General features: G+C 35.2%; 2 protein-coding genes and 1 pseudogene across 3 annotated transcripts; all 3 read right to left on the reverse strand.

Moving 5' to 3' along the window:
• Positions 1-1,156: 1,156 nt before the first annotated feature.
• Positions 1,157-28,247, reverse strand: LOC148610753 (choline/ethanolamine kinase-like; annotated as a pseudogene). Its single transcript, XR_015914839.1, has 10 exons — positions 28,238-28,247; positions 25,022-25,294; positions 17,860-18,088; positions 14,004-14,136; positions 12,764-12,865; positions 11,430-11,488; positions 8,873-8,957; positions 4,329-4,440; positions 3,055-3,227; positions 1,157-1,699 (listed from the first exon to the last, which is right to left on the reverse strand). The product of XR_015914839.1 is annotated as a choline/ethanolamine kinase-like (transcript).
• Positions 28,248-35,770: 7,523 nt separating this feature from the next.
• Positions 35,771-57,955, reverse strand: LOC148610754 (endothelin-converting enzyme 1-like). The gene is made up of 14 exons (XM_088596095.1): positions 57,046-57,955; positions 56,219-56,278; positions 54,802-54,942; positions 54,398-54,487; positions 52,655-52,791; positions 50,979-51,201; positions 48,725-48,823; positions 46,156-46,233; positions 44,384-44,666; positions 42,257-42,414; positions 40,235-40,306; positions 39,250-39,345; positions 37,049-37,122; positions 35,771-36,258 (listed from the first exon to the last, which is right to left on the reverse strand). The coding sequence occupies exons 1-14, from the start codon at positions 57,724-57,726 to the stop codon at positions 36,159-36,161; spliced, it is 2,292 nt and encodes a 763-aa protein (XP_088452221.1). The 5' UTR covers positions 57,727-57,955; the 3' UTR covers positions 35,771-36,158.
• Positions 57,956-58,342: 387 nt separating this feature from the next.
• LOC148610755 (uncharacterized) lies at positions 58,343-71,596 on the reverse strand. Its single transcript, XM_088596096.1, has 9 exons — positions 71,508-71,596; positions 69,401-69,522; positions 66,721-67,088; positions 65,263-65,316; positions 64,614-64,740; positions 62,550-62,665; positions 60,439-60,511; positions 59,710-60,131; positions 58,343-58,808 (listed from the first exon to the last, which is right to left on the reverse strand). The coding sequence occupies exons 1-9, from the start codon at positions 71,519-71,521 to the stop codon at positions 58,767-58,769; spliced, it is 1,338 nt and encodes a 445-aa protein (XP_088452222.1). The 5' UTR covers positions 71,522-71,596; the 3' UTR covers positions 58,343-58,766.
• Positions 71,597-144,179: the final 72,583 nt, after the last annotated feature.

A 144,179-nucleotide genomic window follows, 5' to 3' on the forward strand; every position in this document is an offset into this window, starting at 1 on the left:
TCTTTTTTTCAAAAAGTATTGGTGAAAAATACCCTATTTTGAAATAATTTAGCTGTTTTAACTAATGCGATACCATCTTGTTTGTCTAAAAAAGATAATACTTTTCCCCGACCATTTCGGAAGGCCCTTCAAATTTTGGCAGTATTTCATTATATGTACAAATAATGTACGAATGTTTGAAACCAATTATTTCATACATGTATTGATTCCTGAATTGTTTTTTTTTTCAATTTAAAAGGAACCACTGACTTTGGCATAGAACACGAAATAACAACGGTATTCCGTATAATCGATCTACCAAAGGAACTATTTTTATCATCCAATCAGAATACAGAACCGTTGCACGATACACGACGAATGAAGCCCAAGGTGAGCACACGAAAAGCACACTCACACGAATCCAACGTTGCACGTTATACGATCCCACGAAACAAGCACACAAAGCACACAAAACACGCACACGAAGCAAACGAAGCACGTTAAAATTGGAATGTTCTTTTGATTACCGCTATAACCTTGGTTCCCTTGATTACTCCTTGATTACGGCTATAACCTTGGTTCCCTTGATTACTCTTTGATTACCGCTATAACCTTGGTTCCCTTGATTACTCTTTGATTACCGCTATAACCTTGGTTCCCTTGATTACTCTCACACGTTTCAGGAGGTGTAGAGTACCCAATATTCAATCGATGTACTCATTTCGCAAATAGTACCCAATTACCCATTTCAAAACATAATAAATGTTACCCAATTCCGCCCAATACTCATATTAGATATTTTCGAATATACTTACAAGTCAATACCCCAAATATACTATTGATTATATGCCACAGCTATATTGCTTCAATTTTTTAGCACCATTGATAATGCACCCAAATTTCAAATAGCTCAAAACATGTGACATTATGTTAAAAATATATTTGATTAAAGATGTAAATAATTGAAACAAATAATAACTTTGACTGACATATAATAAAGGCTGTGACTTGTAATAGTATGAGGCACTTTGATAATGGTGAAACTGAAATACAACACATAAAATACACAAAAAGAATAAAAATATTTTTTTATGTTCTGTTAAAAACTAAAATATCATTGAACTGAACACAAATAATGAAAGAAATATTCACATAAAATATATCAAATGGATCACTTGATCCAAATCAAGTCTTTGATCTCCTTAGAAATCCAATTTTAAATCAGTTTTCAACACTAAAATTGAAGGCGTTTTCTTTAAGTTATAAGTCATGTGTACATTTGACAGAAAAACACATTGCTAATCAAACAAAATAGCCTTAATTTACTCTTAAGAAAATGTGCAACTCAAAAAGTTTTAAAAAATCAGAATAGTATCACAAAAATAAAGATTTATACATTTCTGTCCTGAAGTCTGCTACATCCTTTTTCAAATTGAATAAAACCTTCTTAAATTCTTATCTCCGCTACAATAATCATATGCATATGATATCTTATTTCAGTTTATGACATACTACATGGTCATCTGATTTTGGATATTTAAATTCTTTGACATAACCTTTCACTTCTACCAGCTGTCACGTCATCATCAAATTAGACGATCAGTCAGAATCTTCTTTTTTTTAAATGCGATAATGCTTCCTCCAGACACCCACAAAACTCGTTCGGAAACAACATTTTCTTGAGCTTGAAGTAAGCACCAAAACGACACATTGCATAGTCCTAAAACAAACGGAAACAAATATATGAGTTATTGGTTTTCGATCGGAACTACTCATCCTTTGGTATTGTTCTGATCCAATAATAAAAATATGGTTACTTATAGGCTTTGTCTAAGAAGAACGGAGCCATTTGTACTTGAATAACTTTGACCTTTGTTGATAACGTATCGCTATATTGTTTTATCAGCAAAAATTCCTATAATTCACGCTGTGTTCAATAGAATCACTTCCTAACAGCATATCAGAATTACATCACTGCCAATAGAACAAAATTAAAATGTCAAAAGTCAAGAAATCAAAAGTTTAGGAAGGGTCTGTCACAACTTTGAAGGTACGCACTCAGTCCGCCTTTTCAACCACAGTAGGTTCATATTTCAATACAATAATTCATCGGTGATCTTGAAGTAGCAAAGGCAACAGAGGCAGTGTCTGGACCAACCGGTTTGTGGATACGCCTTAGCACTCATCATTCTTTCCCACGCTATGGACCAAAATGGTATGGCAGTAATACCATATACAAATATTTGGATAGATAGAACTAGAAAGCATTTTCAATTGTCAATGGGATGGACCCAACCCTCCACGAAAGATGTTAAACTAGGCACTAACAACCCTAATATATGAAAAGGGAATGTTCCAGACAAAGCAAGAAGGCAATCCTTGTTGCTGCCTCCCAATGTCATTTTCTGTATAGAACAGTAAGTAAGTAGTTTAATTCATTATCAATTTCCCCTACATCATAAACTACATAAGTATTCTTGAAGATTCCCTTTGATGTAACTTCTTTTAACTAAAATGACCATATCTGAAATGGCATTCCTGGTCCAGATAATTTTGATAGAAAGGATACTACGACGACCACTGACCATACATATCATAAAGGATTACAATAAGAACGTTCATGTAGATTAAATCATGTGAAAATAAAGAAGATTGTAGAATGGTAAAACTAGATATGAGAAATAAAAGAAAATCAAGGGAACCAGGATTCGAAATGTAATAAAAAAGAACATAATCCAGATTTTAGCTAAACCCAACTGTTTTTAAGTTATTTGCGTAATTTTACAATTTGAACAATATAGTCTATTTTAGTAACGGCGGCCATGTTTTTGCCAGAACAAAATTTCCCACACAAGGATTGTTAAATTACCACAAGGAACACTCTTGCAAAGTTTGGTTACAATCTATTGAGTAGTTTCAGAGGAGATGTTTAAAAAACTTTACGGACGACGACGACGATGGACTACGGACATATAGTGAATAATTCACACGGCTTTTTGGCCAGATGAGGTAAAAACGAGTACAGCATACCAAAATTTGTAATATTCATATACCATGTCAATCTTGCTAACTTACCATGTAATCGAATGCAATGTCCGATTTATAGGATGAGACCACACTCCCCACATCAGATGAGAAGCCAAAGCACACGTGTTTGTCTCCCTGTACATACTTTCTAACATAAGTTTTAACTCTTCGTTATTGCCGGTTTTGTTTTGAGCTGTGAGATATTCTCGGAAGAAATGAAACTGCAATAAATACTACAGTAAAAAATAAGGCTAAACATTTACCGTACATAACGATAAGTTTCGCAGTACGACCAAACGTTTGCTTTAGTTCTGGCAGAAAGTATCAAAGCAAAAAAAAAACAAAACAAAAACAAAAGCACTTTTATTTAAAACAGAAAATACACTAATGCAGGGTTTAAAAGTAAAATTGTCGACATTAAGATTATTTCCTAGCAAAACAATAAAATTTCGGCTGTTAGATATGTCTCAGGTCTACAATATAATAAAAGTTAAAGCAAAGTAAATGATAAAGTATTTTTTTCTGCATGAAGATCAATATATTAAGAATTATTTTTCTTAAATTTGATATCTTCTTGCATATACAATTTAGCAAAAAAGTCTTCTGTCTATTTAATCTTTGGGTTTCTTAAATGTGTTTGAGGTTACTTTCAAAGGAGATAAATAAGTGTGACATTGCCATATATACACTAGTGAGTATAAATTTGCGCATTTACTATCGGAACTCCTCGGTCATTTCTATTACAATAAAATGATATAGCTATAAATAAGAAATGTCGAATACTTTCAATCGGACCCGTTAACTAATTTTAGTCACGTAACATATGATACTTCACAGGCAGATAAATCTACCTATCACTGGCTACTTAGGACAAGAAACAAATCAATTGGTCGCTCCCTACTGTTCTTAAAATCTATTTTCATAATAACGTCACATTTATTGGTCTCACCTTCAAGAAACACAAGACAAATATTGAAGCCACAGAGAAAGAGACGGGAGTACTGGAATACCCATTTATGATATCAAAAATAAAATTTATCCGTCAGTTTGTACAAGGTCTGGCAAGAGATATAATTTTGCCCAACAAATAAACTTTATTTAGTTAATAGTTACACAAAATACCTTATTTATCGCAAAAATCATTTGTTTACAAATTTCCAGTAAAACGAATAATACATAAGAATTTACTGTATATGTTTTGCTTTTTCGCATATTTAACGCCCCAAAATCAGTTTATATTTGTCAGACCGGAGGAATGTTAGAATGCCAACCATTTTCAGGACGTCTACTAGTAAGAACCAAACACATTGTCCAATACTTACTTGCTGAGATTTCTTAGGGTAACTTTCCTCATGATATGAATAATAAGGCTTTTTCTGAATACTTTGATAATCAAAACACCATTCGCAAAAATGATTAGCAAAATCAAATCCCCTGAAAACATAATAAATAATTGAAAGATCAGTATTTTGTAATTTTTGGACATTCTGTTTCCATTTCCGCAATAAATTTACAGGAGTATTGCACTGCCTTCCGTGCTGCAATGCTTGAAAAAATGTGCAAAAAAACCTGCATGAATACTTTTCCCAGTTGCGAAGCAAAGCCTTTAGGAATATTGTATCCAATGCTATAAAAGAATCTGTAGTATTTTATTTTTGTGGTGCACGAAAAGTACATATAAATCTATAACTATAAGGGAATGAATACACAGCCTATAAATAAACTTTCTATAATCTATTGTAGACTATGGTTTCTTCCGCTTGACCAACTAACCAAGTGGTCTAATTTAATATTTAAAAGAACTAGATCTATCTAGTTCCAAGAAGCTATACTAAAATTAGAACTTCCTTGTTTCGTTCCAAATGCACATATTTATTTATCTGGTTCATAAATCATAAACATTAGTATAGTAATAACATTAACACAGAGTCCATTTAAGCATTCAGCAATCTCGGTGGTTCAACTGGTTTTCCAGAGTACACTTGTAATATGTCCAAGACTTTTTCAAATTTCAAATCTGAGGTCCAACGCAAGGAAAAAATATGTTATCAAAAGTGTCAGTGTTGAAGATTGTGGGGTCAGGATTTTGGTAACAAAAAAAGACTTCAAAAGACTTGGTTCGGAAATTGACAAAATGCAAATTTGAAAGCCACCCTGAAATCTGCAATTAAGGTTACTAATAAAGAGTAATCAAGGGAACCAAGGTTACAGCGGTGATAAAAAGAATGTAATCCAGGGACAAAGACCAGACATGGAAAACAGACATACACAACAAAGAACATAAAGTAACTAAAATCATACATGCAAAGTAACAAAAGTAAATGAGCAACTAGTAGACAATGGTTGTGCTAAATCGGGGTCTTTGAAAACTGATGTAGCCTTGGCACTCATTGACGTACTTAAAACTTTCATTCGTTTCAAAATTAAAGACCTCACGGTCTTTAACCACTCTGACAGAAAATCATGTCTTCTTGTTCTCGTTCTATCCATTTTCTTGCATAGTCCTCGACGGCATCCATAAGAACTTTAAAGTTATAATTCCAATTTATGGAGCGTGGTTCACGGTACTTGGGACCTTTAGAAAGGATATTACGTAGAGATTCGTTTTCGATAATGGTTAAATCTCCCGTAACGACGTGACCAGAAGGACCATACTTGAATGGAGAGGTTTTGCAAGAATAGTCAGGTGGTTTAGCCTTGAAGTCCTCAATCTCGAGGTTCTGCAATAGCCGTTTATAATTGAAAATTTTGGATGCAATGGGTGAAGTATAGGAATATGAAATAATTGGTATGGATTTGTTTTTGAAATACGGGGGAATTTTGTTGGTAACGTTTTTGTGATGGAGGATGTTAGCTAAATTAATTGCATCTATAGCTTTGTTGACAAACGGTAGTGGAAGAAATGATCGTTTTTCGTCATCTTGACTTTTCACACAAACTGGTTTAAAGAGTCTGTGGAAACCAATATCCAAAATGATGGCAACAAGTCTGTATAATGATGAGGTGGGGTCAGAAACAAGAGTATCAAGACTTGTTTTGTAAAGGGAGTGTAGTAGAGTGAGAGGTATAGAATAAAGTTTGGTTCTAATGTGATGAAGTCCAAGAGGTTTTTGTATGAAAGGAAGGAGACCATCTGTGGAGACATCATGTAACTTAGGTGACGTATAGTGGCGATGGCCATGACTCCTTTCCCGTCTTGGATTTTTGTTAAATAAATTCATCACATTCATGCTATTGTTATATTGGCTTGAAAGGTTTCCGATACTTTGATGTTGTCATTGCATTAAAATGATGATAAAAAAAAATAACATTAAAATTTTTTGAACTACATAGTTTGTAAAAATATTATAAACTTTAGCTTTAAATGATTTCATGAGCTTTTTGTTGTATGCGCAACACCAGTCAACAACGCTCTGTACCCACAAAGTTGTGAGGCTTCATGACTGAAAGTGTAGTGTTTTGCAATCATACCCCTTTGTCCCTGGATTACATTCTTTTGATTACTCTTTCATTTTGTAAAATAAAAACTTTTTAGGGTAACAAAAAAAAAAAGATATCCAAATCCAACACTTATACTAGCTACAAGTACATGTGTCCTTTTACATAAATATTATTACTATCAAATATTCATTCTCCATAAAACTGCAGTATAAATACCTCTGTACATCAGATGGATAGTGAAAATAAATACATCTTGTAAAATAGTAATACAGAGAGACTAGTGACAAGTCTACACTATAAACAATTGCATATCTACATTCAGAAAGTATATACTCATTATTCATAAAAAAAAAAACCAAACAAATGAATTTAGAACGATGCGTCAAGGACAGTGGTAATTATATGTAAGCTAATGCATCCCCTGAAAATTTTAGAATAGCTAGAACTAACAGAACTATTTAATAGTATCTGATTATTAACAAATTATAAAGGATATCTCTTAAAGATGATTACAAAATACTTTATTGCGCTTAAAGGAACAATTGTTTTACATTATATAATTGTGAAGACGCACAAACATTAAAGCTAAATGGGTCAAAACGGATTGAAATGAAGTATATTTGTTATAAACATTTTTATGAATAAATGGCCTCGAATTCTTTACATTTTTTATAGGATTAAATAACATAACACATAAATAGAATCCAAAGATTTACAATACCGCAAAAAATAAAAGGCAAACATCTCAGTTGCTATGAATACATACAAAAGTCGGTCAAAATTTGTTTACTTCTTAATTCTAAAATCTAATACTGTTTTCGGGGTTTAAAGTTAATAATTAAGTCTCGTTTTAAGTAAACACACGTCGCTTAAATGAATATGCAGAAAAGCAGCAATACCCAACAATTAAGTGAGCGAAATAGAAATAACATACAAAACACAGTGATCAACTTAAACACTATCGAAATTTAGAAGTACAACTAGAGCATATACCCGACACTGTAGAAAAGGAAATACAACTAGAGCATATACCCGACACTGTAGATAAGGAAGTACAACTAGAACATATACCCGACACTGTAGATAAGGAAGTACAACTAGAGCATATACCCGACACTGTAGATAAGGAAATACAACTAGAGCATATACCCGACACTGTAGATAAGGAAGTACAACTAGAGCATATACCCGACACTGCAGATAAGGAAATACAACTAGAGCATATACCCGACACTGCAGATAAGGAAGTACAACTAGAGCATATACCCGACACTGCAGATAAGGAAATACAACTAGAGCATATACCCGACACTGTAGATAAGGAAATACAACTAGAGCATATACCCGACACTGCAGATAAGGAAGTACAACTAGAGCATAAACCCGACACTGCAGATAAGGAAGTACAACTAGAGCATATACCCGACACTGTAGATAAGGAAGTACAACTAGAGCATATACCCCACACTGTAGATAAAGAAAGTGCCCATTTCTTGTTAATTTATAGACAATGTTTATATACAAGGATAGCCAAATTTCTTGTCAGTCTAATACGACTTAAGTACTTCCCTGTCTAGGAATCAGGCAAAATGTGTATAAGGGTTGCACAAGAAGAAAATTGTTGAGATTTCATTACATTATCCAAGTATTTATACCTCATATAAACCTCCAGAAATAACAATCAAAGTGTTTGTAAAGTTTGTCTTCTTTAAGATATTGAAAGGTAAAATGTAGTTGACATAAACTATGGACAAATTAAAATTTTTCCCGCACTTTTCCCCTAGAGAAACAGTCAAAAAGATTTACGTTTTTCTGCTGTTTTCAAGATGTAATGAATATATATGAGGCAAAAAAAAAATTGAGAAAATTATGTGCCCCTATTGCATGATTCGTACAAATAATGGAACTTAAGTCTTTGATTACTCTCGTAAATAGTTATTTTTGGTCCAGTCTTCGAAGATCTACAAATTTCCAAAAGGTCAATAATTTTTTGTATACATTTTATTAAATTCGCTTTATTATGATTAATTAAACACACCTTAATGTTTAAACTCTGTCACAACCGCAAATTTGATACTGACAGAGAAAAGACGACATAAACTGTTTGATTGAAAATTTCACATTTTATCTATAAGGCAACGTATTCAGATAACTACAGTCAAACCTGTATTAAATGACCTTCAAAGGGAAAGTAAAATCATGATCGCGTAATAAATGTCATCCTCACAGGAGTCCTGACATGGTGGGGATGAATACTGGCATGCGGTCTTTATATACAGAAAATCTACATAAAGTACCCTGGATACTGGTATGTTTTATTTTTGGTATAACAAGAGATATTAAAGATGGCGGCAAAGACAAGTTTGACTTATAAATGTAAAAAAATTGGTAAAATACTGCACTTCATAAACAGGCTATTTCCTACCTATAATTATAGCTACAGTACTCCAGGTCTATCACAGTCAATTGTCGTTCTTGGTCGGGACAGCCTCTAAAATACAGAAGGTTACCTGAAAAAAACAAGTAAATAAACTTCGTGTATTTCAATCAGCTTATAGATTGTAGTGCACAAAAGAACATTAATTATTATCATAGTTTAAGATGATGGATTTGTTTATAAAACGTAAATAATGATTTAAATTGATAGCGAAATGTTCGTGAAAGTCATATAAAATTCATGAATTTGGATACAGTTGAAATTTCACCATGCTATATGAAAAGAAGACAAAACAAAACAAACACACAGAGTATATGATTTCTTCTAAAGGGGTCAGGTAAGTTGCACTCATGAATTGTGGATTGATTAAATTTGGTCACTTTTCTTAATGAAAAAAAACAACTTTTTCTTCTTTATGCGTATTTGTTTTTCGAGTCAGACACTATCACCTTTGTTTTAAAAACCACCTATTTAATTAGTTAAGTACCACTCCAGTTAAGTATCATGCAAAGTGTGATTCATATTTCTATTTTCTATTTCTATTGAAATACACTGAAAATAAATATTTCAAGGGCAGAGAACTATGTCAAAACACGAATTTCTCTATATTCTTCTGAAATTTTTTTAGCAAATCCGAAGAAGCAGAAACCAAGTAGTGGTCAAATAAAGAAAACACCATTGAGTAAAATTATCTTGTCAGATCGGTGTGGTTTTAACATACATGTTTCTGATTTTCCCCCATTTTGCTTGATCTTACAAACGCTGAAACTGAACACATTGGGTTGGCCTTAACACTGTATGAACGACATGGCAATCACAACTAAGCCCTTATCACCTGATAGAATTACATTAATCATGGAACAGAAGTCATGACTGTACATGAAACACATGTTAAGCACTAATCGATAGAGAATGTCACACACACACACACACACACACACAATAATAATAACAAACGATCGTTAGCATTGTTCATCACGAACTGTATTTCTATATTTTCAATTATTTAATATGAAAATGTGACAAGGTCTACAAATTAATAAAATAAATAATTAATAAGTTATGAGGCTCATCCAATAGTGGACCAAGGGGATTCGAGGGGTTGGGGAATGGGTTTTCGTATGGAGGAATGAAAAAAAAATGGTGTAAACGGTTAAAATATTGACAACATACATCAAGTTATATTTAATTCAATTAAAAAAGTAGTTTGAAATGTAGAATAATTAAACAATATATAATTTACTTAGGTAATGTTATTACATGATGAAGATACAAATGTTTCTTTTTGTCGTTATATTGCGTTTTAAATTTAATTGGAAGAATTGTCATTGTTCTGGTCCTGTGTAAATTTAATTACATTGTTTTCGGGCCCCCAAGAGCTTACTTAGAGGTATGTTTACACTTGTTGAAGAACGTTTGGTGATCTCAGAAATCGTTTACTATTTTTATTAATTATACACTGGTTCATTTTTTTGCGGTTCACCATATTTGTTCCTTTTCCCATTTCTATAAAGTAATTTAAGACCAGTCAAACAACAAATAAACACTTAAAAGATGCATAAATATTCTGGCTACAGTTGAAGATTGAAGAGTCTTCTTAAAACAAATAAACTATTGTATGTTTGATGAAGGCATGAAAATTACCTAATTAATAACCTTTTTTTCAGTTGTATTCTCAAAAAATTCCTCAAGACATTTTCTAAGAAATTACAACCGATTAACAAGAATTTTTTATCATGAACAATGTACATTACATACAAAAGTATCTATACAAATAAATATTTTATATTCCAATTTAAAAGTCGCAATGCCAAAAGTAAGCCAGATATATTGGTTCATTGGTACCATTTATAAAATATGTAGAATACTAAGGTGCATATAGCCTCATTAATGTTTTATATCGATGGTAAAGGAAAACTACCGGTGCACCTGGTCCATGCTCCCAGTTTTAAGCCCGAGTTGCTCATTTGCTTTTGTTACTTTGTATGTATGATTTTAGTTACTTTGTCTTCTTTGTTGTGTATGTCTGCTTTCCCTGTCTGGTCTATGTCCCTCGATTACAATATTTTGATCACCGCTATAACCTTGGTTCACCTTATTACACTTACATGCTTATTAGATGGACACTTGTAAATTAGGTACAAAAATGAAATTGAATTTCCGCAAAGTAAATAAGATTTATGGCTTGTGAAATACCCTATGATTATGTAATCCATTGATTTATTACAATATTTTAGTTGTATGATTATGTTGACGTAGGGAAAGTTCAGTATCTATTAAAATGCAACTTTATAGTCCAAAATTTCATAGGCGCTTCCTCCAACTATCAAATATTGACACATTAATCAGCATTGATATCTAATTAGTAGTAAATAATGAAATCAATTGATTGATAATTATTGCTTCCCTATTCATTGTTAAGTTTCGATTTGTTTTAAGTCACTACATACTTTCAGAACTGTAACTCTTAAAGACCTTTTTCGGCACAAAATTCAAACCAAATACATTGAATACCGGTAGTATAATTTCTTACAAAATACAATACCTTCTTTCAAGTCATTATGGGAAAAGACCACAGGTGAATTTAATGAAGCAAGCTTTCTCCTGTAACCAAATTAAGTAAACATATAATGAAATTATGCTATATTTATATTCAATGTATATATATAATTGATACAATGTATGGTAGTACGACACAGTTCATTTATGTGTTACATGTATTATGTAGGATAGAGGATCAAATTAATGGTACATGTCACAACAAATCAATATTATAAATCCCCGACATTTATGGCAGCACCGCCTGCACATGTGTACATCGTGTAGTGAGTTACAACCCTAGATTGATCCTACGAGGGGGAATGATGACCCGGCAAACGAAAGCCATATTTCACATAGCCTAGCTGGCCGAGTGGTCTAGGGCGCTACATTTTGTGCAGGTGGTGTTGCCATAGGTGGGACAGCGGTACGCAGTCGAGTTTGATAGTTACTATGTGTTCTTTGTTGTGTATGTCTGTTTTCCATGTCTAGTCTTTGTCCCTGGATTACATTCGTTTGATTACCGCTATAACCTTGGTTCCCTTGATACTCTTTCTAACATAGTAGGGAATTTTTCCGAACCTTACACATATATATATATAGAAGGGTCTGAAAAATTCCGGACGATGTTAGAACTGTCAAATTTGCGAAGCAAATGTTTGGTCGTTCGCTCCGCGGGACTCGAACTCGTACCGCTGTGACATCTATGGCAACACCGCCTGTACGAAGTCCAGAGCCTTAGCCCACTCGGCCATTTAGGCTATATAAAAATATAGCTTTCGCTGGCCGTTTCATTCCTCCTAGTAGGCTTAATTTAGGGCTATAAATTAGTACACGATTTATGGTAGTATATCAATAAAATCAATTATTATTATACAAACGTCTCAGAATGTGACGACTCTATTCTGAATTTTTTAGACCTTTCGATACGTTTACATATCTTCCTTGTATCAATTTGATCCGATGTAGCAGTGTAGCAAATAGAGTCGTCACATTCTGAGACGTTTTTGTAATAATGATTTGTTGTGACATGCATCATTTATTTAATTCTCTATCCTACATAATAACATCTAAATGAACTGTCCCGTACTACCATACATCGTGTACTAAGTTACAGCCATAGATTAATCCTATATATATATATCTATAGCTTCTAATCAATAAAAGTGTTATTGACTTGATTTTAAAAATTTTTACTGAATATTTCAAAAAGTAAGTTTTCCATTTCATACTGAAGCATCTTTATCAACTTTTTCATCCATCATGACTTAAATTTATAAATAAAAATTAATCACATGCTTGTAAAAGGCACATTGAAAAATGTTCAGACGTGTAACTTACAACAGCCAATGTAATTCATCTTTTAGAAGGTAGGTAGCCACTCTGACCTTATCTTGATCAGTACACCCTGGAGTTGTATTTTTGATGATTTCTGCCAACCAACTGAAATTGACAACTACTTAAGTAATTTACTACTTTGATATTAAAGAGGAAGACCTAGAGTAAGGGAAATAACTTTTGAAATCAGTGATACGTTTGTATTATATTCAATTTCACAAAGTCTATCAAGATTTTATTTGAAACAGAATGGAATCAATCCAAGTTACTCTGTTGCTTACATGAGATTGATGTAAATTGCCGAATACAAACGTTCAAACGATTTTTAAGACCCTTAACCTATGTGTACCTCCTTAAGTAGCAGTTGTTTTTACAAAAAATCAGACAGAAGATGATTCATTCATGACAAGAACCCACTGAATTCAGTATTGTTTCTTGTTCAGAAACATTAACTGGTCACATAGCCAGTCTCAGTTTTTTTTTCATTTGGGTGTTGCGCTTTTTAGATAAAAATAACAAACATTGTACATGACATTGGCATTTTGTTACCTTCTTTATTTTGTTTGACTTGGTTTATTTTAGTGGGAGATATAGGTATGATTTTCTCAAAAGAATATATCTACATACCTTCCGGAAGTATTGCTGTTTTTATATATAAAAATACAGCATATGTAGACCCAAAAATAATTGTTTGTTTGGTGGATTTGTCTACACCAAAAATCACTTTACCATTAGTGATGTTTGAATTTTATATGGACTGGTACCTAAATTGTCACCTATTCAAACGAGATATGAAACAATTTGAAAAAATTCTTTTGATTCCATAATGAACTTAATTTATCTTGATTCCACTATTTCATATTTCCTCCTCAGGCACAAGAAAATCTTTGAAATACACAATTTTGTCAGTATTTGTCAAAATAGCATTACTCAACTGGTACATTTTAATATATTGTTGTTTTATAAAACATGTAAACATTTAGTATGATCATTGCGTTGTTGCGTGTTCGCAACTAGAAACGGATATCATCCTCAGGATGAACGAATCTGTATATAGTTACATGTAAGTGCCGTTATTCGACATGATTCTTTAATCGCTAAATGTTATATTCGACCTTGTGGATGTTTTCATTATATTATGAGGTACCATTTCCGTTCCCAGACTACCCAGCATGCATTGCTTCACTCAACAACGCAACAGGTTTGTCATACTGGTATTTTCATAGAATGCAAGTGCACTTACTGTTCAATTAATTCCCTGAGAAATCTTGGTTCTTTACATAATGGCATGTCCAAGTTATGGATGACAGCTAACTTTCTCGCTATCTGGGCTGATATTTCGCATTATGAAGATCTTCCCTTCTAAGACAGTTCGCCTTTAATAAAGAAAGCACTTATGAAAACCCAATTGAAAGAAATCAACATAACTTTGGTTTCTTATTATTTGTTTTGTTTTCTGTATAAAAGATATTTCCTGTACTAAAGGGTTCCATGGAATATGATGTAGGAAAATATTTTATGATTTTTACGCTATTTCCTTAATAAAATCGCGGTTTCATTGTAAAGGCGAAGATGCCCTACTCCGTCACCCAAAAAAATATAAGATACATATATCTAGCCGTAAGACAAGGTCTTCAATTCGTTACTAACCCGGGATTTGCAACTATCTTAAACTTTCGAGTAAAAATATGAGAATTTCCTTTCAGTTGATTTAATCACAGTAGAAACAGGTGCTCATCGTAGAAAAGAGCATTGTCCCTTACATGTTTGTTGCTTATAAGTGTAATATTCTATGCAGTACTTGATAGTCGAGGATCGACAGAAGTTTAGAAAATGAGAAATGTAGTGTCATTCATAAAATGGATAGAACATCAAGTTTCTAGTAGAAGTTTTCTTGTACGACCATTCAATAATTTATGTTTTCATTTCCGGAAGACCTTGTTTTGACACTTTTCCTGGAAAACAACATAACTAAATATACACAAAATCATCTCATGCTTATATCTAAAATGTCATCGGTCGTATATTCTAAAGTCGATAGGGAATTATTTCGTACATTGTTCAGGAAGAGATCAGTTGATCAACAAAAACATCATGTTTTGTATACATGTAATTGAATGGTAGTGTACCGAAGTGAAAACATATATCCTGATATGGACAGTGATAAGGCCGAGAAAAAAATGTCTGTTTAAGGTTACCTTACCAACCCTATTTTGTTACTACCCTACCACATTGTATGTTTTTTTTTTAGTGAAATTCCGCTAAACTATTATTATTTAGTTAATAACTATTAAAGTCAAGAAATTCTTCCATTAATATCTATATAAATTAATTTGTAACATAAAATAATTACCCTTTTTCATCCAATTTAACAAATATATTTTTCCTTTGCATACGCGGTGTCTTGTTTCGTTCATAGTTTCTACCGCTGACTTTCTAGGTGACGGAATATTTCAACTTAAAATTGTATCTACAAGCTATGCTATTAAAAAAGTTTTATATAGTTTGAAAACCTAATATTTCAAGAGTGCTAATTAGAGGGGTCATTCGAACAAGAATCCAACATGCAACGCTTGATCTGCCAAATAAAAAAACGTCATGTTTACAAAACAAATTACAGTAAAACTCACAACCCGAATCAGCAGAAAACATGTCTAAATACGATTATTTTTAATTCCTTCGTGTCAGTTTAATAAAGTGTGAACCCCGAAAAATACCAAACACGTTCATGCCAAAGCCAAACATTTTTTACAGTCCTAAAGCAGTTCAGTTTTAAAGGTTTTACTGCATCATTCGACCTACCTATTCAAATGTACCTCATTACTTGAAGTGTACAAAAAAGTACACAGAAAAAGAAGATAAAAAAGAAGGAAGAATATATGATTGTAATTTATAATTAAACCGAATTATTCAAATACACCACATGATTAGAAAGTGTATCAAAAAGTGATGAAATTTAAAATAAACAACTTTTTTTCCAAACTTAATTTAGACCGATTTCTTTAAGTAGAGCACAAAAATTTTAGAGTACAAAGAAAGGGCAAGAAAAAATACAAAAAAAAAACCAAAACAAACAAACAAACAAAAAACATACACACGAGGAACCAGGACAGGGGAGACACGGTACAAGTCATCAAGCAACAGAAGCAATTAACTATAAATCTAATCATTCCCTCTCATAGCAACTGACATAGTACAACGAACAGACGAACAAAAAGAGTGCAAGTTACGAATGTAACCCCTACTCATTATAGCCAAAAATATTGAATATTTTGGTATTGAGTTTGCAGTACACTGAATGAATTAGTGAATCAGCAACATTCATTACCAGTGCTGCACTTGCAATTATCTGAATTTTCAATGTAGTTTAAGTGTCAAGTACGATGTTTTAGAGGTTGGCCTGAACAACTGTGCCCTGCCGCAGCACCACAGCCTTATGTATTTTGACAATCGATTTGAAAAGACCTTCCTAAAAGATTCAAGAAAGCACTTTTATTTGTTAGCATACACAGCACAATTATATTGTGTAGTTAGAATGCTGACTTTTTGCTTTACCAGAAAAAAAACTGCATTTTAGTTAAAATTTCCCTAGGCCAATATCAAAAAGTGAAAAAATAAGCAAATTTTACGGTTTTTTTCATGTATTGGGGCCATGTTTCTATAAGAAACACACCACTTTATCAAACCAATGATGAAAAAATGTTGTCTTTTGTTCAGCTTTCATTATGTATGGAATGAAGAGCATAGATATTTTTCAGGAGGGAAATACATGTCTTGCATGATGTGCACCGGGATTTTTGTATGCACTGGCAAGGATCAAACCAAAGTACAAGAGCTCTATAAATTTTTATTTGTGTCTTAAATGGGTGTACTTAGTGAAAAAAAAAAAACACTTTTCCTATTTGTTCATTCAGATGAGATAGGTAAAATCGTAATATTTGTTTCCCTGCATTAGGTTGACCAATCGTGTACCCTAATAGATAAAAGGAGGTAGAAATTTGAAACGACAGATTGGTTTACTGACAAAGTTGTAATGATGATGTTTTCTCTCTTTAAGGGATTTAAGTTTTTGAAAAAAGTAAGTTTATTTTCTTATCCTTAAAAATGCATATTAAAATTATTAAATTTTAAAAAGACTGAATATTGCAAGTGAGTGCTGAACAAAAAAAAATGCAAAACTTCCTGTACCTTCAAACTTTTAATTGCGGTTGAAAAAAAAGATGGTCAACCCCTTTTGCCATGGTGATTTTTCGATCTCTGAATGAAAGTACTACAACATAAAATGGTTTTTGAGTCCTAGTTTTAATTAGAAACTACTGAAAACTTGAAAAGGTTAGTATTGTCGGTTTATGGGAAAATAAATACTACTGTTTTTTCGGAAGTTATGAATGAGATAATTAAGTTATGCAATCTCCGGTGCAGACCTACGATCTAGTTAAATCTTACTGACATACTCCGTATCACACCCTTCGGTTAATAGTTCATTTTTCCAAAAGGCGTGATCATTTCTCATTGAGAAAATTCTATATGTTCAATGTACATTTTCAATTAAAAAGTCCTAATGGAGATGGGGTACACAAGACAATTGTATTTTATGTTTCAAACCATACGGAATATTTGTTTATGGCCAATATAGAAATAAATGTTATATTACAAATAACATATAAACGAAAACCATGCTCTTTTCATATGTAGGGGCTTATGTATGAGGAACACATATTAAACTTATATATATCCTTTCAAACGCCTTTCATGAATTAGTTCATTAGTCCAAAACACGAAAAACTTATGTTGCATTTTTTTCTGTGAATGATAACACATAAAGTATAACATTAGATGGATGGATGCGCAGTGAATTTCAATAATGAATGGTATGCCCATTTTGTTCTAGCAAATTTTAAGGGTCAGTATCTTTCATTTCAACTTCCATTTTTTTGTCTAAATAACCTGTCTACATTTTTAAGTTGAAAAAGGGTATATTTTGATTCATAACTAAATTTGGATGTTTACCTTTGTCAGCACCAATTGAAGATTGGTAGTAGTACAACGATCATGATGTGAATTGACATAAGTCACGTGACATGACAATAAAAACTTACAGGAATGTACTCCTCTATTCTCATGTCAGGATGCAACCCGTAACATTTTGGTCCAAGACGTTTCTCTGAGAGTAGACAGAAAACAACAGACTCTGAGTTATTCACTAACACCTTTAGATCTTTGCCAATATCACCATAAACTCGCAGTAATACTTTTCTAGGTTCGTCAGTTTGTATTGGCACATTTTGTGGTAGTTCACAAGTATACAACAAATTCGTCAGTCCTCCTCTGTGAAAATGTAAAATGTATAAATGAAGTATCCATGGACAATGAATTTTGTTCTTCAATTAACAGGGGCAAAAAATCGAACACAAGTTTTTATCATATATTATTGTGAACGCATTAATAAATGATGTCATCCATCCGGTCGTCAGTCCGCTATCACACATCGTATAATTCAAAACTTCAACGCTTCGTGGATTTAAAAAAATACGCCTCGTAAGGTTCTGCTTCGTACGACCACATAAGTCCCAGACTTTCTAGTATAGAATGGTTCCTGGCGGTATCTGTTCACAAAGATCCATAAAGTATACTCAATTTATTATCTGGTAACCAAAACATCTACAAAAGCCGACGACGACAGCATGATACCATTATACGACGGGATTTTTTTACGGGTCGTATAAATCTGAATTATTTGGTACATTGAACTGATCATAATACTATACAAAAAGGGACGACTCTGTCTAGTACGGAAAGGTTATGTTTACTAGATCAAACTATCACCGACATAATACCTTTAAGGTACTATAACATAGAGTAGACGTAAACAATGTCGGTAGGTCATCGGTCGAGGTTTGACCTCGGAAAAAGACAGTGACCTCATCTATCTGGATTGGTCATGGTTAAACCGCAGACGAGGACAGTGACCTTATCTACTTGAATTATACTAAGTCCAAGAGGAAACTGACGTAGTCACTTGCCACGGTTACTGATATATATAGAACCAGAATGGTTGGATGGTGTATCCGCTGAACATTTCTAATACATAATGTCATCATGTTGTATATTGAAATGACATTTAATGTTATATATATGATGCATCATGTTAAATATTCGAAGCAGAATTGCATGTGATTCAGAAGCTTGAATTCAATTGCAGACACCTTTCAATTCAGTTGGTCCAATTTGACGTTTTCATTTATATTGTAGTGATATTAGGTTTAGGTTGACCAGAATCCAGGTCAGTCTGGGAAATATCCCAGATGGTGACAGTGGTTTCCCCCAAATTAGGTACCAATCCTCTAGCTCCAGACACTTACTAAGACAGACATGACAATTTACAAGTCCCTGAAATAAATACAGAAACTGGAGCCCATAAGCACCCCGAAGTAACTACAAGTAAATAGTACCAGTTACTTCACTGGTGCTGCAACTTTCCACGAACTGTGAGGATTTAATACTTGAAAAGCAGAGATTTTCTAAAAATTTTCTGGAAAGTGCAGCCTGACCACATGGGTCAGCGGCAGCCTTGTTCTGACACCTTGTCCATGTTTTTTTAAGGGAAAGGGACTTGGGTTCGGTCAAATGTGATAGAGTTGGTGGATAAACATAGGCACAGCTGACATTTTATATTATATTTTTCACTGTTAGTAATTTTTCTTCTTTTTCCAATTTAACCAGGGAAATTGTTGGAAGGGGAATAATATTATCAATCCTAATTGTTTTATGTAAATATTTCTTCTTTTTTCGATTTAACCAGGGAAATTGTTGGAAGGGACCAGGATTTGTGGGACAGTAGGACCTAGACAATTGATTAAATCGCTAGATAGGAAGGGAATAATATTACCAACATATAATTTCATATGTAATTACTCTGGAAGTCATCACATCAAGCCTTTCAATCTGTGTTTGTAACAACACACACCAGCAAAAGAGAAACATTGCAGCAATTAATTGGCAGCCTAGAGGGGCAGTGTAAAAATCTGGTTTTCCCTTAAAAAACCAACATACATAAAAAAAAAAAAATAAAAAAAACAAAAAAACAAAAAATTAGGCCTTTGACCATTTACTTCCCAATTTTCGGATCATTGCGGATTTTTTTTTTCAAGAAGAGCATCCAGTCATCGGGTTAAAGAATTGATGAGTTGGTAAGGACAAGGCCCAAACCGGGCCAACAGGGTTATGCACCCCTGAGCACCACAGGGTTTAGAGGGAAGTTAGATGCTGATTGAAAGTCTTGGGCAGAAAAAAGCCCCAATACCCAGAGTTAAGTGAGCTATCCCTCGATGATATTGGGAACATAACTCGGCGTTCTATGTTACCCCTGGTCCTGCATCACATGAAACCCTGTGGTCACATACCATCCCTGGCCCTACGTAACCCCACCATAGACAGAGACTAGTGTTGACTTATGATACTCCATTAGCTTCAACATCGCAAGGCCGGCCCAAATCAATGGAAAGTTATTGTAGGGGGAGAGTAGGTCAAGGGAGGATACATTTGCATGAAGTATGAGTTATGACCGGGAAAGGTCCAACTATGAACATAATGAGATGGAAACCCCATCAGGCGGGAGGGGCCCTTTCCAAGGAAGGTGGAACCATAGAGCAGATCCACACACTGAGAAAATGGGGAGACAGGAAGAGGTTCAGATTGACCCTACGATGGAAAAATCTATAGAGAAGAACCCTTCAGGGGAGGTAGGAGAAATGTGGTTAGAGGTAGGCCCCAGGGTGCAAGAGCCTATAGAGAGAAAACCCCGTCAAGTAAAACTAGTGTACGACAGTATTCAGATCGTACAAGCTCAGCACCAATGGGTACAGATGATTGGGGCAAGATGAAAGAGGGAGGGGGAATAGCAAAGGTGTTACAATCCAAAAAGGTCTGAAAATAATGGGAAGTCTAACTGGCAACCTTAGCTTTTGATGCAAAATTCTCCCGGTACCCAGAGGTAAATGAGTGGTCCCCACTGGAGTGCATGGATCAGCTGCGCTGGGCCCTGGAAGGGAAGGCCAGCGAGTATTACGCACTTCTGGTGGAGCGTGAATCCACAATATGGCCTGTATTGATTTAGTTAGGACGTTGAAGAAACGGTTTGAGATCAAGGAATTCAGAAAGCCAACCCAAGTGCAGTTCAACAATGCCCGACAAGCCCCAAAGGAGTCCATTGAAGATTAATCAGACAGTATGTTTTATTATAACCACCAACCACTCAGAGAAGAGAGAACCCCTAAAGTATGTGCAACTGCAGAAGAGGGAGGGAAAGCAATCATGCTCCCTGGAAATAAGAGATTGAACGTCTGGACGGGAAAATCGAGAAGTTAGAGGCTGATCATTAATATAGCTGGCCAATTCAGGGCCCCAGTTTCTAGGAGCCCTCTCCCAAGCTCTACGGGGGAAAGAGTTTTCATGGCCAACAGGAAGGCCATTTTAAGAGGGAATGTCCAAGTAGAAGACCTGATTCTCCAAAGCCAATGTGAATTTCTCAGAGAGGCCGATAAACAAGATTGGGTCGGTTCACATGGCCCGGACCTGGCCCTTGAACAAAAAGGTCTCCCCTGTAGGAAGACGTTAGGTCAGACAGTGCACTAAGGGCGCAAGGGTCTATTCTAAAGAAGCAATCCAAGTCCGGGGTTGATTTAGGCAACCAGAGGAGACAAATCACTCCAGAGAATCCTAGGATCCAACCTATGGTAGAGTCTCAACCCCCAAGCAGAATAGCTTACTCTGGGGAACTCCCCACCTAAGGCAAGTTTCTCCAGGGAGGACCAGAGCCCATATAGGCAGTCCCCAACATAAGATAGGGAAGACCCAGCCAGAGGTCCCACGGAGAGCAGATGCAGGCTCGCCAGGCCAAACCCTTCTATCTGACAGTACATTGTCAAAAGAAAGTGTGCGAGTGACCCATTCTCTCATTCCTCAAGTAGTTGGCACACTGAACTCAAGTTCAAACGTAGGTGACCAAATACCCAACCATTCAACCAGCCTCATGCCAGGGTATTTAAGATCAGCGAGCCCAGGTATTTATACACTATCACATGAACCCAATGGGGACAAAAAATATTTCATGGGGACCCAACCAGTGCTACGTCAAATCCAGAGAAGGGGTTTTAGTCTGATTTGTTAGAAACAGTGAGTCAGATAAGGAACTAGGGCAGTATTTATTGGGGATGTTGACCAATACCTACAATTCGTCTAGCAGTGATGATACCATACGCCTCAACGGAGAGACAGCAGCAAAGAATGTTGTTAAAGAGTTGAGAATGGTTGAAAAGGGGTGAAGATAAGGGGCATACAGGGGACCCCCTAACTCCCCAGACCTCGAAAGAGGTCTTGGTAAGCCCACAAAGGGAATGCATAGATGACGAAGGGGATCATGAGCGGGGCATGGAACTGTATGGGACAAGGCAGATTCACCTAGTAAAGCCGGTGAAATAAAATTGGGTGGAATTTGGAGCCGGAGGATTCTATGAATCTTGAGAGAGGAGGTTCAAAATCAGGGATTGAGGAAACAGAGAGGGAAATTGAGACTGTATCAGTCCGACATGTAGTGTAAGGGAATACGTTAAGAATCCCTGTTTAAATCCAGGGACAGGGGTGGCAGGCATAGTGGACACTGCTGTGGAAGTCATTAATAAGGAAGTAGGAAACTATTTCGTTTAAGCAGCAGCATGTGAAGACATTTCCTAATTACTTCTAGACAAAACCTTATCATGAAAATTGGACAAAAGGCCTTGAAGCCACTAAAATAGACGAACACAAAAGTGATCCCCCAATGCAACTAGATATCCATTTTCAGAATAATTTGAATAGGGAAGGGTCCAATGAAAAATGACTCACTGACATCAAGGGTGATGATCACACAGGAGATCCACCAATGCCAACAAGTATTTCCATAAACAACAGTAGGCATTCCCATGGAAATGGTCTTATGTCAATCAAAGGTGACGAACACACAGTAGATTCCCAATGCCACCATGTATTCCCACTCACAACAGTGAGTCGCCCTACGGAAAGGTTCTTATGCCGATCAAGTGTAATGAAAACAGTGGGGATCCCCAAATGCAACCACATGTTGCAATCACCATTCATATCCAACAAGGGTCCCATGTTAAGGACCTTATGCCCATCACAAATGATGAAATATAGGAGACCCTCCAACAATGCCGCCAGGTTTACCTTATCAGGGGTGGGTGGTATCCATGGAAAAGGTCTAAAGTCCTTCAAAGTAGATGAGCACACTGGGGCCCTCAATATCACCTGAGGTGCACAAACAGGAAGGGGAGGCTTTAAACACTCTTCAAAAGTCAAGAACTGTAACCATTAGAAAGGTGTTGTTTGGGAACAGCTCCTGATTCTAAGGGCAAGAATTTGGCAATTTTGCAAACAATAAAACAAGTGTCACTTGTTCCAATCAGCATGTTCAAACTCCTTTATTCACCTTACTTTCAACACACTGATAAAGTTACTGACTATCACTGTTCCCAAGCTTTGAAATTGGGTTTTACCATACCGGTTAAACGTCCCTTGGAGTTAACACTGTGGTCGGAAAATAATCACTGGCGTACCATTGTACCATTAGATAGGCAAATGGGGTGCAGATGTAAGGATCCCTATTCAATGTGGATGCAATCTCAGCATTCACTTAAAACCCCAAGAAATTGTAAATACCCCTATCATGTAAATAGACTGCATTGTTTTGTTGGTTTGTTGCATTCTGATTGACCCCAACATTTCCTCAATAGTCGAAACAAAAGGGAGGGGAGTGCTTGGCATAGGTTACCTGGAAGGCTAGCAAACTAGTATTAAGCATTTTCATGTATGTGCAGAATAACTGCGTATCCCAGAGAGGGAATTGTCATAGAAGTGTACAAATGTAGTGTAAAATACATGTGTGTCAACCCCACAGTGGGAAGTTCTATGAGTGTTAATTTTTAGTTTATGTTGTATTATATTAGGATTTTCAAGAGATATTATTTTCGCAGTAATGGGTGAGGTGGATTTTCAATAAAAATGCAATACAGTTTAGTCCATATTGATGACTGGTACCTAGTTGCTTCAGAATTGGTCCTAACTCATTGCACTTTTCCTACGTTTTACTATCCTTGTCTGCAATACTTTTCATTGAAAGAGTGTCGTGACATGCTTTGATACTTTTCTCATGGGCAGTAGGGGGAGGGCCTTTAAATAAAACAGAGGGAAGTGTAGTGATCTTAGATTTAGGTTGACCCAAATCCTTGTCAATCTGGGAAATCTACCAAATGATGACCCTGGTTTCCCCTAATTAGGCACCAGTCTTCTAGCTACAGACACTGACTATGATAGACGTGACAATTTACAAGTCCCTGAAATACATACAGAAAATGGAGTCCAGACGCACCCCAAAGTAACTACAAGTAAGTAGTACCAGTTACTTCAATATTGTACTTATAAAATACTTTGAATTATTATCAACTATAGAAACTTCAATAACTGTTTTCTTTGAAGCCGTTTTTATCTAAGTTATCTAGGTATTGTAAAACTCCGAAAATGAAAAAAGGCGAAAATTTAAACACTCGGTGTTTAGGGATCACTTACATATTTAGACACTTGCTTAGAATGACAAAAATGTATTGCCTCATAATTGTACATACATAAAAAACAGCATGTATTTGCGCATAACTTGCAAAGAGCACAATATCCCCTGTTTTTAATGTATTAAAAAAACTAATTACATTGAGCAAAAGAACACTTTCAATCACTGTTTTTTTTTATCTGGTAATAAAATAGAATTAAGCAAATAGTTGCTATTTATACCATGCAAAAAGTTTGTGATGCTGGGTGTCGTAGTGTATAGTAATTAACATATGCACCGGTTGGTCGCCCCCCCCCCCCCAAAAAAAAAAAAAAAAAAAAAAAAAAAAACAAAAAAAAAAAAAAAAAAAAAAAAAAAAAAAAAACTATGGATATAGAGTAGCCGATCGAGGTCCCTTGGATTTTATGGGCCGACCAACCAGTCCATATATTGCAATATTACAAAAAATTATACAATAGCCCACGGTATCATCCCATACATAGTTTAAACATACTCCTGTCATTTACATATCTTATTTTTTTTTGTTTTAATGCTTAATAACAACACAATAATCAAGATGGTCTTCCTATATTGACGTCACATCATATGATAATCATACATATTTATAAATAAATTTCAGTCATACGGAAGGATGAATCACTTACCTCAATTCGTTGAAGATGAATTCGTTTTCAGTAATGTCCAACCACGAACCGTACAAAAATTGTTTACACCTTTTTAAGCCTTCCACTTTGCGTTCTTCAAAAGAAGTCGATTGCTTCAATTCATTTTGGTCTGCCAGTTTATTACCTCCGTCCACATTTCTACAATTTTTCTCTCTCTCAGATCTACAACACGCTGTATTCTATCAATAATCTTGGTCAATATTTGTGGACCATATCTTAAAGAGTAATCAAGGGAACCAAGGTCTAGCGGTACTCAAAAGAATGTTATCCAGGGAAAAAGACTGGACATGATAAACAGACACACACAACAAAGAACATAAAAAAGTAACTAAAATAATAAATACAAAGTAACAAAAGCAATTTACCGAGAACATGGACCAAGTGCACCGGTAGGGTAAGTGTAGCCGTGTAAAACTTTTAATGATGAGCGATGTGGAAACTTTAGAAAGAAAAATATAATATTTCGAAAAATATTTGACGAAAATTTCGGTCAAGACCTTAGCTACTCGACATCGTTTGAACCAGATTTTTCTGTTTTGGGTTAGTTATTGTAGATTGTGTTAAAGGTTTCAGGCGGGGGATTTGCTGTTCACTTACTTGCATTTGAGGGAAATTCTTGAAATAAAAATCCATTTATTTCAAATCAGCTTGTACAGATATATACGTCAGAAATATACTACACCATTATGTGTAATGAATTTAATCACCACAAAATTCCCTCAAAGAAAATAAAATTACATGTACATGTATATGTTAAAGATTTTTGCCAACTGGCCGTTTGCACCCCTTAAAATGTAATATTAAGAAAGTCGTTGTTTTCTTACATACATTTTATGTTTTTTTTTTGTTAGTTCTGTATTTGTATAAGCGTGTCCTTTTCCGTAGTTATATTAATATAATGTGGATCCTGATAAATTTGAAAGATCTTTTGGAGTCAATCAGGTCAAGACTATTATCTGAATATAATATCATTTTTCAACACTGTATACTTTTATTCCCCATACTCAGTTAAAACCCTGACTTAAAAAACATTATACATCGTTGTTTTTCCCAAAAAGATGGTACACCTAGATACAAATATATAGTTCTTCGTTGAGATATCTCATCATTTGTAAGAAATTATTCCACATCCTCTTCCAAATATACAGAGGAAGATGTTTATAAAATGGTGGAATTTTTAATCGACAACATATTTGACCAGTGTGATGGACGTGTTTTTCAAGAAACGGTCCGCATTCCAATGAGAACAAATTGTGCTCCTTTACTTGCTGATCTATTCCTTTACTCTTATGCAGCTGACTTTACAGCTGATCTGATCCGAAAGAAATAATACCGTTTGGCTAGATCCTTTAATCTCATTTTCCTCTATATAGAAGACGTATTATCTTTAAACAATCCAAATTTCGGGGATTTGATACATTGTATCTACCACAAAGAACTTGAGATAAATGATACTACAGACACATATCTTCAACTTAACTTAGAAATCGATGGTGAAGGAAAAATTGACAAAACTTTACGACAAACGTAATGACTTTTCATTCAGAATTGTCGACTTTCCTTTCATCTGTGGCAACACCCCTTCAGCACCTGCGTAAGGAGTGTTCATATCACAACTCATTCGTTATGCCAGAGCTTACCGAAACGACACAGACTTTTTGTATCGCGCTAGAACTCTAATAGGCTTCTGGAACAGGGTTATATTGCTACAAGACTGAAGTCATCACTACAGAAGTTTTATGGGCGTCATCATGAATTCGTGGATCGCTATGATGTATCCATCTGCACCATGAAAACTAATTTATTCAATGTGTCATAGTTTTCCTTTCCTCGAGTGTCCACCCCGGACTTGACTTTTTATGAGCAACTCGGCGGGTGTTTCTAAAAAGGTAGACGACGCTTACCCTAACGGAACACCTGGTCCATGCTCCCAGTTTTTAGTGGAGTCCGAGTTGCTCATTTGCTTTTGCTACTATGTATGTATGATTTTAGTTACTTTATGTTCTTTGTTGTGTAGGTCTGTTTTCCATGTCTGGTCTTTATCCTTGGATTACATTCTTTTGATTAAAGCTATAACTTTGGTTCCCTTGATTAATCTTTCTATTTGGATTTACAAAATTACAGCGCGTCAAAGTATTAAATGTGTCTGCATAGTTAATAATGCTTCGCAGATCTTGGGACACTTCCTATACATATCAAATCTTCATTGCAAAATTACTCCCTTTAGGGTCTAGAAATATAGAAAACAAAAAGGACAATAAAACTTCATAATGATAGGAACGAAATTATACACGTAAGACTGAACTGGGCCGATTTGTTCATGTATTTCAATTGTTCCGCAGTCATACAATTACTCGTACTCAATATAATACATGTACTTACCAACTGATTCGTTGATTAAAGACAAATTGACAGTTCGCCTTAGAAGTGTCAGAGAATAATGAAGAAAAGCGAGTGCAAAGGTACACCAGAATGATAGTGGAGAAATGAGTTTTCTACCGTTGATGATGAAATTGACACTTAAAAAAAGAATGCCATAATTCTGCATTTCAGATAATATTTTGAATAAGGTATCAAGGTCATACGTGAGTGTGTGCATTTTTCCTCATCATGATTCATTGCCTGATTTTCACTGAAAATAGTATTTAAGTAAGGCAAACAATATGTTTTACTTGGTCTAAATATCTCGTTTGATTTCAAACTTGAGCGTACATGTATATGACCACACTACAGTTAGGGCAACCGATCGCAAAGGCAGGACTACAAGTTATAGGTCGGACTCAGAATGTGACTTGATAGTTACGTTTTGACCCAGACCTTTTTTAAAACAATAATTTGACATTAAAATGATTTGGGGAGAAATTTCGATTCTTTTAAATCACTCTGATCCGAACATTATTCTTTTACATATATGAAAATAAATAATTTGATTCGATTTATGTGAAAAAAAACCTTTTAAACATTAACATGGTGAAAATAAATATTTCGATCCGAAAATTTTTTCAAGCCCTCCCCTATTTATGATGGCCGTTTCCTACGATTTAATGCAGAATAATGAAAAAAAAGAATTTAATTGTAAAGGGCGTTCCGAATCCATGCTACCCCCCTCGGCTTCGCCTCTCCACCTAAAAACATTTTTCAAGCAATGCTGTAAAATGTAACCGTAATTTCTGTTTTATGAACAAACGCACGTACCATCTGCCATTGTTATGCAACCTCAGCTTTTTTTGTGTTCTTGACGTAAAAGTATTTCAAAGGCGAACAATCATAGGCAAAAACATTTTAATTAGTGGAGAGGGCGGGTTGGGGTCTTTGTTTTTTTAAATCCATAGTTTGAAGGAAATGTTTTACTCATCTATTGAAAAAAAACTGTTTTTAATCATTACTTAACAAGGCAAATCAAACCCTACCATCCCAAATAAAATGGTTGGTGCCTTATTAGACTATAGGCCAAAGCCACCTGTTGTGTTTTTATTTCTTTAGAGCTGTTGAATTATTTGAATCCAGTTACATTTTTTTCACCTATTTAGGCAATGGAAAGTACAGTTTACTGCCTGATTTGATATTTTAAAAGATATATTAAAAATAAGTAAATTGGAATCAAGCATTACAATTTCTCATTTTAAGAATGCAATAAAGGTGTATGTAAAATGGCATGCCCTTGATACCTACATTTATGCAACCATGTACAAGGCGTAAGCGACCAGAGAGCATCGTCAAGCATTCAGCCTTCAAAGCGAGGTGTGATTCTCATGGTTAATATATATTCAAATACATCACTTACGTAGATTTCAGTCATGATAGTAAGTCGACAGGATGACATATATAAACATACGTTTTTGTCTTGTAAGTGTTTCGCATCTACCATGGTGATATTGTTTTATTTTAACTTGGTATTCATAAATTTGTATGATATAAAATTTCAGACGTGGACAGCTACAAAATTTAAGTGTAAATGTTTGAAAGAATCAGACAAAATGGGAAAAAAATCAGAAACATGCATGTCAATACCCCAATGATCTGACAATGAAATATCACTCAAGGATACTTTCTCTATTTGCAAAGGCCATTATTTGATCTATGCATCACTGGATTTGCTCACAAGTTTTTCAATAGAATGTTTAAAAAAATAGGTTTTTATCAGAGTTATCTACACTTGAAATGTTGATTTTCAGTGAATTTCAATGAAATTGCAACTCAATGGACTAACATGATATGGAAAATCTTGTCTGTTTACCTTGATTCTGGTTGTGCAAGTAGTCAAATTACACTAACAAAATGATGTTTTTTTCATACCATGTTTCACCCACTGCCAAAGGCTTTCGAACTTTGACAAATTTAACTACTTGAAGACAAAATTGTATGGAACTGCAAGAGCTGCAATATCTGTATTAGCCCTGTCAAATGAGCACTATGATGTGGCTATCAACATACTAAAGGAGCGTTTTGGATTATCACAGTCAGTAGTAAACAAACATTATGTTAACTTGATTAACCTCTCACCAGCTTCAAATCAGACATCAAGCCTTCGGAAACTGTATGATGACATGGAGAAACATATTCGAAGTCGAAATCATTCCTTTCAATGATAAATCGGAACTACTAAAGGAAGTACTAATTCAGCTCAAAATTCAGAAAGGAAACAAAGAGAAGTGGAGAGTAAAGAAATAAAGAGAATTCATTAATACCTATGTTTTTGCAAGGGAAGCTATCGAGAGTCAATCAAAAGAAACAAAAGGCCACGATGAGCGAAATCATCACAGTAGACGATTCAACAACTTGAACACTAGACAGCAATCATCAGCAGAAGCACTGTTGACAATGAAAACCTCTCGTAAAACTGATGGTGGAAGGGGTTTATGCATATGCAGGTATTGTGGTGGTAGTCACTGGAGCGACGAATGTCAAAAATGTAAAACAGTCGAGGACAGTAAGAAGATATTAAACGGTAGTTGCTACATTTATTTAAAATCTGGTAATCTGAGTAGAGAATGTAGGATTGAGAAAGCATGTTTCTACTGTAAGAAGATTATCGAAGTCTGTGTTTGCAGAAATTTTATACCACAGAAGTTTCTCATTCACTGGATGAATCAAATGAAAGAAGTCAAACTGATAATGATGATGGTGTTACAGAAAATACTTGTTGTCTTCTGGAGTTATTGTACTGATGCAAAGAGCATGGTATTGAATACAGAGAGTAATGAATGCTGATGGATTCTGGATCTCAGTGAATTTATATAACTGAGAATTTAGGTAAGTAATTGAAATTAATGAAAAAGGCAACAGAATTTGGTGCCTTTTGTGGCACAAAGGCCAACAACTGTAAAGACTGCAAAAGTTTTATTGAAGGTTAAACTCAGGAATGATAGTTATATTCAGTTGGATGCAAACGTTGTTCCGAAGATTACAGGCCCGATACAAAGAAGACCTATAAAGATTTATATTGGGAAGAATATGAGATATTTATGGAAAAATGTTCAACTGGCAGATACTCTGCCAACAAGTCTAGAAAGTTCATCTATTGAAATTCTTGTGGGAAATAACTATTATTTTGGTATTTTCTTGCTAGAAAAAGTTAAAATTCAAAGTGGACTGTATTAACTTCGCGCAAAACTTGGCTATATTTTTACAAGAATATCTCAGTATTATATTGAACTTAATTGTAAACAAATGCTAGTAAGAGAAGCCTACTCCACAATGGATTTTTGTTCTCATTCAGCTGTTGACAAGTGTCTACCAAATAATCCTTCCATTGAAGATTTCTGGAACTTAGAGACTATTGGCATCATTGATTCTCCTTATACGTCAGATGATGAATGTGTTCTCAGAGACTTTAACCATTCTCTGAAATTTAGTGAGGGACGGTATCAAGTTACATGGCCATGGAAAGAAAAGGTTCCAGAACTTTCAGAAAATATAGAACTTGCATTTGGCAGACCCAAATTACTTGTACGAAAACTGAAAAACAAACCTGATGTTTTAGACAGGTATGTTGAAGTTATCCAAGATCAATGTAAGAAAGTCATCATTGACAAGGTAACAGAGAAGCTGGAATCAAACACTAAATCATGATATAATTGATTCAAGAAAGTGAACAATAAAAGTGAGTGTAAATGACAGTTTGCATCGAGGGACAGTTTTGCTTCAAGACCTATGTGGACTTTTTCTGAGGTGTAGATTGAACAAAATTACAGTTGTTGCTGACATAGAGAAGGCGTTTTCACAAGTAGGACTTCAAAAGAAAGGCAGAGAGATGCAACAAGGTTTTTGCTAGTTGGGGAATCCTAAAACCCCAAATGTAGATGACAATGTTCGAATTTGTAGGTTTTGTAGGATATATTTTGGAGTAATTTAAAGTCCCTTTCTATTAGCAGGAACAATTGACCATCATTTTAGCACTTATAAGAACTCTATTTCAGAAAGAATTACAAAGAATGTCTACGTGGACAATGTAATAACTGGGGGTGACAGAGTTGAAGAGGCAGTAACACACAATGTATAAGACTGCTAAACAAATATTCAGTGGTATGTCAGAGAAGTCATGGATCAAAATTAACACATGGCTCACTATCAAGTTGGACAAATTTTTATCGTGGCACGTGTTCTTTCGCGCAGAAAATATCTTTGATGCCATCACTATCAAAGAAGCCAGTATATGAATCAGCACCATTTACCTACACAGGAGTTGACTACTTTGGAACACTAAAAACAGATACAGAAAAAAGAAAGGTATATATTTGCTTGAATATGCTTAATGGTCAGAGCTGTTTACTTCCAGATAATGCAAGACATGTCTGCGGAACAATTTTTTCTTGGATTCAGAAGATTATTTTTTGATAATGGATCACAGTTCAATTTATCTGGTAATATCAGTGAGCAAATTTGGAAAGAAACAAGCGCAGATCCCAATGTACAAACTTATATTTCAAATGAAGGAATTCAGTGGCAGTATATTGTAGAATTAGCACCATGGATTTTAAGAACGTTTAGTTGGCATATTGGAGAGGAGTTTGAGAAAAACCATTTGAAAACTTCGTCTCACCATCGAACAATTAAGGACTCTTATACAAATATATAATCAGTTGTTATGTTGGAACAGATATAAATTCAACTATTACCTTGACATAAGCACATTTTCTAACATAAAAAATTAGAATTCCTGAATCAGAGGAGAATGAAAATAATTATCCAAACTATTTACCCCAGATAAGCAGTTCAAAGAAACCACTTTTGACATAGAATAAAATTGACAAAAACACTTAAACTCATTTTGGAAAGTTGGTAGGGATGGCCCCCTAGCTGCTGAGTCTCTCAGAAACAACTGCTGGCTCGAAACTCAAATGATGAAAGTTGTACTTTACCATAATGACAAACGTTGAATAGAAAACAATTTCACTGAAATATCTAAAGACTGACACACTTGATAAATTGATTCCAAATGGCTTCTACTACAAGCTGTGTTATGTACAAAACACAGAAAAAAATTAAGCACGTTGAATCAAAGGGTTCGGCGATCCCATCTTTGAAGAATTTCGTGATCTTTTCGTGGAGTAAAAATCGTAAAAGTAACAGCCGAACAGTAAAGTAAAAATGACCCTCCGTATAAAGTAATGCAAAAACATCGTGATGATGTACATGTATGCCTGCCGCGTGCGGTAGGCAATATTGTGTTGGCTTGCATACGACAGGGAATGTATATGTGGTATACAATTTCTATTTTCATAATATAATTTTATGTGAGATATGAACTGTTATGAATATGATCATATAACAGAAATGAGAGACAGCTATGATAAGAAAAAGACTTAAGAGGTACACATTCGTAGGCTATTAAGTAGTAGAGTTTTGTGTGATTCAACAGACTAATGTGGTAAATTTACTTGCTTCAAATCTTTTGGTTTTAAGTTAGTGTAATTGTATGTAAAAGTGTGGGAATGCATGGTACAAAATAAAATATCAAAATTGAAATTGCTGACTTTGTACCAATTTTTCCTGATTGACATTATATATTGCAAACTTTAGTTAACTTTGTTGGCATCTTATGGCAAAGAAAAAAAATTGTCTGTTAAATGTTACATTACCGAGCCAATATTTGTTTGCCTACCGTAGCACATTTATTATGGTATTTTTTGATAAAATGCCACTAAACTAGTTGAGCACTATTAAAGTTTTTTTGGTCAATATTTTCGTATTACGTATCAAATAAACCCGTTCGTTAGTCTCCTGTTCTGTTACGGTCATCCCGCCGATATTTTTACCTTGTAATTTCTCATAAATCATACATTTTACCCGTATGCTTCCCGCTTCAAATACCAAGCATTGATGAATGACTATTTTTCACATTAATTTCGTTGACTAACTTGAAAAGATAACTTTATTAAAGAAAAACATGCTGACCCGAATTTCCATCTTCAAACTTGGGATGACCGTAACGGCCGTTACGGTCATCCACTTTACCCCAGTGATATTGTAAATACGTTTACAGTGCAAATAAATTTGGAAACAGATCCCATGTTTGTCTGAATTCGCCACACAGGGAATGGACAAACGTTTGTTGGAAATATTTATTAAATTTGCGCAAAAACCTAGAACTACCTTTCCAAAATCGTTTGATCCGCGCTTGTCTTTACATGAAAATATAAGAAAAAAAGAGATGTATACATATAGGGTAACCACTATCTGAGTCTTTAGTACTCGTTCCTAATTATAATCTGTGTTTATCTGGAATTTATTTAGAACAAAATATGCAACTCTCCAACCATGCCGTATTTTTAAGCCGCTCATTTTATTCCAATTGTTGAAATAAATGTATTACATATGTAAATACATGTACATGAGTCCTACATTCGTACCACAATGCACTTTCTCGAAATTCCATACACAAACATTGCTCGACACTATCACTCACCCAAAAAAAGTCCTGTAAAATGATTACTTTTTAACTTTCTTTTAAATGATGTTCAAACTTGTCGGTTATCTTATATGGCAACATTATCTGGGTATATCCTTTTCTATTTAACAGATCTAGAACACCATAACATTTAAAATAACCCTAATATGAAGAGACTTTAAAAAAACTGTTCCACCTACTTCCTCCCACAATCAGTAGTAATGCTTTTAAACGGATTTGAAAAAAGGCGGACAACTTAGCGGTATGAATCGAATTGCATGTTTTCTGATTAAGGCAAATATGTAATAATAAAATATAAAATATTTAACAATTCTATTTTGTTATAATAAATGCCCATTCATAGCCTTCATCTGTGTTTTGCATGCTACATGTAATCTCTTACATGTACACTTACAGGCATATGTTAATAATCTGTTTAAAGCCATTCACTATATATGTACATACTTTGTGATGTGTGAATGCGCGAGGTCGAGATTAATGAACTTGTTGTGAAGTAAATGCAATATTTTTTTAACAAATGATATTGTTGTCTTTTGTTCGGGATGAGTTATAATTTATATTAGATTATTATTGTGACTTGTTTTAAAACTCATCATTTTGGACAACATATGTGCGTCGAGATTGCACAATGTTTGTTCGGGAAAGAGAATAATAATGGCGCACTATGTGTCAGCAGTGCATCGCTGCATCATTCTCTACAAGGACGTCCGTTCGAATGGGTAAATGAAACACGTATTTTTAAAAGTGACGTCAAGCATGGCTGAAGGAGGTCCATACAAAGCATAAGGTCCGTATAGTATTGTGTCTTACCACTGAATGTATCGACTACTGGATGATGCGAAAGAGTAATCAAAGGAACCAAGGTTATAGCGGTAATCAAAAGAATGTAATCCAGGGAAAAAGACCAGACATGGAAAACAGACACACACAACAAAGAACATAACGTAACTAAAATCATACATACAAAGTAACAAAAGTAAATGAGCAACTCGGACTCCACTAAAAACTGGGAGCATGGACCAGGTGCACTGGTAGGGTAAGCGTCTTCTGCTTTTCTAGAAACACCCGCCGAGTTGCTCATAAAAGGTCAAGTCCGGGGTAGACAAACGAGGAAAGGCAAACTATGACCCGTTGAATAAATCAGTTTTCATGGGGCTGATGGTTTCAATTTGGAATAAACCATCATATTTTAGCAAAATGAAAAGATTTTTTTAATGTAAAATCAAGATTGTTGGTAGCTCTTTTTGTGTTTTTGTACATAAGATGAAATAATAGAACATATATTATGGAGTTGTGAACATACTCAAAATTTGTTACAAGATATTGAAAACTGGTTTTTGTCTGGTGGTATAAGTTTGGCTTGAACTAAAATGATTTTATTTTTTGGAGATGTCTCTAAACTTTAAAAGGGAGATCCAGATAGTTTGATTTTTCTTTACATAAAACAATATATTTACAACAGCAGATGCTTTTTTTCTAAATATCTCTCTACACAAGATTTAATTGAGAAGTTGCGGTATATGTATGAACTTGAAAGGGTCACTGCTTTTAGACCAAAACAACAAACAAATTGATATTCTATGGAATCCATATAAAACATTACCGACATGGTCATAGTTTATGTAAATATAATAATGAATTGTGTATACAGCTAGATTTTTATTCACCTGGATATATGTTTTTAAGAGGATTTAAAAGTATAAATCATAAAACACCCTGATTTGATATTTTTTTTTTCAATTTTGTTCTCTCTCTTTTTCCAAATTCTATTATATATAATTGTAATAAAAACCCAACTACAATAGATTTATATTTATTTACAATAATACAATAGTATTGGTGATTTGTATGTATCATTTATACTTTGATTGTAATTGTAATATGTATGTCGGACTTTCAAAAAAAAAAAAATTAAAAATAAAAATAAAAATAAAAATATTGTGTGTAATGAGAAAGGTTGAATAGTACCAATTGGTCATAAAACTATAAAAAAAAAACATGAATCTTAGAATTAACTGTTAAAGACGTCGTCAAATCTGAGGACTTTGATTGGTGTTCATTGGCGTATCCGGAGAATAATCTAACGGGGCCACCCTGGGGGGTGGGCACCGAAAAAAACTTGATAAACACATTAAAAGGCATGCATTTACACACAAAACATAGACTATTTTCATAAATTTTGCAAATTGAAAAGCTAACAATGTTTCAATACAAATTGCATTTCTTTGGCGGGTTCATAGGTGAGTTGACAGGACAACCGAACGCCTGGGAGAATTCCCTCAATTGGCTCATAGCACCATTTGTGCTGAAACAGAACATAAGCGAATGATAATGTTGGTTTCTTAATTTAATTAAATTTTAATCTTCAATTATGCTACTCTTCATGACAGTTCGAGTACTTTACTCAGATTGCTGGTTTCTGGTAAAAATAGCTATTGGTTTGAATTGTTTTTTTTATGTTTTAATGCAAACACATAATTATTGTGTCTTACTACCATATAAGGGTTGTTTCCCAAGGTAGTCGATTTGTCGTGTATATTGATGTGTTGAGAATGGTTTCAATCACCAATAAGATTTATACGTATGCATGTAGTTACAGGTGTACACATGTACCAAACCAGAAAAAAAAAACAAGCGTCATTGGTTCAAATTGTGGTTGCATTCGGTCATAAGTGTTGAACTTTTTAGAAAAAGAATCGTATAAATTGAATAAAAAAATTGGCTTTTTGTAAGCTTTATCATTCTTTCATTGGATGATTGAAGACGGGGATCTCCAAAATACTGATCTATCTGCATTTTTAGTTAGCTTATGTAGGCAAAAAAAATCCAACATCATATTTATATCTTTCATTGGCAGTGTCTGAATTTTATATAATACAGATTGCTACTAAACTAAATATTGCACATCAAGTTGATTATCATAATAATTTGTGATATTTGCTTTGCATTAGTTGTCGCATTCTGACGACATTCCATTGGAAACGACATTCACAGGTTATCAGAGGTATTTTTGGGGTGATCTTTTTAAAACTGAACGGAAATACATTGGAGCAGCAAAACTTATCCCTGGCGTATGCCAGGTCCACACGTGATACCTGATATCCTGCAGAGTATATCCCCGCACAGCACGATTGTAGGCATAGTTATCATTCATGTTGTAACAGGTACTCTGTAAAGATGTAACTAAATACATATAATACATGTTTAAGGGGGTACCTGCTTCTTCTTCAAAATTTATCTGACTCGTTCAAATTTCATGAAATTTCATTCACTACTTTAATACTTTGATAAAAGCAGCAAAATATATAAATTCCAAGAAATTTTACCGTATGTTTCTTGGGAATAATTTCAATGAACATATAGCAGCTTCGTCAAAAGAAAGTTTGACCATTAAGGTGCTTGAGTTTGATACCAGAATATCACAAAATAAAACGTTTTGCTGATGTTTACAGTTATTTCCCTTGGGTATTTTGTACCTCCTTAAATAGAAAATGTGGTATTACAGTGTTGCATAATCTGTGCATACCACGTTCATTTTTGTTCGAGTGCACTGTATCTTATTAGAGTTTAAATAAATTATATGTGTGGCAGGAATATAAAAGCCTTGAAATAACTATGTCTATGAGAATGACAGATAACTCTGTTGGTACCGAGATTATTAATAGGATAATTAATTTGAAAGAGCAAATAACAAATTGGTTATCATATTTAATATATAGATTTCAGTGAAGTAGCCGATTTTCTTTGACAAAGTGAAGTATCGATTTTTTTACACTGGGAGCATTCGGTAAATCACTACATGTATCACATAATAATACACAATTACGTACGGCCCGCTGAGGAGGTGAATATCCCAAATTGTCAACCGAACTAGGGTTATTTCCCTGAGGGTTTTAGCAGGCTTACAAACCCTATTCGATTCTAAAGTCATGGAGAGTAACAGGAGTTCTGAAGACGTCATTTTGAAGGAAAGAAAAAACAAGGGAACCAAGGTTATAGCGGTAATCAAAGGAATGATATCCACGGACAAAGACCAGACATGGAAAACAGACATGATACATTGTACACAACAAAGAACATAAAGTAACTAAAATCATACATACAAAGTAGCAAATGCAAATGAGAAACTCGGACTCCACTAAAAACTGGGAGCATGAACCTGGTGCACACCTAAGGTAAGCGTCCTGTGCTTTTCTAGAAACACCCACCAAGTCGCTAAGAAAAAGTCGGGGTATACGAAAGATGAAAGGAAAACTATGACACATTGAACAATTCAGTTTTTATGGCGCAGATGGATACATAGTTACGATTGTGCTCGTTCTTGGTCTTTGGACGAAGCTTTTGTCCAAAAAGGTGTTAAAAAGTTAATAAAAAAACCTAAAAAACGCCAGGCTTAAAAAAATAAGAAATACAAATTTCAGAGGTACAAAATGTGTGTCAGAAACACTACCTGAAAACTCTAGTATAGTGAAATATTATAATTTTATGTTAATAAATATGTAATTTCATATTGGCTTTGTTGTAGATTTGAAGTCTGTCATATTGTTCGAGTCGGTCGTACTGGTCCCGAGGCATCGCCGAAGGCCAATACGGCTGTTGAGGCCAATATCATTGACCGAAACCTGACAGGGCCAATATGAAATGACATGCTTATTGACAATTTTATTAACCAATTCAACTAGATGATTTGTAGAACAGTTGTTTTCGTGTTTTACCAAAAACATGTATGTTTATTTACATTAGTCAGTCCTAGACATCCTTTTTGTATAAAATGGAAGATTTTTTTGTGTTTCTGCTGCTTTTAGACCTGATGATCAAAGTTAATGAAATCCAATTCTAACTCAAAATGGCGGTGTCAAAGGACCGGAAGTTATGATGTCGTATTGGTTTGATCCATATTGGTCCTCGTTTTTCATATTGGCCCCGTATAGATGCCCGGTTTGAATTCATATCAGTTGGTCAGTTTTTGACATATTTTAACGTATTTTGGGTAGTTTGTTTACTATTTACATTATTACTGATGTCCCCCAACGAAGATGAGGGATAATACGTTTTACGCCCGTTATGTTCGCAGAACTCGTATGAAACGGTTGAGTGGACTTTAATAAAATTTGGTACAAAAATAAGGCGCCGTATGTAGGTGTGCTCAAATATTTTGAAATTTCAAACATAGTCGCAATTTCGAAATAGCTGCTGTCCAAACTTTCTTTTACACATTCGTCAAAAATTACAAAAAGTCGTTGACAGTCCTATGACAATTAACATTCCTGTTCCTGTATGCTGTGCCTATAATTACCTGTGCAAATGAAACGAAGAACATTTGGTCGTTAGTCAAACCAACGCCTGGAACAGCCTTTTCCACTATATTCATTGAAACCCATCTTTGGTATGCCTGTCAATATATATATATATAAAAACACGTAATTTTAGATTTTATTATTTTATCTATTTCGGTTTTTAGTTTGGTTTTGTTCGGTTGTCTTTGTTTTAATTGTTTGTTATAACATTGTTCATATGGAAATTGATTTCAAGAATATTTTGAAGATTTCCGAGAATACGTGATTGTTCTGTTGCATTTTAAATTAAGCACGACTTTGTAACTAAAACCCGACAACTTTCAATCCTGTAAATCCAGTACAATGTCTAGTTAGAACATGTTTAGTTAGAACATGTCTAGTTAGAACATGTTTAGTAAGAACATGTCTAGTTAGAACATGTTTAGTTAGAACATGTTTAGTTAGAACATGTTGAAGAAAATTAGAAGATATATTTGACTTTTGGACAGAATTCTTTGCAGGAATTTCGGTTAAAAAACCGGTTATTTAATTGATGATGTACGGCGGAAGGCTGTTTAAATTTTCCGTGCTATACATTTAATTTTTTTTTCAGATTCAGATATGTTCTTTCCTGGAATGTAAGGACGGACTTTTTTTATTTTCATAATTTTCGCTATGATCATTCTGGATCATCATTGACTTTTTTATAGGAAAAAATGGGACTTTACGGGAATATCCGATTAGCTGCTATTTGACAATGTCTTCTTTGCTAGGTAAATCCATGTTTATGCATCCAGTTTTTAGGAGGTTGATCGAACGAGGAGTTTAAAAAGTTATCATACAGAAAAAGAAAAAAAATGAAGTAAAAATTTTCGAAACACCGCGCAAAACTTAGGACTGCGGACTGCTTGCACCTTCAGGAAAATGTCCCTGTCTGTTTAGCTGTCGTTCCAGAGTTTGCAAAATTATGGATAAAAACTGCCAAACAGTAAGGTATACACAAACCTGGAAAGATAACCTCAATCCACTTGCAATTGCTATACCTTCGTTAGCGAAATATCGACCTTTTACTGGAATCTAAAAAAAAAAAACAGCTTGGCTAAACAAAATGATGCACGTTTCAAGATTTTCAAGTTGTAACCAAACACAGGACTGTATTCTTTAGTATAAAATACTAAGATTTACTGTATTTTGTGTGATTACTGTTTTTCTGACATTACTGACTTTTTGTATCGCGCTAGAACTCTTACAAATAGGCTTCTGGAACAGGATTATGTTGCTACAAGATTGAAGGCATCACTACAGAAGTTTTATGGTCGTCATCGTGAACTCGTGGATCGTTATGGTGTATCCATCTGCACCATGAAAACTGATTTATTCAACAGGTCATAGTTTTCCTTTCCTAGTTTGTCTACCCCGGACTTGACTTTTTGTGAGCAACTCTGCGGGTGTTTCTAGAAAAGCAGAGGACGCTTACCCTACCGGTGCTTTTGTTACTTTGTATGTATGATTTTAGTTACTTTGTGTTTTTGTTGAGTAAGTCTGTTTTCCATGTCTGGCCTTTGTCCTGGATTACATTCTTTTGATTATCGCTATAACCTTTGTTCCCTTGATTACTCTTTCTATGCATTTAAGTAGGTAGACTTAGGATAAGGGACGTTACTCATGAAATCAGTGATATGTTTGTATTATATTCAATTTCGCCAAAACCTCTAAAGCTTTCGTTTTAAGCAGAATAAAATCAATCCATTTTATTTAGATGATTACATAAGATTCATGTAAAATGCTGAATACAAACGGTCCAATGATTTAAAGAATTGTGTCCCTTTACCCTAGGTATACCCCTTAAACATGTGGATTAATAAGAGGGATGTAAAAAAGGGGTTCCAGGCTACATTGTATAAATTCATTTTTTTTCCCCAAAATTTGCATGAAATTAACATATTTTCCGACGAACGGGAATGGGTACCAGTCGTCTACAAACCGCCGCTGATAGCATGGCATAGAATTGGGTTCAATAGAAATCTATGGCTGTTTCAGATACTAATAGAAATCTGTCAAATTTAGAATTATACTGAAACTAGTGCCTATAAGTCACAATTAAAATAAAATTATCGGATTAAGCATAAGGTGAAGCATGGGAATATACTCCAAATTGTCGGATTAAGCATAAGGTAAAAGCATGGAAAGATACTCCAAATTGTCGGGTTAAGCACAAGGTAGAGCATGGGAAGATACTCCAAATTGTCGGATTAAGCATAAGGTAAAGCATGGGAAGATGCACCAAATTGTCGGATTAAGCATAAGGTAAAGCATGGAAAGATACTCCAAATTGTCGGATTAAACATAAGGTAAAGCATGGGAAGATACTCCAAATTGTCGGATTAAGCATAAGGTAAAGCATGGAAAGATATTCCAAATTGTCAAATTAAGCATAAGGTAAAGCATGGAAAGATACTCCAAATTGTTGGATTAAGCATAAGGTAAAGCATGGAAAGATACTCCAAATTGTAGGATTAAGCATAAGGTAAAGCATGGAAAGATACACCAAATGTCGGATTAAGCATAAGGTAAAGCATGGAAAGATACACCAAATGTCGGATTAAGCATAAGGTAAAGCATGGATAATACTCCAAACTGTAGCTGCAACAAAAAGTCAGGAGAAATTCGTCAACAACCGAGTATTCCACGAAACTGGCTACATCCAAATTTTCAAGTGCTACGACCATGATTCGTAGAAAATAAATTGATTTCAAGAACAAACTTGCATAACAACATTTTGTACATGTACTTGTATTTACAAAGGAAAGCAATCAAACAAACAAACAAGAAAATTAATAAAAGACAAGAAGCCACGACAAATTGAAAAGAAAATGGTCCTCTGTAGAACATGGATTATGGAACATGTATGGATTAACAAATGTTATATAGAGAGTTAAACAAATACGTTATCGATTGAGAGTTAAAAAATATATTACCGATTGAGAGTTGAATATTTACGTTACCGATTAATGTTGAATACGTTACCGTTTGAGGGGAAAACTGACCGGGAACATTATAAGGTCCCATCGTTTTATTGTTGAAAAAGTCAACAAAACAGTTTCTTGTTTTGTTGTAAGTTATTTTTGTCTGGTTACTCCACCATCCCAAGAAATTGAATTCTCCCTTTGTGTTGTATCTGGAACCTATTAATGAAAAAAACGATCTGGCATAAAACCATTGATATACATTGTCAAGGAGATGTTCAATGGCCTTATACAATCACACCAACTATTGCAGTAGTTATGATTGATTGATTGATTAGACTTTAACGTTCTATGGCAGATATTTCGTGCATTTCAGGACGAGAACGATCGACGGATCGAACAGACCGTGCCTTGTGCTCGACAAAAAGGCTGAAACGGATCTTAGTTGTGCTAGCTCACAGAAGCATCAAGCTACAGGTTGGCATGCAACCCCAGTCGTCATTTTATTACCTTAAATACCACGTGTTTGTCGGAGAAGCTTCCAGCGTTGAAGTATTTGGTGTGACTCGACCGGAGATCGAACCCACGACCTTTCGCAAGCACACGAGGCGAGCACGTTACCCGTAGATCACCGAGACGGTTACAAAAATAATCACAACTCTGGTAAGGGACAACTATGACAATCTAGTGTAAAAATTATTTATTTATTTTTTGGTAAACAAATCCGATAAATAATATCCTGACATGACTTATCAATCAAAGTGATCATCGATCATCGGTAAGAGATCGAATTGTTATTTGATTGAGTAACACTGTAAACCGACTCTAAGACTTGTCGATGATTTTGATTGGAAATTCGCAAAAGCCAGGAGAACTAGAAAACGCACACACAGAAACGCGATTAGCATATTTCACCAGAAAATCCGGAATAAACTCGGATGCTTCGGAAGGTGAGCATGCAATTTCTGCTTCTTGCCAGACACCAACCATGCGACTCGATGAAGGTCATACGGTGGACAGAGGTCGTTGAATGGTCAAATTGGAAATCGGCTCTGTATATCGGTCAATTATGTCATCATGTCATGATGACAAAGAACAGCAAAAAAACAAACAAACAAAAAAAAAAAACCGAAGGGTCAGCAGTATGCTGATATCAATGGACAATGCCAATTTGCCTAGTCAAGTATTTTTTTCAAATACCAAAAAGAAATGTATTTTCTCTACTGCCAGTAATAAATTTGAGATTTATCATCCTTAATGTCCTGCGCCAGCTATGCCTTACATGTATGTGTTATCTTTGACCCAAGAGCCACTTGACCCCCTTTTTAGGTTATCAGATCAGTCTTGCTTAGCGTATACTGTATTTTAAGATGCTTTTCGTTTTGTAATGCAACAGATGCATCTAGACCCATCAAGGCGGTCACTCTTTAAGGCGATTTGCTGCAACGTGGGGCAGTAAAGCTGGTCTCATAGACAAGGATATCAAATTATTAGGATATTGGTCCTGCAGCTATTGTTTTACCCGTTATGTAGATAGTGACGTTGATGATCGTTTGAAAGAATTTCCTCCATCCGTTCCCTTTTACCCCGTTATTTTATTTTTTTTTTTTTTTGGGGGGGTTGGGGGGTTGGGATGTTTATTGTATCTTTTAATTATGATTATTGGGGAGATGTAATGGGGGTTTGTTCGCTTGGGGGTACCACGCCGAATTACTTTAACCCCGCCTCATTTCTTTTTGCGCCTGTCCGAAGACAGGGATTTTTGGCCTCTGTATGCATAGTATCGCTTTCACATTTAGTTTTTTTTATGTTACTTGAGAATAAATGGGCAACTCTTGCTGTACCTGTGTATACAAAATGATGCTTGGGGGCCAGCTGCAGCCTGCTCTGTGGTTTGAGGGTTTCCTCGTCGTTCATTGATGACCAGTGGGTGGCCTTGGGCTGACATTTTCATACCAGTGGGGTTGTTGTTTCATATTTACAATACCTATTCTCGTTATATTCAAATTTAGTCACTGAAACAATTAAAACAAACATTTCTCTATCAAGTTCATTTCTATGCTCTGCGATAATATAACTATGATTTCACTGAAGTTACACATCAGATTCGACAACTTATTTGGCATGTAAGTTAAACTACAAAGTCAATTGAAATTGTTATAATTAAAAAAACAGTTAATTTTCTTACCGTACTGGTCGATAGCGTGTATCAGGTAGTGAGCTAATAGACTTCCCATGCTTCCAAAGTTCATGAAGTGGGGGAGGGTATAATCATAAATTGGGAACTGTAGGAGTCCAGCGGGGACTATCAACTCATGCCATGGTCCCATGTACATCATGACTGTCGAGTAAGTAGTAAGTGTCCATCTCGCCTTGTCATCAGGTTGTGCTAATTTATTGTTCCAATCCTTTGCTATGAATTTGTTGATACTCAACAAATTTGCGAAGTAGTCGTTCCGGACAATTTTGAGCTACAGCATTAAATATAGTACTTAGTTGTTGATAGTTTGGTATCAGTGCTAAATAGTTCAGTAGGAATCATGCAAAAATATGTAATACATGTATGTGATACACCTAAAAAAATGCTACACATTTTTTAAGTTTGTTTATAAGTTGTTTTGTGGGTCTATATAATGAAATGTATTATCATTCATTCCAATATGTCTTCTCATAGGAGATAATACGCATTGTAATTTAGTGACATTTACAGGGTTACCTCCCTTAATTTTAAATTCTACGGTACATTCCATATAATTTTTATATCCCAAGAGCATAGATTATATGAAAAGCCACATGTTAATTTCTATCAAATAAAACATTTTAAACAAAATATCAAAAATAAAAAAAATGAAGGCTTTTCAACCATGAATCACATTTTGCATGATTCTTACCTGGAGTACTACTTAATCTCCGAATTAATTTCCTCTACAGACCTATAACCGCTTCCTGGTTTACTATGTATCACTCCCCTAGTGAACAAATTGGCTTTTGTCATGATTCATGGGATGGACTTTATATTACATATAAACATGTGTGACCAGTAGAAGTTTAATTGTTTCTTGCTTGATTTTTGACTTTTGATGGATGACTGTCTCATCAAATTGATACAGGGAAGATAATAGAAACTTATAGAAGGGCTTGAAAAATTCCCAACGATGTTAGAACTGTCAAATTTGCCATGCAAATTTTTGGTCGTTCCCTCCACGGGACTCGAACTCGTACCGCTAGCCTAGTGGTCTGGGGCGCTGGACTTTGTGCAGGCGGTGTTGCCATAGATGTCACAGCGGCACGACAAAAATGTTTGGTCGTTCCCTCCGCGGGACTCGAACTCGTGCCGCTGTGAAAATCTAATTTGCGAAGCAAATTTTTGGTCGTTCCCTCCGCGGGACTCGAACTCGTACCGCTGTGAAATCTAATTTGCGAGGCAAATTTTTGGTCGTTCCCTCCGTGGGGCTTGAACTCGTACCGCTGTGACATCTATGACAACACCGCCAGAACGAAGTCCAGCGTCCTAGACCACTAGGCCAGCTAGGCTATATAAAATATTATATAGCTTTTGCTGGCCGGGTCATTCCTCCTCGTAGGATTAATCTAGGGCTGTAACGTAGTACACGTTGCATGACAGTACGGGACAGTTCATCTAGATGTTATAATGTATGATAGGGGATCAGGGGCAGATTTTAGGCGGAGGCGTGACGGGTGTGGGCCCACCCCCCTAAAATGCGTTTTAGGTTGAAACTTTAATTTCTCGCTAATTTTACCACAAAAGATATCTAGATTGCACCCACTCTAGAAGTATATTTCAAAAATTTAATCTCCGCTCAGTTAATTTTAACTGTGGTAAATCACTGCTATCTATATAATAAATGCATGTATGAACGGCATCGACTCTCATAAAATAGCTCGTTCAACTGCGAGTTTCTACATAGCAGCCCACGGTACTAGCCAAGCTATACTCACCGAGCTATATATAGAATTTACTGAACCATCATTCATCATAAAGTCTGGATATCCCATTTTGTCTAGTGACGTCATTATCTAAGATATAAATAAAAGTTATATATATATATAATAATTATAGTTACTTTCGATATATATTGACTGTGCAACATCTCAACGAGCGCTCACTACAGTATCAAAAACAAAAGTATATAACTTCAGTTATTCTTTTTATCGGTAATCCCATTTTGACATTTATTTTATTTTATTTATTTTTGAAAATACATTTATTTTTCAGACGCAGTCGGTATAATAGTTTTGCTTTATACCTTTTGACTTTGAGGACGCTCTTCTTTGGAAACGCAAGTCACCTAATCGCAATAATGCTGTTTCGAGATTGGCCAAATACTACGGAAGCGTATTAGGACCATCCTTTTTTTCAAATTGTCGACTTTCATCTTGGAATTATCAACTGTATTCTTGGAATTATCAACATCAATCTTGGAATTATCAACTTTATTCTTGGAATTTCAAACTTTAATCATGGAATTATTAACATCAATCATGGAATTATCAACATTAATCTTAAAATTTCCAATGAGCGTCGGACCAATGGTTATCGGACTTATGAGTGTCGAACCAAATTAGCGTCGGAATTATGAGTGTCGGACTATCGATGTTATCCATAACAACATCCAACCGGAACAAAATTCAAACTCGTCATGATAAAACTATCACAACAATATCTTCACGACGAAAACTAGCGCGAAAAAAGTTTTGCCGGCAATCATACATCATTTCCTTTTTGCAATGGCATGCAGATTTTAATATGTTTTAAGTTATTACTATTTTTACGCGAGCGATTTAACATTTTTTGCTAATTCTTCCTCTTTTTAGGTCAAGGACAACCCCCCTTCCCCCGGTCAATTGTACATGCTCTTAAAATCCTGGATCCGCCCCTGAATACAAAGGTATGGTTAAATCGTCACGTAATATGAAGTTATCTAGTGACAAAAAACCAAGATAATGTCATAAGTCCGACGCTCACTGCTCCGACACTCATCAGTCCGACACTCATTCGTCCGACGACTTTTGGAAATTTTAAGATTAATGTTGATAATTTCAAGATTAAAATTGATAATTCTAAGTTTAATGTTGATAATTCCAAGATTAAAGTTGACAATTCCAAGATTAATATGTAGTTGATAATTCCTATATTAAACTTGGAATTTTCAAGCTTAATGTTGATGATTCCAAGATTAATGTTGATCATTCTAAGTTTAATGTTGATAATTCCTAGATTAAAGTTGATAATTCAAATATTAAAGTCGAATATTTGAAAAAAAATAAATAAAAAAGGATGGCCCTAATACGCTTCTGTATTTAAAATTTGAAATTGTATGTCAAGGGTTATTTTCTTGAACGAAATGTAGAAACTTAGAAGTAAGAAGTTAGAACAAAATTTTACTGCGTCGGCTATCTTTTAAAAGACAGTAATTGTTTTAAATTACTTTTGTCGCTGGAAAAGGAAAAAATCTAGCAAAAACAATTTTATACAATTACGGCATCTGAATCATGTTTGTTTTTCCAGATATTTTTATGATACAACCAGTGTCCAAGATATGAAAATATTAGACAGGAACATCAAAGATAAAAAAGGTCAAATTCCCGATAAAAGTGAATATAGTGCTATTATGAATCAAAAACAGCAATCCAAACTAGGAAAATTGTGCAAATTCATTAAAATTAAAAATGACAGTCTGCATTCTGTCTGACCTCTAAAAAACTATGATTGTATTTCCCTCCGCAACTGTACAACTCAATGCAATTTGTAATAATATGTTTTTCTGCATACCTTTGTACTACAACGGTTAATAAATTATATATCATAGGCAAAATAAGTGTAGACTAGTTTCTGTTTTCGCAGGATTCAAATTTCTTACACGTATCAATAAAGTTAAGACTACATCATTATTTGGGACATGTTATAGAAGTTGAAGTGTTAATTTTTGAGTGATTTATCTCACTATTTCAAGGTTTGGTTATCGCTTTCAATGTGGTAGACCTTTATTTATTTAAATAAAATAAAATAAAATAGCGTTACATCATTCTGTGTTTATAGTATTTAAAGCGGAGTTACCTCCCGTTTGCTGTCATTTATTAAGCCCAGATTCTAATCCAAACCATTACAGAAGTTTTACAAACAAAGTAATGTGATGAAATCAATGTTTCAGAATCTTTATAAATATACCGTCCAAAAACAAATTTTACTGCGTTGGCAATCTTTTTTTTTAAAAGACAGTAATTGTTTTAAATTACTTTTGTCGCTGGAAAAGGAAAAAATCTAACAAAAACAATTTTTATACAATTACGGCATCTGAATCATGTTTGTTTTTCCAGATATTTTTATGATACAACTAGTGTCCAAGATATGAAAATATTAGACAGGAACATCAAAGAAAAAAAAGGTCAAATTCCCGATAAAAGTGAATATTGTTCTTTTATTGTTCAATTTGTTTTATTTCTTTTTTTTTAAATTCATATGTTTATTTTCTGACTGATTTGCCGAAACATAAGGTTAATACTTTACCTTTTCTCTTGCAAGATCTTTCGTTGGTTTGTCCATAAAAGCGTTCCTCGTAAAACTATCTGCCATGGCTGACTTGACATAGTTCAAAATTTCATGGACCTAAAAGTGGCAAAAGAAAAAACATAAAAATAACAGTTGAGATGGTTAATTAAAATATAAACCGAAATAGTTACTAACTTGCACGTCACGAATTATATATTTACAAACATCGTTTGTTGTTATAATTGGGAACCACTGAACCTTTCCCCTGAACTGTGAACTTCTTTCTTAGAAAATATTGCGAGACATGGAAGATGAAAGTTAATGTTGACAAAACTAAGATAGTTATTTTCTCAAAAGGAAGAACAAATTATCCAAATTTCTACTACAACGGCCGTTAAATCGAAGTATTAAACAACTTTAATTATTTAGGAATTACCTTTAGTAAATTTGGCAGTTTTAAACAATGCAAACAGCAACTCAAGGACAAAGCAACTTGTGCTATGTATGAAGTTCTAAGGAAAGGTCGTCTGCATAATCTATCTATAAAGTGCCACATAGATCTATTCAATATACCTGTCAGACCGATATTACTATATGGATGTGATTTGAAAATATTGACATTTTGGAAAGAGTACAATTAAAATTTTATAAGATCCTCTTACACCTTAAATCATCGACTCAGAATGATGTCATTTATGGAGAATTGGGTTGTTTTCCGTTATACATAGACATACAAACCAAAATGTTATCGTTTTGGACAAAACTGATAACAGGAAAAGAAAACAAAATTGCTTCAATCATATTTAAATACCTATTTAGATTAACGCAAATATTTATATTTAGATCACGACTTCTAGACAAGATGAAAAATATTCTCGATAATTGTGGATTTTCGTATCTTTGGACTTTTCAAAATACAACTAATATAAAACACGTAATAAAACAAAGACTAGAGGTCCAGTATAAGCAGAAATGGGCAGGAAGCATCAACAACTCACCAAAAAAAACTATTAACTATCGGTTATTCAAGAATTCACATAACTACGAACAATATTTTAACATACTAAATGACAAAGATATTATTACATTTTCGAAGTTTAGGACAACGAACCACAATAGAAAGCGGCAGATGGCAAAATATAGAGCGTAATCAACGAACATGCCATGTATGCAGAGAAGCCATTGGTGATGAGTACCACTACCTGATGGAATGTCCAAATTTTCGAAACGATAGAAAGCTTTACATTGATGAAAAAAATTCATATCTAACTGTAATATTTTAAAATTTAGTGCTGTTATGAATCAAAAACAGCAATCCAAACTAAGAAAATTGTGCAAATTCATTAGAATTAAAAATGACACTCTGCATTCTGTCTGACCTCTAAAAAACTATGATTGTATTTCCCTCCGCAACTGTACAACTCAATGCAATTTGTAATAATATGTTTTTCTGCATACCTTTGTACTTCAACGGTTAATAAATTATATATTACAGGCAAAATAAGTGTAGACTAGTTTCTGTTTTCGCAGGATTCAAATTTCTTACACGTATCAATAAAGTTAAGACTACATCATTATTTGTGACATGTTATGGAAGTTGAAGTGTTAATTTTTGAGTGATTTATCTCAGTATTTCAAGGTTTGGATATCGCTTTCAATGTGGTAGACCTTTATTTATTTAAATAAAATAAAATAAAATAGCGTTACATCATTCGGTGTTTATAGTATTTAAAGCGCAGTTACCTCCCGTTTGCTGTCATTTATTAAGCCCAGATTCTAATCCAAACCATTATAGAAGTTTTACAAACAAAGTAATGTGATAAAATCAATGTTTCAGAATCTTTATAAATATACCGTCCAAGAACTCTTACATAATGTCTAAATCATGCATGTTATTACTAATTTCAGTATTATACTTTAAAGATTTTTATTTATTTATTTTGTTAGTTATAACTGCCGGTCCATATTTTAAAAGCGTCAATTAGACCGATAGGACCTCACTTTCAAAGGAAAAACATGACGTAATAGTTATGGAAGTAGTGGTTATTTTTTTCTGTTTTAACACGAATGATCCAGAGCAAATTAATTTGAAAAGTATAATACAGCAAATATTTCATGATATTTCGGTTCAAATTGCAATATATGGACCGGTTGGTCGCCCCATAAAATTCAATTGACATATGATGTTTTGGAGTTACCAACCGGTCCATATATTGCCATATGACACTCAGTACCTACTATAATTTGCTAAACATTTCATATATATACTCACTTTTTCTTTATTTTTATCCGCGAAATGATCTTTGACATACAGTGAACCGAGGGCATCACCCATGTATCGGTTCATGGAGTAGAAACAATAATACCAAGTACCGAGGAATTGTGGGATACCGTATCTATCGACGTAGAACTCTCTGTTGGCGTGGACATATTCCCACGATAAGTCCTGGGCATATCTGTGCATCAATTTCCAGGTGAAATAATTGTTGAGCATTCTGCCGATAAGAAAAAAAATTTACACAGACGGCACAACACAATCAAACAGAAAAAATAACAAAAACAAGTAAAACAAACAGACACAATTGGCTTAGCTTGGCTAATCTCATATTATGGTTTTGAAACTGTAATTAAAATGTTAAGAGGGTGAACAGGCAAAAACCAAGCAGTGGGTGACACATGATTAATTTTGTTTTCCAAAAATTTTCACCCATTTCATATCACAAATGGAGCAATTTCAAAGTTGAGTGTTGGATACGATACAAGAGAAATAAATTACGCAGAAAGCATTGAAATTCATTGAAAAAGGGAGATAACTCTTTTATTTGAGCAAAATTTGGTTGCTTTGTTAGGGAACTTTACTGCCATTTCCGGAGCCACCCATAGTCGATTCAAAACAAACTTTGTACTTTTTGGCATACATATGATGTATACTTACATTCGAACAAAAAAATCAGTGTGATAAAATTTACCTTGTGCCACTCATATCATAGTTATGATCTGCCTGATTTTTACATGGACAATTTAGTTTCCACTTGATACATGTAGAATTTCAAACAGAAAACTTAAGTTTTGTATTTGCTCAAAAATATTTTCTTTTCGAAGCTTCTGTTTTTTGTCATACGAGTGCGCACTGTCTCATTTTTGCAGGAACACCTAGCACATGTCATGACTGTCATGATGCATTTGTTAAGTGTGTGACTTTTTATTCAGAAAATATTTTCAAATGCATGTCATTTGATTGACCACTGTATTATGTGACCTTTTTCTATCTTATTAAAGTTAGACCTATCAATTGTTCCATTTCGTCACAACATGCAGGACTGATTGGAACAATTGATAGGTATAATTTAAATAAGATTGTTACTCTTGTCAGTCCTTCCGTCTGACTGCCCTTTTTCCATTATGACTACCCACACAAACTTCATGCAATAATTTTACATTTCTGAATAATTCATTTACAGTCTGTTCGGGTGAAACGTACAGTAACAGTCGTCTTATCGATCATCTATATTCAACAATAACCCGTATTAAAAGACTGTGATTGAAAAAGCCCCATATAATGCATTCTATCTAAAATCAACCAATATATATAGACCACCTGCCTTACATGTACGTGACCATGATTTTGATCTCCTTTGGGCGGTTTCTTATGACAGGCTTGGCTGTTGATTTAAATAAATAAGGTGCTCTATTGTTTTTTTTATATAGTTTTGTTTTCAATTTTATTCCTTGTTGAATGTGAACTCAGCTTTTACCAGACGTATAGGCGGCGAGTTTATCATACATGTACAAAAATACACTTTAATGTTGTTCAGTCCTTTTCTAGCTCAGTTCCCATCTCCATCTTTTGAAATACGACTACTGAATGCAGATTTCAACTAAAAGTTTACATGAACTCTTACATGCCCTAACTTACAATAAATCCCTTGCTAGAATGCTTCTATTCACCTGTTTTTGTTTGGGCCTAAATTTCCCACCATTGCAGTCATCATGGTTATCCATTCTACTTCATGAACAATGACTTTCGTATTTGGTGTAACATTGGCATCACTGAACATGTACGTCATGATTGAAGAAAAGTCAATCTGAAAATGTAAATCGTAGAGTGATGTCGGACGTGATCTGTATCATGGTTACCTTCAATGCATGTGGCTTCGCTTTACTATACAAACATCCGATGAACACTGTAGCTACAGTGTTGTTTGTTACCAGCAATCTTATAGAAAGGTAATGGAGTAAGCGTTATATTTCTCTTGCGCTCGGTAGATTATATGATTCACTTAAAGTAATGTTGATAATGACACTTTATGGTATCTTGGAAAATGTCTGTTAACCGTTACGCCTCTTAAGACATTTTCTAAAATAAGTGGAAAGGGAACCGTAATATGGGGGAACAAACTGATTAAGAGGTTGTCCACACAAAAACAAGGCAGTGGATTGCACATAACAAATTTTGTTTAATTTTTTTTTCAACCATTTTATATCATAGATACATCTTTTCTCAAAGTTGAATGTTGGCTTTTGACTGCATGTAACTGCGATGTTTAAGAAAGGAAAATACATAGAAAGCATTGAAACATTGAAAAGGGAAGACAACTCATTGATTTTGTGCAAAATTTGGTTGCTTTGTTAGGTAGTTTTATGATCGTTTCTCGGGCACCCATGGTCACTTTAAAAGAATATTTTTACCATTTGACATACATATGATATAAATATTACATTGGAACAAAAAAATTTACCATGTGCCATCCATATCATAGGATCTGCCTGATGTTCGCACGGACAGCCTCTTAAGGTTTAAGGTTCTGCAAAAATCAATATCTAGGATATTCCTTAATGTAATGTTTTCATTCATAGTTTTAATAATACATTAAACAAAGCACTGAAACATTGCTAAATGCATCTTTATATGTATATGACACACAAGCACAAGTCAAACTTTAGAACTCATGTTCTATAAATTCTATATAACATTAACAACAGAAATGTAAACAACATATTTTAGAATAAATCTACAGCTGTCAAAAACAAGATTTGAAGTCTGAAATTCATATAGCTCTGTTCCTAAATGTATAATGCCGTGCAAACTAGCATTAAATTTCTTTAAATTGCCATTTCTTGAAATTTAGATGAATTGAGATATTTTATACCACGATCCAGCTAAATACCAACACCAATAAACATAAAATATTAACAATCTTCATTAAAATCTAGCAATTTGTCATAAATTATTGCTAGTTTGCGCTGCATTATTCATTTACGAACAGAACTATATGAATTTCAGACTTCCAATCTTGTTTTTGTCAGCTGTAGATTTATTCTAAAATATGTTGTTTACATTTCTGTTGTTAATGTTATATAGAAGTTATAGAACATGTGTTCCTAAGTTTGACTTGTGGTTGTGTGTTATATACATATAAAGATGCATTAAGCAATGTTTCAGTGCTAAATTTAATGTATTATTAAAACTATGAATGAAACATTTCATTTAGGAATGTCCAAGATAAGAAACTTAATAAAAGTTTGGAGAAGGGGTTTGGAAGATTGTTCCGAAAATCATAGCGCAGTGAGCATTCTTAGTATGCATGAAGTCTCGGCTAAAATTAGCTAGTAGGTAAACTTTTTCCTTCCTTCGTTTTGTTTACGAGTGCAAGTGGAGGAGCACATCAAATTTTTAATTTGTATACTTACAACGTTACCTGTTTGTGATGTAAAATCGCGGAGGGACACCCTGTTTTCGTGTGCGTGAGGATCTATCGATGGTACTGTGTTCATCGTTATCTGTGGGCAAAAATGCATTTATATCAAACCATACCTTTTACATCAAACCATGGCCCTTTATATTAAACCACGGCTTTTAAAAAAAAATGAAACGTACAATTAGGAGAAATTTGCCTCCATAAATATATTCCTACGCAAAGCTCGTGGTCTAGGTCACAAGGAATTCACTTTTATGATGTCCACGTTCATTCTGAATAAGATTTAACTTGGAAATTGGAATTAAGTATTTTTGTACAGTAAAATTAATACCAAGTTATACCATAGTTTTCAATGGCCATACAATTTGAAATATAAAATATAATACCGTTACGTACGTTTGCAAGGTTATATTCTATCGTATAGGCATCGTTTACAAATGTCTCGATCTTCTGTGTGGAGTTCTCAATCGTCATGTTAGAGTCCCGTACGAGCATCGTAGCTACTAGTCTCATAAACTTCTTCAGATCATCGGTGTACTAAGGGAAAACATCATTAATAATTCACACAAAACATGATCAATTGACGAGAATGTGTACATAAATCGGTATGTATTTTTCAGTCATCGATTTACCCTTCCAACTTTCCCCATGGCTAACACTAGCCTTCTAGCTTCACGAATCAAAGCGAAAGTATCACGGCATAAATCTTTTGGCCTACATTGTAAACCGGAAATTTAATTTTATCAATTTCATGGGTCGTTTTCATATAGCAAAGTGGACAAAAATGAGTATTTTCTAATATTAAAAAATGATTTTTTAATATTAAAAAGTATGTTTTCTGATATTACAAAGTAAATGTTTTTTAATATTAAAAATGATTTTTCAATACTACAAATTCATTTTCTATATTGCACATTAGATTTCTAATATCAGAAATTAGAATTCTTATATCACAAAACACTTTTTAATATTAGAAATTGAATTTCTATTATTAGAAAATGGATTTGTCGTATTCAGTTACAATATTTTAATATTAGAAAATCAATTTGTGATATCAAAAATGTGACTGATTTTGCAATATTGCAAAGTGATTTTCTAATATTACAAATTCGTTTTCTAATATTACAAATTCAATTTGTAATATTACAAAATGTGTGATGTTTTATAATATTAATAAATCAGGAATTGTAATATTAGAAAATGATTTTTTAATATTACAAAATGAATTTCTAATATTAAAAAATCTTTTCTAATATTAAAAAATCTTTTCTAATATTAAAAAAATGATTTTGTAAATTCAAAAATTCATTTTCTAATATTACGAAATATTGATTTTTGTCTACTTTGGCTTGCCATATTTTCAGATTTTGTGGTGTATCTGACACGCACCCCCTCTAAAATGACCCTTAAAACTAGTTTTGTATTCCTTCACCCCTGGTATTTGGAGATGCTCTCTCGTCATTTTTAAAAAAAATATTTCTAACAAGTCAAAAACGACTCTTGAGACAAGTGTATAAAGCCGTTAGGTATCATTTGGTATCCTTAGTCCCAGAACAGTTTATGGTCATACTTTTCGATGGATTTTGACGGGAAGTGTTCTGGCATATAATTGTAATAGTTAGAATGGTCACGCTCATAGAAAAATAAAGATAACAGTACGGGTCGATCTTAACTGTATATTTTTTTTCATTTGTAACGTACGATAGTAAAATGTTTATACCAGGATCAAGCATTTATTGTTGTTCTTGACTGATGCATCCAAAGTACAATGTATGTTTTTTTCCTATATAAGCAAAGAAATGGGGTTCAGTACCTTTCTGTCTTCTGGATGCATATAATAAAACCAGTACATACTCATTCCGGACATATCCAGCTAAAAATAGAAAAAAATGAAGTTTCAAACGAATGGAACCAGTGGACAAATAACAGCCTGGGAATCAAACCGATATGAGACGAAGAACATCTTTAACAACACAATGGAAATATTACAAAACGAGTAACACGAACTTCACTGATTAAATATTTGATTATGGTTTTATGGTTTCATTCACTTCAGGACAAGAACGATCGGTCAGATACTTCATTCACTACAGGACAAGAACGATCGGTCAGATACTTCATTCACTACAGGACAAGAACGATCGGTCAGAGATAAACGCATGTGCTCTGGGGAGGTATGCAGTTCCTGCTTTTAACAAAACACCCGCCATGATCAAAATAATTCTATGAATAATACGTGAAGAGTTCATTGTTTTGGTTGATAATCTTGTTTCGGACAGACTATAAAGTTATGCATTTTGTTTTGTTTTTTTTTTTATGAAAAATGACCACGCATTTAGTTTTAGTTGCTTTTCAGTCATGTACGTTTGTGTAACATTAGAATCTGTCAACTTTCTCAATTAACTTACTAAAATTAAAATTGATTCTTTGTTTACTGACAGAAAAGTGACAATTTCAGACCTGAAATAACATAAACATAAAAAAATCGGGGCTATATTTACGCCTGTCATGATACTTTACAGCTTATGTTGTTAAGTTTTAATCATGTGACAAACAATTAAATCGGTCCACTGTGTCTCGTAGCACACAAACACCGATAATTTTTTTAATGCATATTTAGCATATTAAAAATGCGTGTACCTCTAAAACCCGTTTATTAGTATTGCCCCAGTCAGTGATGACCCGACATGTAAATAATGCACTCGTCCAGAAATCGACGGTAACCTTCTCCAAAGCCGTCTGCATGTCCCATGTAGAATTATTCCACGTACCCAAGACGTACCATCCTCCTGTATTGGGGAACACCTTCTTCAGTAAGGGATACCCTTTAGCACGCTCCTTATAATAAGTGTTCGTACACGAGGCGAACATGTCTTTGACTTTTTTTTCAGCAGAATCCTGGTTCCTATCTATAACAGGTGCCTCCAGAATCTTTTTCAGTTTTTCCTCATTTTCATAATAAAGTTTAGAATAAACTGTTTTTGAGTAGGTTTCCGAGTCAAGCGGATTGTTAATTTGAAAACCACCACAGGCATACTTATAGAAATTTGTACATGGATTCACAGATTTGTTCATATTCCTAACAACGTATGATGCACTTTTCAAGCATGGTGCTGTAACGCATAATTCCTCAACCACATTTGGTTTCCCGCCGACAGAATAAAGGATAATAAAAACGATACAAGTGATAGACACTACAGAAAGAGCAAGAATCAAAACTAACTCCTCCAATTTAATACTTGTTACTTTCTTAACTAATGAAGGAACAATTGGAATTTTGTCCGAAACTGGCGAATCAAACTGTTTGTAGTCCTCCGCCATTTTGACAAGACTAGATGGAGATGAAAACACGGCACAGAGTTTGGTGACAAAATTTTTAAATACTACACTAAACCGTGTAAGATATGATCAGGGGGTTATTAATGCTATGGCGTATTCTATCGTTATTCTTCTAAAGATTTATGAATCTCGAGTTTGACGTTTGATGGTACAGAATAAGTAAAGAGGCTGACGGGGGTACTGATTTAATCTACGACACGCTCAAGTTACCTATACCGCTACCATGGATCATGACGATAAATACTTTAACATATGATTTCATAATAAGTATTGACTATCAGCAGAGGGCCGCATGCTCGAGGGCTGGGTTTGGTGTACAGCAACTTAAACGAAATTGTAAAGTCTTAATACATTAACAAGGTTCCTTTTAGGTTAAGAGGACGCAGACCAGCAGCCGTTGATAATCTACCGAGGCATATAATATGATTATATAAAATAAACAATGCGTTACTGGATTTGACGGCTCGGTAGAGCAACTGATGGGTTTTAGTTGGATTAATTCATTACTGTGTTTGGACAAATTGAGACATTCAAGTCTAGCTCACCTGACTTATACCCAAGTTTGAATAAATATCATGTTCTGATTTTGACTGGATCATCCCTAAAATGATATGTATGAAAACACAAACAAGTCTTAAAATATGAACAATTACAATTATATACAAAGCTACATTGTAAAACAAATAAATGAAATATCACTATAGAAAACATATTTATAAAATTATCAAAACATAAATAATTCTACAGCGCATTCTATGATTTTTTCCTTTCTATTTGATACGTTTTTAACAGGATTGAGTCAGTTCTAAATAATTGCATTCGCATACAGACATTTGTATGTTGGTATCCACTTTAATTGTTCAACGCTACATATACGTACATTGTATTTGTTTTTTCAACACTCTAGTTTTTCGTAGTTAAGAAGTCAGATATGATATTGTCGAGGTTTCTTAGGAATCATTTCAAACATCTACATGTAATTCAAACGAACCGAGAATATTCATTTTCCCATAGTACATGTACTACCTTGGGGATGTAACCAGAATTTCCGGTATTTCACCGCCCTGAAAGGAGAAAAAAATACAGGTTTATATCACTGGGAATACAACTTTTACTTTTAAAAAACTGAACTGTTTGGTACCTTTTAACAGTACCACTCTCTTTGTACGTGTAACACATTATAATAACGGAGGTAGACCTAGGGTAAGGGTAACAACTCTTACTAATCATCCAAAGCCTATAAAGCTTTCATGAATGACATCAGTCCAAGTTACTTTGATGTTTACATGAGCTTGATGTAAAATGCTTAATACAAACGTTCCAGTGACTTGTACGAGTTGTTTATATTTGAATCTATGTCTAATAAAAGGTTTTCTTGTCAAATGTCTAATTTACTATGTAAAAAAACTTCATCTCGTGAAGTCCACAGTTTTATTCGCTATAGCAGGAACAAAATGAGGTTTTATTTCGAACTACTTTTGACTCGAGCAGTGTTTGTATCAATATCTGCTTTTCATGATTTTATCGTTTACCGCAATCCGCCTTCAGAGTTTATCTTCTGAGACGTTTCCGTAAATAGATAAAACACTAAGGAAATATTTTTACTACATGGAAATCGTGTTTTGTTTATTTTTATTTGCATGAATTCAAGAAACCAATTCAACTTTATACTTGTTATGAAAATCGACAATTTCTAGTCCTTAAGCCCTTTACCCTTCCTCGTGCTACACATCTTTCGGTGCAGATATTGTTTTAAAATTGGGCACACCAGGCCTTTTGATTTTCAGAGCGTTTGCAGTTATCGTAAACTTTCAATTCTTTGGTGTTCATGGAAAGATATAGACGTGGGGTGTATTACAGGTGCGGATCCAGACATTTTGAAAAGGCAGGGTTTCAGGCCATACCGGTAGTGTTTGCTCATTTTCCCCAAATTATGCGCTAAATAAGCAAATAAGTAGAGCTTACGCTATCAAATAAATCCATGGGTGTACGGACTGCTGCTGCAGACAGACTTCGTCGAGCGGATTGGAGATCAAAATTTTCAGGGAAAAACATATGCTGAGTTGAATGCACAGGTGTCATTATATACAACGGGGTGTAGAAACTTGCTGTTGGCAAAATGAACGGAGCGGAGGAATTTGGAATAGACAAATTCCGCATTAAGTTCGGAGTGGATATGGATCTTCTTCCGTCAGTAGCTAATCGGGGTGTACACAAATTTCCCTGCTTCGGTGTTTCTTCACTCTCGTTTTTGTTTTCGTCCGTTACATTGCTCTTGGCTAAAGAAATCATGCTAGCCCTCTTGTTCCTTGCTAACGGCGTTCCCATCAACATCATTGAAGCAAGTGTACTGATGGCGGCTAAAGCCATTGGTGCTCTTTTCTCGTCTGCAATAAATCAACAAATTAAACAGGTTTTCATTGACTATTTATCTGTTGTTTCTTATAGATATTTACAGCTGATATTTCGAGATTTAAAGGGTGAGAAATCGATTCGAACTGTTTTAACTTGCCGTGCACCCTGTAGGTTTTTGAGCTTCTAGAAGCATACATCTCATCAGACTTGGTTCAATTTTTTTTAACTTTTTAGTCATCAATATTTCTCTGCGTAAAAATGGTATCCAACTTAAAAGTTGTTTTTTTTTCATGCGGATCGATTATGGATTCGTTTTAAAACCTTATATAATTATCTTACTTTTACACATTTTGACCTCCTGTTCTGTTGCCCCTTTTTGCCGACAAAGCTTCTCTAGCTTTTCTGCGAAATACTGTGTTAGAAACAAGTTAACTATTAGACATGACAATGTGTCTGAATGTACTTTTGGGACACTTATGTAGTACGGCAAAATACAATATCAAAAGAACAGGAAAATTATATATACTTTTTGTTTCGTTAATTTTACATGTTTATCACAAAATCAATTTTTTTTATATGGCAATAAAAATTTGAATTCAAAATAATTTTGTACTTGTTTTGTTGGTTAATGACAAAACCATGCTGGCTTATCATCGTGTGGTGACAAATGGCCTAGGTCAAAGGTGCAGGCTCAAAGGCGTACCATTCGTAAATACAGTCGTTTTTGGAGGCATGAAAATCTGATTTCGTGAAGTTAAATCTATTGCAACTTTGCCCAACGATAAATTTACAACCTGTCCAAAAAACCATTCACAAAGGATGTTCACAAAGGATGATTTTTTATGGCGATTTTAAAAGCTCTCAAGAGCTTGTGTTGTATTGTTTTTAAAATATCGATGTTAAATAAAGCATTTTGTATTTGTATTTGTTGTAGGATTTAAGAAGCACTCCAGATAAATTTCATGCAAATTCTGTAAACTGTGATACACCTTAAAAAAGGCAACATATTTTTATTTTTGGTATTAAGTTGCTTTAATTTCTAATAGTATATGATGAAATGTTTAATTGTTCATTCCAACCTGCCTGCTCTTATGACATTATCCACATGGAAAATCCAATAGTTTCTATTGAATTTTAGTGTCATTTACAGAGTTATCTCCCTTAATTTTGAATCCTACAGTACATTCTATAAAATTTTTGTCTCCTATGAACAATGGTTATATGAAAAGCCATATGCAACTTTCTATTTACTATGATATTTTAAACAATATATCAAAAAAATAAAAATATGTAGGTTCTCCAACCATAGATAACATTTTGCATGATTCTTATCTGGAGTGATACCTAAGTGCAAGAATGGTAATTCTTTTAGACAAAATATTCCTACTTATTTGACCACTTCAAAGCAAAAATTTGCTACATCGAGCAATATTTTTTATTGTATTTAGTCTTTTTTATTTTCACATATTTATTGTTTATTAGTTTTTACACTAGTCTCTTTTGAATATCACAATTTTCTTCTACACTGTTTTGACTGGTGGCAATTCTACGCTGCCCATTTGTGTTGAAATATACCGGAAATAATGGAAGCGGAAGGTCTGGCGCACTATAAAACCTGGTTACCCCCCCCTTTCATTTTGAAATGCCTGTACTAAGTCAGGACCATTCCAGTGGGCCCAACTTTCCGGTTTTTACCCTGACATTGCAAGTTTTATACGGACTTTAAATTTCCTTTTGACTATTTCTTATTATTATTGCTCTATTCGGAAATTTTGTAATTATCCTTAGTTTTTAACAAATTATACCAAAAGAAATTCATACGTTTAGTATGAGCATTTTGTGGATAATTGTTATTGAATTACTGTGTTCACTGGTTTTCAGAGTGAAGTTATTTTTTATTTTCTTGTATGCGTAAAATTAAATTAAACTGGATCTCTGTTTCATTTTTAAAACTGACATCTTTGCTAAAACAACCAATCGGTGGCGTTCCACTAAAGAGACATACATGTACGAAAAAACTCTAGAATAAATCATACAACAAAAGGGCCAAATAAAAAAAATATGTGTGTTTATGGTTGCCCTTCTAGGTACCTACTACAGTTTTTAGTGTATATCCTAGTATTTGTATCAACACTTTTTGGACATTTTAGCAGAAGCACCGCTAGAATGATTCCTCGTTAACTCAAGCTTAAAGTAAACATGGTTAACAGAAACCCCTACCTACTAATTTTTAAGATATGAAGCCCAAAACAGACATTTTTCCTTTTGGCCTAAAGAACCTTAATAAAAAAAACAAGATTAATCACACTAAAACTGAGAGGGTTTGATTGAACATGGATGATTATCAATATTATTGAAAAACGGTAAGAAAGTCCACAAGATGCAATATAAGTGAAATGTCTTAGCATGTTTCGACCGCCCAGTCCTTTTATATTAACTCTAATGCATACCTTACACTCTTTAAGATCGGCTGTCAGTGTCAACGATTTGTCCTCAAAGGTATTTCTTTCCTGTTTCAGAGTTTTCACTTGTAGTGTGTGTTTAGCATTTATTGCGAGAATTAAACCTGATATGTAATAAAAAAAAGATTCATTTTCAGGTCTGCGCTATACGGAAGCCCGTCAGTGTCATGATGTGTTCTTTTGTATTTAGGTCGATATAACGACTTCGTTACTCCTTATGAAGACTTTGCTAACTCGTCATTAAACTTCTTAAAAAATTTTGATAAATCAGGTATGTTTTAATAATGAGTAAAACAATGGATCTGTGAGCTACATGTACTACTCACTGATTATACCCCGGCTTTACCCCCAAAATGTATTCTTCGGTCCTGTCGGAAAACAGGAAATGGTTGTCCACCAGGATCGAAATCCGTAAACGCAGCATAGGCCCAATAGCTGAGGCTGCACACCAGATATTAAGTGGCTATGATCAGTAGTTCCTGAGAAAAATGTTATGAAATTTCAAGTTACGGGCGGAATGACGGACAGAGCTAAAACGGTATAACCCCTCTTCTTCGAAGCATGGGTATAATACATTTGTAACACAATGACACCAACCCGGCCTTCCATAGTGTTACACAGATATCTAACTATCACCGTACTTAGTTAATTTTATTTAAGTGTAAGTGTTTGTAAGAATCAGACAAAATGGGAACAAATCAGAAACATGTATGTCAAAATCCCACCAATCTGACAATGTAATATCACTCAAGAATGCTTTCTCTATTAGAAAAGACTATAATTCTCTGCATCATTGGATTTGCTCAGAATTTTCTCGATAGAATCTTAGAAAATGAGGTTTTTGACAGAGTTATCTACCCTTGAAATGTTCATTTTCAGTGTATTTCAATAAACTGTAACTCAATGGTCCAGCATGATATGGAAAATCTTGCCTACTTCCCTCTGATGGTGCAGCTAGTCAAATAACATTATCAAAATGATGGTTTTTTTTTTCATACCATGTTTCACCTACTGCCTGATTCTTACAGGGACTGACACTTGAAAATAAATAGACAATTTATTTCATATAAATAATCAGTGAATTTAGTATTGTGTTCTCATTCTGTGTGACTGTATATCACTCCAGGTTCCTATTTTCCCTGATTCCTCCTTGCTTCTAGTTTTAACCTTTAATTTCACTTCCGGTTTTTAGTTCAATCAAGGTAATTTTGTGTTTTCTACAATGTACATCAAATGTCTCGTGAAATAAGATATTCTTCCATAATTTTCGACTTACGTATTAGTGGGATGGAACACAAGGACAACAGGGTCGACAAATTTTGATTGCCACTAAAAATAGTGAGGGATGGGTAGGGTCGGGCAATTTAGCCTCTTGCGGCGGAGCGCAAAGGTTCCTACAACATGTACACGTATCGAATACCACAGTAGGGTTCTTTAACGTGCGAGGAACGTGGCATCTTTCCCAACACGGTGCACCACTATGGTTTGCGGTAAGCTTTTCCGTAATATAGTCTGACAACCCCAGCATGTAACACGCCAGGGGTACCCCATTCCATCACCTGGGGCACACAACCCAGTTGTTCTGTGGGCAGAGCGCCTAGCCCCCGGCTAGGTTTTTGAGCTCTATTTAGTCGCCTCTTATGACAAGCTTAGCGCTGCTGCAGGCCTATTCTTTTGACACCCGGACCTGCACGGAGTATAAACAAGAATAAAACTTTGTTTTAAATTTAATGAAGCAGGACAAAAAATAACAAGCGAATTTTGAATTATCAAACATATTACATAAACTTTGGTTTGGTTTAAGGAGGTAGACCTTGGATAGAGTAACATGTACAAATGTATGCATCTTATTCAATTTCACTGAAGCTTATCAAACTTTCATTTGAAATAGAATGAAATCAAAGATACTTTGATGCTTTGATGAGACTGATGTAAAATGCTTTACACAAACGTTCCAATGATTTGTAAGAGTTTTGACCCTTACCCTAAGTCTACCTCCTAAAGGAGTCGAGGGCGTAGGACGTTGAAGAGTGAAGCTGTTTTTTTACTTACTGTTAACAATACGCAGGATTCTCCATGGCAGCAGCAACATTATGATAATAGAGGAGGTCGTGAATTCTTCCGAGTAAAAGGAGTAATCAAGAATAAATGAGGTAAATACCACGAAGGCGTCGAAAATCTACGAAGATAAATAAACAAGGCCAACATTATTGCATTATCTGTTTTCTCTTTCATTGGTAGACCATGAAGGGCAGATAGGTAGGCATGGACATGTTTCCCCACTCCTAAACATTATATCCCAAGAATTACAATATCATATTTTCATCGAAACACCGCCCCCAAACAAACAAACAACACAACACAACAACCCCCCCCTAAAAAAAACAAAACAAAACAAAAACAACAAAAACAAAACAAACAAAAACAAACAAACAAATAAAAAAACAAAAACAAAACGAAACGAAACAAAAACAAACAAACACAAACAAACAAACAAACAAAACAATACAAAACAAAAACGTACAAAGAAAAAAGAAAACTGGAAATAGAACATCAATATTTTACCAGATATGAAAGAACATCAATATTTTTTTTTAATTATGTACAAGCAAAAATACTAAATTACTAATAAGCTTAAGTCACATCGGATATCTAGGCTTAAAATATCTTTATGGTAAAATGTCAAATATTAATGACTTACATCGAGTTTTCGTCTGAAAAATTTCTTTCCCGTACAGAGTATTCTCAGTAACGTCTGGAATAAAAGTATATAATCATAATATGATAATTAATTGGTAAAGTCACTAAGAGCGAATAACCCAAATTTTATCACGAGTGCCGGAGAACGCCTAGATTTAACGAGTGTGCGGAACTTGTTCCGTGCACGAGTTAAATTTTCATGGTTTCTTGGCACGAGTGACAATATTTTGATTATTCACGAATTATTTATTATCCTATCTATTATGTAGAGTTCCTCGATTATTCGATGCCACTTTCAACACAAATTTCAAATTTTGTGAACGTCGAATTTATTTCAAAGTGGTGACGTTTTGACAGGAGAAAGTCCGAGAGTGAAATTACCAAATTCATTTCACAGTGTGAATTATGGAAATTTATTTCACTGGGAACATTCGATAAAACACGGCTATCTATATAATGATGAATAGGGTTTGTTTGTGCAATGTAGAATAATCTGTTACCAATTCATTTATGGATTAGTGATGGTAGTTAGCCGTCCTTTAGCATAATTATATTTCATACATTTCAGTGCGAAAAAGTTTGATCAAACCAACATGTAACCTGGCAGCCCGGGTAATATTTTCGTTCCAAAAGTTTCTCTCAAATATAACCCCGGGTCACCAGTGACGTCTTCTGTCTTTTGATTGGCCGAGTTGATATGACGTTATTTTATTTATTTTATACGTTCTAATATTCAAATTTGTAAAAGCAACGTTTAAATATTTCTTCCAAATTGCATAGATTACCTTTCGATACAAATGCACGATAAATAAGTTAATTTAGATAATTTCATCTGGGTTTTTACTTTATTCCATAAGCGGCAATTTACTCGTATATTGTGCATATCCGTCGCTGGTGACACGGGTCTATATTTTAGCGATCCTATGGTCGCTTATGATATTGACCAGGGAACCAGATTAACCAACATGCAGACAGCATTTAACTGAGCTGGGTTGTTAATGTGCTAGCTCAAGTCAGCATGCATTCCACCTTTACATCCTTGGTCGGTGTAGTTTCATTGGGCTTTAAAAACTTCATAGTATAAATTTTACCACCATCAGTGTTCTCACTCTAATCAAATTTATGCGCTAACATTTGGGTATGAATTTCTGATATACTCATAGAATAAAAACAAAGAAATAAAACTATTTCGTTACCAATTTAAATCTTACATTTTGTGACCTGTATATGTATCCTATTCTTGGTAATACGTTTTATTCTATTTTGAAATCTTTGACTTATTGGTGAATGTATTTCTCAGTGTATGCCTTACATGTTTTTCTAGAGAAATAAATATTGCATGTACATGTAATACACGTGCATGCCTTTTCGGAAAATATTTAAATATCTTTTGAACCCGTCAGAAATGGAATAAATTCCCTATCTACAAAAGGTTCTATCATGTTTTTAAATGAAATACCTCACAAGCCATAAAGGTAATATTGATCAGTCCAAATATTCTGACACCAAGACCTATATTCTGAAGGTTGAGGTCAGTTCTCTGTGACAAAGTTGTCAGATCCAAGTGTCCTCTATTTCCGGGTATTCCGCAGTAGATGCCAAGCTGATCGTTTGAGAAGTTCAGAGTAAAACTAGGCTGGTGCGTAAGGGTTGTCTGGGTAAAATTATTACAAGGGATGGAAACATCTCGAACATTGTAAACGTTCATAATGTTATTACTGACGATCAAAATGTGATCAATGATGATTCTGGCACTTCGTGAGACAGATGACGTCTTCAGTTTCATGACGAAGTTTCGGATCCTTAAATTATCTTCCACCATTGTTTCTTAATATATAAAAATATAAAATGCATTTCTAAGTATCAAATTATGATCCTTTTCGTCAGTAGATGCAAAGAGTAATCAGGGGACCAAGATTCTAGCGGAAATCAAATGAATGCAACCCAGGGGTAACGACTAGACATGGAAACACACACATACACACACAATAAAGAACATGAAATAACCAAAATAACACGTACAAAGAAACAAAAGTAAATGAGAAAGTCGGACTCCACCGAAAACTGGGAACATGGACCAGATGCACTGGTAGGGTTAGCCAACTCTGACTTTCCCGCCGAGTTCCTCATGAAAGGTCAAGTCCGGTGTGACAAAATGGAGAAGAAAACTTTTGATAGGGTTAGCAGATCGGTTCTCATGGTGCAGATGGATACACCGTAACGATCCACGAGTTCATGATGACAACCATAAAACTTCTGTAGTGATGACTTCAATTCTGTAGCAGCAAAACCCTGTATCAAAGGCCTAACTGTAAGGAGTCTAGCGCAGTAAAAAGTCTGCATAGTTAAGGCAAGTTCTGGCATAACGTATGAGCTGTGATCTGAAAACTCCATGCGCAGGTGATGAGGGCTTGTTGACACAGATAGAAGATAAGTTTACAATATGAAATGAAAAGTCATCGCGTTTGTTGTATATATCAGTTCGGTCAATAGTTTCCCTTTACCATCGGTCTCTAAATGTAGGTCAAGATATGAGGCTGACTTCGCAGTGTCTGTAGTGTCCTTTATCTAAAGTTCTATGGGGTAGATGTGATGTATTAAATTTCCGAAACTATGGGATTGTTAAACGATTAAATGTCATCATATAACAGAAACTAACATCGAAGGCTAAACAAAGTTCCTTCTTTTGAATCAGATTAGCCATAAAGTCAGCCTCATCAGAGTGAAGGGATAGTTTGGCGAGTAGAGGAGCATAATTTGTTTCCATTGGAATGCCGATCGTTTTTTTTAAACACTCGTCCACCACATGGGACAAATATGTTGTCGATAAGTAATGCCAGCATTTTGAAAACATCTTCTTCAGTATACTTAGAAGATGATTTAGAATATATTTTACAAAGTATGAGGAATCTCAACCAAGAACTACTTATCTGTATCTAGGTGTAACGTCTTTTCAGAAGTAACAACGATGTATAATGTTTTTGAGTTGGGATTTTAACTGAGTATGGGGAATAGAAGTATAGTAGACAAAAACAAATCACAGGTCTTGATGTTATTGTATTCTGATATTAATCTTCACACACAGAAAACAATGTTTTAAAGGTTTAGTATCAGTCTCTGTTAGAATCAGACAACGGGTGAATTACAATTTTGACATAATAATACATGCATATAATGACAATATGTATTACCAGAATCAAGGGTGCTGTGGCATGTACGACCTGCCCCGTGCCGACAAGGGTGCTGTGGCATGTACGACCTGCCCCGTGCCGATATTACCAGAATCAAGGGTGCTGTGGCATGTACGACCTGCCCCGTGCCGATATTACCAGAATCAAGGGTGCTGTGGCATGTACGACCTGCCCCGTGCCGACAAGGGTGCTGTGGCATGTACGACCTGCCCCGTGCCAACAAGGGTGCTGTGGCATGTACGACCTGCCCCGTGCCGATATTTTTATATGTTTAGGGATGTATTACCCAAACATCACGTTAAAAAGTTCAAACATACATGTAGCAAGGCATCCTTCTCGCCATACCAATCGAGGTGCTGTGTCTTTGACCAGAATCAAGGAATAAAGATATTATACTTTACAAATAAGGGTAACAACAAAATTACTGAACATAAATCCGATCCATAATCAAGTCAAATCCAAAATAAAAATAATCACCAGAGTAGCTGGTACCATAAAGGTCCTGACTTGGTACATGGAAAAAATGACATGTATAACTTCACTGAAATTTACTGCAAATGAAACTTTTAGTGGCATATAACTCTATGAAAAAAAACTCCATTTTCTTACATTCGTATGGAAAATATCCAATGATGCAGAGATCACATACTTGTAGTAGTCACCTCAACATAAAAGGCTATCTGAATGAACATATATTATGCCAGATCGATGGGTTTTTGATAGGCATGTTTAAGATTTTTCTCATTTTGCCTAATTTTTACAAAGATGTGTAATACTAGCTTTTCCTAGATTTCGCTGTATTTTGTTATCAGAATCGACACGATTCCAATTTATCTTCTGTGGAAAAGGTCTCCATGATACATATAACGCAAATTTAAAAAAAGTTTAGCTAACGCTAATACGCTTCCGTAGTATTGTAGGTTCGGGCCAAAATATTACAAAAATTACCTGTAATTTCGTGTTCTATCATAACTTCAGAAACGAGATCCAGACATTCTACAGCAATCAAGATAGCCAGTAATATGGTAAAGGGGTAACTGTTTAACACAGCTAATATGCTCTCTCTAACCCTGCAATGTTGACAAAAGTGAGTTGTAAATCCATTCACAGGGAACGAATAATTACCTTTACGGAAAAGAGGGCTTCGATCAAATTTGCATTTTGAAAACCAAATGTTAATTTTATATTACGCACTGACTGACGGGCGATTTGAATGAACAAAGCCATTATGTGTATTTCAAAGTTGTGTGTGCGTACATTTCTACCTGGAGTTTCCCAATCTGCTACTTAATGAATGCTAGATCGAGGTACATGAGAAAACGAGGACTCGGGATAAATCTGGACAGTCTATTTCTAAATTAATCTTTTCAACTTGGCTCATTTGTGTGCGTATTTTGTCAGTGATGTGGTAGGCGGGTAAAATAAGAAGAAAAGTGACAACTTAGGCACCAGATATTTTAAAACAGGAGGGCTGGGATCATTTTTGAAAAAAAATGCTGTGAGGTGGCTAAATCATGGCAAGGGTTAGTCACAATAAAAAAGTTATTATACATGGGGAGTTACCCGTCGTTATATTGTGAGAATTTCGAGTCCAGAATAGAGACACATGAATGCCTGTTTACGACAAGCATGGGCTTTATTTCACCTCATTTTCCTTCAGGCATGTGCACTTGGGAATGATGGAAGACATCATTAAAATAAATAATAAAAAAAACAGGGGCGCATTCAGGCGGAGCGTGGCTGGCGTGCGCCCCCTAAAATTTGCAATGCATGGGTTGTTGGGTAGATTTAGGCGGTTTTAGGTTGAAACTTTAATTTCTCGCTAATTTTACCACAAGATATATACAAATGTACACTGCACCCACTCTAGAAGAATATTTAAAAAAATTAACCTAAAAATATTAACTGTGTGCCCCCCCCCCCAATCTAAAATCATGGATCCACCCCCTTAAACTGTTTTTGTTTTAGAATGTTATAACCGTAACGTGATTTTTCTACGTCTTTTTATCTATTCTGTAGAGAATTAACCAAAGTTAGGAAGTGTTTTGAGATGTTTCCCACAGGATAAATGTGAACTCTTTTCAAATTGACATTCATATAAAAAAGAAGGTCAATCGTTACTTGCATACGACAGGTGATTTCAAATGCGTAAAAGAGTGGACCGTATCAAATGACTTGATTGATTGATTATTGGAGTGTAACGCCCGAGCAGCAGTATTTCAGCTATATTCCGGCGATGATCATGAAAGGGGTGATAAAATGAACATGAAATGATGATGATGAAATGAAAAAAGGGACACAAGGATAATAGGGTTGATAAAGCTTGATTGCCATAAGATAAAAGGGAGGGATGGGTAAGGTCGGGCAATTTAGCCTCCTGTGGCGGAGCGCAAAGGTTCCCACTCCTATCGAATACCACAGCAGGGCTCTTTACCGTGCGAGGAACTTAGCATCTTTCCCAACACGGTGCACCACTAATGTTTGCGGTTAGGTTTTCCATATTATAGCCTGACAACCCCAGCATGCAACACGCCAGGGTTACCCCATTCCATCACCTGGGGCACACATCCCAGTTGCTCTGTGGGCAGAGCGCCTAGCCCCCGGCTAGGTTTTTGAGCACTATTTAGTCGCCTTTTACGACAAACTTAGCGCTGCTGCAGGCCTATTCTTTTAACACCCGGACCTGCACGGGGCGTATCAAATGAAATATATCTTCTGCAGATTGGAAAAAATACACAGCGTAAGTTTGGTAGGTGTTTGATTTGATATTACATGCAATTAACATTTCGTATGGGGTGTTCTCTGTCTAAAAACGTTTCAGGATGCACATGCTTTAGTATAGTATGATGAAAATTGGTGGTGAGATTTAGTCCTTATTTGTGAATAGGTATTATTGAATAAGTAATTTCGAGTATGTTTAAAGCATAAAAAAACCCTAATCGTTTGAACTCCTCTCCGAAATAACTAGATCAGCGCCTATTATTGATATACTAATGACTTCTAACATACATGTACATGAACTAGGAAGTTTTGAATTTATGAAGATATATCTTACCGTTTGACTCCCATTATGTTGTTTACATTTTATGAGTTATGCTCATTAGTAATTCAATCCGAACAGTTAAAACTTAGTGGACTGATTTGGACATGTGGGCGGAGTTTAGTATTTTAAACAATTTGCATGTTTTCATTTCCGATTTATACAATGTACAGTAGGTGGAGTCATAATGTATTTTGTTGCATATTGATTTCCTTCATATTTGATGTAGATCGTCTGATTTTCTGGCCGGGATTCATTATAAATCTCTAATGGGTAATTTTCTCAAATCTTCAAAGGTCAGAAGTTGAGTTGGGGGTAACGTCAATTTGGCAAAATTTACTAAGACGTTGCCTACGTTGTTGGTGTCACATGCAATTGAACCGGGGCTTGTTACAAAAACCGAATTATTGCTATTAGAATGTGGAGTTATCAAAGGCAATATAGATATTAAAATGTTCGAAAATGATTGTCGTTTTAGGGTTACAATCATAAATCTTTGAAAGATGCTGATAGTTGTGGAGGGAAAGCATTATTCGATCACAAGAACGTCCATTTTGATATGTGGACGGGTGACATTAAAAATGCTTGCTTCCCATTTCACCAATATATCTACGTTGTTTCTTGGCGTATTTTGATAAAACAAACTTTTTTGGAAAGAGCAATTTGTGCTGCAGACGGTGTCATATTTTTCATGACGTAATGATAAGATCAAACTGTATTACAATATCACAAATATCTCCCCTTTGATGTGGACATTGCAAAAATGGAAAGAAACCGATTTGAAGACAAAATGTTGGACATTTATTTTCAAGCTATGCGAACAGATTTTTTTAATCGGGACTTTTATTAACTATATTGGCAATTTATTACATAACCCCAATGAAAATAGTCCCGTGCAGGTCCGGGTGTTAAAAGAATAGGCCTGCAGCAGCGCTAAGTTTGTCGTATAAGGCGACTAAATAGTGCTCAGAAACCTAGCCGGGGGCTAGGCGCTCTGCCCACAAAGCAACTGGGTTGTGTGCCCCAGGTGGTGGAATGGGGTACCCCTGTCGTGTTACATGCTGGGGTTGTCAGGCTATAATACGGAAAACCTGATCGCAAACCATAGTGGTGCACGTGTTGGAAAAATGCCACGTTCTTCGCACGTTAAAGAACCCTACTGTGGTAGTCTCCAGGAGTAGGAACCATAGGGCTCCGCCACAGGAGGCTAAATTGCCCAACCCTACCCACCTCTTCCTATTTCTAGTGGCAATAAAAAAATTCTCGACCCCCATGATCCGTGTGTCCCATCCCATTTTTCATTTCATCATCATTTCATGTTCATTTTATCATCCACTTCATGTTCATCGCCTGAATATAGCTGAAATATTGCTGCTCGGGCGTTAAACCCCAAACAAACAAACAAACCAATGAAAATATATATCAAATGTTCAATCAGTCTTTTTGTTAATAGCCTTTTTGTCCGTATTTCAATTATGTCACAAATCTTAATTTTTTCGACGTTCGCCATTGGCTACTTTCTTGCTCACGATTGTAAAATATAACAACGAATAGTATTTTTACCAAAGTAAATTCACGCTTAAAGGACTGTATAAATATTCAGAATATGTTTATTCTAAAAAATAATGAGTTTTATTGTCTAATAATAATAAATACGCATGTATGTTGTGATGTCACGTTGTTTTTTCCCGCTGTTTTCTACACGTTGCGTGCTACCCAGTCTTTATCAAAAGCTTTTTTCGTTAGCTTTCAGTGAACTATTAACTATGAAATTTTGAGTTTTACATGTATATATGCTACAGATAGTATATTCTAAAAATGATGGTATTTGTCTGTGTCAAACCAAACTGTCACAACATCTAAAATTTGTATATTTTATTTATTCACGCGCACACCATGCGAAATTCGAACGAATTGTTCAAAAAGTCAAATGGTGTTGAGTCGATTTCGTCATATACTTAAAAATGTATTCATCGTCTTCTTAGTTGTTGGTAAAATCATATCAACATTTCAGAACAATTCGTCAACCACAACTGAAGTTATCGCACGGAAACGAAGTGTTCCCAGACGACGACGACGACGACTGCGCCATGACATTATACGACCGCAAGTTTTTTTTTGTCGTATAATAAACACGGGAGATTTCGCTCTCAAAATTTCTGAAAGAGGGAGATTTGCCAAGGTTTTGTTTTCTCGAAATTTTTAGCAATGTTTTATGTTTAGCAAGAGACCTTATGAAATTACGAAACGGATACATGTATTCGGAAATATCAACATACATCTACATTAGAGATATAGAACCGAATAGGGAAGATTCACTTTATACGCTTTCACAATATGATTTCCCGGCCGGGGGGTTGGGGGGTTGCTACTGACTTTTTTGCTTGTAGTTTTGTTGGCTATCTGTTTTAGTGAGGGTGTTTTACTTTTTTTTAGCGCATCACGAAATTTGTTTTCATAATTCCTAACATTTTTCTCATAGGATAAAATTTCCTTCAAATCATTTTTAAATGGTTGATGCCAAACTATTTACCATATCAGGATGTAGTCTGATCATTTAAATTGACCAAAACGCACGAAATCTTAACATCGAATCGGATAATTAAATAATAAAACATGTCGTGTGTGTTATTTTCTGTAAAAAAGTAAATAAGCACACTTCTTTTTACATGTAGCAATTATTGAACGATGTATGTCGCAATACAAGAAAGACGTCAAATTTTGCCGATTTCGACGTTACCAAAAATACATGTACTGGCAAAAACGAAAAAAAAGTTTGTGGATGTCTGCAGGTAGATTTGTGAATGTTTTCATTTTGACTGGATATACAGCACTGTGTACTTACTTAATATGTGTATAATTCATCCTCTCAGTTCTTCGATGTTCTGCCTTAGGTGTGTTCTCTGAACGTCAACTTTCTTAAAATTACATACTGTAACATTGTTGTTTTAGTTATTATCTTGGGGTCCTTTAAAGGGGGAATTAGAAAATCTAGAAACAAATAAACATTTGACGTTGAATATTTCATAAAACGTTAATATGCTTAAGAATATTTGAATTTTTATAATCTAATTTTCATTTAACATATTGTGGTATAAAAAGATCTAAATAATTATATACTGAATCACCAATTCTAACTTAAAAGATTGAACATTTTTTAAGTATTTAAAAGATGTTACTGAAATATATTTGAATTCAATAAATTATATTTTTTGGAATTTTAGTTAATAATAATTTATGCTACAAACGGATCTGTATAAATCATTCACAGGCTTTAAAAAAGTTCATAAAACTGTACTTCATTTCAAATCTTTAGATAAAAAATAAATATAAAATTATGATTGATTTTTGTTATAAGATTTGTTTGTTTTTTTTTTTTTTTTTTTTTTGCAAATCAGTTACAATAATTTAAGTAGGAAAATAAAAAAAATAAAAAATCTCTGCCTTTGAGAGTCAACATACCGGCTGTGACGCAGACTAGAATTCCCGGACTGTGAACATGTACATGTACCTCAGATATCAGTTTCCACATATTTATACGGCCCTTTTAAGGGCCATCTAGATATTTCAAAAAGATTCTTAGTTTGATAGTTGAATAAAGATTTCATAATACAAAGTAAGAAAATAAAAAAAATTAATAATCCCTGCCCCTCATGTTATTACCCACATATACATGTAGTCAGAATAGCATATTTATTTACTCATTTCTACAAAAAAAAGTCTAGCTCTAAAGTTCTTTGAATACAGTGACAGCTTGCGAAGTGTAACATTGTGTGCTACAAGTATTTTCTACGTGTGTATTAATTCAAAGCAATTCAAACGCCAGTTGATCTGTTCGTGTTCTTTCATGATCCTTTGTTAATACAACAAAAGGCATAAGCATCTACATGTATAAACAATGAAACAACGTGTCTGTGTACATAGCCGTAAGGTGTTGTGAGCACTTCTCACTCCCACCCCCTATAAGTATTTGAACTGAAAGACTTGTCCATTTGCTAAAATCTCTGTCAGTTACCCGAAACGTTGATGATTTATCTTCATTAGCATCGCTTCGTTACTGTCGTGAATTAAATGACTGCACGTGCAATACACGTACTTAGTGGTTTGATATGCACCTTGCACAACTTGTAGGTCAAATAAACTCCAAATTGACCGATCGAAACTTTCTTCCATGTAATGCCAATATGGTTACAACTACATGTACATGTATATCTGTTCGACTGTCCAACGTTTTGGTCACTATTGTACCCGTATCTGACGAAGGATAAACAAGAAAATCGCTATTATATAGAATATATTAATCAATCGTAATACAACGGCGTAGGAGAACCGAAAACATGCGCCCTCGCGCATTTTCCTGCATTTACTATCTACTAGATTACATTGCATACATGTACGTGCACGAAAAGGAAATGTCAGATAACGGAGTTTTGATGTGAGAATTCTGTTTATTTCATAAAAAAATACACAAAGTGTTTTCGTGTAAGGGAGAAAGAAGAAAGACGTTGTCTGTTTTTTTTTTTTTTTTTTTTTTTTTCAAAAAGGTACGTGCGTCTTTGTCATTTGCTCAAAATCAATTCTACCGTGAAGTCAAATTTACTGATCATGTCATAAATATTGTGTAATCATATTAGTAATGACCCTCCCCCTTTTCCATTCTCCGAACGACATTCTTCATCAAAGTAAATTGACCAAAGACAGTTAATTTTATTTAAAAGTGAGTACCTTTCTATCACAGCCCCTCTGTGACTATATGTACAGTTTACAACTGGCTACTTCAATATGATATAACCAAGCCGGTTGGCTAACATTTAATATGTTAGTTCAATCCGTCCTATAAAAAGAAAACTTGGTCCTAGTATGTTTTGTAATTTGTTTGAATGCGATTTTTAAGATCTAAACTGTTCAAGAAAGAAAGGCCAAATGTTTTCCTTTTTACCTGTTTTAAATTCATTTAGTGGATTGAAATTTCATTTTTCTTTCCAAATCGTATGAATGAGCATGACACGACGAGTGAAGGCGAGTCGGACTATTCTTCTTAGTTTCAAGTTGGACGAGAACCAATGGTAGCGGGAGCGGGATCATACAGGAGAAATCGCCCGGGACTAAAGTCAAGCCGAACATACGATACCAGAGTATTGCTGCCACAGCTCACCATGAAAGCAACTTGTTACGCCTTTGAGAGTCAACATACCGGCTGTGACGCAGACTAGAATTCCCGGACTGTGAACATGTACATGTACCTCAGATGTCAGTTTCCACATATTTATACGGCCCTTTTAAGGGCCATCTAGATATTTCAAAAAGATTCTTAGTTTGATAGTTGAATAAAGATTTCATAATACAAAGTAAGAAAATAAAAAAAATAAAAATTCCTGCCCCTCATGTTATTACCCACATATACATGTAGTCAGAATAGCATATTTATTTACTCATTTCTACAAAAAAAAAGTCTAGCTCTAAAGTTCTTTGAATACAGTGACAGCTTGCGAAGTGTAACATTGTGTGCTACAAGTATTTTCTACGTGTGTATTAAGTCAAAGCAATTCAAACGCCAGTTGATCTGTTCGTGTTCTTTCATGATCCTTTGTTAATACAACAAAAGGCATAAGCATCTACATGTATAAACAATGAAACAACGTGTCTGTGTACATAGCCGTAAGGTGTTGTGAGCACTTCTCACTCCCACCCCCTATAAGTATTTGAACTGAAAGACTTGTCCATTTGCTAAAATCTCTGTCAGTTACCCGAAACGTTGATGATTTATCTTCATTAGCATCGCTTCGTTACTGTTGTGAATTAAATGACTGCACGTGCAATACACGTACTTAGTGATTTGATATGCACCTTGCACAACTTGTAGGTCAAATAAACTCCAAATTGACCGATCGAAACTTTCTTCCATGTAATGCCAATATGGTTACAACTACATGTACATGTATATCTGTTCGACTGTCCAACGTTTTGGTCACTATTGTACCCGTATCTGACGAAGGATAAACAAGAAAATCGCTATTATATAGAATATATTAATCAATCGTAATACAACGGCGTAGGAGAACCGAAAACATGCGCCCTCGCGCATTTTCCTGCATTTACTATCTACTAGATTACATTGCATACATGTACGTGCACGAAAAGGAAATGTCAGATAATGGAGTTTTGATGTGAGAATTCTGTTTATTTCATAAAAAAATACACAAAGTGTTTTCGTGTAAGGGAGAAAGAAGAAAGACGTTGTCTGTTTTTTTTTTTTTTTTTTTTTTTTTTTCAAAAAGGTACGTGCGCCTTTGTCATTTGCTCAAAATCAATTCTACCGTGAAGTCAAATTTACTGATCATGTCGTAAATATTGTGTAATCATATTAGTAATGACCCTCCCCCTTTTCCATTCTCCGAACGACATTCTTCATCAAAGTAAATTGACCAAAGACAGTTAATTTTATTTAAAAGTGAGTACCTTTCTATCACAGCCCCTCTGTGACTATATGTACAGTTTACAACTGGCTACTTCAATATGATATAACCAAGCCGGTTGGCTAACATTTAATATGTTAGTTCAATCCGTCCTATAAAAAGAAAACTTGGTCCTAGTATGTTTTGTAATTTGTTTGAATGCGATTTTTAAGATCTAAACTTTTCAAGAAAGAAAGGCCAAATGTTTTCCTTTTTACCTGTTTTAAATTCATTTAGTGGATTGAAATTTCATTTTTCTTTCCTAATCGTATGAATGAGCATGACACGACGAGTGAAGGCGAGTCGGACTATTCTTCTTAGTTTCAAGTTGGACGAGAACCAATGGTAGCGGGAGCGGGATCATACAGGAGAAATCGCCCGGGACTAAAGTCAAGCCGAACATACGATACCAGAGTATTGCTGCCACAGCTCACCATGAAAGCAACTTGTTACGCCTTTGAGAGTCAACATACCGGCTGTGACGCAGACTAGAATTCCCGGACTGTGAACATGTACATGTACCTCAGATGTCAGTTTCCACATATTTATACGGCCCTTTTAAGGGCCATCTAGATATTTCAAAAAGATTCTTAGTTTGATAGTTGAATAAAGATTTCATAATACAAAGTAAGAAAATAAAAAAAATAAAAATTCCTGCCCCTCATGTTATTACCCACATATACATGTAGTCAGAATAGCATATTTATTTACTCATTTCTACAAAAAAAAAGTCTAGCTCTAAAGTTCTTTGAATACAGTGACAGCTTGCGAAGTGTAACATTGTGTGCTACAAGTATTTTCTACGTGTGTATTAAGTCAAAGCAATTCAAACGCCAGTTGATCTGTTCGTGTTCTTTCATGATCCTTTGTTAATACAACAAAAGGCATAAGCATCTACATGTATAAACAATGAAACAACGTGTCTGTGTACATAGCCGTAAGGTGTTGTGAGCACTTCTCACTCCCACCCCCTATAAGTATTTGAACTGAAAGACTTGTCCATTTGCTAAAATCTCTGTCAGTTACCCGAAACGTTGATGATTTATCTTCATTAGCATCGCTTCGTTACTGTTATGAATTAAATGACTGCACGTGCAATACACGTACTTAGTGATTTGATATGCACCTTGCACAACTTGTAGGTCAAATAAACTCCAAATTGACCGATCGAAACTTTCTTCCATGTAATGCCAATATGGTTACAACTACATGTACATGTATATCTGTTCGACTGTCCAACGTTTTGGTCACTATTGTACCCGTATCTGACGAAGGATAAACAAGAAAATCGCTATTATATAGAATATATTAATCAATCGTAATACAACGGCGTAGGAGAACCGAAAACATGCGCCCTCGCGCATTTTCCTGCATTTACTATCTACTAGATTACATTGCATACATGTACGTGCACGAAAAGGAAATGTCAGATAATGGAGTTTTGATGTGAGAATTCTGTTTATTTCATAAAAAAATACACAAAGTGTTTTCGTGTAAGGGAGAAAGAAGAAAGACGTTGTCTTTTTTTTTTTTTTTTTTTTTTTTTTTTTTCAAAAAGGTACGTTCGCCTTTGTCATTTGCTCAAAATCAATTCTACCGTGAAGTCAAATTTACTGATCATGTCGTAAATATTGTGTAATCATATTAGTAATGACCCTCCCCCTTTTCCATTCTCCGAACGACATTCTTCATCAAAGTAAATTGACCAAAGACAGTTAATTTTATTTAAAAGTGAGTACCTTTCTATCACAGCCCCTCTGTGACTATATGTACAGTTTACAACTGGCTACTTCAATATGATATAACCAAGCCGGTTGGCTAACATTTAATATGTTAGTTCAATCCGTCCTATAAAAAGAAAACTTGGTCCTAGTATGTTTTGTAATTTGTTTGAATGCGATTTTTAAGATCTAAACTTTTCAAGAAAGAAAGGCCAAATGTTTTCATTTTTACCTGTTTTAAATTCATTTAGTGGATTGAAATTTCATTTTTCTTTCCTAATCGTATGAATGAGCATGACACGACGAGTGAAGGCGAGTCGGACTATTCTTCTTAGTTTCAAGTTGGACGAGAACCAATGGTAGCGGGAGCGGGATCATACAGGAGAAATCGCCCGGGACTAAAGTCAAGCCGAACATACGATACCAGAGTATTGCTGCCACAGCTCACCATGAAAGCAACTTTTTATGCCTTTGAGAGTCAACATACCGGCTGTGACGCAGACTAGAATTCCCGGACTGTGAACATGTACATGTACCTCAGATGTCAGTTTCCACATATTTATACGGCCCTTTTAAGGGCCATCTAGATATTTCAAAAAGATTCTTAGTTTGATAGTTGAATAAAGATTTCATAATACAAAGTAAGAAAATAAAAAAAATAAAAATTCCTGCCCCTCATGTTATTACCCACATATACATGTAGTCAGAATAGCATATTTATTTACTCATTTCTACAAAAAAAAAGTCTAGCTCTAAAGTTCTTTGAATACAGTGACAGCTTGCGAAGTGTAACATTGTGTGCTACAAGTATTTTCTACGTGTGTATTAAGTCAAAGCAATTCAAACGCCAGTTGATCTGTTCGTGTTCTTTCATGATCCTTTGTTAATACAACAAAAGGCATAAGCATCTACATGTATAAACAATGAAACAACGTGTCTGTGTACATAGCCGTAAGGTGTTGTGAGCACTTCTCACTCCCACCCCCTATAAGTATTTGAACTGAAAGACTTGTCCATTTGCTAAAATCTCTGTCAGTTACCCGAAACGTTGATGATTTATCTTCATTAGCATCGCTTCGTTACTGTTGTGAATTAAATGACTGCACGTGCAATACACGTACTTAGTGATTTGATATGCACCTTGCACAACTTGTAGGTCAAATAAACTCCAAATTGACCGATCGAAACTTTCTTCCATGTAATGCCAATATGGTTACAACTACATGTACATGTATATCTGTTCGACTGTCCAACGTTTTGGTCACTATTGTACCCGTATCTGACGAAGGATAAACAAGAAAATCGCTATTATATAGAATATATTAATCAATCGTAATACAACGGCGTAGGAGAACCGAAAACATGCGCCCTCGCGCATTTTCCTGCATTTACTATCTACTAGATTACATTGCATACATGTACGTGCACGAAAAGGAAATGTCAGATAATGGAGTTTTGATGTGAGAATTCTGTTTATTTCATAAAAAAATACACAAAGTGTTTTCGTGTAAGGGAGAAAGAAGAAAGACGTTGTCTTTTTTTTTTTTTTTTTTTTTTTTTTTTTCAAAAAGGTACGTGCGCCTTTGTCATTTGCTCAAAATCAATTCTACCGTGAAGTCAAATTTACTGATCATGTCGTAAATATTGTGTAATCATATTAGTAATGACCCTCCCCCTTTTCCATTCTCCGAACGACATTCTTCATCAAAGTAAATTGACCAAAGACAGTTAATTTTATTTAAAAGTGAGTACCTTTCTATCACAGCCCCTCTGTGACTATATGTACAGTTTACAACTGGCTACTTCAATATGATATAACCAAGCCGGTTGGCTAACATTTAATATGTTAGTTCAATCCGTCCTATAAAAAGAAAACTTGGTCCTAGTATGTTTTGTAATTTGTTTGAATGCGATTTTTAAGATCTAAACTTTTCAAGAAAGAAAGGCCAAATGTTTTCCTTTTTACCTGTTTTAAATTCATTTAGTGGATTGAAATTTCATTTTTCTTTCCTAATCGTATGAATGAGCATGACACGACGAGTGAAGGCGAGTCGGACTATTCTTCTTAGTTTCAAGTTGGACGAGAACCAATGGTAGCGGGAGCGGGATCATACAGGAGAAATCGCCCGGGACTAAAGTCAAGCCGAACATACGATACCAGAGTATTGCTGCCACAGCTCACCATGAAAGCAACTTGTTACGCCTTTGAGAGTCAACATACCGGCTGTGACGCAGACTAGAATTCCCGGACTGTGAACATGTACATGTACCTCAGATGTCAGTTTCCACATATTTATACGGCCCTTTTAAGGGCCATCTAGATATTTCAAAAAGATTCTTAGTTTGATAGTTGAATAAAGATTTCATAATACAAAGTAAGAAAATAAAAAAAATAAAAATTCCTGCCCCTCATGTTATTACCCACATATACATGTAGTCAGAATAGCATATTTATTTACTCATTTCTACAAAAAAAAAGTCTAGCTCTAAAGTTCTTTGAATACAGTGACAGCTTGCGAAGTGTAACATTGTGTGCTACAAGTATTTTCTACGTGTGTATTAAGTCAAAGCAATTCAAACGCCAGTTGATCTGTTCGTGTTCTTTCATGATCCTTTGTTAATACAACAAAAGGCATAAGCATCTACATGTATAAACAATGAAACAACGTGTCTGTGTACATAGCCGTAAGGTGTTGTGAGCACTTCTCACTCCCACCCCCTATAAGTATTTGAACTGAAAGACTTGTCCATTTGCTAAAATCTCTGTCAGTTACCCGAAACGTTGATGATTTATCTTCATTAGCATCGCTTCGTTACTGTTATGAATTAAATGACTGCACGTGCAATACACGTACTTAGTGATTTGATATGCACCTTGCACAACTTGTAGGTCAAATAAACTCCAAATTGACCGATCGAAACTTTCTTCCATGTAATGCCAATATGGTTACAACTACATGTACATGTATATCTGTTCGACTGTCCAACGTTTTGGTCACTATTGTACCCGTATCTGACGAAGGATAAACAAGAAAATCGCTATTATATAGAATATATTAATCAATCGTAATACAACGGCGTAGGAGAACCGAAAACATGCGCCCTCGCGCATTTTCCTGCATTTACTATCTACTAGATTACATTGCATACATGTACGTGCACGAAAAGGAAATGTCAGATAATGGAGTTTTGATGTGAGAATTCTGTTTATTTCATAAAAAAATACACAAAGTGTTTTCGTGTAAGGGAGAAAGAAGAAAGACGTTGTCTGTTTTTTTTTTTTTTTTTTTTTTTTTTTTCAAAAAGGTACGTTCGCCTTTGTCATTTGCTCAAAATCAATTCTACCGTGAAGTCAAATTTACTGATCATGTCGTAAATATTGTGTAATCATATTAGTAATGACCCTCCCCCTTTTCCATTCTCCGAACGACATTCTTCATCAAAGTAAATTGACCAAAGACAGTTAATTTTATTTAAAAGTGAGTACCTTTCTATCACAGCCCCTCTGTGACTATATGTACAGTTTACAACTGGCTACTTCAATATGATATAACCAAGCCGGTTGGCTAACATTTAATATGTTAGTTCAATCCGTCCTATAAAAAGAAAACTTGGTCCTAGTATGTTTTGTAATTTGTTTGAATGCGATTTTTAAGATCTAAACTTTTCAAGAAAGAAAGGCCAAATGTTTTCATTTTTACCTGTTTTAAATTCATTTAGTGGATTGAAATTTCATTTTTCTTTCCTAATCGTATGAATGAGCATGACACGACGAGTGAAGGCGAGTCGGACTATTCTTCTTAGTTTCAAGTTGGACGAGAACCAATGGTAGCGGGAGCGGGATCATACAGGAGAAATCGCCCGGGACTAAAGTCAAGCCGAACATACGATACCAGAGTATTGCTGCCACAGCTCACCATGAAAGCAACTTTTTATGCCTTTGAGAGTCAACATACCGGCTGTGACGCAGACTAGAATTCCCGGACTGTGAACATGTACATGTACCTCAGATGTCAGTTTCCACATATTTATACGGCCCTTTTAAGAGCCATCTAGATATTTCAAAAAGATTCTTAGTTTGATAGTTGAATAAAGATTTCATAATACAAAGTAAGAAAATAAAAAAAATAAAAATTCCTGCCCCTCATGTTATTACCCACATATACATGTAGTCAAAATAGCATATTTATTTACTCATTTCTACAAAAAAAAAGTCTAGCTCTAAAGTTCTTTGAATACAGTGACAGCTTGCGAAGTGTAACATTGTGTGCTACAAGTATTTTCTACGTGTGTATTAAGTCAAAGCAATTCAAACGCCAGTTGATCTGTTCGTGTTCTTTCATGATCCTTTGTTAATACAACAAAAGGCATAAGCATTTACATGTATAAACAATGAAACAACGTGTCTGTGTACATAGCCGTAAGGTGTTGTGAGCACTTCTCACTCCCACCCCCTATAAGTTTTTGAACTGAAAGACTTGTCCATTTGCTAAAATCTCTGTCAGTTACCCGAAACGTTGATGATTTATCTTCATTAGCATCGCTTCGTTACTGTTGTGAATTAAATGACTGCACGTGCAATACACGTACTTAGTGATTTGATATGCACCTTGCACAACTTGTAGGTCAAATAAACTCCAAATTGACCGATCGAAACTTTCTTCCATGTAATGCCAATATGGTTACAACTACATGTACATGTATATCTGTTCGACTGTCCAACGTTTTGGTCACTATTGTACCCGTATCTGACGAAGGATAAACAAGAAAATCGCTATTATATAGAATATATTAATCAATCGTAATACAACGGCGTAGGAGAACCGAAAACATGCGCCCTCGCGCATTTTCCTGCATTTACTATCTACTAGATTACATTGCATACATGTACGTGCACGAAAAGGAAATGTCAGATAATGGAGTTTTGATGTGAGAATTCTGTTTATTTCATAAAAAAATACACAAAGTGTTTTCGTGTAAGGGAGAAAGAAGAAAGACGTTGTCTGTTTTTTTTTTTTTTTTTTTTTTTTTTTTTCAAAAAGGTACGTGCGCCTTTGTCATTTGCTCAAAATCAATTCTACCGTGAAGTCAAATTTACTGATCATGTCATAAATATTGTGTAATCATATTAGTAATGACCCTCCCCCTTTTCCATTCTCCGAACGACATTCTTCATCAAAGTAAATTGACCAAAGACAGTTAATTTTATTTAAAAGTGAGTACCTTTCTATCACAGCCCCTCTGTGACTATATGTACAGTTTACAACTGGCTACTTCAATATGATATAACCAAGCCGGTTGGCTAACATTTAATATGTTAGTTCAATCCGTCCTATAAAAAGAAAACTTGGTCCTAGTATGTTTTGTAATTTGTTTGAATGCGATTTTTAAGATCTAAACTTTTCAAGAAAGAAAGGCCAAATGTTTTCCTTTTTACCTGTTTTAAATTCATTTAGTGGATTGAAATTTCATTTTTCTTTCCTAATCGTATGAATGAGCATGACACGACGAGTGAAGGCGAGTCGGACTATTCTTCTTAGTTTCAAGTTGGACGAGAACCAATGGTAGCGGGAGCGGGATCATACAGGAGAAATCGCCCGGGACTAAAGTCAAGCCGAACATACGATACCAGAGTATTGCTGCCACAGCTCACCATGAAAGCAACTTTTTATGCCTTTGAGAGTCAACATACCGGCTGTGACGCAGACTAGAATTCCCGGACTGTGAACATGTACATGTACCTCAGATGTCAGTTTCCACATATTTATACGGCCCTTTTAAGAGCCATCTAGATATTTCAAAAAGATTCTTAGTTTGATAGTTGAATAAAGATTTCATAATACAAAGTAAGAAAATAAAAAAAATAAAAATTCCTGCCCCTCATGTTATTACCCACATATACATGTAGTCAGAATAGCATATTTATTTACTCATTTCTACAAAAAAAAGTCTAGCTCTAAAGTTCTTTGAATACAGTGACAGCTTGCGAAGTGTAACATTGTGTGCTACAAGTATTTTCTACGTGTGTATTAAGTCAAAGCAATTCAAACGCCAGTTGATCTGTTCGTGTTCTTTCATGATCCTTTGTTAATACAACAAAAGGCATAAGCATTTACATGTATAAACAATGAAACAACGTGTCTGTGTACATAGCCGTAAGGTGTTGTGAGCACTTCTCACTCCCACCCCCTATAAGTATTTGAACTGAAAGACTTGTCCATTTGCTAAAATCTCTGTCAGTTACCCGAAACGTTGATGATTTATCTTCATTAGCATCGCTTCGTTACTGTTGTGAATTAAATGACTGCACGTGCAATACACGTACTTAGTGATTTGATATGCACCTTGCACAACTTGTAGGTCAAATAAACTCCAAATTGACCGATCGAAACTTTCTTCCATGTAATGCCAATATGGTTACAACTACATGTACATGTATATCTGTTCGACTGTCCAACGTTTTGGTCACTATTGTACCCGTATCTGACGAAGGATAAACAAGAAAATCGCTATTATATAGAATATATTATTCAATCGTAATACAACGGCGTAGGAGAACCGAAAACATGCGCCCTCGCGCATTTTCCTGCATTTACTATCTACTAGATTACATTGCATACATGTACGTGCACGAAAAGGAAATGTCAGATAATGGAGTTTTGATGTGAGAATTCTGTTTATTTCATAAAAAAATACACAAAGTGTTTTCGTGTAAGGGAGAAAGAAGAAAGACGTTGTCTTTTTTTTTTTTTTTTTTTTTTTTTTTTTTTCAAAAAGGTACGTGCGCCTTTGTCATTTGCTCAAAATCAATTCTACCGCGAAGTCAAATTTACTGATCATGTCATAAATATTGTGTAATCATATTAGTAATGACCCTCCCCATTTTCCATTCTCCGAACGACATTCTTCATCAAAGTAAATTGACCAAAGACAGTTAATTTTATTTAAAAGTGAGTACCTTTCTATCACAGCCCCTCTGTGACTATATGTACAGTTTACAACTGGCTACTTCAATATGATATAACCAAGCCGGTTGGCTAACATTTAATATGTTAGTTCAATCCGTCCTATAAAAAGAAAACTTGGTCCTAGTATGTTTTGTAATTTGTTTGAATGCGATTTTTAAGATCTAAACTTTTCAAGAAAGAAAGGCCAAATGTTTTCCTTTTTACCTGTTTTAAATTCATTTAGTGGATTGAAATTCATTTTTCTTTCCTAATCGTATGAATGAGCATGACACGACGAGTGAAGGCGAGTCGGACTATTCTTCTTAGTTTCAAGTTGGACGAGAACCAATGGTAGCGGGAGCGGGATCATACAGGAGAAATCGTCCGGGACTAAAGTCAAGCCGAACATACGATACCAGAGTATTGCTGCCACAGCTCACCATGAAAGCAACTTGTTATGCCTTTGAGAGTCAACATACCGGCTGTGACGCAGACTAGAATTCCCGGACTGTGAACATGTACATGTACCTCAGATGTCAGTTTCCACATATTTATACGGCCCTTTTAAGGGCCATCTAGATATTTCAAAAAGATTCTTAGTTTGATAGTTGAATAAAGATTTCATAATACAAAGTAAGAAAATAAAAAAAATAAAAATTCCTGCCCCTCATGTTATTACCCACATATACATGTAGTCAGAATAGCATATTTATTTACTCATTTCTACAAAAAAAAAAGTCTAGCTCTAAAGTTCTTTGAATACAGTGACAGCTTGCGAAGTGTAACATTGTGTGCTACAAGTATTTTCTACGTGTGTATTAAGTCAAAGCAATTCAAACGCCAGTTGATCTGTTCATGTTCTTTCATGATCCTTTGTTAATACAACAAAAGGCATAAGCATCTACATGTATAAACAATGAAACAACGTGTCTGTGTACATAGCCGTAAGGTGTTGTGAGCACTTCTCACTCCCACCCCCTATAAGTATTTGAACTGAAAGACTTGTCCATTTGCTAAAATCTCTGTCAGTTACCCGAAACGTTGATGATTTATCTTCATTAGCATCGCTTCGTTACTGTTGTGAATTAAATGACTGCACGTGCAATACACGTACTTAGTGATTTGATATGCACCTTGCACAACTTGTAGGTCAAATAAACTCCAAATTGACCGATCGAAACTTTCTTCCATGTAATGCCAATATGGTTACAACTACATGTACATGTATATCTGTTCGACTGTCCAACGTTTTGGTCACTATTGTACCCGTATCTGACGAAGGATAAACAAGAAAATCGCTATTATATAGAATATATTAATCAATCGTAATACAACGGCGTAGGAGAACCGAAAACATGCGCCCTCGCGCATTTTCCTGCATTTACTATCTACTAGATTACATTGCATACATGTACGTGCACGAAAAGGAAATGTCAGATAATGGAGTTTTGATGTGAGAATTCTGTTTATTTCATAAAAAAATACACAAAGTGTTTTCGTGTAAGGGAGAAAGAAGAAAGACGTTGTCTGTTTTTTTTTTTTTTTTTTTTTTTTTTCAAAAAGGTACGTGCGCCTTTGTCATTTGCTCAAAATCAATTCTACCGTGAAGTCAAATTTACTGATCATGTCATAAATATTGTGTAATCATATTAGTAATGACCCTCCCCATTTTCCATTCTCCGAACGACATTCTTCATCAAAGTAAATTGACCAAAGACAGTTAATTTTATTTAAAAGTGAGTACCTTTCTATCACAGCCCCTCTGTGACTATATGTACAGTTTACAACTGGCTACTTCAATATGATATAACCAAGCCGGTTGGCTAACATTTAATATGTTAGTTCAATCCGTCCTATAAAAAGAAAACTTGGTCCTAGTATGTTTTGTAATTTGTTTGAATGCGATTTTTAAGATCTAAACTTTTCAAGAAAGAAAGGCCAAATGTTTTCCTTTTTACCTGTTTTAAATTCATTTAGTGGATTGAAATTTCATTTTTCTTTCCTAATCGTATGAATGAGCATGACACGACGAGTGAAGGCGAGTCGGACTATTCTTCTTAGTTTCAAGTTGGACGAGAACCAATGGTAGCGGGAGCGGGATCATACAGGAGAAATCGCCCGGGACTAAAGTCAAGCCGAACATACGATACCAGAGTATTGCTGCCACAGCTCACCATGAAAGCAACTTTTTATGCCTTTGAGAGTCAACATACCGGCTGTGACGCAGACTAGAATTCCCGGACTGTGAACATGTACATGTACCTCAGATGTCAGTTTCCACATATTTATACGGCCCTTTTAAGAGCCATCTAGATATTTCAAAAAGATTCTTAGTTTGATAGTTGAATAAAGATTTCATAATACAAAGTAAGAAAATAAAAAAAATAAAAATTCCTGCCCCTCATGTTATTACCCACATATACATGTAGTCAGAATAGCATATTTATTTACTCATTTCTACAAAAAAAAGTCTAGCTCTAAAGTTCTTTGAATACAGTGACAGCTTGCGAAGTGTAACATTGTGTGCTACAAGTATTTTCTACGTGTGTATTAAGTCAAAGCAATTCAAACGCCAGTTGATCTGTTCGTGTTCTTTCATGATCCTTTGTTAATACAACAAAAGGCATAAGCATTTACATGTATAAACAATGAAACAACGTGTCTGTGTACATAGCCGTAAGGTGTTGTGAGCACTTCTCACTCCCACCCCCTATAAGTATTTGAACTGAAAGACTTGTCCATTTGCTAAAATCTCTGTCAGTTACCCGAAACGTTGATGATTTATCTTCATTAGCATCGCTTCGTTACTGTTGTGAATTAAATGACTGCACGTGCAATACACGTACTTAGTGATTTGATATGCACCTTGCACAACTTGTAGGTCAAATAAACTCCAAATTGACCGATCGAAACTTTCTTCCATGTAATGCCAATATGGTTACAACTACATGTACATGTATATCTGTTCGACTGTCCAACGTTTTGGTCACTATTGTACCCGTATCTGACGAAGGATAAACAAGAAAATCGCTATTATATAGAATATATTATTCAATCGTAATACAACGGCGTAGGAGAACCGAAAACATGCGCCCTCGCGCATTTTCCTGCATTTACTATCTACTAGATTACATTGCATACATGTACGTGCACGAAAAGGAAATGTCAGATAATGGAGTTTTGATGTGAGAATTCTGTTTATTTCATAAAAAAAATACACAAAGTGTTTTCGTGTAAGGGAGAAAGAAGAAAGACGTTGTCTGTTTTTTTTTTTCAAAAAGGTACGTGCGCCTTTGTCATTTGCTCAAAATCAATTCTACCGTTAAGTCAAATTTACTGATCATGTCATAAATATTGTGTAATCATATTAGTAATGACCCTCCCCCTTTTCCATTCTCCGAACGACATTCTTCATCAAAGTAAATTGACCAAAGACAGTTAATTTTATTTAAAAGTGAGTACCTTTCTATCACAGCCCCTCTGTGACTATATGTACAGTTTACAACTGGCTACTTCAATATGATATAACCAAGCCGGTTGGCTAACATTTAATATGTTAGTTCAATCCGTCCTATAAAAAGAAAACTTGGTCCTAGTATGTTTTGTAATTTGTTTGAATGCGATTTTTAAGATCTAAACTTTTCAAGAAAGAAAGGCCAAATGTTTTCCTTTTTACCTGTTTTAAATTCATTTAGTGGATTGAAATTCATTTTTCTTTCCTAATCGTATGAATGAGCATGACACGACGAGTGAAGGCGAGTCGGACTATTCTTCTTAGTTTCAAGTTGGACGAGAACCAATGGTAGCGGGAGCGGGATCATACAGGAGAAATCGTCCGGGACTAAAGTCAAGCCGAACATACGATACCAGAGTATTGCTGCCACAGCTCACCATGAAAGCAACTTGTTATGCCTTTGAGAGTCAACATACCGGCTGTGACGCAGACTAGAATTCCCGGACTGTGAACATGTACATGTACCTCAGATGTCAGTTTCCACATATTTATACGGCCCTTTTAAGGGCCATCTAGATATTTCAAAAAGATTCTTAGTTTGATAGTTGAATAAAGATTTCATAATACAAAGTAAGAAAATAAAAAAAATAAAAATTCCTGCCCCTCATGTTATTACCCACATATACATGTAGTCAGAATAGCATATTTATTTACTCATTTCTACAAAAAAAAAAGTCTAGCTCTAAAGTTCTTTGAATACAGTGACAGCTTGCGAAGTGTAACATTGTGTGCTACAAGTATTTTCTACGTGTGTATTAAGTCAAAGCAATTCAAACGCCAGTTGATCTGTTCGTGTTCTTTCATGATCCTTTGTTAATACAACAAAAGGCATAAGCATCTACATGTATAAACAATGAAACAACGTGTCTGTGTACATAGCCGTAAGGTGTTGTGAGCACTTCTCACTCCCACCCCCTATAAGTATTTGAACTGAAAGACTTGTCCATTTGCTAAAATCTCTGTCAGTTACCCGAAACGTTGATGATTTATCTTCATTAGCATCGCTTCGTTACTGTTGTGAATTAAATGACTGCACGTGCAATACACGTACTTAGTGATTTGATATGCACCTTGCACAACTTGTAGGTCAAATAAACTCCAAATTGACCGATCGAAACTTTCTTCCATGTAATGCCAATATGGTTACAACTACATGTACATGTATATCTGTTCGACTGTCCAACGTTTTGGTCACTATTGTACCCGTATCTGACGAAGGATAAACAAGAAAATCGCTATTATATAGAATATATTAATCAATCGTAATACAACGGCGTAGGAGAACCGAAAACATGCGCCCTCGCGCATTTTCCTGCATTTACTATCTACTAGATTACATTGCATACATGTACGTGCACGAAAAGGAAATGTCAGATAATGGAGTTTTGATGTGAGAATTCTGTTTATTTCATAAAAAAATACACAAAGTGTTTTCGTGTAAGGGAGAAAGAAGAAAGACGTTTTTTTTTTTTTTTTTTTTTTCAAAAAGGTACGTGCGCCTTTGTCATTTGCTCAAAATCAATTCTACCGTGAAGTCAAATTTACTGATCATGTCATAAATATTGTGTAATCATATTAGTAATGACCCTCCCCCTTTTCCATTCTCCGAACGACATTCTTCATCAAAGTAAATTGACCAAAGACAGTTAATTTTATTTAAAAGTGAGTACCTTTCTATCACAGCCCCTCTGTGACTATATGTACAGTTTACAACTGGCTACTTCAATATGATATAACCAAGCCGGTTGGCTAACATTTAATATGTTAGTTCAATCCGTCCTATAAAAAGAAAACTTGGTCCTAGTATGTTTTGTAATTTGTTTGAATGCGATTTTTAAGATCTAAACTTTTCAAGAAAGAAAGGCCAAATGTTTTCCTTTTTACCTGTTTTAAATTCATTTAGTGGATTGAAATTTCATTTTTCTTTCCTAATCGTATGAATGAGCATGACACGACGAGTGAAGGCGAGTCGGACTATTCTTCTTAGTTTCAAGTTGGACGAGAACCAATGGTAGCGGGAGCGGGATCATACAGGAGAAATCGCCCGGGACTAAAGTCAAGCCGAACATACGATACCAGAGTATTGCTGCCACAGCTCACCATGAAAGCAACTTTTTATGCCTTTGAGAGTCAACATACCGGCTGTGACGCAGACTAGAATTCCCGGACTGTGAACATGTACATGTACCTCAGATGTCAGTTTCCACATATTTATACGGCCCTTTTAAGAGCCATCTAGATATTTCAAAAAGATTCTTAGTTTGATAGTTGAATAAAGATTTCATAATACAAAGTAAGAAAATAAAAAAAATAAAAATTCCTGCCCCTCGTGTTATTACCCACATATACATGTAGTCAGAATAGCATATTTATTTACTCATTTCTACAAAAAAAAGTCTAGCTCTAAAGTTCTTTGAATACAGTGACAGCTTGCGAAGTGTAACATTGTGTGCTACAAGTATTTTCTACGTGTGTATTAAGTCAAAGCAATTCAAACGCCAGTTGATCTGTTCGTGTTCTTTCATGATCCTTTGTTAATACAACAAAAGGCATAAGCATTTACATGTATAAACAATGAAACAACGTGTCTGTGTACATAGCCGTAAGGTGTTGTGAGCACTTCTCACTCCCACCCCCTATAAGTATTTGAACTGAAAGACTTGTCCATTTGCTAAAATCTCTGTCAGTTACCCGAAACGTTGATGATTTATCTTCATTAGCATCGCTTCGTTACTGTTGTGAATTAAATGACTGCACGTGCAATACACGTACTTAGTGATTTGATATGCACCTTGCACAACTTGTAGGTCAAATAAACTCCAAATTGACCGATCGAAACTTTCTTCCATGTAATGCCAATATGGTTACAACTACATGTACATGTATATCTGTTCGACTGTCCAACGTTTTGGTCACTATTGTACCCGTATCTGACGAAGGATAAACAAGAAAATCGCTATTATATAGAATATATTATTCAATCGTAATACAACGGCGTAGGAGAACCGAAAACATGCGCCCTCGCGCATTTTCCTGCATTTACTATCTACTAGATTACATTGCATACATGTACGTGCACGAAAAGGAAATGTCAGATAATGGAGTTTTGATGTGAGAATTCTGTTTATTTCATAAAAAAATACACAAAGTGTTTTCGTGTAAGGGAGAAAGAAGAAAGACGTTGTCTGTTTTTTTTTTTTTTTTTTTTTTTTTTTTTTTCAAAAAGGTACGTGCGCCTTTGTCATTTGCTCAAAATCAATTCTACCGCGAAGTCAAATTTACTGATCATGTCATAAATATTGTGTAATCATATTAGTAATGACCCTCCCCATTTTCCATTCTCCGAACGACATTCTTCATCAAAGTAAATTGACCAAAGACAGTTAATTTTATTTAAAAGTGAGTACCTTTCTATCACAGCCCCTCTGTGACTATATGTACAGTTTACAACTGGCTACTTCAATATGATATAACCAAGCCGGTTGGCTAACATTTAATATGTTAGTTCAATCCGTCCTATAAAAAGAAAACTTGGTCCTAGTATGTTTTGTAATTTGTTTGAATGCGATTTTTAAGATCTAAACTTTTCAAGAAAGAAAGGCCAAATGTTTTCCTTTTTACCTGTTTTAAATTCATTTAGTGGATTGAAATTCATTTTTCTTTCCTAATCGTATGAATGAGCATGACACGACGAGTGAAGGCGAGTCGGACTATTCTTCTTAGTTTCAAGTTGGACGAGAACCAATGGTAGCGGGAGCGGGATCATACAGGAGAAATCGTCCGGGACTAAAGTCAAGCCGAACATACGATACCAGAGTATTGCTGCCACAGCTCACCATGAAAGCAACTTGTTATGCCTTTGAGAGTCAACATACCGGCTGTGACGCAGACTAGAATTCCCGGACTGTGAACATGTACATGTACCTCAGATGTCAGTTTCCACATATTTATACGGCCCTTTTAAGGGCCATCTAGATATTTCAAAAAGATTCTTAGTTTGATAGTTGAATAAAGATTTCATAATACAAAGTAAGAAAATAAAAAAAATAAAAATTCCTGCCCCTCATGTTATTACCCACATATACATGTAGTCAGAATAGCATATTTATTTACTCATTTCTACAAAAAAAAAAGTCTAGCTCTAAAGTTCTTTGAATACAGTGACAGCTTGCGAAGTGTAACATTGTGTGCTACAAGTATTTTCTACGTGTGTATTAAGTCAAAGCAATTCAAACGCCAGTTGATCTGTTCGTGTTCTTTCATGATCCTTTGTTAATACAACAAAAGGCATAAGCATCTACATGTATAAACAATGAAACAACGTGTCTGTGTACATAGCCGTAAGGTGTTGTGAGCACTTCTCACTCCCACCCCCTATAAGTATTTGAACTGAAAGACTTGTCCATTTGCTAAAATCTCTGTCAGTTACCCGAAACGTTGATGATTTATCTTCATTAGCATCGCTTCGTTACTGTTGTGAATTAAATGACTGCACGTGCAATACACGTACTTAGTGATTTGATATGCACCTTGCACAACTTGTAGGTCAAATAAACTCCAAATTGACCGATCGAAACTTTCTTCCATGTAATGCCAATATGGTTACAACTACATGTACATGTATATCTGTTCGACTGTCCAACGTTTTGGTCACTATTGTACCCGTATCTGACGAAGGATAAACAAGAAAATCGCTATTATATAGAATATATTAATCAATCGTAATACAACGGCGTAGGAGAACCGAAAACATGCGCCCTCGCGCATTTTCCTGCATTTACTATCTACTAGATTACATTGCATACATGTACGTGCACGAAAAGGAAATGTCAGATAATGGAGTTTTGATGTGAGAATTCTGTTTATTTCATAAAAAAATACACAAAGTGTTTTCGTGTAAGGGAGAAAGAAGAAAGACGTTGTCTGTTTTTTTTTTTTTTTCAAAAAGGTACGTGCGCCTTTGTCATTTGCTCAAAATCAATTCTACCGTGAAGTCAAATTTACTGATCATGTCATAAATATTGTGTAATCATATTAGTAATGACCCTCCCCCTTTTCCATTCTCCGAACGACATTCTTCATCAAAGTAAATTGACCAAAGACAGTTAATTTTATTTAAAAGTGAGTACCTTTCTATCACAGCCCCTCTGTGACTATATGTACAGTTTACAACTGGCTACTTCAATATGATATAACCAAGCCGGTTGGCTAACATTTAATATGTTAGTTCAATCCGTCCTATAAAAAGAAAACTTGGTCCTAGTATGTTTTGTAATTTGTTTGAATGCGATTTTTAAGATCTAAACTTTTCAAGAAAGAAAGGCCAAATGTTTTCCTTTTTACCTGTTTTAAATTCATTTAGTGGATTGAAATTTCATTTTTCTTTCCTAATCGTATGAATGAGCATGACACGACGAGTGAAGGCGAGTCGGACTATTCTTCTTAGTTTCAAGTTGGACGAGAACCAATGGTAGCGGGAGCGGGATCATACAGGAGAAATCGCCCGGGACTAAAGTCAAATCGAACATACGATACCAGAGTATTGCTGCCACAGCTCACCATGAAAGCAACTTTTTATGCCTTTGAGAGTCAACATACCGGCTGTGACGCAGACTAGAATTCCCGGACTGTGAACATGTACATGTACCTCAGATGTCAGTTTCCACATATTTATACGGCCCTTTTAAGGGCCATCTAGATATTTCAAAAAGATTCTTAGTTTGATAGTTGAATAAAGATTTCATAATACAAAGTAAGAAAATAAAAAAAATAAAAATTCCTGCCCCTCGTGTTATTACCCACATATACATGTAGTCAGAATAGCATATTTATTTACTCATTTCTACAAAAAAAAAAGTCTAGCTCTAAAGTTCTTTGAATACAGTGACAGCTTGCGAAGTGTAACATTGTGTGCTACAAGTATTTTCTACGTGTGTATTAAGTCAAAGCAATTCAAACGCCAGTTGATCTGTTCGTGTTCTTTCATGATCCTTTGTTAATACAACAAAAGGCATAAGCATCTACATGTATAAACAATGAAACAACGTGTCTGTGTACATAGCCGTAAAGTGTTGTGAGCACTTCTCACTCCCACCCCCTATAAGTATTTGAACTGAAAGACTTGTCCATTTGCTAAAATCTCTGTCAGTTACCCGAAACGTTGATGATTTATCTTCATTAGCATCGCTTCGTTACTGTTGTGAATTAAATGACTGCACGTGCAATACACGTACTTAGTGATTTGATATGCACCTTGCACAACTTGTAGGTCAAATAAACTCCAAATTGACCGATCGAAACTTTCTTCCATGTAATGCCAATATGGTTACAACTACATGTACATGTATATCTGTTCGACTGTCCAACGTTTTGGTCACTATTGTACCCGTATCTGACGAAGGATAAACAAGAAAATCGCTATTATATAGAATATATTAATCAATCGTAATACAACGGCGTAGGAGAACCGAAAACATGCGCCCTCGCGCATTTTCCTGCATTTACTATCTACTAGATTACATTGCATACATGTACGTGCACGAAAAGGAAATGTCAGATAATGGAGTTTTGATGTGAGAATTCTGTTTATTTCATAAAAAAATACACAAAGTGTTTTCGTGTAAGGGAGAAAGAAGAAAGACGTTGTCTGTTTTTTTTTTTTTTTTTTTTTTTTTTTTTTAAAAAAGGTACGTTCGCCTTTGTCATTTGCTCAAAATCAATTCTACCGTGAAGTCAAATTTACTGATCATGTCATAAATATTGTGTAATCATATTAGTAATGACCCTCCCCCTTTTCCATTCTCCGAACGACATTCTTCATCAAAGTAAATTGACCAAAGACAGTTAATTTATTTAAAAGTGAGTACCTTTCTATCACAGCCCCTCTGTGACTATATGTACAGTTTACAACTGGCTACTTCAATATGATATAACCAAGCCGGTTGGCTAACATTTAATATGTTAGTTCAATCCGTCCTATAAAAAGAAAACTTGGTCCTAGTATGTTTTGTAATTTGTTTGAATGCGATTTTTAAGATCTAAACTTTTCAAGAAAGAAAGGCCAAATGTTTTCCTTTTTACCTGTTTTAAATTCATTTAGTGGATTGAAATTTCATTTTTCTTTCCTAATCGTATGAATGAGCATGACACGACGAGTGAAGGCGAGTCGGACTATTCTTCTTAGTTTCAAGTTGGACGAGAACCAATGGTAGCGGGAGCGGGATCATACAGGAGAAATCGCCCGGGACTAAAGTCAAGCCGAACATACGATACCAGAGTATTGCTGCCACAGCTCACCATGAAAGCAACTTGTTATGCCTTTGAGAGTCAACATACCGGCTGTGACGCAGACTAGAATTCCCGGACTGTGAACATGTACATGTACCTCAGATGTCAGTTTCCACATATTTATACGGCCCTTTTAAGGGCCATCTAGATATTTCAAAAAGATTCTTAGTTTGATAGTTGAATAAAGATTTCATAATACAAAGTAAGAAAATAAAAAAAATAAAAATTCCTGCCCCTCATGTTATTACCCACATATACATGTAGTCAGAATAGCATATTTATTTACTCATTTCTACAAAAAAAAAGTCTAGCTCTAAAGTTCTTTGAATACAGTGACAGCTTGCGAAGTGTAACATTGTGTGCTACAAGTATTTTCTACGTGTGTATTAAGTCAAAGCAATTCAAACGCCAGTTGATCTGTTCGTGTTCTTTCATGATCCTTTGTTAATACAACAAAAGGCATAAGCATCTACATGTATAAACAATGAAACAACGTGTCTGTGTACATAGCCGTAAGGTGTTGTGAGCACTTCTCACTCCCACCCCCTATAAGTATTTGAACTGAAAGACTTGTCCATTTGCTAAAATCTCTGTCAGTTACCCGAAACGTTGATGATTTATCTTCATTAGCATCGCTTCGTTACTGTCGTGAATTAAATGACTGCACGTGCAATACACGTACTTAGTGATTTGATATGCACCTTGCACAACTTGTAGGTCAAATAAACTCCAAATTGACCGATCGAAACTTTCTTCCATGTAATGCCAATATGGTTACAACTACATGTACATGTATATCTGTTCGACTGTCCAACGTTTTGGTCACTATTGTACCCGTATCTGACGAAGGATAAACAAGAAAATCGCTATTATATAGAATATATTAATCAATCGTAATACAACGGCGTAGGAGAACCGAAAACATGCGCCCTCGCGCATTTTCCTGCATTTACTATCTACTAGATTACATTGCATACATGTACGTGCACGAAAAGGAAATGTCAGATAATGGAGTTTTGATGTGAGAATTCTGTTTATTTCATAAAAAAATACACAAAGTGTTTTCGTGTAAGGGAGAAAGAAGAAAGACGTTGTCTTTTTTTTTTTTTTTTTTTTTTTTTTTTTTCAAAAAGGTACGTTCGCCTTTGTCATTTGCTCAAAATCAATTCTACCGTGAAGTCAAATTTACTGATCATGTCATAAATATTGTGTAATCATATTAGTAATGACCCTCCCCCTTTTCCATTCTCCGAACGACATTCTTCATCAAAGTAAATTGACCAAAGACAGTTAATTTATTTAAAAGTGAGTACCTTTCTATCACAGCCCCTCTGTGACTATATGTGCAGTTTACAACTGGCTACTTCAATATGATATAACCAAGCCGGTTGGCTAACATTTAATATGTTAGTTCAATCCGTCCTATAAAAAGAAAACTTGGTCCTAGTATGTTTTGTAATTTGTTTGAATGCGATTTTTAAGATCTAAACTTTTCAAGAAAGAAAGGCCAAATGTTTTCCTTTTTACCTGTTTTAAATTCATTTAGTGGATTGAAATTTCATTTTTCTTTCCTAATCGTATGAATGAGCATGACACGACGGGTGAAGGCGAGTCGGACTATTCTTCTTAGTTTCAAGTTGGACGAGAACCAATGGTAGCGGGAGCGGGATCATACAGGAGAAATCGCCCGGGACTAAAGTCAAGCCGAACATACGATACCAGAGTATTGCTGCCACAGCTCACCATGAAAGCAACTTGTTATGCCTTTGAGAGTCAACATACCGGCTGTGACGCAGACTAGAATTCCCGGACTGTGAACATGTACATGTACCTCAGATGTCAGTTTCCACATATTTATACGGCCCTTTTAAGGGCCATCTAGATATTTCAAAAAGATTCTTAGTTTGATAGTTGAATAAAGATTTCATAATACAAAGTAAGAAAATAAAAAAAATAAAAATTCCTGCCCCTCATGTTATTACCCACATATACATGTAGTCAGAATAGCATATTTATTTACTCATTTCTACAAAAAAAAAGTCTAGCTCTAAAGTTCTTTGAATACAGTGACAGCTTGCGAAGTGTAACATTGTGTGCTACAAGTATTTTCTACGTGTGTATTAAGTCAAAGCAATTCAAACGCCAGTTGATCTGTTCGTGTTCTTTCATGATCCTTTGTTAATACAACAAAAGGCATAAGCATCTACATGTATAAACAATGAAACAACGTGTCTGTGTACATAGCCGTAAGGTGTTGTGAGCACTTCTCACTCCCACCCCCTATAAGTATTTGAACTGAAAGACTTGTCCATTTGCTAAAATCTCTGTCAGTTACCCGAAACGTTGATGATTTATCTTCATTAGCATCGCTTCGTTATTGTCGTGAATTAAATGACTGCACGTGCAATACACGTACTTAGTGATTTGATATGCACCTTGCACAACTTGTAGGTCAAATAAACTCCAAATTGACCGATCGAAACTTTCTTCCATGTAATGCCAATATGGTTACAACTACATGTACATGTATATCTGTTCGACTGTCCAACGTTTTGGTCACTATTGTACCCGTATCTGACGAAGGATAAACAAGAAAATCGCTATTATATAGAATATATTAATCAATCGTAATACAACGGCGTAGGAGAACCGAAAACATGCGCCCTCGCGCATTTTCCTGCATTTACTATCTACTAGATTACATTGCATACATGTACGTGCACGAAAAGGAAATGTCAGATAATGGAGTTTTGATGTGAGAATTCTGTTTATTTCATAAAAAAATACACAAAGTGTTTTCGTGTAAGGGAGAAAGAAGAAAGACGTTGTCTGTTTTTTTTTTTTTTTTTTTTTTTTTTTTTTTCAAAAAGGTACGTTCGCCTTTGTCATTTGCTCAAAATCAATTCTACCGTGAAGTCAAATTTACTGATCATGTCATAAATATTGTGTAATCATATTAGTAATGACCCTCCCCCTTTTCCATTCTCCGAACGACATTCTTCATCAAAGTAAATTGACCAAAGACAGTTAATTTATTTAAAAGTGAGTACCTTTCTATCACAGCCCCTCTGTGACTATATGTGCAGTTTACAACTGGCTACTTCAATATGATATAACCAAGCCGGTTGGCTAACATTTAATATGTTAGTTCAATCCGTCCTATAAAAAGAAAACTTGGTCCTAGTATGTTTTGTAATTTGTTTGAATGCGATTTTTAAGATCTAAACTTTTCAAGAAAGAAAGGCCAAATGTTTTCCTTTTTACCTGTTTTAAATTCATTTAGTGGATTGAAATTTCATTTTTCTTTCCTAATCGTATGAATGAGCATGACACGACGAGTGAAGGCGAGTCGGACTATTCTTCTTAGTTTCAAGTTGGACGAGAACCGATGGTAGCGGGAGCGGGATCATACAGGAGAAATCGCCCGGGACTAAAGTCAAATCGAACATACGATACCAGAGTATTGCTGCCACAGCTCACCATGAAAGCAACTTGTTATGCCTTTGAGAGTCAACATACCGGCTGTGACGCAGACTAGAATTCCCGGACTGTGAACATGTACATGTACCTCAGATGTCAGTTTCCACATATTTATACGGCCCTTTTAAGGGCCATCTAGATATTTCAAAAAGATTCTTAGTTTGATAGTTGAATAAAGATTTCATAATACAAAGTAAGAAAATAAAAAAAATAAAAATTCCTGCCCCTCGTGTTATTACCCACATATACATGTAGTCAGAATAGCATATTTATTTACTCATTTCTACAAAAAAAAGTCTAGCTCTAAAGTTCTTTGAATACAGTGACAGCTTGCGAAGTGTAACATTGTGTGCTACAAGTATTTTCTACGTGTGTATTAAGTCAAAGCAATTCAAACGCCAGTTGATCTGTTCGTGTTCTTTCATGATCCTTTGTTAATACAACAAAAGGCATAAGCATCTACATGTATAAACAATGAAACAACGTGTCTGTGTACATAGCCGTAAGGTGTTGTGAGCACTTCTCACTCCCACCCCCTATAAGTATTTGAACTGAAAGACTTGTCCATTTGCTAAAATTTCTGTCAGTTACCCGAAACGTTGATGATTTATCTTCATTAGCATCGCTTCGTTACTGTTGTGAATTAAATGACTGCACGTGCAATACACGTACTTAGTGATTTGATATGCACCTTGCACAACTTGTAGGTCAAATAAACTCCAAATTGACCGATCGAAACTTTCTTCCATGTAATGCCAATATGGTTACAACTACATGTACATGTATATCTGTTCGACTGTCCAACGTTTTGGTCACTATTGTACCCGTATCTGACGAAGGATAAACAAGAAAATCGCTATTATATAGAATATATTAATCAATCGTAATACAACGGCGTAGGAGAACCGAAAACATGCGCCCTCGCGCATTTTCCTGCATTTACTATCTACTAGATTACATTGCATACATGTACGTGCACGAAAAGGAAATGTCAGATAATGGAGTTTTGATGTGAGAATTCTGTTTATTTCATAAAAAAATACACAAAGTGTTTTCGTGTAAGGGAGAAAGAAGAAAGACGTTGTCTGTTTTTTGTTTTTTTGTTTTTTTTTTTCAAAAAGGTACGTGCGCCTTTGTCATTTGCTCAAAATCAATTCTACCGTGAAGTCAAATTTACTGATCATGTCAAAAATATTGTGTAATCATATTAGTAATGACCCTCCCCCTTTTCCATTCTCCGAACGACATTCTTCATCAAAGTAAATTGACCAAAGACAGTTAATTTTATTTAAAAGTGAGTACCTTTCTATCACAGCCCCTCTGTGACTATATGTGCAGTTTACAACTGGCTACTTCAATATGATATAACCAAGCCGGTTGGCTAACATTTAATATGTTAGTTCAATCCGTCCTATAAAAAGAAAACTTGGTCCTAGTATGTTTTGTAATTTGTTTGAATGCGATTTTTAAGATCTAAACTTTTCAAGAAAGAAAGGCCAAATGTTTTCCTTTTTATCTGTTTTAAATTCATTTAGTGGATTGAAATTTCATTTTTCTTTCCTAATCGTATGAATGAGCATGACACGACGAGTGAAGGCGAGTCGGACTATTCTTCTTAGTTTCAAGTTGGACGAGAACCAATGGTAGCGGGAGCGGGATCATACAGGAGAAATCGCCCGGGACTAAAGTCAAGCCGAACATACGATACCAGAGTATTGCTGCCACAGCTCACCATGAAAGCAACTTGTTATGCCTTTGAGAGTCAACATACCGGCTGTGACGCAGACTAGAATTCCCGGACTGTGAACATGTACATGTACCTCAGATGTCAGTTTCCACATATTTATACGGCCCTTTTAAGGGCCATCTAGATATTTCAAAAAGATTCTTAGTTTGATAGTTGAATAAAGATTTCATAATACAAAGTAAGAAAATAAAAAAAATAAAAATTCCTGCCCCTCATGTTATTACCCACATATACATGTAGTCAGAATAGCATATTTATTTACTCATTTCTACAAAAAAAAAGTCTAGCTCTAAAGTTCTTTGAATACAGTGACAGCTTGCGAAGTGTAACATTGTGTACTACAAGTATTTTCTACGTGTGTATTAAGTCAAAGCAATTCAAACGCCAGTTGATCTGTTCGTGTTCTTTCATGATCCTTTGTTAATACAACAAAAGGCATAAGCATCTACATGTATAAACAATGAAACAACGTGTCTGTGTACATAGCCGTAAGGTGTTGTGAGCACTTCTCACTCCCACCCCCTATAAGTATTTGAACTGAAAGACTTGTCCATTTGCTAAAATCTCTGTCAGTTACCCGAAACGTTGATGATTTATCTTCATTAGCATCGCTTCGTTACTGTTGTGAATTAAATGACTGCACGTGCAATACACGTACTTAGTGATTTGATATGCACCTTGCACAACTTGTAGGTCAAATAAACTCCAAATTGACCGATCGAAACTTTCTTCCATGTAATGCCAATATGGTTACAACTACATGTACATGTATATCTGTTCGACTGTCTAACATTTTGGTCACTATTGTACCCGTATCTGACGAAGGATAAACAAGAAAATCGCTATTATATAGAATATATTAATCAATCGTAATACAACGGCGTAGGAGAACCGAAAACATGCGCCCTCGCGCATTTTCCTGCATTTACTATCTACTAGATTACATTGCATACATGTACGTGTACGAAAAGGAAATGTCAGATAATGGAGTTTTGATGTGAGAATTCTGTTTAGTTCATAAAAAATACACAAAGTGTTTTCGTGTAAGGGAGAAAGAAGAAAGACGTTGTCTGTTTTTTTTTTTTGTTTTTTTTTTTTTTCAAAAAGGTACGTTCGCCTTTGTCATTTGCTCAAAATCAATTCTACCGTGAAGTCAAATTTACTGATCATGTCAAAAATATTGTGTAATCATATTAGTAATGACCCTCCCCCTTTTCCATTCTCCGAACGACATTCTTCATCAAAGTAAATTGACCAAAGACAGTTAATTTTATTTAAAAGTGAGTACCTTTCTATCACAGCCCCTCTGTGACTATATGTGCAGTTTACAACTGGCTACTTCAATATGATATAACCAAGCCGGTTGGCTAACATTTAATATGTTAGTTCAATCCGTCCTATAAAAAGAAAACTTGGTCCTAGTATGTTTTGTAATTTGTTTGAATGCGATTTTTAAGATCTAAACTTTTCAAGAAAGAAAGGCCAAATGTTTTCCTTTTTACCTGTTTTAAATTCATTTAGTGGATTGAAATTTCATTTTTCTTTCCTAATCGTATGAATGAGCATGACACGACGAGTGAAGGCGAGTCGGACTATTCTTCTTAGTTTCAAGTTGGACGAGAACCAATGGTAGCGGGAGCGGGATCGTACAGGAGAAATCGCCCGGGACTAAAGTCAAGCCGAACATACGATACCAGAGTATTGCTGCCACAGCTCACCATGAAAGCAACTTGTTATGCCTTTGAGAGTCAACATACCGGCTGTGACGCAGACTAGAATTCCCGGACTGTGAACATGTACATGTACCTCAGATGTCAGTTTCCACATATTTATACGGCCCTTTTAAGGGCCATCTAGATATTTCAAAAAGATTCTTAGTTTGATAGTTGAATAAAGATTTCATAATACAAAGTAAGAAAATAAAAAAAATAAAAATTCCTGCCCCTCGTGTTATTACCCACATATACATGTAGTCAGAATAGCATATTTATTTACTCATTTCTACAAAAAAAAAAGTCTAGCTCTAAAGTTCTTTGAATACAGTGACAGCTTGCGAAGTGTAACATTGTGTGCTACAAGTATTTTCTACGTGTGTATTAAGTCAAAGCAATTCAAACGCCAGTTGATCTGTTCGTGTTCTTTCATGATCCTTTGTTAATACAACAAAAGGCATAAGCATCTACATGTATAAACAATGAAACAACGTGTCTGTGTACATAGCCGTAAGGTGTTGTGAGCACTTCTCACTCCCACCCCCTATAAGTATTTGAACTGAAAGACTTGTCCATTTGCTAAAATCTCTGTCAGTTACCCGAAACGTTGATGATTTATCTTCATTAGCATCGCTTCGTTACTGTTGTGAATTAAATGACTGCACGTGCAATACACGTACTTAGTGATTTGATATGCACCTTGCACAACTTGTAGGTCAAATAAACTCCAAATTGACCGATCGAAACTTTCTTCCATGTAATGCCAATATGGTTACAACTACATGTACATGTATATCTGTTCGACTGTCCAACGTTTTGGTCACTATTGTACCCGTATCTGACGAAGGATAAACAAGAAAATCGCTATTATATAGAATATATTAATCAATCGTAATACAACGGCGTAGGAGAACCGAAAACATGCGCCCTCGCGCATTTTCCTGCATTTACTATCTACTAGATTACATTGCATACATGTACGTGCACGAAAAGGAAATGTCAGATAATGGAGTTTTGATGTGAGAATTCTGTTTATTTCATAAAAAAATACACAAAGTGTTTTCGTGTAAGGGAGAAAGAAGAAAGACGTTGTCTGTTTTTTGTTTTTGTTTTTTTTTTTTTTCAAAAAGGTACGTGCGCCTTTGTCATTTGCTCAAAATCAATTCTACCGTGAAGTCAAATTTACTGATCATGTCATAAATATTGTGTAATCATATTAGTAATGACCCTCCCCCTTTTCCATTCTCCGAACGACATTCTTCATCAAAGTAAATTGACCAAAGACAGTTAATTTTATTTAAAAGTGAGTACCTTTCTATCACAGCCCCTCTGTGACTATATGTACAGTTTACAACTGGCTACTTCAATATGATATAACCAAGCCGGTTGGCTAACATTTAATATGTTAGTTCAATCCGTCCTATAAAAAGAAAACTTGGTCCTAGTATGTTTTGTAATTTGTTTGAATGCGATTTTTAAGATCTAAACTTTTCAAGAAAGAAAGGCCAAATGTTTTCCTTTTTACCTGTTTTAAATTCATTTAGTGGATTGAAATTTCATTTTTCTTTCCTAATCGTATGAATGAGCATGACACGACGAGTGAAGGCGAGTCGGACTATTCTTCGTAGTTTCAAGTTGGACGAGAACCAATGGTAGCGGGAGCGGGATCATACAGGAGAAATCGCCCGGGACTAAAGTCAAGCCGAACATACGATACCAGAGTATTGCTGCCACAGCTCACCATGAAAGCAACTTGTTATGCCTTTGAGAGTCAACATACCGGCTGTGACGCAGACTAGAATTCCCGGACTGTGAACATGTACATGTACCTCAGATGTCAGTTTCCACATATTTATACGGCCCTTTTAAGGGCCATCTAGATATTTCAAAAAGATTCTTAGTTTGATAGTTGAATAAAGATTTCATAATACAAAGTAAGAAAATAAAAAAAATAAAAATTCCTGCCCCTCATGTTATTACCCACATATACATGTAGTCAGAATAGCATATTTATTTACTCATTTCTACAAAAAAAAAAGTCTAGCTCTAAAGTTCTTTGAATACAGTGACAGCTTGCGAAGTGTAACATTGTGTGCTACAAGTATTTTCTACGTGTGTATTAAGTCAAAGCAATTCAAACGCCAGTTGATCTGTTCGTGTTCTTTCATGATCCTTTGTTAATACAACAAAAGGCATAAGCATCTACATGTATAAACAATGAAACAACGTGTCTGTGTACATAGCCGTAAGGTGTTGTGAGCACTTCTCACTCCCACCCCCTATAAGTATTTGAACTGAAAGACTTGTCCATTTGCTAAAATCTCTGTCAGTTACCCGAAACGTTGATGATTTATCTTCATTAGCATCGCTTCGTTACTGTCGTGAATTAAATGACTGCACGTGCAATACACGTACTTAGTGATTTGATATGCACCTTGCACAACTTGTAGGTCAAATAAACTCCAAATTGACCGATCGAAACTTTCTTCCATGTAATGCCAATATGGTTACAACTACATGTACATGTATATCTGTTCGACTGTCCAACGTTTTGGTCACTATTGTACCCGTATCTGACGAAGGATAAACAAGAAAATCGCTATTATATAGAATATATTAATCAATCGTAATACAACGGCGTAGGAGAACCGAAAACATGCGCCCTCGCGCATTTTCCTGCATTTACTATCTACTAGATTACATTGCATACATGTACGTGCACGAAAAGGAAATGTCAGATAATGGAGTTTTGATGTGAGAATTCTGTTTATTTCATAAAAAAATACACAAAGTGTTTTCGTGTAAGGGAGAAAGAAGAAAGACGTTGTCTGTTTTTTTTTTTTTTTTTTTTTTTTTTTTAAAAAAGGTACGTGCGCCTTTGTCATTTGCTCAAAATCAATTCTACCGTGAAGTCAAATTTACTGATCATGTCATAAATATTGTGTAATCATATTAGTAATGACCCTCCCCCTTTTCCATTCTCCGAACGACATTCTTCATCAAAGTAAATTGACCAAAGACAGTTAATTTTATTTAAAAGTGAGTACCTTTCTATCACAGCCCCTCTGTGACTATATGTACAGTTTACAACTGGCTACTTCAATATGATATAACCAAGCCGGTTGGCTAACATTTAATATGTTAGTTCAATCCGTCCTATAAAAAGAAAACTTGGTCCTAGTATGTTTTGTAATTTGTTTGAATGCGATTTTTAAGATCTAAACTTTTCAAGAAAGAAAGGCCAAATGTTTTCCCTTTTACCTGTTTTAAATTCATTTAGTGGATTGAAATTTCATTTTTCTTTCCTAATCGTATGAATGAGCATGACACGACGAGTGAAGGCGAGTCGGACTATTCTTCTTAGTTTCAAGTTGGACGAGAACCAATGGTAGCGGGAGCGGGATCGTACAGGAGAAATCGCCCGGGACTAAAGTCAAGCCGAACATACGATACCAGAGTATTGCTGCCACAGCTCACCATGAAAGCAACTTGTTACGCCTTTGAGAGTCAACATACCGGCTGTGACGCAGACTAGAATTCCCGGACTGTGAACATGTACATGTACCTCAGATGTCAGTTTCCACATATTTATACGGCCCTTTTAAGGGCCATCTAGATATTTCAAAAAGATTCTTAGTTTGATAGTTGAATAAAGATTTCATAATACAAAGTAAGAAAATAAAAAAAATAACAATTCCTGCCCCTCATGTTATTACCCACATATACATGTAGTCAGAATAGCATATTTATTTACTCATTTCTACAAAAAAAAAGTCTAGCTCTAAAGTTCTTTGAATACAGTGACAGCTTGCGAAGTGTAACATTGTGTGCTACAAGTATTTTCTACGTGTGTATTAAGTCAAAGCAATTCAAACGCCAGTTGATCTGTTCGTGTTCTTTCATGATCCTTTGTTAATACAACAAAAGGCATAAGCATCTACATGTATAAACAATGAAACAACGTGTCTGTGTACATAGCCGTAAGGTGTTGTGAGCACTTCTCACTCCCACCCCCTATAAGTATTTGAACTGAAAGACTTGTCCATTTGCTAAAATCTCTGTCAGTTACCCGAAACGTTGATGATTTATCTTCATTAGCATCGCTTCGTTACTGTCGTGAATTAAATGACTGCACGTGCAATACACGTACTTAGTGATTTGATATGCACCTTGCACAACTTGTAGGTCAAATAAACTCCAAATTGACCGATCGAAACTTTCTTCCATGTAATGCCAATATGGTTACAACTACATGTACATGTATATCTGTTCGACTGTCCAACGTTTTGGTCACTATTGTACCCGTATCTGACGAAGGATAAACAAGAAAATCGCTATTATATAGAATATATTAATCAATCGTAATACAACGGCGTAGGAGAACCGAAAACATGCGCCCTCGCGCATTTTCCTGCATTTACTATCTACTAGATTACATTGCATACATGTACGTGCACGAAAAGGAAATGTCAGATAATGGAGTTTTGATGTGAGAATTCTGTTTATTTCATAAAAAAATACACAAAGTGTTTTCGTGTAAGGGAGAAAGAAGAAAGACGTTGTCTTTTTTTTTTTTTTTTTTTTTTTTTTTTTTCAAAAAGGTACGTGCGCCTTTGTCATTTGCTCAAAATCAATTCTACCGTGAAGTCAAATTTACTGATCATGTCATAAATATTGTGTAATCATATTAGTAATGACCCTCCCCCTTTTCCATTCTCCGAACGACATTCTTCATCAAAGTAAATTGACCAAAGACAGTTAATTTTATTTAAAAGTGAGTACCTTTCTATCACAGCCCCTCTGTGACTATATGTACAGTTTACAACTGGCTACTTCAATATGATATAACCAAGCCGGTTGGCTAACATTTAATATGTTAGTTCAATCCGTCCTATAAAAAGAAAACTTGGTCCTAGTATGTTTTGTAATTTGTTTGAATGCGATTTTTAAGATCTAAACTTTTCAAGAAAGAAAGGCCAAATGTTTTCCCTTTTACCTGTTTTAAATTCATTTAGTGGATTGAAATTTCATTTTTCTTTCCTAATCGTATGAATGAGCATGACACGACGAGTGAAGGCGAGTCGGACTATTCTTCTTAGTTTCAAGTTGGACGAGAACCAATGGTAGCGGGAGCGGGATCGTACAGGAGAAATCGCCCGGGACTAAAGTCAAGCCGAACATACGATACCAGAGTATTGCTGCCACAGCTCACCATGAAAGCAACTTGTTACGCCTTTGAGAGTCAACATACCGGCTGTGACGCAGACTAGAATTCCCGGACTGTGAACATGTACATGTACCTCAGATGTCAGTTTCCACATATTTATACGGCCCTTTTAAGGGCCATCTAGATATTTCAAAAAGATTCTTAGTTTGATAGTTGAATAAAGATTTCATAATACAAAGTAAGAAAATAAAAAAAATAACAATTCCTGCCCCTCATGTTATTACCCACATATACATGTAGTCAGAATAGCATATTTATTTACTCATTTCTACAAAAAAAAAGTCTAGCTCTAAAGTTCTTTGAATACAGTGACAGCTTGCGAAGTGTAACATTGTGTGCTACAAGTATTTTCTACGTGTGTATTAAGTCAAAGCAATTCAAACGCCAGTTGATCTGTTCGTGTTCTTTCATGATCCTTTGTTAATACAACAAAAGGCATAAGCATCTACATGTATAAACAATGAAACAACGTGTCTGTGTACATAGCCGTAAGGTGTTGTGAGCACTTCTCACTCCCACCCCCTATAAGTATTTGAACTGAAAGACTTGTCCATTTGCTAAAATCTCTGTCAGTTACCCGAAACGTTGATGATTTATCTTCATTAGCATCGCTTCGTTACTGTTGTGAATTAAATGACTGCACGTGCAATACACGTACTTAGTGATTTGATATGCACCTTGCACAACTTGTAGGTCAAATAAACTCCAAATTGACCGATCGAAACTTTCTTCCATGTAATGCCAATATGGTTACAACTACATGTACATGTATATCTGTTCGACTGTCCAACGTTTTGGTCACTATTGTACCCGTATCTGACGAAGGATAAACAAGAAAATCGCTATTATATAGAATATATTAATCAATCGTAATACAACGGCGTAGGAGAACCGAAAACATGCGCCCTCGCGCATTTTCCTGCATTTACTATCTACTAGATTACATTGCATACATGTACGTGCACGAAAAGGAAATGTCAGATAATGGAGTTTTGATGTGAGAATTCTGTTTATTTCATAAAAAAATACACAAAGTGTTTTCGTGTAAGGGAGAAAGAAGAAAGACGTTGTCTTTTTTTTTTTTTTTTTTTTTTTTTTTTCAAAAAGGTACGTGCGCCTTTGTCATTTGCTCAAAATCAATTCTACCGCGAAGTCAAATTTACTGATCATGTCATAAATATTGTGTAATCATATTAGTAATGACCCTCCCCATTTTCCATTCTCCGAACGACATTCTTCATCAAAGTAAATTGACCAAAGACAGTTAATTTTATTTAAAAGTGAGTACCTTTCTATCACAGCCCCTCTGTGACTATATGTACAGTTTACAACTGGCTACTTCAATATGATATAACCAAGCCGGTTGGCTAACATTTAATATGTTAGTTCAATCCGTCCTATAAAAAGAAAACTTGGTCCTAGTATGTTTTGTAATTTGTTTGAATGCGATTTTTAAGATCTAAACTTTTCAAGAAAGAAAGGCCAAATGTTTTCCTTTTTACCTGTTTTAAATTCATTTAGTGGATTGAAATTTCATTTTTCTTTCCTAATCGTATGAATGAGCATGACACGACGAGTGAAGGCGAGTCGGACTATTCTTCTTAGTTTCAAGTTGGACGAGAACCAATGGTAGCGGGAGCGGGATCATACAGGAGAAATCGCCCGGGACTAAAGTCAAGCCGAACATACGATACCAGAGTATTGCTGCCACAGCTCACCATGAAAGCAACTTTTTTACGCCTTTGAGAGTCAACATACCGGCTGTGACGCAGACTAGAATTCCCGGACTGTGAACATGTACATGTACCTCAGATGTCAGTTTCCACATATTTATACGGCCCTTTTAAGGGCCATCTAGATATTTCAAAAAGATTCTTAGTTTGATAGTTGAATAAAGATTTCATAATACAAAGTAAGAAAATAAAAAAAATAACAATTCCTGCCCCTCATGTTATTACCCACATATACATGTAGTCAGAATAGCATATTTATTTACTCATTTCTACAAAAAAAAAGTCTAGCTCTAAAGTTCTTTGAATACAGTGACAGCTTGCGAAGTGTAACATTGTGTGCTACAAGTATTTTCTACGTGTGTATTAAGTCAAAGCAATTCAAACGCCAGTTGATCTGTTCGTGTTCTTTCATGATCCTTTGTTAATACAACAAAAGGCATAAGCATCTACATGTATAAACAATGAAACAACGTGTCTGTGTACATAGCCGTAAGGTGTTGTGAGCACTTCTCACTCCCACCCCCTATAAGTATTTGAACTGAAAGACTTGTCCATTTGCTAAAATCTCTGTCAGTTACCCGAAACGTTGATGATTTATCTTCATTAGCATCGCTTCGTTACTGTCGTGAATTAAATGACTGCACGTGCAATACACGTACTTAGTGATTTGATATGCACCTTGCACAACTTGTAGGTCAAATAAACTCCAAATTGACCGATCGAAACTTTCTTCCATGTAATGCCAATATGGTTACAACTACATGTACATGTATATCTGTTCGACTGTCCAACGTTTTGGTCACTATTGTACCCGTATCTGACGAAGGATAAACAAGAAAATCGCTATTATATAGAATATATTAATCAATCGTAATACAACGGCGTAGGAGAACCGAAAACATGCGCCCTCGCGCATTTTCCTGCATTTACTATCTACTAGATTACATTGCATACATGTACGTGCACGAAAAGGAAATGTCAGATAATGGAGTTTTGATGTGAGAATTCTGTTTATTTCATAAAAAAATACACAAAGTGTTTTCGTGTAAGGGAGAAAGAAGAAAGACGTTGTATTTTTTTTTTTTTTTTTTTTTTTTTTTTTTTCAAAAAGGTACGTGCGCCTTTGTCATTTGCTCAAAATCAATTCTACCGCGAAGTCAAATTTACTGATCATGTCATAAATATTGTGTAATCATATTAGTAATGACCCTCCCCATTTTCCATTCTCCGAACGACATTCTTCATCAAAGTAAATTGACCAAAGACAGTTAATTTTATTTAAAAGTGAGTACCTTTCTATCACAGCCCCTCTGTGACTATATGTACAGTTTACAACTGGCTACTTCAATATGATATAACCAAGCCGGTTGGCTAACATTTAATATGTTAGTTCAATCCGTCCTATAAAAAGAAAACTTGGTCCTAGTATGTTTTGTAATTTGTTTGAATGCGATTTTTAAGATCTAAACTTTTCAAGAAAGAAAGGCCAAATGTTTTCCTTTTTACCTGTTTTAAATTCATTTAGTGGATTGAAATTTCATTTTTCTTTCCTAATCGTATGAATGAGCATGACACGACGAGTGAAGGCGAGTCGGACTATTCTTCTTAGTTTCAAGTTGGACGAGAACCAATGGTAGCGGGAGCGGGATCATACAGGAGAAATCGCCCGGGACTAAAGTCAAGCCGAACATACGATACCAGAGTATTGCTGCCACAGCTCACCATGAAAGCAACTTTTTTACGCCTTTGAGAGTCAACATACCGGCTGTGACGCAGACTAGAATTCCCGGACTGTGAACATGTACATGTACCTCAGATGTCAGTTTCCACATATTTATACGGCCCTTTTAAGGGCCATCTAGATATTTCAAAAAGATTCTTAGTTTGATAGTTGAATAAAGATTTCATAATACAAAGTAAGAAAATAAAAAAAATAAAAATTCCTGCCCCTCGTGTTATTACCCACATATACATGTAGTCAGAATAGCATATTTATTTACTCATTTCTACAAAAAAAAAAGTCTAGCTCTAAAGTTCTTTGAATACAGTGACAGCTTGCGAAGTGTAACATTGTGTGCTACAAGTATTTTCTACGTGTGTATTAAGTCAAAGCAATTCAAACGCCAGTTGATCTGTTCGTGTTCTTTCATGATCCTTTGTTAATACAACAAAAGGCATAAGCATCTACATGTATAAACAATGAAACAACGTGTCTGTGTACATAGCCGTAAGGTGTTGTGAGCACTTCTCACTCCCACCCCCTATAAGTATTTGAACTGAAAGACTTGTCCATTTGCTAAAATCTCTGTCAGTTACCCGAAACGTTGATGATTTATCTTCATTAGCATCGCTTCGTTACTGTCGTGAATTAAATGACTGCACGTGCAATACACGTACTTAGTGATTTGATATGCACCTTGCACAACTTGTAGGTCAAATAAACTCCAAATTGACCGATCGAAACTTTCTTCCATGTAATGCCAATATGGTTACAACTACATGTACATGTATATCTGTTCGACTGTCCAACGTTTTGGTCACTATTGTACCCGTATCTGACGAAGGATAAACAAGAAAATCGCTATTATATAGAATATATTAATCAATCGTAATACAACGGCGTAGGAGAACCGAAAACATGCGCCCTCGCGCATTTTCCTGCATTTACTATCTACTAGATTACATTGCATACATGTACGTGCACGAAAAGGAAATGTCAGATAATGGAGTTTTGATGTGAGAATTCTGTTTATTTCATAAAAAAATACACAAAGTGTTTTCGTGTAAGGGAGAAAGAAGAAAGACGTTGTCTGTTTTTTTTTTTTTTTTTTTTTTTTTTTTTTTAAAAAATGTACGTGCGCCTTTGTCATTTGCTCAAAATCAATTCTACCGTGAAGTCAAATTTACTGATCATGTCATAAATATTGTGTAATCATATTAGTAATGACCCTCCCCCTTTTCCAATCTCCGAACGACATTCTTCATCAAAGAAAATTGACCAAAGACAGTTAATTTTATTTAAAAGTGAGTACCTTTCTATCACAGCCCCTCTGTGACTATATGTACAGTTTACAACTGGCTACTTCAATATGATATAACCAAGCCGGTTGGCTAACATTTAATATGTTAGTTCAATCCGTCCTATAAAAAGAAAACTTGGTCCTAGTATGTTTTGTAATTTGTTTGAATGCGATTTTTAAGATCTAAACTTTTCAAGAAAGAAAGGCCAAATGTTTTCCTTTTTACCTGTTTTAAATTCATTTAGTGGATTGAAATTTCATTTTTCTTTCCTAATCGTATGAATGAGCATGACACGACGAGTGAAGGCGAGTCGGACTATTCTTCTTAGTTTCAAGTTGGACGAGAACCAATGGTAGCGGGAGCGGGATCATACAGGAGAAATCGCCCGGGACTAAAGTCAAGCCGAACATACGATACCAGAGTATTGCTGCCACAGCTCACCATGAAAGCAACTTGTTATGCCTTTGAGAGTCAACATACCGGCTGTGACGCAGACTAGAATTCCCGGACTGTGAACATGTACATGTACCTCAGATGTCAGTTTCCACATATTTATACGGCCCTTTTAAGAGCCATCTAGATATTTCAAAAAGATTCTTAGTTTGATAGTTGAATAAAGATTTCATAATACAAAGTAAGAAAATAAAAAAATAAAAATTCCTGCCCCTCATGTTATTACCCACATATACATGTAGTCAGAATAGCATATTTATTTACTCATTTCTACAAAAAAAAAGTCTAGCTCTAAAGTTCTTTGAATACAGTGACAGCTTGCGAAGTGTAACATTGTGTGCTACAAGTATTTTCTACGTGTGTATTAAGTCAAAGCAATTCAAACGCCAGTTGATCTGTTCGTGTTCTTTCATGATCCTTTGTTAATACAACAAAAGGCATAAGCATCTACATGTATAAACAATGAAACAACGTGTCTGTGTACATAGCCGTAAGGTGTTGTGAGCACTTCTCACTCCCACCCCCTATAAGTATTTGAACTGAAAGACTTGTCCATTTGCTAAAATCTCTGTCAGTTACCCGAAACGTTGATGATTTATCTTCATTAGCATCGCTTCGTTACTGTTGTGAATTAAATGACTGCACGTGCAATACACGTACTTAGTGATTTGATATGCACCTTGCACAACTTGTAGGTCAAATAAACTCCAAATTGACCGATCGAAACTTTCTTCCATGTAATGCCAATATGGTTACAACTACATGTACATGTATATCTGTTCGACTGTCCAACGTTTTGGTCACTATTGTACCCGTATCTGACGAAGGATAAACAAGAAAATCGCTATTATATAGAATATATTAATCAATCGTAATACAACGGCGTAGGAGAACCGAAAACATGCGCCCTCGCGCATTTTCCTGCATTTACTATCTACTAGATTACATTGCATACATGTACGTGCACGAAAAGGAAATGTCAGATAATGGAGTTTTGATGTGAGAATTCTGTTTATTTCATAAAAAAATACACAAAGTGTTTTCGTGTAAGGGAGAAAGAAGAAAGACGTTGTCTTTTTTTTTTTTTTTTTTTTTTTTTTTTTTCAAAAAGGTACGTGCGCCTTTGTCATTTGCTCAAAATCAATTCTACCGTGAAGTCAAATTTACTGATCATGTCGTAAATATTATGTAATCATATTAGTAATGACCCTCCCCCTTTTCCATTCTCCGAACGACATTCTTCATCAAAGTAAATTGACCAAAGACAGTTAATTTTATTTAAAAGTGAGTACCTTTCTATCACAGCCCCTCTGTGACTATATGTACAGTTTACAACTGGCTACTTCAATATGATATAACCAAGCCGGTTGGCTAACATTTAATATGTTAGTTCAATCCGTCCTATAAAAAGAAAACTTGGTCCTAGTATGTTTTGTAATTTGTTTGAATGCGATTTTTAAGATCTAAACTTTTCAAGAAAGAAAGGCCAAATGTTTTCCTTTTTACCTGTTTTAAATTCATTTAGTGGATTGAAATTTCATTTTTCTTTCCTAATCGTATGAATGAGCATGACACGACGAGTGAAGGCGAGTCGGACTATTCTTCTTAGTTTCAAGTTGGACGAGAACCAATGGTAGCGGGAGCGGGATCATACAGGAGAAATCGCCCGGGACTAAAGTCAAGCCGAACATACGATACCAGAGTATTGCTGCCACAGCTCACCATGAAAGCAACTTTTTATGCCTTTGAGAGTCAACATACCGGCTGTGACGCAGACTAGAATTCCCGGACTGTGAACATGTACATGTACCTCAGATGTCAGTTTCCACATATTTATACGGCCCTTTTAAGAGCCATCTAGATATTTCAAAAAGATTCTTAGTTTGATAGTTGAATAAAGATTTCATAATACAAAGTAAGAAAATAAAAAAAATAAAAATTCCTGCCCCTCATGTTGTTACCCACATATACATGTAGTCAAAATAGCATATTTATTTACTCATTTCTACAAAAAAAAAGTCTAGCTCTAAAGTTCTTTGAATACAGTGACAGCTTGCGAAGTGTAACATTGTGTGCTACAAGTATTTTCTACGTGTGTATTAAGTCAAAGCAATTCAAACGCCAGTTGATCTGTTCGTGTTCTTTCATGATCCTTTGTTAATACAACAAAAGGCATAAGCATTTACATGTATAAACAATGAAACAACGTGTCTGTGTACATAGCCGTAAGGTGTTGTGAGCACTTCTCACTCCCACCCCCTATAAGTATTTGAACTGAAAGACTTGTCCATTTGCTAAAATCTCTGTCAGTTACCCGAAACGTTGATGATTTATCTTCATTAGCATCGCTTCGTTACTGTTGTGAATTAAATGACTGCACGTGCAATACACGTACTTAGTGATTTGATATGCACCTTGCACAACTTGTAGGTCAAATAAACTCCAAATTGACCGATCGAAACTTTCTTCCATGTAATGCCAATATGGTTACAACTACATGTACATGTATATCTGTTCGACTGTCCAACGTTTTGGTCACTATTGTACCCGTATCTGACGAAGGATAAACAAGAAAATCGCTATTATATAGAATATATTAATCAATCGTAATACAACGGCGTAGGAGAACCGAAAACATGCGCCCTCGCGCATTTTCCTGCATTTACTATCTACTAGATTACATTGCATACATGTACGTGCACGAAAAGGAAATGTCAGATAATGGAGTTTTGATGTGAGAATTCTGTTTATTTCATAAAAAAATACACAAAGTGTTTTCGTGTAAGGGAGAAAGAAGAAAGACGTTGTCTGTTTTTTTTTGTTTTTTTTTTGTTTTTTTTTTTCAAAAAGGTACGTGCGCCTTTGTCATTTGCTCAAAATCAATTCTACCGTGAAGTCAAATTTACTGATCATGTCATAAATATTGTGTAATCATATTAGTAATGACCCTCCCCCTTTTCCATTCTCCGAACGACATTCTTCATCAAAGTAAATTGACCAAAGACAGTTAATTTTATTTAAAAGTGAGTACCTTTCTATCACAGCCCCTCTGTGACTATATGTACAGTTTACAACTGGCTACTTCAATATGATATAACCAAGCCGGTTGGCTAACATTTAATATGTTAGTTCAATCCGTCCTATAAAAAGAAAACTTGGTCCTAGTATGTTTTGTAATTTGTTTGAATGCGATTTTTAAGATCTAAACTTTTCAAGAAAGAAAGGCCAAATGTTTTCCTTTTTACCTGTTTTAAATTCATTTAGTGGATTGAAATTTCATTTTTCTTTCCTAATCGTATGAATGAGCATGACACGACGAGTGAAGGCGAGTCGGACTATTCTTCTTAGTTTCAAGTTGGACGAGAACCAATGGTAGCGGGAGCGGGATCATACAGGAGAAATCGCCCGGGACTAAAGTCAAATCGAACATACGATACCAGAGTATTGCTGCCACAGCTCACCATGAAAGCAACTTTTTATGCCTTTGAGAGTCAACATACCGGCTGTGACGCAGACTAGAATTCCCGGACTGTGAACATGTACATGTACCTCAGATGTCAGTTTCCACATATTTATACGGCCCTTTTAAGGGCCATCTAGATATTTCAAAAAGATTCTTAGTTTGATAGTTGAATAAAGATTTCATAATACAAAGTAAGAAAATAAAAAAAATAAAAATTCCTGCCCCTCGTGTTATTACCCACATATACATGTAGTCAGAATAGCATATTTATTTACTCATTTCTACAAAAAAAAAAGTCTAGCTCTAAAGTTCTTTGAATACAGTGACAGCTTGCGAAGTGTAACATTGTGTGCTACAAGTATTTTCTACGTGTGTATTAAGTCAAAGCAATTCAAACGCCAGTTGATCTGTTCGTGTTCTTTCATGATCCTTTGTTAATACAACAAAAGGCATAAGCATTTACATGTATAAACAATGAAACAACGTGTCTGTGTACATAGCCGTAAGGTGTTGTGAGCACTTCTCACTCCCACCCCCTATAAGTATTTGAACTGAAAGACTTGTCCATTTGCTAAAATCTCTGTCAGTTACCCGAAACGTTGATGATTTATCTTCATTAGCATCGCTTCGTTACTGTTGTGAATTAAATGACTGCACGTGCAATACACGTACTTAGTGATTTGATATGCACCTTGCACAACTTGTAGGTCAAATAAACTCCAAATTGACCGATCGAAACTTTCTTCCATGTAATGCCAATATGGTTACAACTACATGTACATGTATATCTGTTCGACTGTCCAACGTTTTGGTCACTATTGTACCCGTATCTGACGAAGGATAAACAAGAAAATCGCTATTATATAGAATATATTATTCAATCGTAATACAACGGCGTAGGAGAACCGAAAACATGCGCCCTCGCGCATTTTCCTGCATTTACTATCTACTAGATTACATTGCATACATGTACGTGCACGAAAAGGAAATGTCAGATAATGGAGTTTTGATGTGAGAATTCTGTTTATTTCATAAAAAAATACACAAAGTGTTTTCGTGTAAGGGAGAAAGAAGAAAGACGTTGTCTGTTTTTTTTTTTTTTTTTTTTTTTTTTTTCAAAAAGGTACGTGCGCCTTTGTCATTTGCTCAAAATCAATTCTACCGTGAAGTCAAATTTACTGATCATGTCATAAATATTGTGTAATCATATTAGTAATGACCCTCCCCATTTTCCATTCTCCGAACGACATTCTTCATCAAAGTAAATTGACCAAAGACAGTTAATTTTATTTAAAAGTGAGTACCTTTCTATCACAGCCCCTCTGTGACTATATGTACAGTTTACAACTGGCTACTTCAATATGATATAACCAAGCCGGTTGGCTAACATTTAATATGTTAGTTCAATCCGTCCTATAAAAAGAAAACTTGGTCCTAGTATGTTTTGTAATTTGTTTGAATGCGATTTTTAAGATCTAAACTTTTCAAGAAAGAAAGGCCAAATGTTTTCCTTTTTACCTGTTTTAAATTCATTTAGTGGATTGAAATTCATTTTTCTTTCCTAATCGTATGAATGAGCATGACACGACGAGTGAAGGCGAGTCGGACTATTCTTCTTAGTTTCAAGTTGGACGAGAACCAATGGTAGCGGGAGCGGGATCATACAGGAGAAATCGCCCGGGACTAAAGTCAAGCCGAACATACGATACCAGAGTATTGCTGCCACAGCTCACCATGAAAGCAACTTGTTATGCCTTTGAGAGTCAACATACCGGCTGTGACGCAGACTAGAATTCCCGGACTGTGAACATGTACATGTACCTCAGATGTCAGTTTCCACATATTTATACGGCCCTTTTAAGGGCCATCTAGATATTTCAAAAAGATTCTTAGTTTGATAGTTGAATAAAGATTTCATAATACAAAGTAAGAAAATAAAAAAAATAAAAATTCCTGCCCCTCATGTTATTACCCACATATACATGTAGTCAGAATAGCATATTTATTTACTCATTTCTACAAAAAAAAAGTCTAGCTCTAAAGTTCTTTGAATACAGTGACAGCTTGCGAAGTGTAACATTGTGTGCTACAAGTATTTTCTACGTGTGTATTAAGTCAAAGCAATTCAAACGCCAGTTGATCTGTTCGTGTTCTTTCATGATCCTTTGTTAATACAACAAAAGGCATAAGCATCTACATGTATAAACAATGAAACAACGTGTCTGTGTACATAGCCGTAAGGTGTTGTGAGCACTTCTCACTCCCACCCCCTATAAGTATTTGAACTGAAAGACTTGTCCATTTGCTAAAATCTCTGTCAGTTACCCGAAACGTTGATGATTTATCTTCATTAGCATCGCTTCGTTACTGTTGTGAATTAAATGACTGCACGTGCAATACACGTACTTAGTGATTTGATATGCACCTTGCACAACTTGTAGGTCAAATAAACTCCAAATTGACCGATCGAAACTTTCTTCCATGTAATGCCAATATGGTTACAACTACATGTACATGTATATCTGTTCGACTGTCCAACGTTTTGGTCACTATTGTACCCGTATCTGACGAAGGATAAACAAGAAAATCGCTATTATATAGAATATATTAATCAATCGTAATACAACGGCGTAGGAGAACCGAAAACATGCGCCCTCGCGCATTTTCCTGCATTTACTATCTACTAGATTACATTGCATACATGTACGTGCACGAAAAGGAAATGTCAGATAATGGAGTTTTGATGTGAGAATTCTGTTTATTTCATAAAAAAATAAACAAAGTTTTTTCGTTTAAGGGATAAATAATAAAGACGTTGTCTTTTTTTTTTTTTTTTTTTTTTTTTTTTTTCAAAAAGGTACGTGCGCCTTTGTCATTTGCTCAAAATCAATTCTACCGTGAAGTCAAATTTACTGATCATGTCATAAATATTGTGTAATCATATTAGTAATGACCCTCCCCATTTTCCATTCTCCGAACGACATTCTTCATCAAAGTAAATTGACCAAAGACAGTTAATTTTATTTAAAAGTGAGTACCTTTCTATCACAGCCCCTCTGTGACTATATGTACAGTTTACAACTGGCTACTTCAATATGATATAACCAAGCCGGTTGGCTAACATTTAATATGTTAGTTCAATCCGTCCTATAAAAAGAAAACTTGGTCCTAGTATGTTTTGTAATTTGTTTGAATGCGATTTTTAAGATCTAAACTTTTCAAGAAAGAAAGGCCAAATGTTTTCCTTTTTACCTGTTTTAAATTCATTTAGTGGATTGAAATTCATTTTTCTTTCCTAATCGTATGAATGAGCATGACACGACGAGTGAAGGCGAGTCGGACTATTCTTCTTAGTTTCAAGTTGGACGAGAACCAATGGTAGCGGGAGCGGGATCATACAGGAGAAATCGTCCGGGACTAAAGTCAAGCCGAACATACGATACCAGAGTATTGCTGCCACAGCTCACCATGAAAGCAACTTGTTATGCCTTTGAGAGTCAACATACCGGCTGTGACGCAGACTAGAATTCCCGGACTGTGAACATGTACATGTACCTCAGATGTCAGTTTCCACATATTTATACGGCCCTTTTAAGGGCCATCTAGATATTTCAAAAAGATTCTTAGTTTGATAGTTGAATAAAGATTTCATAATACAAAGTAAGAAAATAAAAAAAATAAAAATTCCTGACCCTCATGTTATTACCCACATATACATGTAGTCAGAATAGCATATTTATTTACTCATTTCTACAAAAAAAAAAGTCTAGCTCTAAAGTTCTTTGAATACAGTGACAGCTTGCGAAGTGTAACATTGTGTGCTACAAGTATTTTCTACGTGTGTATTAAGTCAAAGCAATTCAAACGCCAGTTGATCTGTTCGTGTTCTTTCATGATCCTTTGTTAATACAACAAAAGGCATAAGCATCTACATGTATAAACAATGAAACAACGTGTCTGTGTACATAGCCGTAAGGTGTTGTGAGCACTTCTCACTCCCACCCCCTATAAGTATTTGAACTGAAAGACTTGTCCATTTGCTAAAATCTCTGTCAGTTACCCGAAACGTTGATGATTTATCTTCATTAGCATCGCTTCGTTACTGTTGTGAATTAAATGACTGCACGTGCAATACACGTACTTAGTGATTTGATATGCACCTTGCACAACTTGTAGGTCAAATAAACTCCAAATTGACCGATCGAAACTTTCTTCCATGTAATGCCAATATGGTTACAACTACATGTACATGTATATCTGTTCGACTGTCCAACGTTTTGGTCACTATTGTACCCGTATCTGACGAAGGATAAACAAGAAAATCGCTATTATATAGAATATATTAATCAATCGTAATACAACGGCGTAGGAGAACCGAAAACATGCGCCCTCGCGCATTTTCCTGCATTTACTATCTACTAGATTACATTGCATACATGTACGTGCACGAAAAGGAAATGTCAGATAATGGAGTTTTGATGTGAGAATTCTGTTTATTTCATAAAAAAATACACAAAGTGTTTTCGTGTAAGGGAGAAAGAAGAAAGACGTTGTCTGTTTTTTTTTTTTTTTTTTTTTTTTTTTTCAAAAAGGTACGTGCGCCTTTGTCATTTGCTCAAAATCAATTCTACCGTGAAGTCAAATTTACTGATCATGTCATAAATATTGTGTAATCATATTAGTAATGACCCTCCCCCTTTTCCATTCTCCGAACGACATTCTTCATCAAAGTAAATTGACCAAAGACAGTTAATTTTATTTAAAAGTGAGTACCTTTCTATCACAGCCCCTCTGTGACTATATGTACAGTTTACAACTGGCTACTTCAATATGATATAACCAAGCCGGTTGGCTAACATTTAATATGTTAGTTCAATCCGTCCTATAAAAAGAAAACTTGGTCCTAGTATGTTTTGTAATTTGTTTGAATGCGATTTTTAAGATCTAAACTTTTCAAGAAAGAAAGGCCAAATGTTTTCCTTTTTACCTGTTTTAAATTCATTTAGTGGATTGAAATTTCATTTTTCTTTCCTAATCGTATGAATGAGCATGACACGACGAGTGAAGGCGAGTCGGACTATTCTTCTTAGTTTCAAGTTGGACGAGAACCAATGGTAGCGGGAGCGGGATCATACAGGAGAAATCGCCCGGGACTAAAGTCAAGCCGAACATACGATACCAGAGTATTGCTGCCACAGCTCACCATGAAAGCAACTTTTTATGCCTTTGAGAGTCAACATACCGGCTGTGACGCAGACTAGAATTCCCGGACTGTGAACATGTACATGTACCTCAGATGTCAGTTTCCACATATTTATACGGCCCTTTTAAGAGCCATCTAGATATTTCAAAAAGATTCTTAGTTTGATAGTTGAATAAAGATTTCATAATACAAAGTAAGAAAATAAAAAAAATAAAAATTCCTGCCCCTCATGTTATTACCCACATATACATGTAGTCAGAATAGCATATTTATTTACTCATTTCTACAAAAAAAAGTCTAGCTCTAAAGTTCTTTGAATACAGTGACAGCTTGCGAAGTGTAACATTGTGTGCTACAAGTATTTTCTACGTGTGTATTAAGTCAAAGCAATTCAAACGCCAGTTGATCTGTTCGTGTTCTTTCATGATCCTTTGTTAATACAACAAAAGGCATAAGCATTTACATGTATAAACAATGAAACAACGTGTCTGTGTACATAGCCGTAAGGTGTTGTGAGCACTTCTCACTCCCACCCCCTATAAGTATTTGAACTGAAAGACTTGTCCATTTGCTAAAATCTCTGTCAGTTACCCGAAACGTTGATGATTTATCTTCATTAGCATCGCTTCGTTACTGTTGTGAATTAAATGACTGCACGTGCAATACACGTACTTAGTGATTTGATATGCACCTTGCACAACTTGTAGGTCAAATAAACTCCAAATTGACCGATCGAAACTTTCTTCCATGTAATGCCAATATGGTTACAACTACATGTACATGTATATCTGTTCGACTGTCCAACGTTTTGGTCACTATTGTACCCGTATCTGACGAAGGATAAACAAGAAAATCGCTATTATATAGAATATATTATTCAATCGTAATACAACGGCGTAGGAGAACCGAAAACATGCGCCCTCGCGCATTTTCCTGCATTTACTATCTACTAGATTACATTGCATACATGTACGTGCACGAAAAGGAAATGTCAGATAATGGAGTTTTGATGTGAGAATTCTGTTTATTTCATAAAAAAATACACAAAGTGTTTTCGTGTAAGGGAGAAAGAAGAAAGACGTTGTCTGTTTTTTTTTTTTTTTTTTTTTTTTTTTTTTCAAAAAGGTACGTGCGCCTTTGTCATTTGCTCAAAATCAATTCTACCGCGAAGTCAAATTTACTGATCATGTCATAAATATTGTGTAATCATATTAGTAATGACCCTCCCCATTTTCCATTCTCCGAACGACATTCTTCATCAAAGTAAATTGACCAAAGACAGTTAATTTTATTTAAAAGTGAGTACCTTTCTATCACAGCCCCTCTGTGACTATATGTACAGTTTACAACTGGCTACTTCAATATGATATAACCAAGCCGGTTGGCTAACATTTAATATGTTAGTTCAATCCGTCCTATAAAAAGAAAACTTGGTCCTAGTATGTTTTGTAATTTGTTTGAATGCGATTTTTAAGATCTAAACTTTTCAAGAAAGAAAGGCCAAATGTTTTCCTTTTTACCTGTTTTAAATTCATTTAGTGGATTGAAATTCATTTTTCTTTCCTAATCGTATGAATGAGCATGACACGACGAGTGAAGGCGAGTCGGACTATTCTTCTTAGTTTCAAGTTGGACGAGAACCAATGGTAGCGGGAGCGGGATCATACAGGAGAAATCGTCCGGGACTAAAGTCAAGCCGAACATACGATACCAGAGTATTGCTGCCACAGCTCACCATGAAAGCAACTTGTTATGCCTTTGAGAGTCAACATACCGGCTGTGACGCAGACTAGAATTCCCGGACTGTGAACATGTACATGTACCTCAGATGTCAGTTTCCACATATTTATACGGCCCTTTTAAGGGCCATCTAGATATTTCAAAAAGATTCTTAGTTTGATAGTTGAATAAAGATTTCATAATACAAAGTAAGAAAATAAAAAAAATAAAAATTCCTGCCCCTCATGTTATTACCCACATATACATGTAGTCAGAATAGCATATTTATTTACTCATTTCTACAAAAAAAAAAGTCTAGCTCTAAAGTTCTTTGAATACAGTGACAGCTTGCGAAGTGTAACATTGTGTGCTACAAGTATTTTCTACGTGTGTATTAAGTCAAAGCAATTCAAACGCCAGTTGATCTGTTCGTGTTCTTTCATGATCCTTTGTTAATACAACAAAAGGCATAAGCATCTACATGTATAAACAATGAAACAACGTGTCTGTGTACATAGCCGTAAGGTGTTGTGAGCACTTCTCACTCCCACCCCCTATAAGTATTTGAACTGAAAGACTTGTCCATTTGCTAAAATCTCTGTCAGTTACCCGAAACGTTGATGATTTATCTTCATTAGCATCGCTTCGTTACTGTTGTGAATTAAATGACTGCACGTGCAATACACGTACTTAGTGATTTGATATGCACCTTGCACAACTTGTAGGTCAAATAAACTCCAAATTGACCGATCGAAACTTTCTTCCATGTAATGCCAATATGGTTACAACTACATGTACATGTATATCTGTTCGACTGTCCAACGTTTTGGTCACTATTGTACCCGTATCTGACGAAGGATAAACAAGAAAATCGCTATTATATAGAATATATTAATCAATCGTAATACAACGGCGTAGGAGAACCGAAAACATGCGCCCTCGCGCATTTTCCTGCATTTACTATCTACTAGATTACATTGCATACATGTACGTGCACGAAAAGGAAATGTCAGATAATGGAGTTTTGATGTGAGAATTCTGTTTATTTCATAAAAAAATACACAAAGTGTTTTCGTGTAAGGGAGAAAGAAGAAAGACGTTGTCTGTTTTTTTTTTTTTTTCAAAAAGGTACGTGCGCCTTTGTCATTTGCTCAAAATCAATTCTACCGTGAAGTCAAATTTACTGATCATGTCATAAATATTGTGTAATCATATTAGTAATGACCCTCCCCCTTTTCCATTCTCCGAACGACATTCTTCATCAAAGTAAATTGACCAAAGACAGTTAATTTTATTTAAAAGTGAGTACCTTTCTATCACAGCCCCTCTGTGACTATATGTACAGTTTACAACTGGCTACTTCAATATGATATAACCAAGCCGGTTGGCTAACATTTAATATGTTAGTTCAATCCGTCCTATAAAAAGAAAACTTGGTCCTAGTATGTTTTGTAATTTGTTTGAATGCGATTTTTAAGATCTAAACTTTTCAAGAAAGAAAGGCCAAATGTTTTCCTTTTCACCTGTTTTAAATTCATTTAGTGGATTGAAATTTCATTTTTCTTTCCTAATCGTATGAATGAGCATGACACGACGAGTGAAGGCGAGTCGGACTATTCTTCTTAGTTTCAAGTTGGACGAGAACCAATGGTAGCGGGAGCGGGATCATACAGGAGAAATCGCCCGGGACTAAAGTCAAATCGAACATACGATACCAGAGTATTGCTGCCACAGCTCACCATGAAAGCAACTTGTTATGCCTTTGAGAGTCAACATACCGGCTGTGACGCAGACTAGAATTCCCGGACTGTGAACATGTACATGTACCTCAGATGTCAGTTTCCACATATTTATACGGCCCTTTTAAGGGCCATCTAGATATTTCAAAAAGATTCTTAGTTTGATAGTTGAATAAAGATTTCATAATACAAAGTAAGAAAATAAAAAAAATAAAAATTCCTGCCCCTCATGTTATTACCCACATATACATGTAGTCAGAATAGCATATTTATTTACTCATTTCTACAAAAAAAAAAGTCTAGCTCTAAAGTTCTTTGAATACAGTGACAGCTTGCGAAGTGTAACATTGTGTGCTACAAGTATTTTCTACGTGTGTATTAAGTCAAAGCAATTCAAACGCCAGTTGATCTGTTCGTGTTCTTTCATGATCCTTTGTTAATACAACAAAAGGCATAAGCATCTACATGTATAAACAATGAAACAACGTGTCTGTGTACATAGCCGTAAGGTGTTGTGAGCACTTCTCACTCCCACCCCCTATAAGTATTTGAACTGAAAGACTTGTCCATTTGCTAAAATCTCTGTCAGTTACCCGAAACGTTGATGATTTATCTTCATTAGCATCGCTTCGTTACTGTTGTGAATTAAATGACTGCACGTGCAATACACGTACTTAGTGATTTGATATGCACCTTGCACAACTTGTAGGTCAAATAAACTCCAAATTGACCGATCGAAACTTTCTTCCATGTAATGCCAATATGGTTACAACTACATGTACATGTATATCTGTTCGACTGTCCAACGTTTTGGTCACTATTGTACCCGTATCTGACGAAGGATAAACAAGAAAATCGCTATTATATAGAATATATTAATCAATCGTAATACAACGGCGTAGGAGAACCGAAAACATGCGCCCTCGCGCATTTTCCTGCATTTACTATCTACTAGATTACATTGCATACATGTACGTGCACGAAAAGGAAATGTCAGATAATGGAGTTTTGATGTGAGAATTCTGTTTATTTCATAAAAAAATACACAAAGTGTTTTCGTGTAAGGGAGAAAGAAGAAAGACGTTGTCTTTTTTTTTTTTTTTTTTTTTTTTTTTTTTTTTCAAAAAGGTACGTTCGCCTTTGTCATTTGCTCAAAATCAATTCTACCGTGAAGTCAAATTTACTGATCATGTCATAAATATTGTGTAATCATATTAGTAATGACCCTCCCCCTTTTCCATTCTCCGAACGACATTCTTCATCAAAGTAAATTGACCAAAGACAGTTAATTTATTTAAAAGTGAGTACCTTTCTATCACAGCCCCTCTGTGACTATATGTGCAGTTTACAACTGGCTACTTCAATATGATATAACCAAGCCGGTTGGCTAACATTTAATATGTTAGTTCAATCCGTCCTATAAAAAGAAAACTTGGTCCTAGTATGTTTTGTAATTTGTTTGAATGCGATTTTTAAGATCTAAACTTTTCAAGAAAGAAAGGCCAAATGTTTTCCTTTTTACCTGTTTTAAATTCATTTAGTGGATTGAAATTTCATTTTTCTTTCCTAATCGTATGAATGAGCATGACACGACGAGTGAAGGCGAGTCGGACTATTCTTCGTAGTTTCAAGTTGGACGAGAACCAATGGTAGCGGGAGCGGGATCATACAGGAGAAATCGCCCGGGACTAAAGTCAAATCGAACATACGATACCAGAGTATTGCTGCCACAGCTCACCATGAAAGCAACTTTTTATGCCTTTGAGAGTCAACATACCGGCTGTGACGCAGACTAGAATTCCCGGACTGTGAACATGTACATGTACCTCAGATGTCAGTTTCCACATATTTATACGGCCCTTTTAAGGGCCATCTAGATATTTCAAAAAGATTCTTAGTTTGATAGTTGAATAAAGATTTCATAATACAAAGTAAGAAAATAAAAAAAATAAAAATTCCTGCCCCTCATGTTATTACCCACATACACATGTAGTCAGAATAGCATATTTATTTACTCATTTCTACAAAAAAAAAGTCTAGCTCTAAAGTTCTTTGAATACAGTGACAGCTTGCGAAGTGTAACATTGTGTGCTACAAGTATTTTCTACGTGTGTATTAAGTCAAAGCAATTCAAACGCCAGTTGATCTGTTCGTGTTCTTTCATGATCCTTTGTTAATACAACAAAAGGCATAAGCATCTACATGTATAAACAATGAAACAACGTGTCTGTGTACATAGCCGTAAGGTGTTGTGAGCACTTCTCACTCCCACCCCCTATAAGTATTTGAACTGAAAGACTTGTCCATTTGCTAAAATTTCTGTCAGTTACCCGAAACGTTGATGATTTATCTTCATTAGCATCGCTTCGTTACTGTTGTGAATTAAATGACTGCACGTGCAATACACGTACTTAGTGATTTGATATGCACCTTGCACAACTTGTAGGTCAAATAAACTCCAAATTGACCGATCGAAACTTTCTTCCATGTAATGCCAATATGGTTACAACTACATGTACATGTATATCTGTTCGACTGTCCAACGTTTTGGTCACTATTGTACCCGTATCTGACGAAGGATAAACAAGAAAATCGCTATTATATAGAATATATTATTCAATCGTAATACAACGGCGTAGGAGAACCGAAAACATGCGCCCTCGCGCATTTTCCTGCATTTACTATCTACTAGATTACATTGCATACATGTACGTGCACGAAAAGGAAATGTCAGATAATGGAGTTTTGATGTGAGAATTCTGTTTATTTCATAAAAAAATACACAAAGTGTTTTCGTGTAAGGGAGAAAGAAGAAAGACGTTGTCTGTTTTTTTTTTTTGTTTTTTTTTTTTTCAAAAAGGTACGTGCGCCTTTGTCATTTGCTCAAAATCAATTCTACCGCGAAGTCAAATTTACTGATCATGTCATAAATATTGTGTAATCATATTAGTAATGACCCTCCCCATTTTCCATTCTCCGAACGACATTCTTCATCAAAGTAAATTGACCAAAGACAGTTAATTTTATTTAAAAGTGAGTACCTTTCTATCACAGCCCCTCTGTGACTATATGTACAGTTTACAACTGGCTACTTCAATATGATATAACCAAGCCGGTTGGCTAACATTTAATATGTTAGTTCAATCCGTCCTATAAAAAGAAAACTTGGTCCTAGTATGTTTTGTAATTTGTTTGAATGCGATTTTTAAGATCTAAACTTTTCAAGAAAGAAAGGCCAAATGTTTTCCTTTTTACCTGTTTTAAATTCATTTAGTGGATTGAAATTTCATTTTTCTTTCCTAATCGTATGAATGAGCATGACACGACGAGTGAAGGCGAGTCGGACTATTCTTCTTAGTTTCAAGTTGGACGAGAACCAATGGTAGCGGGAGCGGGATCATACAGGAGAAATCGCCCGGGACTAAAGTCAAGCCGAACATACGATACCAGAGTATTGCTGCCACAGCTCACCATGAAAGCAACTTGTTATGCCTTTGAGAGTCAACATACCGGCTGTGACGCAGACTAGAATTCCCGGACTGTGAACATGTACATGTACCTCAGATGTCAGTTTCCACATATTTATACGGCCCTTTTAAGGGCCATCTAGATATTTCAAAAAGATTCTTAGTTTGATAGTTGAATAAAGATTTCATAATACAAAGTAAGAAAATAAAAAAAATAAAAATTCCTGCCCCTCATGTTATTACCCACATATACATGTAGTCAGAATAGCATATTTATTTACTCATTTCTACAAAAAAAAGTCTAGCTCTAAAGTTCTTTGAATACAGTGACAGCTTGCGAAGTGTAACATTGTGTGCTACAAGTATTTTCTACGTGTGTATTAAGTCAAAGCAATTCAAACGCCAGTTGATCTGTTCGTGTTCTTTCATGATCCTTTGTTAATACAACAAAAGGCATAAGCATCTACATGTATAAACAATGAAACAACGTGTCTGTGTACATAGCCGTAAGGTGTTGTGAGCACTTCTCACTCCCACCCCCTATAAGTATTTGAACTGAAAGACTTGTCCATTTGCTAAAATCTCTGTCAGTTACCCGAAACGTTGATGATTTATCTTCATTAGCATCGCTTCGTTACTGTTGTGAATTAAATGACTGCACGTGCAATACACGTACTTAGTGATTTGATATGCACCTTGCACAACTTGTAGGTCAAATAAACTCCAAATTGACCGATCGAAACTTTCTTCCATGTAATGCCAATATGGTTACAACTACATGTACATGTATATCTGTTCGACTGTCCAACGTTTTGGTCACTATTGTACCCGTATCTGACGAAGGATAAACAAGAAAATCGCTATTATATAGAATATATTAATCAATCGTAATACAACGGCGTAGGAGAACCGAAAACATGCGCCCTCGCGCATTTTCCTGCATTTACTATCTACTAGATTACATTGCATACATGTACGTGCACGAAAAGGAAATGTCAGATAATGGAGTTTTGATGTGAGAATTCTGTTTATTTCATAAAAAAATACACAAAGTGTTTTCGTGTAAGGGAGAAAGAAGAAAGACGTTGTCTGTTTTTTGTTTTTTTGTTTTTTTTTTTTCAAAAAGGTACGTGCGCCTTTGTCATTTGCTCAAAATCAATTCTACCGTGAAGTCAAATTTACTGATCATGTCATAAATATTGTGTAATCATATTAGTAATGACCCTCCCCCTTTTCCATTCTCCGAACGACATTCTTCATCAAAGTAAATTGACCAAAGACAGTTAATTTTATTTAAAAGTGAGTACCTTTCTATCACAGCCCCTCTGTGACTATATGTACAGTTTACAACTGGCTACTTCAATATGATATAACCAAGCCGGTTGGCTAACATTTAATATGTTAGTTCAATCCGTCCTATAAAAAGAAAACTTGGTCCTAGTATGTTTTGTAATTTGTTTGAATGCGATTTTTAAGATCTAAACTTTTCAAGAAAGAAAGGCCAAATGTTTTCCTTTTTACCTGTTTTAAATTCATTTAGTGGATTGAAATTTCATTTTTCTTTCCTAATCGTATGAATGAGCATGACACGACGAGTGAAGGCGAGTCGGACTATTCTTCTTAGTTTCAAGTTGGACGAGAACCAATGGTAGCGGGAGCGGGATCATACAGGAGAAATCGCCCGGGACTAAAGTCAAGCCGAACATACGATACCAGAGTATTGCTGCCACAGCTCACCATGAAAGCAACTTGTTATGCCTTTGAGAGTCAACATACCGGCTGTGACGCAGACTAGAATTCCCGGACTGTGAACATGTACATGTACCTCAGATGTCAGTTTCCACATATTTATACGGCCCTTTTAAGGGCCATCTAGATATTTCAAAAAGATTCTTAGTTTGATAGTTGAATAAAGATTTCATAATACAAAGTAAGAAAATAAAAAAAATAAAAATTCCTGCCCCTCATGTTATTACCCACATATACATGTAGTCAGAATAGCATATTTATTTACTCATTTCTACAAAAAAAAAGTCTAGCTCTAAAGTTCTTTGAATACAGTGACAGCTTGCGAAGTGTAACATTGTGTGCTACAAGTATTTTCTACGTGTGTATTAAGTCAAAGCAATTCAAACGCCAGTTGATCTGTTCGTGTTCTTTCATGATCCTTTGTTAATACAACAAAAGGCATAAGCATCTACATGTATAAACAATGAAACAACGTGTCTGTGTACATAGCCGTAAGGTGTTGTGAGCACTTCTCACTCCCACCCCCTATAAGTATTTGAACTGAAAGACTTGTCCATTTGCTAAAATCTCTGTCAGTTACCCGAAACGTTGATGATTTATCTTCATTAGCATCGCTTCGTTACTGTCGTGAATTAAATGACTGCACGTGCAATACACGTACTTAGTGATTTGATATGCACCTTGCACAACTTGTAGGTCAAATAAACTCCAAATTGACCGATCGAAACTTTCTTCCATGTAATGCCAATATGGTTACAACTACATGTACATGTATATCTGTTCGACTGTCCAACGTTTTGGTCACTATTGTACCCGTATCTGACGAAGGATAAACAAGAAAATCGCTATTATATAGAATATATTAATCAATCGTAATACAACGGCGTAGGAGAACCGAAAACATGCGCCCTCGCGCATTTTCCTGCATTTACTATCTACTAGATTACATTGCATACATGTACGTGCACGAAAAGGAAATGTCAGATAATGGAGTTTTGATGTGAGAATTCTGTTTATTTCATAAAAAAATACACAAAGTGTTTTCGTGTAAGGGAGAAAGAAGAAAGACGTTGTCTGTTTTTTTTTTTTTTTTTTTTTTTTTTTTTTTCAAAAAGGTACGTGCGCCTTTGTCATTTGCTCAAAATCAATTCTACCGTGAAGTCAAATTTACTGATCATGTCATAAATATTGTGTAATCATATTAGTAATGACCCTCCCCCTTTTCCATTCTCCGAACGACATTCTTCATCAAAGTAAATTGACCAAAGACAGTTAATTTTATTTAAAAGTGAGTACCTTTCTATCACAGCCCCTCTGTGACTATATGTACAGTTTACAACTGGCTACTTCAATATGATATAACCAAGCCGGTTGGCTAACATTTAATATGTTAGTTCAATCCGTCCTATAAAAAGAAAACTTGGTCCTAGTATGTTTTGTAATTTGTTTGAATGCGATTTTTAAGATCTAAACTTTTCAAGAAAGAAAGGCCAAATGTTTTCCTTTTTACCTGTTTTAAATTCATTTAGTGGATTGAAATTTCATTTTTCTTTCCTAATCGTATGAATGAGCATGACACGACGAGTGAAGGCGAGTCGGACTATTCTTCTTAGTTTCAAGTTGGACGAGAACCAATGGTAGCGGGAGCGGGATCATACAGGAGAAATCGCCCGGGACTAAAGTCAAATCGAACATACGATACCAGAGTATTGCTGCCACAGCTCACCATGAAAGCAACTTTTTATGCCTTTGAGAGTCAACATACCGGCTGTGACGCAGACTAGAATTCCCGGACTGTGAACATGTACATGTACCTCAGATGTCAGTTTCCACATATTTATACGGCCCTTTTAAGGGCCATCTAGATATTTCAAAAAGATTCTTAGTTTGATAGTTGAATAAAGATTTCATAATACAAAGTAAGAAAATAAAAAAAATAAAAATTCCTGCCCCTCGTGTTATTACCCACATATACATGTAGTCAGAATAGCATATTTATTTACTCATTTCTACAAAAAAAAAAGTCTAGCTCTAAAGTTCTTTGAATACAGTGACAGCTTGCGAAGTGTAACATTGTGTGCTACAAGTATTTTCTACGTGTGTATTAAGTCAAAGCAATTCAAACGCCAGTTGATCTGTTCGTGTTCTTTCATGATCCTTTGTTAATACAACAAAAGGCATAAGCATCTACATGTATAAACAATGAAACAACGTGTCTGTGTACATAGCCGTAAGGTGTTGTGAGCACTTCTCACTCCCACCCCCTATAAGTATTTGAACTGAAAGACTTGTCCATTTGCTAAAATCTCTGTCAGTTACCCGAAACGTTGATGATTTATCTTCATTAGCATCGCTTCGTTACTGTTGTGAATTAAATGACTGCACGTGCAATACACGTACTTAGTGATTTGATATGCACCTTGCACAACTTGTAGGTCAAATAAACTCCAAATTGACCGATCGAAACTTTCTTCCATGTAATGCCAATATGGTTACAACTACATGTACATGTATATCTGTTCGACTGTCCAACGTTTTGGTCACTATTGTACCCGTATCTGACGAAGGATAAACAAGAAAATCGCTATTATATAGAATATATTAATCAATCGTAATACAACGGCGTAGGAGAACCGAAAACATGCGCCCTCGCGCATTTTCCTGCATTTACTATCTACTAGATTACATTGCATACATGTACGTGCACGAAAAGGAAATGTCAGATAATGGAGTTTTGATGTGAGAATTCTGTTTATTTCATAAAAAAATACACAAAGTGTTTTCGTGTAAGGGAGAAAGAAGAAAGACGTTGTCTGTTTTTTTTTTTTTTTTTTTTTTTTTTTTCAAAAAGGTACGTGCGCCTTTGTCATTTGCTCAAAATCAATTCTACCGCGAAGTCAAATTTACTGATCATGTCATAAATATTGTGTAATCATATTAGTAATGACCCTCCCCATTTTCCATTCTCCGAACGACATTCTTCATCAAAGTAAATTGACCAAAGACAGTTAATTTTATTTAAAAGTGAGTACCTTTCTATCACAGCCCCTCTGTGACTATATGTACAGTTTACAACTGGCTACTTCAATATGATATAACCAAGCCGGTTGGCTAACATTTAATATGTTAGTTCAATCCGTCCTATAAAAAGAAAACTTGGTCCTAGTATGTTTTGTAATTTGTTTGAATGCGATTTTTAAGATCTAAACTTTTCAAGAAAGAAAGGCCAAATGTTTTCCTTTTTACCTGTTTTAAATTCATTTAGTGGATTGAAATTTCATTTTTCTTTCCTAATCGTATGAATGAGCATGACACGACGAGTGAAGGCGAGTCGGACTATTCTTCTTAGTTTCAAGTTGGACGAGAACCAATGGTAGCGGGAGCGGGATCATACAGGAGAAATCGCCCGGGACTAAAGTCAAGCCGAACATACGATACCAGAGTATTGCTGCCACAGCTCACCATGAAAGCAACTTTTTTACGCCTTTGAGAGTCAACATACCGGCTGTGACGCAGACTAGAATTCCCGGACTGTGAACATGTACATGTACCTCAGATGTCAGTTTCCACATATTTATACGGCCCTTTTAAGGGCCATCTAGATATTTCAAAAAGATTCTTAGTTTGATAGTTGAATAAAGATTTCATAATACAAAGTAAGAAAATAAAAAAAATAACAATTCCTGCCCCTCATGTTATTACCCACATATACATGTAGTCAGAATAGCATATTTATTTACTCATTTCTACAAAAAAAAAGTCTAGCTCTAAAGTTCTTTGAATACAGTGACAGCTTGCGAAGTGTAACATTGTGTGCTACAAGTATTTTCTACGTGTGTATTAAGTCAAAGCAATTCAAACGCCAGTTGATCTGTTCGTGTTCTTTCATGATCCTTTGTTAATACAACAAAAGGCATAAGCATCTACATGTATAAACAATGAAACAACGTGTCTGTGTACATAGCCGTAAGGTGTTGTGAGCACTTCTCACTCCCACCCCCTATAAGTATTTGAACTGAAAGACTTGTCCATTTGCTAAAATCTCTGTCAGTTACCCGAAACGTTGATGATTTATCTTCATTAGCATCGCTTCGTTACTGTCGTGAATTAAATGACTGCACGTGCAATACACGTACTTAGTGATTTGATATGCACCTTGCACAACTTGTAGGTCAAATAAACTCCAAATTGACCGATCGAAACTTTCTTCCATGTAATGCCAATATGGTTACAACTACATGTACATGTATATCTGTTCGACTGTCCAACGTTTTGGTCACTATTGTACCCGTATCTGACGAAGGATAAACAAGAAAATCGCTATTATATAGAATATATTAATCAATCGTAATACAACGGCGTAGGAGAACCGAAAACATGCGCCCTCGCGCATTTTCCTGCATTTACTATCTACTAGAATACATTGCATACATGTACGTGCACGAAAAGGAAATGTCAGATAATGGAGTTTTGATGTGAGAATTCTGTTTATTTCATAAAAAAATACACAAAGTGTTTTCGTGTAAGGGAGAAAGAAGAAAGACGTTGTCTGTTTTTTTTTTTTTTTTTTTTTTTTGTTTCAAAAAGGTACGTTCGCCTTTGTCATTTGCTCAAAATCAATTCTACCGTGAAGTCAAATTTACTGATCATGTCATAAATATTGTGTAATCATATTAGTAATGACCCTCCCCCTTTTCCATTCTCCGAACGACATTCTTCATCAAAGTAAATTGACCAAAGACAGTTAATTTTATTTAAAAGTGAGTACCTTTCTATCACAGCCCCTCTGTGACTATATGTACAGTTTACAACTGGCTACTTCAATATGATATAACCAAGCCGGTTGGCTAACATTTAATATGTTAGTTCAATCCGTCCTATAAAAAGAAAACTTGGTCCTAGTATGTTTTGTAATTTGTTTGAATGCGATTTTTAAGATCTAAACTTTTCAAGAAAGAAAGGCCAAATGTTTTCCCTTTTACCTGTTTTAAATTCATTTAGTGGATTGAAATTTCATTTTTCTTTCCTAATCGTATGAATGAGCATGACACGACGAGTGAAGGCGAGTCGGACTATTCTTCTTAGTTTCAAGTTGGACGAGAACCAATGGTAGCGGGAGCGGGATCGTACAGGAGAAATCGCCCGGGACTAAAGTCAAGCCGAACATACGATACCAGAGTATTGCTGCCACAGCTCACCATGAAAGCAACTTTTTATGCCTTTGAGAGTCAACATACCGGCTGTGACGCAGACTAGAATTCCCGGACTGTGAACATGTACATGTACCTCAGATGTCAGTTTCCACATATTTATACGGCCCTTTTAAGGGCCATCTAGATATTTCAAAAAGATTCTTAGTTTGATAGTTGAATAAAGATTTCATAATACAAAGTAAGAAAATAAAAAAAATAAAAATTCCTGCCCCTCGTGTTATTACCCACATATACATGTAGTCAGAATAGCATATTTATTTACTCATTTCTACAAAAAAAAAGTCTAGCTCTAAAGTTCTTTGAATACAGTGACAGCTTGCGAAGTGTAACATTGTGTGCTACAAGTATTTTCTACGTGTGTATTAAGTCAAAGCAATTCAAACGCCAGTTGATCTGTTCGTGTTCTTTCATGATCCTTTGTTAATACAACAAAAGGCATAAGCATCTACATGTATAAACAATGAAACAACGTGTCTGTGTACATAGCCGTAAGGTGTTGTGAGCACTTCTCACTCCCACCCCCTATAAGTATTTGAACTGAAAGACTTGTCCATTTGCTAAAATCTCTGTCAGTTACCCGAAACGTTGATGATTTATCTTCATTAGCATCGCTTCGTTACTGTTGTGAATTAAATGACTGCACGTGCAATACACGTACTTAGTGATTTGATATGCACCTTGCACAACTTGTAGGTCAAATAAACTCCAAATTGACCGATCGAAACTTTCTTCCATGTAATGCCAATATGGTTACAACTACATGTACATGTATATCTGTTCGACTGTCCAACGTTTTGGTCACTATTGTACCCGTATCTGACGAAGGATAAACAAGAAAATCGCTATTATATAGAATATATTAATCAATCGTAATACAACGGCGTAGGAGAACCGAAAACATGCGCCCTCGCGCATTTTCCTGCATTTACTATCTACTAGATTACATTGCATACATGTACGTGCACGAAAAGGAAATGTCAGATAATGGAGTTTTGATGTGAGAATTCTGTTTATTTCATAAAAAAATACACAAAGTGTTTTCGTGTAAGGGAGAAAGAAGAAAGACGTTGTCTGTTTTTTTTTTTTGTTTTTTTTTTTTTTTCAAAAAGGTACGTGCGCCTTTGTCATTTGCTCAAAATCAATTCTACCGCGAAGTCAAATTTACTGATCATGTCATAAATATTGTGTAATCATATTAGTAATGACCCTCCCCATTTTCCATTCTCCGAACGACATTCTTCATCAAAGTAAATTGACCAAAGACAGTTAATTTTATTTAAAAGTGAGTACCTTTCTATCACAGCCCCTCTGTGACTATATGTACAGTTTACAACTGGCTACTTCAATATGATATAACCAAGCCGGTTGGCTAACATTTAATATGTTAGTTCAATCCGTCCTATAAAAAGAAAACTTGGTCCTAGTATGTTTTGTAATTTGTTTGAATGCGATTTTTAAGATCTAAACTTTTCAAGAAAGAAAGGCCAAATGTTTTCCTTTTTACCTGTTTTAAATTCATTTAGTGGATTGAAATTTCATTTTTCTTTCCTAATCGTATGAATGAGCATGACACGACGAGTGAAGGCGAGTCGGACTATTCTTCTTAGTTTCAAGTTGGACGAGAACCAATGGTAGCGGGAGCGGGATCATACAGGAGAAATCGCCCGGGACTAAAGTCAAGCCGAACATACGATACCAGAGTATTGCTGCCACAGCTCACCATGAAAGCAACTTTTTTACGCCTTTGAGAGTCAACATACCGGCTGTGACGCAGACTAGAATTCCCGGACTGTGAACATGTACATGTACCTCAGATGTCAGTTTCCACATATTTATACGGCCCTTTTAAGGGCCATCTAGATATTTCAAAAAGATTCTTAGTTTGATAGTTGAATAAAGATTTCATAATACAAAGTAAGAAAATAAAAAAAATAAAAATTCCTGCCCCTCATGTTATTACCCACATATACATGTAGTCAGAATAGCATATTTATTTACTCATTTCTACAAAAAAAAAAGTCTAGCTCTAAAGTTCTTTGAATACAGTGACAGCTTGCGAAGTGTAACATTGTGTGCTACAAGTATTTTCTACGTGTGTATTAAGTCAAAGCAATTCAAACGCCAGTTGATCTGTTCGTGTTCTTTCATGATCCTTTGTTAATACAACAAAAGGCATAAGCATCTACATGTATAAACAATGAAACAACGTGTCTGTGTACATAGCCGTAAGGTGTTGTGAGCACTTCTCACTCCCACCCCCTATAAGTATTTGAACTGAAAGACTTGTCCATTTGCTAAAATCTCTGTCAGTTACCCGAAACGTTGATGATTTATCTTCATTAGCATCGCTTCGTTACTGTCGTGAATTAAATGACTGCACGTGCAATACACGTACTTAGTGATTTGATATGCACCTTGCACAACTTGTAGGTCAAATAAACTCCAAATTGACCGATCGAAACTTTCTTCCATGTAATGCCAATATGGTTACAACTACATGTACATGTATATCTGTTCGACTGTCCAACGTTTTGGTCACTATTGTACCCGTATCTGACGAAGGATAAACAAGAAAATCGCTATTATATAGAATATATTAATCAATCGTAATACAACGGCGTAGGAGAACCGAAAACATGCGCCCTCGCGCATTTTCCTGCATTTACTATCTACTAGATTACATTGCATACATGTACGTGCACGAAAAGGAAATGTCAGATAATGGAGTTTTGATGTGAGAATTCTGTTTATTTCATAAAAAAAATACACAAAGTGTTTTCGTGTAAGGGAGAAAGAAGAAAGACGTTGTCTGTTTTTTTTTTTTTTTTTTTTTTTTTTTTCAAAAAGGTACGTTCGCCTTTGTCATTTGCTCAAAATCAATTCTACCGTGAAGTCAAATTTACTGATCATGTCATAAATATTGTGTAATCATATTAGTAATGACCCTCCCCCTTTTCCAATCTCCGAACGACATTCTTCATCAAAGAAAATTGACCAAAGACAGTTAATTTTATTTAAAAGTGAGTACCTTTCTATCACAGCCCCTCTGTGACTATATGTACAGTTTACAACTGGCTACTTCAATATGATATAACCAAGCCGGTTGGCTAACATTTAATATGTTAGTTCAATCCGTCCTATAAAAAGAAAACTTGGTCCTAGTATGTTTTGTAATTTGTTTGAATGCGATTTTTAAGATCTAAACTTTTCAAGAAAGAAAGGCCAAATGTTTTCCTTTTTACCTGTTTTAAATTCATTTAGTGGATTGAAATTTCATTTTTCTTTCCTAATCGTATGAATGAGCATGACACGACGAGTGAAGGCGAGTCGGACTATTCTTCTTAGTTTCAAGTTGGACGAGAACCAATGGTAGCGGGAGCGGGATCATACAGGAGAAATCGCCCGGGACTAAAGTCAAGCCGAACATACGATACCAGAGTATTGCTGCCACAGCTCACCATGAAAGCAACTTTTTATGCCTTTGAGAGTCAACATACCGGCTGTGACGCAGACTAGAACTCCCGGACTGTGAACATGTACATGTACCTCAGATGTCAGTTTCCACATATTTATACGGCCCTTTTAAGAGCCATCTAGATATTTCAAAAAGATTCTTAGTTTGATAGTTGAATAAAGATTTCATAATACAAAGTAAGAAAATAAAAAAAATAAAAATTCCTGCCCCTCATGTTATTACCCACATATACATGTAGTCAGAATAGCATATTTATTTACTCATTTCTACAAAAAAAAAGTCTAGCTCTAAAGTTCTTTGAATACAGTGACAGCTTGCGAAGTGTAACATTGTGTGCTACAAGTATTTTCTACGTGTGTATTAAGTCAAAGCAATTCAAACGCCAGTTGATCTGTTCGTGTTCTTTCATGATCCTTTGTTAATACAACAAAAGGCATAAGCATCTACATGTATAAACAATGAAACAACGTGTCTGTGTACATAGCCGTAAGGTGTTGTGAGCACTTCTCACTCCCACCCCCTATAAGTATTTGAACTGAAAGACTTGTCCATTTGCTAAAATCTCTGTCAGTTACCCGAAACGTTGATGATTTATCTTCATTAGCATCGCTTCGTTACTGTTGTGAATTAAATGACTGCACGTGCAATACACGTACTTAGTGATTTGATATGCACCTTGCACAACTTGTAGGTCAAATAAACTCCAAATTGACCGATCGAAACTTTCTTCCATGTAATGCCAATATGGTTACAACTACATGTACATGTATATCTGTTCGACTGTCCAACGTTTTGGTCACTATTGTACCCGTATCTGACGAAGGATAAACAAGAAAATCGCTATTATATAGAATATATTAATCAATCGTAATACAACGGCGTAGGAGAACCGAAAACATGCGCCCTCGCGCATTTTCCTGCATTTACTATCTACTAGATTACATTGCATACATGTACGTGCACGAAAAGGAAATGTCAGATAATGGAGTTTTGATGTGAGAATTCTGTTTATTTCATAAAAAAATACACAAAGTGTTTTCGTGTAAGGGAGAAAGAAGAAAGACGTTGTCTGTTTTTTTTTGTTTTTTTGTTTTTTTTTTTTTTTCAAAAAGGTACGTGCGCCTTTGTCATTTGCTCAAAATCAATTCTACCGTGAAGTCAAATTTACTGATCATGTCATAAATATTGTGTAATCATATTAGTAATGACCCTCCCCCTTTTCCATTCTCCGAACGACATTCTTCATCAAAGTAAATTGACCAAAGACAGTTAATTTTATTTAAAAGTGAGTACCTTTCTATCACAGCCCCTCTGTGACTATATGTACAGTTTACAACTGGCTACTTCAATATGATATAACCAAGCCGGTTGGCTAACATTTAATATGTTAGTTCAATCCGTCCTATAAAAAGAAAACTTGGTCCTAGTATGTTTTGTAATTTGTTTGAATGCGATTTTTAAGATCTAAACTTTTCAAGAAAGAAAGGCCAAATGTTTTCCTTTTTACCTGTTTTAAATTCATTTAGTGGATTGAAATTTCATTTTTCTTTCCTAATCGTATGAATGAGCATGACACGACGAGTGAAGGCGAGTCGGACTATTCTTCTTAGTTTCAAGTTGGACGAGAACCAATGGTAGCGGGAGCGGGATCATACAGGAGAAATCGCCCGGGACTAAAGTCAAATCGAACATACGATACCAGAGTATTGCTGCCACAGCTCACCATGAAAGCAACTTTTTATGCCTTTGAGAGTCAACATACCGGCTGTGACGCAGACTAGAATTCCCGGACTGTGAACATGTACATGTACCTCAGATGTCAGTTTCCACATATTTATACGGCCCTTTTAAGGGCCATCTAGATATTTCAAAAAGATTCTTAGTTTGATAGTTGAATAAAGATTTCATAATACAAAGTAAGAAAATAAAAAAAATAAAAATTCCTGCCCCTCGTGTTATTACCCACATATACATGTAGTCAGAATAGCATATTTATTTACTCATTTCTACAAAAAAAAAAGTCTAGCTCTAAAGTTCTTTGAATACAGTGACAGCTTGCGAAGTGTAACATTGTGTGCTACAAGTATTTTCTACGTGTGTATTAAGTCAAAGCAATTCAAACGCCAGTTGATCTGTTCGTGTTCTTTCATGATCCTTTGTTAATACAACAAAAGGCATAAGCATCTACATGTATAAACAATGAAACAACGTGTCTGTGTACATAGCCGTAAGGTGTTGTGAGCACTTCTCACTCCCACCCCCTATAAGTATTTGAACTGAAAGACTTGTCCATTTGCTAAAATCTCTGTCAGTTACCCGAAACGTTGATGATTTATCTTCATTAGCATCGCTTCGTTACTGTTGTGAATTAAATGACTGCACGTGCAATACACGTACTTAGTGATTTGATATGCACCTTGCACAACTTGTAGGTCAAATAAACTCCAAATTGACCGATCGAAACTTTCTTCCATGTAATGCCAATATGGTTACAACTACATGTACATGTATATCTGTTCGACTGTCCAACGTTTTGGTCACTATTGTACCCGTATCTGACGAAGGATAAACAAGAAAATCGCTATTATATAGAATATATTAATCAATCGTAATACAACGGCGTAGGAGAACCGAAAACATGCGCCCTCGCGCATTTTCCTGCATTTACTATCTACTAGATTACATTGCATACATGTACGTGCACGAAAAGGAAATGTCAGATAATGGAGTTTTGATGTGAGAATTCTGTTTATTTCATAAAAAAATACACAAAGTGTTTTCGTGTAAGGGAGAAAGAAGAAAGACGTTGTCTGTTTTTTTTTTTTTTTTTTTTTTTTTTTTTTCAAAAAGGTACGTTCGCCTTTGTCATTTGCTCAAAATCAATTCTACCGTGAAGTCAAATTTACTGATCATGTCATAAATATTGTGTAATCATATTAGTAATGACCCTCCCCCTTTTCCATTCTCCGAACGACATTCTTCATCAAAGTAAATTGACCAAAGACAGTTAATTTTATTTAAAAGTGAGTACCTTTCTATCACAGCCCCTCTGTGACTATATGTGCAGTTTACAACTGGCTACTTCAATATGATATAACCAAGCCGGTTGGCTAACATTTAATATGTTAGTTCAATCCGTCCTATAAAAAGAAAACTTGGTCCTAGTATGTTTTGTAATTTCTTTGAATGCGATTTTTAAGATCTAAACTTTTCAAGAAAGAAAGGCCAAATGTTTTCCTTTTTACCTGTTTTAAATTCATTTAGTGGATTGAAATTTCATTTTTCTTTCCTAATCGTATGAATGAGCATGACACGACGAGTGAAGGCGAGTCGGACTATTCTTCTTAGTTTCAAGTTGGACG

This window comes from Perna viridis, chromosome 8 (genome assembly GCF_037379345.1).
Source record: "Perna viridis isolate PV_CMFRI_1.1 ecotype Kerala chromosome 8, ASM3737934v1, whole genome shotgun sequence".
Lineage (NCBI taxonomy): Eukaryota > Metazoa > Mollusca > Bivalvia > Mytilida > Mytilidae > Perna > Perna viridis.

What these genes read in the sequence shown, in the direction of transcription:
- LOC148610755 (XM_088596096.1), bottom strand. An exon ending in GATAGAACACGAAATTACAG is followed by an intron (nt 67,089 to 69,400) that starts GTAATTTTTGTA and finishes TTATATATTAAG; the next exon opens with AAACAATGGTGGAAGATAAT. An exon ending in TTTTCAGACGAAAACTCGAT is followed by an intron (nt 64,741 to 65,262) that starts GTAAGTCATTAA and finishes TTATCTTCGTAG; the next exon opens with ATTTTCGACGCCTTCGTGGT.
- LOC148610754 (XM_088596095.1), bottom strand. Translation starts at nt 57,726, where the DNA reads ATGGCGGAGGACTACAAACAGTTTGATTCGCCAGTTTCGGACAAAATT. An exon ending in AAGATCTTGCAAGAGAAAAG is followed by an intron (nt 46,234 to 48,724) that starts GTAAAGTATTAA and finishes TTTATATCTTAG; the next exon opens with ATAATGACGTCACTAGACAA. An exon ending in GTCAGTTTTCCCCTCAAACG is followed by an intron (nt 40,307 to 42,256) that starts GTAACGTATTCA and finishes TTTTTTTTTTAG; the next exon opens with ATTCCAGTAAAAGGTCGATA.